Genomic DNA, 142,693 nt, shown 5'->3' with positions numbered 1-142,693 from the left:
CCATGCCAGACCCTGGGCTGAGCACAAGGGACCCAGAGTTAAGCCTTCCCTAAGTCCTACCATCTAGAATCTCCCAGTCCAGTGTGTGTTAGTTAGGACAGGGCAAAAGGACAGGCTGATATAACAAGACAATTACAATATAAAAAACACTAACTTTCGTGGGTACCTGTATAAGCATTAGAAGGACCAAAGGGAAGGGGCAACTTGAGTCTTTCAGGTGAACAAAAAGGATGTGGCATTTGAGTTAAGACTTGAAGATGAACAGTAGTTTGCCTGGAGGAACAGTGAGTAGGAGTGCTCAGGACAGAAGGAATAGCTTTTAGAAGCTTGGAGGCATAAAGTCAAGTATTAGGGGATATGGGGAGGCTAGCAAGAGAGGATCATTAACTGATCCAAGATCACGCAACTAGGAAAGATAAGTTGGCAAGGGCCAGATCTTGATGGGTTCTATTGAGGTAGGTTTTATTGTGAGAGCAATAGGGAGCAAAAGGAGATAACAAGATCAAATTTGCATTTGAGAAACATCAGTCTGTGTACAGTGGGGATAAGAGTTTGGAGGGGGGAGGTTAGAGAATAGGGAGAGCACTGAGAAAGCAAGAGAATAAGTGCAGTGACCCAAGGGATATGGAGGAGGTGGTGGTCAAGATATGCACAAAGTAGAATCAACAGGACTTGGCAACCAACTTGGAGATGGAGAATGGAAGAGAAAAGGGAGAAATCCACGGAAAAGCTCCAGTCTCCCACCTGGTGACAGACTGGATGGTGCTGCCTTCAGGTGAGATAGGCAAATCACAAGAAAGGCTGATGAGGAGTTCTACTGGGGACAGGCTGAGCCTGGAGGTGGGGTCTATGGCATGGCCTAGAGGAGACATCAGGAGGCAATTGGCCGTGTGGGTTGGGAGAAAAGCCAGAGCTGGGGTGCAGGTTTGGACATCACCATGTGGTTGTGGTGCTGGAGGTCATGGTGTGCAGTGGGAGGAGGGCTGTGGGCCTGGTTAGGAACACCAGGGCACACCAATGTTTAGGACATGGAGCAAAGGAAGGGACGCCAAGAAGTATCTGGAGAAGGAGCAGCCAGAGGGGTAGGTGATGAACCAGGTGAGGGAAATGTTAAGGATGTAAGAGAATGACAAAAAAAAAACTGACAAATGAACTAGACAACGCTGAGTTCAGAGGTGGCTTAGCCAAGAGCCATCTCAAGGAAGGGTGGGAGCAGAGGGCAGAGTGCAGAGGTGAGAGACAGGTGGAGGTGAGGAGGTGGATGAAGATGCAGGGCCACACACTAGTCTTTTTAGAGCATGGTGAAAAATGGAGAGAAGACGGTAGCTAGCAGAAGACTGGGGGTCAATGAAGGGCTTTTCTTTAATAATGAGAAACTTAAACTGCTGCTGGTGGTTCAGAAGTTCAAGTCACAGGAGCTGATGGGTTGCTGGAGGCAGGGAGGTCCCTATGGAGGGCTGTGGGGTTGAGGTCCAGAGCCCATGAGGGTGGGGGCTCCTGCATGAAGACTGAGGGGCAGGAGTAATGAGCTGGCTGTGGCTACATTAACAGGGGAGGGGGCGACCCAGAAAAGGCCGAGAGGGAAGTGGTGTGACATGAGGCTGGGGGGTCTTGAAGGGCAGGCTGAGGAATTTGGCAGCAGAGAGGTGGTGGGCACAGGCTTTGCATCCGAATGACCTGGGTTTGCATCCCAGCTCCACTGCTTACCAGCTGTGTGACCCTGAGCAGTCTCCTTGTCACTGCTCCCTCCTCCGTGAGACAGGGATAGTAAGCCCCTGACCCACGGGAACTAATGCCTGAAAGGCATTTAACACAGGATCTAGCGAGCAGAGGACCTCGGTAAATGCTAGCAAATAAGAATAATAAATAATGAGGAGCTATTGCAGGGTTTGAAGCCGGGAAGTGACAAGGTCAAATCTGTATTTTAGAAAGACCCCTCCGGAGGAGGAGGTAGCCTTGGGGAGAAACTAAAAGGTCGTGCACTTCTCGAGGTATTTCTCTGAAGTCTGTGGGAAGTTTGTAGTGTCAGGTTAAAGATTTTATTGGTTCCACGTTTGGTTTGTGACTCTGTTGTTTCCTCGGGTCCTCATGTATCTGAGGCTGGTTTCACCAGCATGCTCATAATTGGCCTGGTGAGTCCTGCTTGGTGAGTTTAGGTCTATTTGAGGTTTTGAGGTGCATTTCAGAAATGAAATAAACTGATGGGAGAATTAAAGACAGAAAAATAGATAAATAAATAACATGGAGGGTAGGTTTTAGGGGAGGGCTGGGGCTGGCAGGGGGGTGGGAGGCCTGGTGGCCCCTGGAGGAGGCTGGGGGGTGATCCTGTGTGAAATTCTGGGTCTGCTCCTCAGAGGCAAACAGCAGCAGTGTTTCAGGCATGGGTCAACCCTGCTCTCACCATTTTGCAACTCAGGGAACAGCATTGACACATCTCTCAGGAGACTGCTGGGGCCCACAGTGAGGCTGAGGGCTTAGAACAGGGTGAGACAGAAAAATAGCAGTAATAATAATAACACTAAAAATGGCTATTATGGACTCTTACTATGTGCCAGGGTTGCCTGGGTGGTGCAAACAGTTAAGTACTCAACTACTAATGAGAAGGCTGATAGTTTGAACTCACCCAGAGGTGCCTTGGAAGAAAGACCTGACAATCTGCTCCCAAAAGGTCACACCCACGAAAACTCTCTGAACCAGCTCTACTCTGCAACACATGGGGTGCCATGAGCAAAATCGACTCGGTGGCCCTTGGTTTATTATGTGCCAGGCCCTTCATCAATTTGCACAGCCTCTGAGGAGATAGGTGTGGTTTTTATTGGCCTCATTTCACAGAGGAAGAGACTAAGGCTCAGAGAGTTAGGCTGCTTGCCCTAGGCCTTGGCCCACACTCTTACCCATCCTGCTCTAGAGACCCTGCCCTGTGTGGGGCCCTAGGCACTGCCTTCTCCACAAAGCCCCAGGGAAACAAGTTTCTCTGTCCAAAACTCTGGCACAAAGTAGAAAGGACCCAAGAGAGAAGGTGGCCTCCCCTTCCAACTCTCTGTTAACTTGCTATGTGACTTTGGGCAACTGTCTTCCCCTCTTGGAACCTCAGCTGCTTCCTCCTCATCAGGTGTGGTTCCATGTCTAACCCCTAGTGCTGTTTCTTGGGTTCCATTGGCTCCTCTGCCTGCCTTGGCCTAGCACATAGTAGGTGCTCCAGGGTGGTTGGAGCCCTCTTCCCAGAGCTTCCCTATCTGGCCGATTATCTCCATGGAATCCACACTGTGAAAATAAACATGAACTCAAGTGGCCCCGGTCTCCGTGGCAGCCAAGGGGAAGCTCAGTCCCCAGCCCGTGTCTGTTCTGGGCAAGAACAAAAGTTTCCCTGTGAAGTTGCCCCCACCCCCACTTCCCTTCTGGAGCCAGCTAGGATGCGGAGGTGGGGAGGGGACAAGGGACAGGCCTGCAGTTCAGTGAGCTCAGCTGCCTCTCACAAGTCAGCATTCCTCCCCTCAAAACCACCTCCCAGAATTGCCTGAGACAGGTGAAGGGCCTCTAAACTCAGAAGCCCCAGGGCCAGAAAGCTGGGTCTAGTTCTTACAGTGGCATGCAGATACTAGAGTCTTGGGGTGCATCTGGGGGAACCCACCCAGTCACGCTCGCACAGAGCAGCTCACCCTTTTGCCCATCTCAGCCCCCTTTGCTCATCAGCCTCCCCACTCAGAGGCCCTCGTGTCATGGGTTTCAGTCAGTAGCTGGCAGGAAATGGGCCGGCACTGGAGGACACAGCAGAACCAGTACAGGACTTGGTATCAGAGAGAGATGGGCTCAAGGTCTGGCTCTGCCATAACCTGCTGTGAGACCTTGGGCAGGTAAGGTCCTCTCTGAGCCTCTGTCTCTGCATGCATGTCACAGAATGGACCACCTGGCTGGAGTTGAGAGGCAGCCACATCCAAGTTCAGCAGCTACTTGCATTCAATGAGACTGGGCAGCCTCCTGGGGCAGATGTGAGGTAGCCCTACAGTGGGTTCAGACCCTGACAGCCTGGGAGACAGGGGAGCTGGGCCATGGGAGCTGGGCCTGGGGAGGAGCAGCAAGCCCCTGAGAGAGAATCTACCCCCAGGAGAAAGGGAGTTACCAAGAGCGAGCCAGACCAAGCCTAGGGCCTAAAGATCAGAGGGGGTCGTGGGTGTGTTGTGGCTGCTCTGGCTGGCGGGTATGGCAGTCTGAACACCAATGTGGGCTCAACTCTCCTGGCAATGGTTTCTCCCTGGGGAAAAAAGGGGCTATGTGGAAAGAAAGTCCTGTTTCATGAAACTCTAGCCCTTCATGTGCCCAAACAGCCCTGCTGTGGGGCCCTCTAAACAAATGTCAGCCAAAGGGGTGACCTCACCTTCTCCTTCCAAGGTCATCAGAGCTCAGGAAGTCCACGGGGTGGGGCAGCTCTGCGTGGACAGGGGACTAAATGGAACCATACAGATTAGTGACTGCAATCATGACAGAAGCAGCCTGGCATGTCCTTGAAGGGCTTCAGAAGGCTCAGGGGCAGCCAGAAGCTGTGGAATTCTGTCATGGCCAGTTGCAGTGCTTGTGAATCTTGTTTGCTGGTGCAACAGCCTAGGAGGCGAGGAAGGATGGAGGAATTGTCAAATGACAACCAGGACTTACATGAATTACATCTCAATAAAGCCATTTAAAAAAAAAACTTAATTCCAATAGTTCATTGCTAGTATATTTTTTTTTTAGTATATAGAAACACAATTGATTTTTGTATATTGATCTTGTATCCTGCAACCTTGCTAAAATCATTTAATATTTCAAGTAGCTTTTTTTGTAGATTAACTGGATTTTCAATATTGATGATTGTGTTGTCTTCAAATACATACAATTTTACTTTTTTCTTTAAAAAAATTAATTAAAACCACACTTACCTGTGGGTACATATTAGACACCCCTTGAGGTCTCCCTGAAACATCTAGAAGAGTGGAGCTCTGAAAGGCACTAGGTCTCCTGAGTGAAAAGGCTGATCCTCAGAACTAGCAGAACCAGCTTGTTATCACAGGCTGGTGAGTTACAGTGGTCACAGCCCTCCCCTGCAAGTGGTCATAAGAATTCATGACATCACAACTGTGACAGTGTCTGGTGCAGAGCAAGGATTTGGAGCCCACAGAGCTGGGTTCCCTATTGCCTGGAAAAGACATCTAACTGTTTAATAATGTACTTCATTCAAAAATTAAACTTTTCAATAAAAATTACAATGTAGATTTTTAAATCTTTAAAACGTTTTGACTCTGCAATCCTACTTTTAGAAACTAAGAGAAAATGATCAAATACATGCAAATAGAGAGATTGATGACAGAGAATGCTATTACATTAGTCATACAAAAAATTAATTGGAAACAATCTAAATATGCAACAATAAAATGGAAAGTTATACAGTCATTACAAATGCCTGTGCTGTGCAGCTATATCTTTATGATATTTTTTATTTAAGTCTGAGTGAAACAGGTTGCAAAGCAATATTAGAGAATAATACATTTTTTTATTGTCGTAAAAATATAGATAACACAACATCTGCCAGTTTAACATCTTTCATGTGTACAATTCAGTGACACCATATAGGAAAATGTCTGGAAGAAAAATATATCAAAATATTTACCTGATTATCCCTGAGAGGTAAGAATAGGAGTAATATGCCATTTTTTTCTGATTTTTTTAATCTGCATTTTCTCATTTTTTAGCAGTTAAAACTATAAAAACGATATAGACAACTGCCATTTATTAAGCACTTACGTTGTGCCAACCATTCTATCAAGGACTTCATACACATTTCCTTATCTAATCGTTTCTAACTACTCTGGGAGACAGGTGCTATTGCTTTATCATGATTCTTTTTTTGTTTGTTTGTTAATATTTTGTGTTTTAGGTGAAAGTTTACCAGCAAATTAGGTTCCCATTTAACAATTTCTTGTACAAATTGTTCCATGACATTGTTTACAGTTTTTGCAATTTGTCAGCATTCATATTATTTCCATCCTATTTGTTCTGTTTCCATTTATCTAGCTTCCCTTCCACTCCGTGTCTTCTCATCTTTGCTTTCGGGTAAATGTTGATGGTTTGGTCTCATATGGAAACCCTGGTGGAGTAGTGGTTAAGTGCTACAGCTACTAAACAAAAGGTCAGCAGTTCGAATCCACCAGGCGCTCCTTGGAAACTGTGGGGCAGTTCTACTCTGTCCTATAGGGTCACTATGAGTCAGAGTCGACTTGACAGCAATGGGTTTTAGTCTCATATAGTTGATTGTTTGAGGGAGCACATTCCTCAAAGATGGTGGTGTTTATTATTTGGCTGAAAGGAGATTTTTGGGAGTAGCTTCAGTTCCAAGTTACTCCCAGACTATCGTTTTAGGGGATAGTCTCAGGGTTTCCTCTAGTCTCTATCAGTCCAGTAAGTCTGGTCTTTTTTATGAATTTGAGTTTTGTTCTACATTTTTGTCCCATTCTGTCCAGAAGCTTCAATTGCCTTCCTGGTCAAAATGGTAGAAAATGACAGCTGGGCACCACCTAGTTCTTTTGGTCTCAGGCTAGAAAAGGTGGTGGTTTGTGTGGGCTATTAGTCATGTGGACTAATTTCTTCATTGAGTATTTGGTTTCCTTCATTTTCTTTTGTTCCAGACAGGAAAAGACCAATAGTTGTATCTTAGATGGCTGCTCTCAAGCTTTTAAGACCTCAGACATTACTCACCAAACGAGGATGTAGAACGTTACGTCTATGAAATATGTTATGTCAATTGACTGAGTTGTAAAGAGACTATGGTTCCAAGGCCCGTAATCCATTAAACCAATCTTGTGAGGTGTTTGGATATATCTAGGAGGTCTCCGTAACTGTGCCCTCTATGTGCTTTATTATAATGGAATATATATGTAGCACACTCAAACATGTATATATTTATGATCAGGCATGATTCTTTCAGTTGAAAGTGACAGAAAACCCAGTTCAAACCGGCTTAACCAAAGAAGAACAATTACTTAGTTTATGTCAGTGAAAAATTAAGGGATAGTACTGGCTTTCTGTAGGGGCTCAAAAGTTGTCCACCACACAGTGGTTTCTCTTGGCTCTACCTCCTCTGGGATGGCTCCATTCTCAGACAGCCAATCCCATTGGTGAGCAAGATTACTTTGAAGCAGTTCCCAGTCACTCCCTCACAACTACAAGGTCAGGGAAAAGAGGTGGTTCAAGAAAAAAACCTGAGAGCCACTCTGATTAGGCTGGCTTGGGTCACATGATCATCCCTGAACCAATCTCTGTGGTTCAGAGACAGAATGCATTGACTGACTTAAGCCCAGGTCATGTGCCCTACTCCTAGAGCCAGAAAGTGAAAGCATATTTCAGAGTGGGAAAGCAAAATCAAGAAAATGGGTGCTGGGAGAAAGGGAGACAGGAAGCCATCCACCACAATTATCATCTCCAACTTACTGATGAGGAAACCGGAGCTCATATATGGGAAATACCTTGTTCAAGTCATACAGATAGTAAGCAAGGGGGCCGGGATTTGAACCCCCACTGTCTAACTCCAAAAGGAGCCCCGACAGGCAATGGTTAAGTGCTCGACTGCCAACCGGAAGGTTGGCAGTTTGAACCTACAAGCCTCTCCGCAGGAGAAGGATGTGGCAGTCTGCTTCTGTAAAGATTTACAGCCTTGGAAACCCTATGGGGCAATTCTACTCTGTCCTATAAGGTTGCTATGAGTAGGAATCAATTTGATGGTAATGGGTTTGGTTTTGGTTGGTCTAACTCCAAAGACCATAAATTTCTTTACTACATGATATTGCTTCCTGTGATTACTTGTGTAGTGATGATTAATTTAAAAACAAAATAAAGTTGTAAGCTCCTGTAAATGGTTTGTAGTGCCTGGTTGGGGGCGGAGCATCCTGTGATGTCTGTTGTGCCCAATGACTCCAGCCCAGACGACGGTGACCACCTACATGCTTCGTAAGGAGGGCTGGATATCTTTTCATCAAGACAAGATGCCAAGAGCAGCCTCAACACCAGAAGATGCCGTGAAAGCTCCAAACACACAAGTTATAATTACAATAAAAACTAAACCAAACCCATTGCCATCAGGTCAATTCCGACTCTTGGCAACCCCAGGTGTTGCAGAGTAGGGTTTTCAATGGCTGTGATATTTCGGAAGTAAATCGCCAGGTCCTTCTTCTGGAAAACCTCTGGGGAGATTTGAACTGCCAAATTTTTGGTTAGTAGTTGAGCGTGTAACCATTTGAACCATGGTAGCTAATATTTATTGGTGGCTTATCATGTTTTTCTTTTTATCATGTGTCAGGAGTCCCTGGGTGGTGCAAACGGCTAAGCACTCGACTACTGACAGAAAGGTTGGTGGTTCAAATCCACTCAGAGGCCTGGTGGTCTGCTTCTGAAAGGTCTCAGCCTTGAAAACCCCATGGAGTGCAATTCTACTCTGCAAGACATGGGGTTGCCGTCAGTCAAAATCAACTCAATGGCAACTGGTCTGACTTTTTTTTTTTTTTTAATCACATGCCCGGCACTCTGCTACTTATTCCTGTAGAAGTGGGTACAGTTGCTGTCTGTGTTACAGATGAAGAGACTGAGGCACAGAGAGGTGAAGTACCTTGAGAAGGTCACACAAACATCTCAGGGCTTAGGTTTAGGTCTGACTCCAGAGCCATTACTTAATCACATGCTTTAATGACTGTATCAGTAGTTCTTCTCCAGCAAAGAGGGACTTTTAGAAGTACCTGCAGAGATTATAAATGTAGAAAGCAAATGCGCCAACAATATAACCCCAAGCGTTAAAGGGACCAAGGAGGGCTGAGCCTCTGGCTGACGTCCTTGCTGCATTTCCCTGGGTGTTTGTCGGGAGAGGGTGGAGAGATTGCACAATCAGGGCTAAGGCGCAGTGTGCAGCCTACAGGCCTGCTAAATAGGCTTCACGTTGTGGTTTCAGCCTTAATCTTGAGTTTATAATTATTTTATGGTAAAGGATGTCTTCACAGTGAAAATAAATCCAATCTCTAAGTAGACTAAGTAGACACTTAGGTTTAAAAGGATGTTCTATTAGGAAAATGCTCATGATACACTGTTAGCGGGTTTTTTTTTTTTTTAATGCATACTACAAGGCTATCTATACAGCATGATCCAAACGTTGCTTTAAAAAATAAAGATGTTAATGCATAAAAAAGACCAAAAGAAATAACAAAAAGTCTAACTCTGGGGACTGAAATTATTTTTATTTTCTTATTTATGCCTTTCTACACTTTCCAATTTTTCTATGATGAACTTAATTATACCCATAATTTAAAAGTTATTAAAATATTTACAAAGGTTTCAGAGTATAAGAACCATAAGACTTTCACTATAATCTCAATCTTTGCCTTTCTTTTAACATCATTTATTTATTTGTCAACAAGACCCAATGATTTCTGCTGGGTTGGGCTCTCACTCAGACAGGATCAGACACAGATTCCCTGAGAAGCTCCCTGTGCAATGCATGGATCAACAGGTGGACAGACTGACAGTCTCATACCAAAATTGTTGGCTCAGACATGAGTCACTCCACTAGATGTAAGCCCGGTGAGGGCAGGACCCTGTCTAGTTAATCTCTGCATCCCAGTACCTGGAATGGCGCCAAAGGCAGAGCTGGGTGCTCCCGAAATACTTATGAAAAAACACATGAAATCAGGGAGATGTGGGTTCTAATTCCAGCTCATTGAGTCTTTCTACCTCTCAGAGTCCCAGCTTCTTCTGCAAAATGGGAGGATAACAATACCTACTTCATGGAGCTGGTTGAAGGCTCAATTAGCATGTAGGAAACCCGTTATACAACGCCTGGAGATAGTATTAAACCCTTGACAAAGAGTAAATCCCAGTATCCAGTGCCGTCAAAAATAATTAATTCCTTATTCATTGTCCAGCTTTCACATGCATATGACATGATTGAAAATACCATGGCTTGAGTCAGGCACACCTTAGTCTTCAAGGTGACATCTTTGCTTTTTAACACTTTAAAGATGTCCTTTGCAGCAGCTGATTTGCCCAATGCAATGCATCATTTGATTTCTTGACTGCTGCTTCCATGGCTGTTGATTGTGGATCCAAGTAAGATGAAATCCTTGACAACTTCAATCTTTTCTCTGTTTATCATGATGTTGCTTATTGGTCCAGTTGTGAGGATTTTTGTTTTCTTTACGTTGAGGTGCAATCCGTACTGAAGGCTGTGATCTTTGATCTTCATTAGTAAGTGCTTCAAGTCCTCTTCACTTTCAGCAAACAAGGTTGTGTCATCTGCATAACACAGGTTGTTAATGAGTCTTCCTCCAATCTTGATGCCCCATTCTTCTTCGTATAGTCCAGCTTCTCAGATTATTTGTTCAGCATACAGATTAAATAGGTATGGTGAAAGAATACAACCCTGATGCATACCTTTCCTGACTTTAAACCAATCAGTATCCCCTTGTTCTGTCCGAACAACTGCCTCTTGATCTATGTAAAGGTTCCTCATGAGCACAATTAGGTGTTCTGGAATTCCCGATTCTTCACAATGTTATCCATAATTTGTTATGATCCACACAGTTGAATGCCTTTGCATAGTCAATAAAACACAGGTAAACATTCTTCTGGTATTCTCTGCTTTCAGCCAGGATCCATCTGACATCAGCAATGATATCCCTGGTTCTACATCCTCTTCTGAAACCTGCCTGAATTTCTGGCAGTTCCCTGTCGATATACTGCTGCAGCCATTTTTGAATGATCTTCAGCAAAATTTTGCTTGCATGTGATATTAATGATATTGTTCTATAATTTCTGCATTCGGTTGGGTCACCCTCCTTGGGAATAGGCATAAATATGGATCTTTTCTAGTCAGTTGGCCAGGAAGCTGTCTTCCATATTTCTTGGAATAGACGAGTGAGCATCTCCAGGGCTGCATCCATTTGTTGAAACATCTCAACTGATATTCTGTCAATTCCTGGAGCCTTGTTTTTCGCCAATGCCTTCAGAGCAGCTTGGACTTCTTCCTTTAGTACCGTCGGTTCCTGATCATATGCCACCTCTTGAAATGGTTGAATATCGACTAATTCTTTTTGGTATAATGACTATGTGTATCCCTTCCATCTTCTTTTGATGCTTCCTGCGTCATTTAATATTTTCCACATAGAACCAACCCTTCACTATTGCAACTCGAGGCTTGAATTTTTTCTTCAGTTCCTTTAGCTTGAAAAACACTGAGTGTGTTCTTCTCTTTTGGTTTTCTATCTCCAGCTCTTTGTACACGTCATTATAATACTTCACTTTGTCTTCTCGAGATGCCCTTTGAAATCTTCTGTTCAGTTCTTTTACTTCATCATTTCTTCCTTTTGCTTTAGCTGCTTGATGTTCTTGAGCAAGTTTCAGAGTCTCCTCTGATATCCATCTTGGTCTTTTCTTTTTTCCCTCTCTTTTCAATGATCTCTTGCTTTCTTCATGGATGATGTCCTTGATGTCATTCCACAACTCGTCTAGTCTTCGGTCACTAGCGTTCAATGCATCAAATTTATTCTTGAGATGGTCTCTAAATTCAGGTGGGATAGACTCAGAGTCATACTTTGGCTCTCGTGGACTTGCTCTGATTTTCTTCAGTTTCAGCTTGAACTTGCATATGAGCAATTGATGGTCTGTTCCGCAGTCGGCCCCTGGCCTTGTTCTGACTGATGATACTGAGCTTTCCATCATCTGTTTCCACAGATGTAGTCAATTTGATTTCTGTGTGCTCCATCTGGTGAGGTCCATGTGTATAAAAAAAAAAAAAATAGTCGCTGTTTATGTTGGTGAAAGAAGGTATTTGCAATGAAGAAGTCGTTGGTTTTGCAAAATTCTATCATTCAATCTCCGGCATTGTTTCTATCACCAATGCCATATTTTCCAACTACCGATCCTTCTTCTTTGTTTCCAACTTTCGCATTCCAATCACCAGTGATTATCAATACATCTTGATTGCATATTGGATCAATTTCAGACTGCAGCAGCTGATAAAAATCTTCTATTTCTTCATCTTTGGCCTTATTGGTTGGTGTGTAAATTTGAATGATAGTCTTATTAACTGGTCTTTCTTGTAGGTGTATGGATATTATCACTGACAGTGTCGTACTTCAGGATAGATCCTGAAGAGTTCTTTCTGACGATGAATGCAACACCATTCCTCTTCAAGTTGTCATTCCCAGCATAGTAGACTATACGATTGTCCTATTCAAAATGGCCAGTACCAGTCCATTTCAGCTCACTATTGCCTAGGATATCGATGTTTATGTGTTCCATTTCATTTTTGACAATTTTCATAGATTCATACTTTGTACTTTCCAGGTTCTGATTATTAACGGATATTTGCAGCTGTTTCATCTCATTTTGAGTCTTACCACATCAGCAAATGAAGGTCCCGAAAACTTTACTCCGTGCATGTCACTAAGGTTGACTCTACTTTGAGCAGGCAGCCCTTTCCCAGTGGTCTTTTGAGTGCCTTCCAACCTGGGGGGCTCATCTTCCAGCACTATATCAGACAATGTTCTGCTGTTATTCATAAGGTTTTCACTGGCTAATGCTTTTCAGAAGTAGACTGCCAGGGCCTTCTTCCTAGTCTGTCTTAGTCTGGAAGCTCAGCTGAAACCTCTCCTCCATGGGTGACCCTGCTAGTATCTGAATACCAGTGGCATAGCTTCCAGCATCACAGCAACAAGCAAGCCCCCACAGTCCGACAAACTGATAGATACGTGGGGGTACTTTTTAAATAAAGCGTAATATATATATATATATATATTTATGAGACCATCAGGGAATGTGAACACGGGCTGGATATATTTGATGAAAATTTTTCCAGATACAATAAAGGCATTATAGCTATATTTCTCAAGAGTCCTTATTTTCTAGAAATATATACTGAAATACATATTTCAGTGAAGCTATGGATGAAATTTTATAGCACCTGAAATTTCCTTCCAAATAATACACTAAGGAAGAGGAATCGGGAGTGTAGGTGAAACAAGACTGGCCATGAGTTGATCATTGTTGAAGCTGGGTGATGGTATATTCTGCCTACTTTTATACATATTTGAAAATCACTGTAATAAAAAGGTTTACCAAAAACAAAAAGCAAAAGGAAATCAACTCCTCTTTCAAAACAAGGGCAGAAGCAACCAGGATTTCTTGTGCCTCTGACTTTTTTTTCAGGGTTTTTTTTTTTCTTTTTTACTGTGTTTGAAGTGAAAGTTTACAAATCAAGTCAGCCTGTCATACAAAAATTTATATACACCTTGCTATATACTCCTAATTTTTCTCCCCCTAATGAGACAGCCTGTTCCTTCCCTCCACTCTCTCTTTTCGTGTCCATTCTGCCGGCTTCTGACCCCCCTGCCCTCTCATCTCCCCTCCAGATAGGAGACGCCAACATAGTCTCAAGTGTCTACTTGATCCAAGAAGCTCATTCTTCACCTGCATCTTTTTCTATCCCATTGTCCAGTCCAATCCCTGTCTGAAGAGTTGGCTTTGGGAATGTTCCTGTCTTAGGCTAACAGAAGATCTGGGGCCATGACTACCGGGGTCCTTCTAGTCTCAGTCAGACCACTAAGTCTGGTCTTTTTATGAGAATTTGGGGTCTGCATCCCACCGCTCTCCTGCTCCCTCAGGGGTTCTCTGTTGTGTTCCCTGTCAGGGCAGTCATCAGTTGTAGCCGGGCACCATCTAGTTCTTCTGGTCTCAGGCTGATATATTCTGCTTTATGTGGCCCTTTCTGTCTCTCGGGCTCATAATTACCTTGTGTCCTTGGTGGTCTTCATTCTCCTTTGCTCTATGTGGGTTGAAACCAATTGATGCATCTTAGATGGCCGCTTGCTAGTGTTTAAGACCCCAGATGCCACTCTCCAAAGTGGGATGCAGAATGTTTTCTTAATAGATTTTATTACGCCAATTGACTTAGATGTCCCCTGAAAATATAGTCCCCAAACCCCCACCCCTGCTATGCTGGCCTTCAAAGCATTCAGTTTATTCAGGAAACTTCTTTGCTTTTGGTTTAGTCCAGTTGTGCTGACCTCTCCTGTATTGTGTGTTGTCTTTCCCTTCACCTAAAGTAGTTCTTATCTACTATCTAATTAGTGAATACCCCCCTCCCTCCCTCCCTCCCTCCCTTCCACCTCTCCTAACCATCAAAGAATATTTTCTTCCCTGTTTAAACTATTTCTCAAGTTCTTATAATAGTGGTCTTATACAATATTTGTCCTTTTGCAACTGACTGATTTCACTCAGCATAATGCCTTCCAGGTTCTTCCATGTTATGAAATGTTTCACAGATTCCTCACTGTCCTTTATAGATCCGTAGTATTCCGTTGTGTAAATATACCATAATTTATTTATCCATTCATCCGTTGATGGGCACCTTGGTTGCTTCCATCTTTTGCTATTGTAAACAGTGCTGCAATGAACATGGGTGTGCATATATCTGTTTGTGTAAAGGCTCTTATTTCTCTGAGATATATTCCAAGGAGTCAGATTGTTGGATTGTATGGTAGCTCTATTTGCAGCTTTTTGAGGAAGCGCCAAATTGATTTCCAAACTGGTTGTACTATTTTACATTCCTACCAGCAGTGTATGTGTTCCAGTCTCTCCACAACCTCTCCAACATTTATTATTTTGTGTTTTTTGAATTAATGCCAGCCTTGTTGGAGTGAGATGGAATCTCATTGTAGTTTTGATTTGCATTTCTCTAATGGCTAATGATCGTGAGCATTTCCTCATGTATCTGTTAGCTACCTGAATGTCTTCTTTGGTGAAGTGTATGTTCATATCTTTTGCCCATTTTTCAATTGTGTTATTTGCCTTTTTGTAGTTGAGTTCTTGCAGTATCATGTAGATTTTAGAGATGAGGTGCTGACAGGAAGTGTCATAGCTAAAAACTTTTTCCCATTCTGTAGGTAACCTTTTTACTCTTTTGGTGAAGTCTTTGGATGAGCATAGGTGTTTGATTTTTAGGAGCTCTCAGTTATCTAGTTTTTCTTCTGCATTGTTAGTAATATTTTATATACCGTTTAGCGCCTCTCATGTTTTTATATTGTCATCTATTTGTGTAAAATAGGGCCTAATTGAGTGGTAGCATTTTTCTAAATACTTCCTCCTCCCAAGAACCTGTTGGTGAGTTCTAGATAGCCTGTCTGGTCAGAGACCACGTGTGACGCCCTGTCCCCATATCAGCCTACATCGTGGGAAGGATCACCAAATTCTGGAGAGAGGGAACTGAGTTGGGGTTGGGCCCCAACACAGCAGCCAACTTTGTGGGCACGAGGTTGGAGCACTATAAATCCAACTTCTCTACCACTTCCTCTCCTGCTAGGAGCCCTGGTGGTGCAGTGTCAAAGTGCTCCACTGCTAATCAAAATGTCCACGGTTCAAACCCACCAATAGCTCCAGGGGAGAAAGATGTAGCAGTCGGCTTCCATAAAGATTTACAGCCTTGGAAACCCTATGGGACAGTCCTACCCTGTCCTATCAGGTTTGGTTTTGGGTCCTCTCCTGCTAGGCAGCCTCCCTCTGCTGGCCGAGGAAGTCCTCTCTGAGGCATGTGCAGTGCTAGGGTGCTCCCAGCTGGGTATAACCCAGGTGGATAGAAACAAGGTAATGTAGTGGTTAAGAGTGTGGGCGCTGAGAGACTTAAGTGCAAATCCCAGCTCTACCAGTTGGGTACCTGTGTGACCATGGGCACTTCATTGCCCCAAGCCTCAGTTTCCACATCTGTAGAGTGGGGACATAAAGCTGTTGTATGGATTCAGTGTGAGAATGTATGTGAAGCACTGATGATGATTATTTCTATTGCTGTTACTGTTACTATTTTAGTTATTATTATCATATAACCACAATATAAAGTAGGGCTTTTTCTCAAAAATTATTCCTTATATTTGACTCCTTACAAAGTATGCTGTTTTTTTTTTGTTTTTTTTGTTTTTTTTAGTACTATAGGCACTCTCAATTATTTCATTTTGACCAACAGAATGTTGTTTGGGGAAAATACATTGCCCTGACATGACCTCACTTGATGCTTATTTTGGGTATTAATCGCAGTAACCTGAAAAATGGGCTAAAAGGGAAGTAAAGTAATTTTATATAGTTTTGGAATTTCTCCTGAGAATGCACAAAAGTTGGATACTATTGCAAACAAGTCTTTTACATTCCATTTTAAAATGCAATATAGAAGCTGTGCAGATCATGAATTTATACCCACAAGAAGAATAAAGACAACCTGGTGTCCTGATGTTCAGTAAATGGGTAATTGTGGCTTGGGTAATTATACCCCATACATGAATTTGTATGTCAAACAACTTAGAAAGAAGTGGAGATAGGTGTTATGGAAAATCATGCTGGACTCCTCAAAAAATGACCTGGTAATAGCAAAGGACACAGGTGTCAAAAATGCAGGTGAATGTAAACCTTCAGCAAAAATACAATATTATTTTTAAAAATGCAAGTAAAGAGTTTGAAATTAAATTGTTTCAGCAACCATAAGAAAAAGCAGTGTTTCCATTTATTATCTCTTTTTTAACCAGTTTGTCTGGCTATTATTTTAAACATCCAAAATTATAAATCAAAATTGTGATTGTAAATTTATAAAATTCAACTCCTCAACTTAACATTTTAAGTAGGCATTTCACAGTTTCATCATCTTGAGTTTATATACTCAAGTTATTTGAAAACACTTGGAGGTACTGTCTCATCAGGAAAATACAGGGGAGCCTTCCATTCTTTCTAGCACATTTAGAGGGTATATTGAATCATCTTCCATTGTCCCTCCTGCCCTCCTCTCCAGCAGGTGACACACAGTCCTGGTCTGTTCTGGGCTCCCCACAGCCAGGAGCCCAGAGCTCAGAACACAAGTCTTGCACGAAGGCTGCCCTCCTCCCCAACAGTGCATACTCCCTTCTCCACACGTAGTCTCACCCTTTTTTGTGTGTACTTTTTCCCCCTACCCCCCCAAAGGATACATTTTATTGAAGAGTGATATACATGCATAAAAGTACACAAATCATAGTGAACAGTCCAATGAATTTTCACAAGGTGACACACCCTTGCAACTAGCACCTGGATCAAGGAACAGAACATTATCAGCACCCCAGAAGCCCTTCTTTCACTCCCCCAGGTCACTACGCCCTCCAAGGGTAACCACTATGGTAACTTCAAACCCTATAGATTGGTTTTCCTGTTTTGGAAATGTGTATAAATGGAATCATACAGTATGTACTCTTTTGTATCTGGCTTCCTCAATTCAATATTCTGTTTGTGAGATACATCCTTGTCCTGGCATGTAGCAATAGTTTATATTCTCTTTGCTGTGCTAGTATTTCATCATTTGGATATGCCACAATTAATTTATGCACTCAGTTAGTGATTTACATTTGGGTTTCTTCCAGTTTGGGGCTATTACAAGCAATGCTGCTGTGACCAACCTTGTACTTTCCTTTTGGCACACATGTGCATGCATTTCTTTTGGATATATGCCCAGAAATGCAATTGCGGGATCTGGGGTATATGGACTTTTGGTTTTAGTAGATACCCCCAAACATGTCTCCAAAGTGGTTGTATCAATTCACTTTCATTACTGTGTATGAAAGTTCTAGTCATTCCACATCCTATGCACACTTGGTATTATTAGACTTTTAAATTTCAGCCATTCTGGTGATTAATGGGCATGAATTTAAAATACACATACACATACTCTACATTGCTTATGAATGTATACATGTAGTAAAAATGTAAAAACATAAATGGGAATGATATATACCAACCTTAGGATAGTGATTACCTCAAGGCAGAGAGGGAAAATCTGGGAGTGGAAGGGTAAAATGACAGGCTTCAAATGTATTGATAACATAAATTTTTTATTTTCTTCTTTATTTTGGTGAGTACATTTATTAATTTTCTTGGTGGTTGCCCTGAAGTTTACCTTTACCCTCCTAAGTTTAAAACAGTCTGTTATATCTTGACATTGCCTTGACTTCCTCTCCATATGGAAGTTCTATAACTACACTGTTTATTCCCCATTTTTGTTTCAAAGTTGTCATTGTTTACAGCTTCAGATCTCGGGTTCCCTGTAATCAGTTTTACAGCTTTATTTTTCTTTCGTAAAGTTTTTATCTGGGCCGGTATCTGGGTGATGCTGTTGTGTGTCTTTATCTCAGGTTGTCGTCAGATGTTGTTGGTTCTCTGGCAAAGGACTCCCTTTAATATTTCTGGCTTTTACAAATTCCCTTAATTCTGTTATCTGGGAATGTCTTAGTTTGTGTCATATTTTTGAAAGACAATTTTTCTAGATATATGATTCTCTGTTGGCAATTCTTTTCTTTCAGGATTTTATATATGTCATTCCATTGCCTTCTTCCCTGCATAGTTTCTGATAAGAAATCAGTGCTTAGTCTTATCGGTACCCCTTTGTAATTGATATTTCATTTTTTATGAGCTGCTCTCAGAATTCTTTCTTTGTCTTTGGTTTTGGAAAGTTTGATTATGTTATGTCTTGTTGAATTTCTTTTGGGGCCTATCCTGTGTGGGGCTCATCGAGCTTCTTGGATGGAAACTTTCTCATCTTTCATGATATTTGGGCAGTTTTTTGCCAATATATTTTCAAAAATTCTCTCTGTGCTTCTTTTTTCCTCCTCTTCTGGTATTCCTATTACACATAAATTATTCCTCTTGATGGTGTCTCATATAACTCTTAGACTTTATTTATTTTTCACCTTTCTTTTTTCTGATTGTTCCTCAAACAAATCAGTATCAAGGGATTTGTCCTCTATTTTCCTGATTCTTTCTTCCATTGATTCAATTCTAGTCCTGTGTCTTTCCATAGAGTTATCTAGTTCTGATACTTTATTGTTAATCTTCTGAGTTTCTAGTTCTTGCTTTTGTATGGGAACTGCCAAAAATTCAAGCTGGATTCAGAAGAGGACATGGAACAAAGGATATCACTGCTGGTGTCAGATGGATCCTGGCTGAAAGCAGAGAATACCAGAAAGATGTTTACCTGTGTTTTATTGACCACGCAAAGGCATTCAACAGTGTGAATCATAACAAATTATGGATAACATTGTGAAGAATGGGAATTCCAGAATGTTTAATTGTACTCATGAGGAACCTGTACTTAGACCAAGAGGCAGTCGTGTGAACAGAACGAGGGGATGCTGCATGGCTTAAAGTCAAGAAAGGTGAGCATCCGGGGTGTATCCTTTCACAATACTTTTTCAATCTGTATGCTGAGCAAATCATCCAAGAAGCTGGACTATATAAAGAAGAACGCAGCATCAGGATTGCAGGAAGACTTATTAACAACCTGCCATGTGCAGATGACACAACCTTGCTTCCTGAAAGTAAAGAGGACTTGAAGCATTTACTGGTGATAATCAAAGACTACAGCCTTCAGTATGGATTACACTTCAACATAAAGAAAACAAAACTCCTCACAACTGGACCAATAAGCAACATCATGATAAACAGAAAATATTGAAGTTGTCTAGGATTTCATTTTACTTGGATCCACAATCAATGCTCATGGAAGCAGCAGTCAAGAAATCAAATGACCACAACTACCACAGCTTTCACCAGACTGAGTCCAGCACAACCAGGTGGTGCCTGACTACCACCACCAACTGCTCTGACACAGATCACAAGAGAGGGTCCTGGACAGAGCTGGAGAAAAATGTAGAATAAAATTCTAACTCACACAAAAAAAAGATCAGACTTACTGGTCTGACAAGAGACTGGAGAAACTCCAAGGTTATGGCCTCTGAACAGCCTTTTAACTCAGTACTGAAGTCACTCCTGAGATTCACCCTTCAACCAAAGATTAGACAGGTCCATAAAACAAAACAAGACTAAATGGCCATGCCAGCTTAGGGGCAGGGACGAAAAGGCAGGATGGGACAGGAAAGCTGGTAATGGGGAACCCAAGGTCAAAAAGGGGAGAGTGTTGACATGTTGTGGGGTTGGCAACCAATGTCACAAAACAATATGTGTATTAATTGTTTAATGAGAAACTAGTTTGCTCTGTAAACCTTCACCTAAAGTACAATTTTAAAAATTTAAATAAAAGAAATCAAACAACACATTGCATTGAGCAAATCTGCTGCAAAAGACCTCTTTAAAGTGTTAAAAAGGAAAGATGCCACTTTAAGGACTAAGATGTACCTGACACATGCCATGATGTTTTCAAATGCCTCAAATGCTTGTGAAAGCTGGACAATGAATAAGGAAGACTGAAGAATTGGTGCCTTCGAATTATGGCATTGGTGAAGAATATTGAACATACCATGCACTGCCAGAAGAACGAATAAATCTGTCTTGGAAGAAGTACAGCCAGAATGCTCATTAGAAGCAAGTATACTGAGACTTTGTCTCACATACTTTGGACATGTTATCAGGAGGGATCAGTCCCTGGAGAAGGACATCATGCTTGTAAAATAGAGGGTCAGTATAAAAAAGGAAGACCCTCAATGGAGATGGATCAACACAGTGGCTAAAACAATGGGCTTAAGCATAACAACGATTGTGAAGATGGCTCAGGACTGGCAGTGTTTTGTTCTGTTGTTCATAAGGTTGTTATGAGTTAGAACTGACTCGATGGCACCGCATAAAAACAACATGGTTTCTATTTGTCTATTGAGTTTATCATTTTGTTCTTGTGTTTTTTTCCTGAATTCTTCTAGGGCTTTTTATGTGCTTTCCTTGATCTCTTTGAGGACCCTAAATATAAGCCTTCTGAATTCCTTATCGGGTAGTTCTATTATCATTTCTTCCTCTGGAAGTTTTTCTGTCACTTTATTTTTCTCACTTGTTTGAGCCATCTTATCCTATTTCTTCATATAGTTTGTTATTGCCTGCCATCTCCGAAGCATTAAGGTGTTAACTTATTTATTTACATGTTTCTTTATTGATTGTATGTTTTTTGTCTTGTGATATATCAGGAGCTTTGTTTCTTCTTTTTCTCTTTAGAATGTCTTTCTTCCTTTGTATTATTTTAATTGTTGTTGTTCCATGGTACTAATCTATGTTTGGCTTTGGTGGTGTCAGTTGACTGGGTATGATTTCCTCTCACTAGTGGGTATGGTGGCACAGTGGTTAAGTGCTACAGCTGCTAACCAAAAGGTCAGCAGTTCGAATCTACCAGGTGCTCCTTGGAAACTCTATGGGGCAGTTCTACTTTGTCCCATAGGGTTGCTATGAGTCAGAATCGACTCAACAGCAATGGGTTTGGTTTGGTTTTGGTTTTAGTGGGTATGGTGGGTTACACCCACATGAGAGTCCTCTGTGGTTAAGCTCATCTATCTTCCCTTATAGGATTCAGTGGAGGTGCGATAGCAGGTTGTTTCCCTGATGTTGGGTGATAAGTGTTGGGTAGGCTCAGGATCACTCCACAGCCATTGTGGGACCATGCAGTCATTCTGGGTTGGTGCTGACAGTGCAGCCTCTGGAGGTCAGGGCAGGACATCTCCATAGCCACTGTGAAGCAGTGCTACCAAAATGGACGGGAAAGGCCCTCTGTGCATGCATGAATTGGCATTTCAGTAGGCGGTGGGGGATCATGGGGTTTCAGTGCATGTACATTCAGCCTACAGGAACTGTCTGGGTGTGAGATGTGTGATGTCGCAGCCAGGTGGACATTGGATAAGGGCACTAGGATCTCCTGCTCATTGTTGGGCAGAGGTGCAGATAGTGCCTTGCTTCACTATGGGTTTGTCTACACAGTATCTCTTTCTTCTACTAGGAATTTCATGTAGTTGCCTTCCTGTGTTCTTCACCAGGAACGCTGCTTGCTTTGTCTCAAGATGGCCTCACTACACTAGGCTGGCTGGCCGGGCAGGTATGAGCCATAAATTTCCTCATTCATTGTTTTCATTCAGTTTCTCCTTCCATTCAGTGTTCAATCTAATTCTTCATACTTTGGTTTGATACTCAGGGTTCCAAGATTGTCAATTGTCATGGATCGAATTATGTCCCTCTCAAAATGTACTAACTTGGTTAGGCCCTGATTCCCAGTATTCTGTGGTTGTCCTCCATTTTGTGGCTGTAATTTTATGGGATTAGGGTGGGATTGTAACACCCTTACCAGGTCACCTCCCTGATCCAATGTAAACGGAATTTCTCTGGGGTGTGGCCTACACCACCTTTTATGTCTTAAGAGATAAAACGAAAGGTAAGCAAGCAGAGAACTGGGGACCTCATACCACCAAGGAAGCAGCCCTGGGAGTAGAGCGCATCCTTTGGACCCAGGGTCCCTGCACCTGAGAAGCTCCTTGACCAGGGAAGATTGAGGACAAGGACCTTCTTCCAGAGCTGACAGAGAGAGAAAGCCTTCACCTGGAGCCGACACCCTGATTTTGGACTTCTAGCCTACTTTACTGTGAGGAAAGAAATTCATCTTTGTTAAAGCCACCCACTTGTGGTATTTCTGTTACAGCAGCACCAGATGTCTAAGACATCAATTATATCTGTTTCGCTTGATTTCTCAGGTCTTTGCTATAAGGGGACAGCATGGTATGCCTAAGCTGCCATCTTCGGCCATCTCCTCTGTGTGTGCTTCTTAATATCCTTTTATTTTAAAGGAATGAACTATTCAAAAAATGGTTGAAAATCGATTTTCAAAATTGCTCCAGGACCCCAACATTGCGAAAATACAGTTTTCATTTTGCAGGGTCCCCTCAGCCTGTGTCTTTCCAGTTGTCCCCACAGTGAGCCCACTTGATGAGAAGCTAGCCTGTAGGGCTCCACTCATGGGTAACTCACCGGACGAGGCTTTGGGGGTGGAATCCTGAGAGTTCCCAGAATTCACCGGGTTATTATGATGGAGACCAGGCCCTGGTCACACCCTTTTATCCTCTTGCACCACATGAGATCATCACAATGCCCCCAGGAGCCGCCTCTTTGACTGTGATTAAGAGTCCCAGGGAGCAGCTTGTCCTCTCCTCACCTCTTCCATTCCCCACCCCCAAGACCCTGCTGTCTCTGTTTTCCTGGACCACTCCACCCTCCTCTAGAATCTAGCAAGCCCGAAGTCTTCATTTGCACCTTCTCCAGCATGGGTTGTGAGTCAAAGCTTTCTCCTCCCCCATTCTCAGTGCTCCTGGATAGAAGGGAAGGGGAATGTCATGTGAAGGGGCAGCAAAGGTGGGCAAAGTGTTGATCATTCAATATAAGCAATTAGACTTATCTTACAGGTTAAGACATTATTTCTTGCCTCGAGTCTTCAGCAGGTTTGCATAGGGAAGGTATATCACCACCACTGAGCCAGGATAATATGGACTATGTTATATTTCAAGAGTACTTGTCCTCACCCATCTTAGGTTACTTTATAGACCCCTTTCCATTGCTGTGACAATTAAGAGCTTTCCTAATCACTCCCTCCTAATCTTTCCTGGGTTTACCCTGAGACTGCAAGGGGTAGGGGTTGTGGGAGCAGATATTTCGATCACACCATGAAGGAGAAATATAGGTTGCTGAAAACATAGAAGCAGGAGACCTAAGGTAGTATGGGATATGAAGGAAGGCTTCTGAGAGGAGGTGATGTTTAAATTGAGACAGACAGGATGAATAGGAGTAAACCAGAAAAATGGAGTGGAAAGGGTCTTCCAGGCAAAGGGAAGAGCCTGTTCAGAGCACTGAGGTAAGAGAGAGTATGAGCTGCTTGAGAAGCTGAAATAAGGCCAAAATGCTTGGCGAGTGGTGTAGTGTGCGAAAGGGAGAGAGGTAGAAATGCAGACAGGGAAGTGGACACGGGCCAGGCCAAGTGGAGCCTTAAGAGGCCATGAGGAGGATTCTAAACTTGGAGCTTTTCCTGACCTTGGAAAAGCCTGAATTACCAAGCTCTTCCAGGGAGAATAAGTCTGCCAACCAGATTGCATGGGCTGGAGCATAGGTCGGAGGCGAAGATGCAGTGACGAGATTTTCTGGCTTTTCTGGGCACTGGGAACAGTTACAGGGTTGTCCAGACCCCATAGAGCTAAACAATACGCCCAGCTCATCACCCTTCTGAGGCCACCCAGCATCCACAGGTGGCAGTGTAGGGCAGTGGCTACTGGCCTGGCTCTGCCACTCAGCAGCTGTGTGATCTTGTACAAGGTACTTTCCACTTCTGAGCCTCAGTTTCCTCATCTGCACTATGAGTATCAACGACAGCTACCTCAGAGGTTTGTTTGAGGATTCTATGAGATCATGGATGTCACAGGTTTCCAACAGGGCCTCGTATGGTAAGTCATCAATAAAGACTAATTTGTATTGTTGTTGTTGTTGCTATTATTATTATTACTAACGTTTGGAGTCTATCCCAACTCCCAGGCACTGCATTGCCTATTGGTTGCTGGGCTATTTCAGGAACAGACACTGCTGAGCCCCTTCGTTGAGATGCTGTACTTTTTTGCATAAATGTGCATCTTGTGCTCAGAAGAGCCCCTCCTTGCATAGAGGGTCCAGCAGGGTTGCTCCAGGGACACATTCCAGAAAGAATAACTGTGTAATATGAAACCCCAGATCTGGAAATACAACCTCTATGGGAAATTGGAGGATAAGGTCTGCTCTGCGGACCGCCCAACCTCATTCCATACAAAAAGGATATTGAAACCCAAAGGCCTTCTCACTTGGCTTCCCACCTATGGTCTCACTCCCTCCAACCTAATCTCCTCACTGAAACCAGAGGGACCTTCCTAAAATAACAAATTTGACCACAGCACTGTGTTGTTTAAGCCCTGCCTTGGCTCCCTACTGCCCTCTGGGTCAAGCCCACACTCCTCATCATGACCTGCAAAGCCCTGTGATCAGGTTTCTTCCCTTACCTGTAGCCAGATCCTAGCTCCAGTACAGCCACGCTGGCTTCCAGTGGATCAAGTTCTTTCTGCCTCAGTACCTTTGCACATCAAGTCAACCCCTGCCCTTTCTAGCAAGCCACTGCCAATTCTTCCAGATTCAAGACTCCACAGACCTTGTTGAACTTCCAAATGGTAATGGAAAGTATTATCATCCCCACTTCCCAGATGAGAAAACCAAGGCCATGAGGACCACCAAGACTCAACCCAGGCCAGACAGACTCCAGAATGCCTGAACTTCCAAGAGGAAGCAACTGGCCTCACCTCTATCACAACAGGAAAGTGGAGGAGGCTCAGATAAGAGGGCTGAGCCAAGAAGAAGAATGAGGTTAGCGTGGCACAGAGCAAAGGCATCGAAGTCCTGCTTAATGCATTCAAAACCCAGCTCAGCTACTCATATGCTTGTGGCCTAAGGCAAGACATTTGACCTCTCTGAACCTCGGTTTTCTCATCTGTAATGTGGGGCTAAATAATAATGCCTTCCTCACAGGCATGTGAGTATTCAGGAGTGACATACACAAAGCACTTGGCATGTGGTGGCTGCTCAGTGAATGGCATGATGCCGCCCTCCCTTGGTGCATCTGGAAAGGCTGCACCAGTTCAGACCAATCCTTCCCAGACTAGACTTGCACCACCCAAGGTTAGGCAGCCAAGGCCTGGGAACCATCCCTGCCCTGTTTTCTGTTTTGGGTTTTGTGTTTGCCAGCGTTTCCTTTGGAAAAAGTCCAGCTTCCTCCCTGCTGGAAGGAGGCAAGAGGGGATTGTTCACACCTGGGCCTGGATGCCCAGGGGAACCATGCAGGGAGGTGACAAGAGCTTGGGGTTTGGAGTCAAGCCAACCTGGGTTTGAATCCAGGGTTTTCCCCTTACAATGCAGTGTGACCCCAGGCAAGTCACTACCCCTTTCTGAGGAGGTAATTTCCTCTCCCGTTTAAATGTCTCCTGACCTCTTCTTCATAGGGCACTGGATGCAGATGGAGGGACTGGGATGAGAGAAGATTTTGGATGCACTTCCAGAGTGTTCATATAGTGACTCCTTTAGGGGAGGGATTGAATATCAGGGGAAAAGCCATAGGTTGACAGCAGGAGTTACCAACACAAATGCCCCCTGGCAAACTGAATAGCTCATGTCCCATCTGGGGTCCACTACTCAGCTTCAGATTATCAATACCCTGTAGGAATGAGAATCCAAGATTTTCAGATCCTCTGATTCTTCGGGAAAAAACTCCAGATTTTCATGTAAAATCTCATGATTAAAGTATGGTGAGGAGTATATACTGTATGATTCCATTTATATAAGATTTGAAAACAGGCAGAAGTCTCTAGAGTAAAAGAAATCAGGGTAGCGGTTTCTTTAGGGGAAGAGGTAGGTAGTGCCTAGAGCAGCTTGAGGTGGAATTCTGGGGAGCCCTAAAGATTCTCTATCGATGTCGGTATTGGTGATAAAGGTGTGTCCCCTTTGTATGTTTATGCTCTGTGCACTTTTCCATATGTATATTATTTGTTTTTGCTGTAGAGCGGACCACGCAGCAGTACCACAGAAGAAAAGGCCTGGTGATCTGCTTCCATTGAGATTACAGCCAAGCATCTGGGGTCTTAAATGCTAGCAAACAGCCATCTAAGGTGCATCAATTGGTCTCAGCCCACCTGGAGCAAAGGAGAAGGAAGGACACCAAAGACACAAGGTAAAGATGAGCCCAAGAGACACAAAGGGCCACATAAACCAGAGACTACATCAGCCTGAGACCTGAAGAACTAGACGGTGCCCAGCTACCACCAATGACTGCCATGACAGGGAACACAACAGAGAATCCCTGATGGAGCGGGTGAACAGTGGGATGCAGTTCTCAAATTCTTGTAGAGGGACCAGACTTGGTGGTCTGACTGAGACTGGAGGGACTGCAGAGGTCATGGTCCCTGGTCCCTTTGTTAGCCCAAGACTGGAACCATTCCCAAAGCCAACTCTTCAGGCTGGTATTGGATTGGACTATAACATGGGAAATGATACTGGTGAGGACTGAGCTTCTTGGCTCAAGTAGGCACATGATACTATGTGGGTGACTCCTGTCTGGAGGTGAAATGGGAAGGCAGAGGGGGACAGGAGCTGGTTGAATGGACCCGGGGAATACAGAGTAGAGAGGAGGAGTATGCTGTCTCATTAGGGGGACAGCAGCTATGACTAAGTAGCAAGATATGTATAGGCTTTTGTATAAGAGACTGACGTGATTTGTGAACTTTCACTTAAAGCACAATAAAAAAAATTTTTTTAAAGATTTAAAAAAAAAAACCCAGTGCCTTTTTTTTTAAAGATACACCCTGAAAAAAAAAAAAAAGGTTACGGCCAAGAAAACCCTATGGACCAGTTCTACTCTGTAATACACAGGGTCGCCAGGGGTCACCATGTATATTATATTTCAACTGAAAGGTTACTTAAGATGCTTTTAGAACAAATACATCAAGGTTCAGTACTTGGAAGAGAGACAGTGTGGCCAAACAGAACACACATACAGGCTGCATCCTGACTCTGGGTCATCTGTTGGGGACCTGGGACAAGGACATATGTGCTCTCAGCTCCTGACATCCAGGACTGGACTGCTTTTCACCCTTAGGGAACAGGTTGTGGTGTGCAACATTCCTTCTTCCTGAGCCACACAGGAGGAGCACAGCTCCTGCTCTGCCTTGGCTGTCTTGCTGGGAGAAGGCCGGGCAGCTACTTCTCTGTTCACCGCTGCCTCTCAGCCAGATTCTGCTAAGCTCAAATTCTTTCCCTATCACCTAAATGATAAAATGACCCCCACCCTCTTAAAAAATATATATCACCCTTATTCATTATTCATTTCACTTCACCAAGAATACCCAGAGGGCAGTAATCAAAAGGCAGGCAGAGTGCAAATCAAAACCACACTGAGATACCACCTTCCACCCTTTAGAATGGCAATGATTTAAAAAAAAAAGTTTTTAAATGGAAAACAATAGGTGTTGTCGAGGTTGTGGAGAAACTGGAAGGAACCCTCATTCATTGCTGGTGAAAGTATAAAATGGTGCAGCCACTGTGGAAAACAGGTGGTTCCTCAAAAATTCAAACATAGGATTACCATATGACCCAGCAATCCCAATCCTAGGTATATACCCAGAAGAAGTGAAAGCAGCAATGCAAACAAAAACCTGTACATTAATGTCCACTGCAGCACTTTTCACAGTAGCCAAAATGTGGAAACAACCGAAAGGTCCATCAACAGATAATGGATAAACGAAGTGTGGTATATTCACACAATGAAATGTTACACAGCCATAAAGAGAAATGAAGTCCTGATGCATGTCACAACGTGGATGAACCTTGAAAACATTACGCTGAGTGAAATAAGTCAGTACCAAAAGGACAAACACTGCAGGCTTACTTATATGAAATAAGCATGCATATAGAAACCAAAGATTATTAATGGTTACCAGGGGTGGGAAAGAGCCCTAGTGGTGCAATGGTTAAGCACTTGGCTGCTAACCTAAAGGTTGGCAGTTGAACCTACCCAGCAGTTCCACAGGAGAAAGATGTGGTCATCTGCTCCCATAAAGCTTACCCAAAAACACAAATGAAACAAACTCACGGCTGTTAATTCCAACTCATAGTGACCCTACAGGACAGAGTAAAACTGCCCCACAGGTTTTCCAAGGCTGTAAATCTTTATGGGAGCAGACCGCTACATCTTTCTCCCACCGAGCAGCTGGTGGATTCAAACCTCACACCTTTCGGTTAGCATCCAATCGCTTTAAATGCTGTACCACCAAGGCTCCTCCCATAAAGATTAACCCAACCCACCATAAAGATTACAGCCTAGGAAACCTTATGGGGCAATTCTACTCTGTCAGGTGAGGTTGCTATGAGTTGAAATAGACTGGATAGCACCTACCAATAACAACAATAACTAGGGGTGGGAGGAAGGAGGAAAAGGGAAGTTTTTGCTTAGGGGATGTTGAGTTTATGCAAATGGTGGTGGAATAACTTGGAAAATGATAGTGATAATGGTTGTGCAACATAAAGGATATAATCAATGTCACTGAATTATATATGTAGAAATTGTTGAATTGGTGAATGTTTTGTTGTGTTTATTTTTACCACATACACAAAAAAAGACAGTTTTGTTTCAATAAAAAGCTTTCCTAGAATCCAGATATCACCAAGCCCACCTTCCAGCTCTGAGCAATCCCATGCAGCAAACTCATAGGCTGGAAAGCCAACTGGCAGCATCCCCAGTGCCCACCAACCCCAGACATCAAAGGAGTGGTGGTCAGCAGTGAAGCTGCCCCAGCTCCACCTCCTGACTCCTCCTGAGAGCTTGGCTTTATTTTTCTTTTCACTCTCATTCTTTTCTTTTCCCAGGTCCAACAGAAGACACACACACACACACCTCCTACACAAAGCAGCACTAGCCAGAACAAATGCACACCAAATGCATGTATTTGCACAGACACTCATAAAAACTTTACTAGAGACCAAATAATTGCAGGAAGGGGCAAACCTCCAGCTCCTACAAGCTCCAGTGTTTTGAAGTGGATTAAAGATAAAGATCAAATAGGACTGGTAGTGGCCCCAGCACCATGCCCAGCCTCCCACCCCTCGGCCATGGACCTGTAGGGTAGAGGCCAATAAACTTTCTTGCTTCTGTGAATTTGTGTCTAATTCATATAAAATGTCTTTCTGTGAGTTATTCTTAGTGTCCTAACAGGGTTTTTATAGCTCCAAATATGGTCCTTGGCCTTCTTTTTGTTCTCCTGGCTTAGGTCTTCATTGCGGAAGCCCCTGGTTCTAGATGTGCTGCTGAAATAACCCAGCCCATCCATTCGGCAAAAAAATCTAAAGCTTCTTTGGGACAGAATTTTTATACTTTTTTTTATTTTTATAGTTGGAATCGACTCGACGGCAACGGGTTTAACGATATATACGTACATATATGACTATACATACATGTCTATATATATGCAGGACTATACATGACAATGCACATACATAATACATATATACGTGAATGACACCCTGAGAGTCCCACGTTATCAGTTTCGATGCAATGACAGACCCAGGGCAAATGGAGAAGCCTGGAAGCTGCCCATGCTGGACATCTGGGCACTGCCTTGAGGGTCTCCTATATTCAGCCCATAGAAACCTAGATCTGAGTTTCACTTGCCCTGAAGGAAAGTGCATGGCTAAGCTCAGGATGAGTCTGCCTATTTTCCTTCAGGTCCTGGTTGGAGGAGGAGGAGCAGTTGTAAATTCCCCAAATCCAAGTATTTACCAAATATTTATAGATCTGCACATGGGGTCTCTCTGAGTTGAAAATCAACTCAATGGCACCTAACAACACCAACAGCTATGTGCTACGCACTGTGGTGAACACTTACATTTCATTCTCTCAACAACTCCAGGGGATAGATGCTATTATTATGCCCATTGTACAGACAAATAAGCTGAGATGCAGAGAAGGCAGGACTTTCCCAAGATCCCACAGCCAGATCCTGAACCATATCTGGGTGACTTCCCAAACCTGGCTCTTGCCCACTCCTAACTACTGCCTGCCTAGCGGGAGACTTCGGCCCCTAGCTACCCAGCCAGGACATCCTCCCTCTCTGATGATGGCAGCTGATGGCAGCCTTTTGCTTTGAGGGAGCCAGATGTCCTGACCCTGAATTCCGTGACTGATGATCCAAACCTTGTGCTGAAAAGTCGTGGATCTATGGCCAGAGACCCCACCTGCTGGTTGAGGCTGAGGCTGGGCTGGAGGAAGGACAGAGGGCATTTGCTGAGTTTTCTCCCACACAGGCACACACTAGCACACAGCCTCAGAGCCACACACACACACTCACCAGCAAACTACCTGAAATCCTGTCCCCTGCCACCCCTCTCCCATCAGCCTAGAAAATCCCAGATGACAGAGCGAGAACCAGGTCCCAGCCCTTAGTCGGAGAGACCCCAGCGAGGACCCCTCCCCAGTCACTCCTCTCTCTGGGCCCTCCCCCTCTTCAGAGTAGCTGTGAGCTCTCCCCAGGGAGAGGAACACAAACATTTTTCACTGGGCTGTGGGAAGGTGGCCATGTAACTGCATGATTGTCTCACACTTCCATCTCTCCTCTAAGGGAAGGGGCCTGACGGTTTCACCCATGTGTCCTGGGGTTAAGCCCCGCTGGGGTGGGCAGAAGGGAGCGCATGGTCACGGTTGATTCCGGAGTCCCTGACTCTGAGCCTTTGCCAAAGCTGCCTCTGAGCGTCCCCAGTCCCTTCCGGAGCCTGCATGGTCCTCCCAGGTCCCCGACCACGGACAGCAGCCCCCAGCCAGGCCACAGCTCGAGGCTGCACTGGGTCAGTCTGGCCGCTTCCGGTGGATCCGAGCGAGGATCGCAACTTTGCGGGTCAGTGGCGCCGGCATCGCGTGGGACGGACCTGAGGGCTCTGGCGGTCTCGGCTCCGGGGCAGAGTCGATCCACGCAGCAATTCGTTAGCGACCTCTGGCTTCACTGAACCGAGCAGGGAAGTGCCCTGTGTTCCACCCCCGCCCCGGATCCGCGCCTCCTGCTGGGGTTGGGAGCCAGGGAGGGGGCCCCAGTGTATCTGCTCTGGTCAGAAGCACAAAATGGTCCAGATCGACCCCGGGTAGGACGGACAGGGTTTGGGGAGGGGAGTTCATAGGGCTGTGATCGTGGAGGGTGGACAGCACGCGGGGAGGGAGGCTGGGGTGCAAGCCCTAAGCGGAGGAGAAAGGGGAGGCTAAAGCAGGGCTCAGTAGAGGAGGGGGCATACGAACGACTTTAGAGGAACAGAGATCCCTGCCCTGGAGCTTCCTTCTCCCTTCTTGCTTCTACCCGAGCGGTTCCGAACCATCGCGTCAGTCTTTCCTCAGGTGGAGAAAATCCGAAGCTATTTCTGCCGCTTAAGTCCGAGCAGGAGACGACCCGGGATTCGGCGGAGCGCACCAGTGCGGGCGGCCGCCCGGCGTCCTGTATCCGGACTAGGCCAGGGGACCGCCTGGGAGCAGGGGAGCGCGCAGAGGGCTTACCCGATGGTGCCCAGCTGCGATCCCGCCAAGCAAGGTGTCACTCGCCGCCTGCACGCAGAACCAGCTCCCGACCTCGGCCCCTGTTCCTCCGTCCAGCCCTCACTGCTCCAGAAGGCGAAGAATTCGGGAATGCGAGAGCTCTGTTTGTGCTAGGGAGAGACCCGGGGCCTCTGAGCGTCTGCGTGCAAGGACCCGGGATAGGCCGACTCAGCTAGCAGGACAGGATCCGGGGAAATGGAGCAAGGTGCAGGGGCAGGCAGCAGGACCAACCGGGTGACCCGAAGGTAAGGGTGGGGGATGGCGATGAATGGACGCTAAGCAGCGAAGACCCAGAGAGGGGACTCGAAGCTTGTGAACTGAGCAGCCCTACCCCAAACGAGGGAGGGAAACCAGCCCTAGCGTCCGCGGAAGGACTGCGTCGGCACCTCCGCACCTCGGCAGTCGCGGGCGGCTCTGAGCCAGACGTTCGCCCTCGTGGTGCTGGTCGTGACGGGAGACCAGCGGGGGCCGACGGCGCGTCCTCCTGCCCTGAGACCTGGCCTCCGGTCGGGCCCGGGAACATGATTCTGGGCACAGTCCGCGGTCCATACTCTGCCCTAGAGCCAGCCCGAGGGTCAAAGAAGTCTGAGGGTCAGGCCAGAGGGGCCCTCATTCAACCCAGGATGAGACGAGGGTGGGAAGGGGAGGGATTGAGAAACAGGGGAAAAGAGGAAAAGCTGCACTGCGCCAGGAGTTGGGGGCCTGGGTTTAGTCTACAGGGCCAGTAACGGGAAAGATTCCCAAGTGCGCCCTAGGGGAGAGGGCGAGGGTCTGGGCTTGGAACCAGGACCCTCTCACCTACACGCAGTCGCCCGCCAGCTTATGCAGGTACGCAGCGCGGCCAGCAGAGGGCAGAATACGCCCGGTCCGTCCGCGGGCCCAGAGCCTGGCTCGGAGCCTCCCCCGCTCTGCCCGCCCGACCTTGGCCCGCCGGGTCTCTGCCGGTAATTGCGGCGCCCCGACCCCAGATGCCCAAAGAAGGTGGCCCAGGCCTAGTCCCCACCTTGGGGGCTCAAGGCCTAGGACTTCCAGGCCTGGACTAGGAAGGAAGGCCAAGGACGTGTGAGAGAAACTCCACATACCCTCATCTACACACAAAGACACGGGAGAACTACACAGAGACACAAAGCCACCAAAAAAAAAAAAAAAAAAAAAACTCTCGGAGACACACGAACACAGAGAATCATTGAAAAACTGGGAAATAAACGCGCAGACACACAAAGGTGACACGGAAAGACATACGTATAGAAAAGGATCTCAGGCACAATAGAGAGGCTGAGAGACACACAAAGACTGATACACCCACAAAGAGAGTGGCACAGACACACAAGGACACGCACACACAAAGACATATAAAAACACAGACGATACAGACGTATGCAAGGATCCGCAGATTCATACCCAGATACCTACACAAGAAGGCAGAGGAATCAGACACCGATTCGCGGAGACACACACTGGGAACCCAGAAAGTCGCAGACACAAAAATAGTACGTGAGGCACAGAGACGCTAGTCACACGAACGCGAGAGCCTTGGAGGCGGGAGCACCGACACGCACAGCCACACATAGATACCCACCGGCACACACACCTAGGTACTGGGGAGTGAAGGGAGACTCTAATCCCCCATAATGCCGGGTCCCTCAGCGGGGCCCCGCAGCACAGGGGACCACTTCTGAGCCAGGCTCCCGCAGGCTTCAAATCCGATCCGCCCTCTCGCCTCCAGTGGGGTCAGGGGACCCGCCCCCCATGCCCTCCGCCCCCGCCCGGTGCCGCGCCGCTGCTCTGCTCCGGGAGGGGCCGGGGCCGCCCCGCAGAGGCTCGAAGGATCGGTCCACGCCGGCCCGGAGGCAACATCCCCCTTACCCTACCCCGTCTCCGGCTCTGTGGCGAGCCGTGCCTCCGTGAGGCCCCCGCGGCTGCAGACGCAGCGGGCCCGGGAGCTGTGGTCTGCGGCCCGACACGGAGAGCCGGACGTTGCCTTTGGCACCAGGAGCCGTTGCCAGGCCCGGTGGGTGTCAGGCCCGGCTGGCGCGGGAGTTGGCCGCTCCGCCTCGCGTTCCTCTCGCTTTTGGTGGCTGAGGCTCACTTTGCCCGTGCTGACTTGGGTGCTGCCCCTGCCCAGAGCGGCCTATCGACCCCTGACCAGATCTCTCGTCTGCCAGAGGGCGCCGATCTCAGCGGCCAGTCCAGTTTCCTGCGTGCGGCCGAACACAGGGCGTCCCGGGCCTTTAGCCCCGGACCCTGGGGCCACCACCGCCTACCCGCGCCCATCACTCCAAACCCTGCGAGGCCTAACTTTCACCCACTGCCCCCAACCCAGTCTCCTGCCCGGGAGCTCCTCTGCCTGCCCCAGTCGTTCTCCGAACTGTCTGTCATCTGAACTCGGGCCTGGCCCTTCTCCCCCGCAAAATGTCCCCCTATTTTCGATCCTGAGGCCCCAAACCCCGCTTCGGCTCACCCTCTACCCAATCTCTGTCAGACCTAAAGCTTTCCCAGGCCCCTTCACCCTAAACCCGGGGCCCAAGTCCCCTCTCCCTGGACAGGGCCTCCTTTAGTGAGTCCCGCCCGGACAAGAGCCTCCCCTCTTGCGGGCCCCTCGACCCTCTGTTCCCGGAGCCAGCCCTCTCTGCGGAGCAAGTCGACCCCGGGCAGTCGCCGCCGCCCCGAGGACACCAACTTGATCCCGTGCGACCTACCTCGGCCGACAGTCGGGGTCCCCGGGCGGGCACTCCCGGCCGGCGCAGTTCCCTGACGGAGTCGTTGGGTTCTCAGCAGTCCATGTAGTCTGGCCCGGCTCAGCGCCGCTCCTTTTATCGCTGGATCTTTACAAAATATTAATAATAAAGAAGGCAAGAGAGAAAAAGGAAAGCCTTCGTTAACCAACTCCCAAATCAATTTTTCCAGGGGGGTGGGACAGAGGGATTTGTTTCGAAGGCGACTCAAACTTCTGCGAGGGGCCAACGGGGCGTCGGGACTGGCTGGGGCGCGGGGGCTAGTTCTCCCGGCCGGGCCCGGCGCGGGGCACTGGCTGGGGGCGCGCGGGGAATCCTCCCGCGGGGGGGCGGCGACGGCACTATTTGACGTGGAGCTGCCGGCTCATCCCGGCGCAGGGATACGAGGCGCACCAATGAGTTCAAATGTCAGGAAGTTTGAGGAGGGGTGAGGCGGCTCCCGGCTGGAGTATCCTTCCGCCGCCAGCCCCGGCTCTAAACGGAGCGACTCGTCGGACGCACCATGGCACTGGAGTAGTGCAGGGAGCGCGCCCGGAGCCCCGCGGCCCGCTGCGCCCCGCCCGGGACCCCGCTGCGCCGCCCGCGCCCCCCCAGCCCGCGGGGCCACCCCTGCACCCCCGCCCCCTCCCCCGCCCGCCGTCGCCGCTACCGCCACCGCCGCGGCCGCCTCCTCCCCGAGGCTCGGTCTGCCGCCGCCGCCGCAACCGGGCTCCGGGACTGACAAGCAGGTGACAGAGGAGCCGGCGCGAGTGGCTGCAAGTGCCCGGGAGAGCGCGGCCCGGGCTGCAGCCGCCCCGGCCCGCCCGCACGACGCCGGGGCCCGGGGCCAGGGCGCTGCTACACGCTCGCTGGGGGCAGCCGGCGGCCCCAGCAGCAGCCCCAAAGCCCCGCCGGGGCCGCGCCTCCCCGGCTCCCGGGCCGCGGCGGGGCGAGCGGGCGGGCGGGCGCAGCCCGGCCAGCGGGTCCGCAGCGCGCCCTGCGCCCCATGGATATAGCAACAGGTCCCGAATCGCTGGAGAGGTGCTTCCCCCGCGGGCAAACGGACTGCGCCAAGATGTTGGACGGCATCAAAATGGAGGAGCACGCCCTGCGCCCCGGGCCCGCCACTCTAGGGGTGCTGCTGGGTGAGTGCGGAGCCGGGCCACCAGAATGGTCATGGGCAGGGGACAGGGGCGTCATCTCGCGGTGGATACACGCATGTGGACCCACGGATAAAGGATATGGGTTTGCAGGGCATGAGGATGGAGGAGAACATAGAAACAGAACTCTTGGGGTGATCACCAGAGGGTCAACAGGCAGCCTAGACAAGCAGAGATGTCCAGGGATACCAGCCAGGAGGAGGGAGGACGCGACAGCTCCAGCTGCCACCCACCATCCTCAGTGGGCCTAGGTTCTAGAGCTACAACTCCAAGCGCGTGTAGGAGGCGGGTCATAGGGTTGATGGAAGACCAAGCCTTCACTTTGGCGAGCGTGGGAGAGATGTCAGGTCACCTAGGGAAGGAGGGGGGCTTCTGAGAGAAAAATGTCCCTTGGGACACCCAAACCAAAGATTTTGGGGAGATGGGGGACAGAAGATCAGGAACGCCACCGTAGGGTGTGTCAACCAGTGGGCACCCCAGCCCCACCTCGCCTCTCTCGGTCCCAGTTGGCGACCCCGCGCCGTGCTCGCTCTCATTTGTATTAACACTGGCGCCGAACCTCCAGAGAAGGAGAGAGGGCAGTGCCTAGGCAAGCCTTGCGGCTCGCGGCCTCTCCCCTCTGGAGCCTGAGACTGAGACGAACTAACCGGGGCTGCCCAGCCCCTGGCGCGGCGGCGGGGAAGCGCGGGCGGCGCTCCCGGGCTGCCCTCGCCTTCGGAGCCCGGGCTGTGGGCACCGCACCACCGAGACGCCGGGGCCGGGGCGGGCCGGACCGGGAGGCGCTGACGACCCGGCTCTCGCCCTGTGCGCTGCAGGCTCCGACTGCCCGCATCCCGCCGTCTGCGAGGGCTGCCAGCGGCCCATCTCCGACCGCTTCCTGATGCGAGTCAACGAGTCGTCCTGGCACGAGGAGTGTTTGCAGTGCGCGGCGTGTCAGCAAGCCCTCACCACCAGCTGCTACTTCCGGGATCGGAAACTGTACTGCAAACAAGACTACCAACAGTAAGCGCCTCTCCTCCTTCCCCGCCGCGGCCCGGCACTTGAGCCCGACCACCCCCCCTGCCTGGCCCGGCCGGGCCTGGCCCGCCTGGTCGCCTGCTCTTCTAGCCGCTGGGCCCAGCCGCTCCGCGGGCTGCGCGTGTCGGGGCTGAGGCGTACCTTTCCAGTCCTGCCCGTGCTAGTGGGGTGGCCGGGAGCCTCCAGTCAGGTTCCTAGGTCCCATCCATTGGCCTGAAAACCTACAGTGGACCGCTGAGTTGGGGCGCAGGACAAGGCCCTGGGCCAAGCGGGGGATGATACAGCAGTCCTGGGCCAGGATTTGAGGCCACTAAGGCCGGAATTGGGGACCAAGAATTGATTTCCAAACGAAAACAGGGCCTTTTAGGGAGCCAGGCCCTGGCTGTGTGCTTCCCCAGCTGAAGGGCTGGTTCCTATGGGCTTGAGATTCCTGCAGCAGGAGGGTAGAGTGGAGAGTGTGTGTGTGTGTGTGTGTGTGTGTGTGTGTGTGTGCGCGCGCGCGCGGGAGCGCGCACGCTGAACTGGCCTGAGCTGTGGGGAAGACCCCTGTCCCACCAGCCTTCCTGACGCACTTTTAGTCCCTAATGGTGAGAAAACAGTATATGGGAAGAGAGAAGAGTATCCATTCCCTTCAAACTGTTCCATGTGGAAATTTTACACTTGTAATTTTCATTGTTTGGAGGAGCCCAAAAAAGAGTATAGGGAAAGGACCTCAAAAGACATCACGCTGCATTCTGAGGCTTCCATGAGGTGGAGAACCGTGTCAGCCTTCCCTAGCAGGCCTCCTATCTTACAGTTAGGAGTGTTGGGGGGTTGGGAGTGGCCAAATCTGCCTTGGTACAACCCAGGCCTCAGGGTTGACTCCAGACAGTGTGGGTCGTGCCCTACCTGCTGAATTTTGTTTTTAGTTGCGACTATGGGTTTGTATGGCAGGGGACTGGAGAACAGAAAAAAACGTAGGTCGTGGCTTTTGCTATTGACCTGCTGGGTTTTGTGGCTGGCAGTGCAATTGAGAGGAAGGTAGTAAGGAGCAATGGCCGAAAGAGGGGTGTAGGGATCCTCAGAGTGACAATACAGAGACGAGTGGGTACCTGTGAGAACTTTTAAGTGTAGCCCTGAAAATCCACTTCGATAGGGCTGCAGGGTAGGCAAACTGCTCAGGAGTTTCAGGGCTTAGAGGGAGTGGTGTGTGCCCAAGCCTCTGGGGAAAGGCTAGACTGCTGGCGCCTAGTGGTGAGTGCAGCCTACCTGCTTGGCCCAGGGACTATTCACAAACCCAGGGCCTGGTGGAAAGTGGAGCAACCAGGGTGCTCCATCTCCACCTCCCCAGCTGCTTGGTTAAGGCCTAGGAATAGTGGGACTGCAGGTAGAAGCCCTAGAGAAGGCACTGGGTTCTGCTCAGAAAGTCTCACTGAGTCCTGTGGTAGAGCCTAGCCTGGCTGTCCTCCCCTGATCTGGGGGCCTAGCAAGAACTGGGGGCAGGAGCTGCATTGGGGGCCTTGCTTTTCCTACTGGCTGGAGGCTTTGGGGGTAGAAATGAGGGTCCATTTCAGAAGGTTTTTTTTTTTTTTTTCAGAAGGTTAGGTCTTTTGCTGGTCCTAGACCCCAGCTGAGGCCTCCCCTCTGCCTGGAGCACCCCACATTTAGGGATGGTACCATTGGTCGGGGTTTGTGCTGTGTCCGGGACTGATATGATTCAAGTTCCAGGAGAGAGGTTGAGGCCGCCGGTCAGCTCGGCTGCAGCCTGCCATAAAAAAAAAAAAAAAAAAAAAGCCATAGAGCACCAAAAATAAAATGGGGAAAATATTTTGGAGTAGAAGGGGTTGGGGGCTTTGAGCAGGCACAGGGAGCTCCCCCTCAAAGGACCACTAACCCCCACTCACCCTTGCCCTGCTCTGCTTATCGGACCCTGAGCGAGGATCTGTTGGTGCCACTTCCCACCCAGCTCTGCCACCCCCCTTGAGGACTCAACACATGGGAGCAGGAGGCCACAGGAACTGGAATTGGGTCTCAGACTTATTTGTGCAGTTAAAAAAAAAATTTTTTTAACGTGTTGAAAGACTCTTTCCAACCCCTTGTATACATTTTCCGCCCTGTAGTCATTTATGAAGCTTCTCTTTAACTTGGGAAAAGATGCCCCCTGGTTCTGCGAGGCACAGAACCATAAAATCACAGAATTTGAGCTGGATGTTGCCTTAGAGATGAGCTGGCCAACCCCCTCATTTTACAAAACAATTAAACACTTGCGACTGCTTTGTGGAAAGTATATTTGTTTTTAAAAGAATAAGGAAAGAAAGTCGCCTAAGAGTCTGCTTTTCAGTGCAGGCAGGGTGTGTTTTCAAGAGAATTTTGGCGAAGGACAAATCCCAGTGTGCTGACTTTGGGTCCTTCGGGACTTAAGCCTCCAGGCGGGCATTATTCTGGTGGCTCACATCCTCTCTTCCTGCCTCACCCCCTCTTTCCTCGAATAACGCCAATTAGGTATCTGCACCAGGCGGGTCTGGCCGGGCCTGCGTGGGGACGTGGGGGGGTTGTTACCAAGACAATCCGGGGACCCTGGCAGTCTCACACCGCCCTTTTGCTGGGACAGCCAGCGCAGCGAGGCAGGCAGGAGCTGACTGGGAGGCAATGTTCTTTACACAATAAATTATTTTTCACTAAAAATATATTTCACGATTTATTTTTTTCTTGGGGAATCACAGACACATATTTACTGCATTTATGCATAAATGCTTTTCAGACGAGAATCTAGGCAAGTGGGCACAGAAACGTGGCTTGATTTTTTTCGAGACTCTGCATCAGCGGTGTTGGGAAATTAACACTCCCCCCGCCTCAAAAAAAAAAAAAAAAAAACTTTTGAAAAATGTGTTCTCGCCTGGCGTGGAGCTGCCGGGCTCGATCCTTAGAAAGACATTGCCTTTATTACTAAGCGTCTAGTCCTTCTTTCGATTTGTTCCCAAAGATCCCGGGGACCCAGACAGACAGAGTTATTTTACGTACGACGGGGGTGATTAATTGACGTTGGGGCACATTTAATAGCATTTGATAAATCCGCCGGCATGTCCTAGACCGGCAAAGCAGAGAGCGAGCCGCGGCGGTTGGGCATTTCCATGCGTAACTCGAAAGATCTCGTTTTTTTCTCGGTGCTTGTGATGGCGGGGCGGGGGGGGCTCCTTCTTCAGAAAGCTTCGGATCATTCTCCTCCTGTGCCCAGAGACTCCCGCCCCTCGGCAAACTGAGCGCTATTTCGGACAGAAAACCCAGTTAGAAACCCGGAGAAAACGCGGCCTCCAAACGCAAAATCGCGAACACCTCTCTCCTTCCTCCACCCTAGAGCACAAGGAGGAAAAAAAATGACAACAGAACCCCCTCAAATTTTTTTTTTTTCTCGGCGTATTGGCCAAATAGAATTATGTAACTCTCTTGTCTTGCCCTCTATCTCTCGTCTGGAAAGGGTTTCTGTCCTGAGGAGGTGGCGAATTCCTGAAGGAGGCTCCAGAAGGGAGGAGGGTCTGTGAGAGAGTCCAAAAATCTGTCACAAAATGGAGTCTAATCGCTTGTAATACAGCTCCCAAGTCTGGCGACCCGAGACTCGTTGGTACGTGAGCGGGAGCCTGTGTGCAGGAAAGATTCGGGGCTCCTGCCCGGCTGTGCTCCCACCGTGGCGGCTGGGACTTGAGGGCACGGTTCCGAGAACCGGGCCTGCCGGGGCGGCCTCACCTCCGGCAGCACAGCGTTAAGTGCCTCCGCTGAGCCCACGAGGGTCCCTTTGGGCTTGCCTGCCCAGGTAGGCTGCACCCACCTCGGCAGATGGGGAGCAGTGAGGATATGGGTTTCATAAAAAGCAGCCTAAGTACTGGGGTAATTTTTCCCCCTGCTGGCGGTTACTCCAGTGGCCCAGTCTGACTCTTCCCAGCGCATCTCTTTCCTTGGAAGCATTTAAACTGGGAAGGGGCTTCGTGGGAGGCTTACCTCTCCTCCAAGCGCTGGCAGAGTGCGGGTGTGGCGCAGAATCAGCTCGGGCCTTTTTTGGAGGCTACTTATCCCAGCTTACTTATCCCAGCTTGGGAGGCCTCCCATAGGTCTTACTGTAGGGTGCCCACTACTGGCAGCACCTCTTCCCCCATTGGGCACCCCAGCTGGCATGGCCCCCACTGGACATCCCTGCCCACAGCCTAGGGTATAGGTCCTGTCCTGGAAACAAGGCTGTGTGTGGAGGAGCCCGCATTTGCCTCACACAAAAAGCTGCAGTGACATTCATGGGGGCCCAGGGCTGCATGGCTCACTCTGCTGCCCAGGTCTGGGGACTCTGTGGCCCGGCAGAGAGCACCTCTCTGTTTAACTCCAGCACCTTGGCTGCTGGCAGGAGGTTAAGCAAAGGCCTTCCTGACGCTGTAGTCGCTTGCGGCTGAACGGAGGCATTATTCGCAGCTGCCTCCTAGCTCACCCTGTATTCCCCAGGCTCCGGGATGGTGTGGCCTGATTTGCTTGCCGGATTTTTCTCACATGGGGGAAGCAGACTCTGTGGATCTCTTCTAGGGTATGTGACTGGTAATTCTCAGCTTTCTCCTGCCCCATCCATTGGGTAAAGAAGGACTCATACTTAGGGACCAAAAAGCCCTGGCACCTACCTGAGCCACTTCTCTAAAATGGGGACATGCCCACCTGGAGTAAAGCATTCTTAAAAGGATTCAAGATAAGGTACTCCAAAGCACCTGGCATCTTGCCTGGCATGTTGTTAATACTCTAGAAATTATTGTGTTGCTATTATCACCATCAGCATGGCAGGGGATGCCTTGTCTCCCAAGACATACAGCCGGACTCCCCACAGATTCCTTGCCTCAGGTAGGGCTGGCAGGCTGGACTTGCCTTTAGTCCCTCTCTGCAGGGATCTGGATGAAAGGCATCCCTGGGGGAACTGTTCCCTTTGCCTGGGTAGGACACGGTGAGGTCCCTGCCCCCGTCAGCCATGAAAAGAGCTTTAGATGATGAATTAGACCTGGTTGCCGCCCAACCCCACCACTCAGTGGCTGTGTGATCTTAACCAAGTAGCTGCCGGTGTCTGAGCCCTAGGCGCTCCGTCAGCAAACTGGGGGTGGTTGCGATGATTACACAGGGCACTTGGCACCTGGAGGGGCTTTAGTAAATGTTTCATTCTCCACGGGCTCCACTATCATCTCCTGTACCCCCAGAAACATGAAAAAACTTCTGATTGTGTGGGGGAGAACAAACTCCAACAGTGCATCATCAGGAAGGGCAGGCGGCAGGGTGGGCCTGGTGTGCTGGTCTGTTTCTCCTGGGAGAGTGGGTCTGGGAGTAGAGGCTGCTTCAGAGCAGTGATACATCCACTGGGGGACAGTTTAAATCTCCAGGGCCGGTGTATAGCTTGGGAAAGCAAATTCAATAATATAATTTCATATTTGGAAAACTGTTAATGCTTCTTGTTTTTGTGATTCAGATGAAAGAAAATGAGGCTCAACCAACATCTTTGAGGCTGACAGTGAGATTCAAAAGTGGGGGGAGTGGGGCAAGAGATCCAAGAATCTGTATGTTTCTCAGAAGGAAGATGAAGTTTAAAAGGTGGAAAAACACCAGACCAGAAGGTGTGAAGGATCCTCTGGCCCAGGCTATGTGGCCTTGTGAGGTGTTGGCCCATGGCAAGCTGGCAGGGCTTCCCAGGGAGCTTCCTTTATCCTGTGGCTGTGGGGTTTTTAAAAATAAAAGGACAGAAAGTAGGAAACCCAGCCCTACTTTGGCATCAGTGAGGCTGAGGGATGGAGGATACACTCAGTGACATGAATTATAACTTCCAATTTGTTGGATGCCACAGTCAGGCCTCAGCTTCAGGGAGGGAGGAAGGGAGGGATGGTCCACTCATCCAAGGAGCGCATGTGAGCTGTCAGTCCCTTGGCGGTACAGTACAGGAGGACCCAAGGCCCTTTTCTCTCTGGCTGACCCAGCCGGAAGCTCCTCTGGCCCTCTTCAACCCCCAGATTCTGTGCTGATGGCAGCAGAGAGCAAAACCAAAATTACATATATTTATTGCCACTGCAGTCAGGAGTGGGGAGGTGGTGGTGGCGAGGAGGTAAGGCTGAAAACCATATTTGAAAAAGTTGATTCACGAAGGCAGAGGAAGCAAAGTGGCAGACGTTTGCCATTTCATCGACTGGCTGGTGTTCTCCATTCATGTCATAAATGTCTCCTGTCATTTGATGCCAAAACCAACATGATTTGGTTCCCCGGTGGCCTATAGGGTTTTTCTTTTTTTGCAGTAAATGTTTATTTGTTAATAATATACTTTAAACAGCCTAGCCTTGACCTCAAGTCTCCTGAAGCATCCATCTTCTCAGAAAAATCTTTCAAAGTTTGCGTAATTTTGGGGGGAAGGTGTAACTGACGGGGCAGTGAAGGGCCTGTGTTTGCTTTAACTACTGCTGTGGAGTGGAGTGGAGGGGTATAAGGGGCCACTGTGCTCCGAATGGCAACTTTCTTGGGTTTCAGGCCTGGCTGACAGCACTTCCTCGGTGCTCCTTTACCTTTGCTTCCGCCCATCAGTACAAATAAATTCTGCGTGGGCCCTTCCTTTGTTATTCCCTGGGCAATATTGTATCCATTTCTATTCAGTTTCTTGACTGGCAGCCACTGGACCTGCCCTGCTGACCCTGGGGCCCTGGAGAGGTGTGGGAAGTATGGGGATCTGGGGGATGTATGGGTACATTTGGGGGGCTTTGTCTCACTTGGGAGCCCTGCTGCAGCTGGCCTGGGGCTGAGTGTGCTGGCTGATGGCAGAGTACCTGGCTGGCCTGGTGCTTGGTGAACTGAGGGGAAGTGTTTCTGAAGGAAAAACCCAGTTCCTAGAGTCTAGTTCCAGAAGAAACAAAGATGATTTGTCACTGGCCTGGTCAGGCCAGCAGGTCCTGTAAGAAGCTTCCCCAGGAACTGTGAGGAGGTTGCAGACTGGGGAGGGTTCCGAGGGCTGGCCAGACCAGGAGAGGTGCCCACCTGGCTGACAGGGGCAAGGTGACCACTGAGGAGCTGAGCAGTTGCAGAAAGATGAGCTGAGCATGCTGGATGCAGAGCTGCAAGAGGGTCACTCCCCCGTGGCACCTCTCCCCCATGGCGATGACAGGAGAAGAGGAGCAGCACTGGGTCAGGACAAGCTGGATGTGACTGCTGTTCCCTCTCTCCCGCCTCCCACTTTCTGCTGGGGACTCGGTGACTGTTGTCATGTGATTCTTTGATTGCCATAGTTACTGGGCTGTCCGGGTATGGGCGCCAGGCCTAAAGCTGCCCAAGCCTGCAGAGATTGACAGGACCACGGTGCTCTGGGGTCAACTCCTCCAAGTGGAAGGGCCCTTGGGTGGGGATATAGTTCTCAAAGGACAGAGCAAGATCATTGGCAATTACAGATAGGGGATTGAGAACATCTCTGTTGCCCACTGGCACAGGCCAAGGGCTTTTGGGGAAGGGCTGACAGGTCTTCCTAAACCTCAGTTTCCTCCTCTGTGAAATAGAGGGAGATAATTCTAATCTCATAGGGTTGCTCTGAGGATAAAGTGAAAACAAAACAAAACAAAAAACCCAAAGGTGCCAGCCTACATTGGGCAATGTTTGTTTCCTTCCTTCCTGCTGGGAAGTGAGCCTGAGGCAGTCCTGTCTGGCAAGAAGCATTGTCTACTGTGTGTGGGAGGCCCAGGAAAGTACAGCCTCCTGAATGGGCCTTACCCATCCTCCTGTTCCTCACCTAGGTCTCAGGGCCTATGTTTGGAATTTTTCCCTTAAAGAGGGAATGGCTTTGCTCTGGCTCTCAGAGACTGCTCCTTAGAGACAGCCAGTAGCCTGTGGATGGGTCCCCCTAACTGCTGAGGCATGTAGATCCTGTTTTTTCCATCAGACTCTTGAGCATAGCCAGTGTAGATATGACCTTGCAGGAGCAGAGCCTTTCTGACCTGGAAGGGGCAGGCAACAGCAGTGCATCTATAAGGGAAAGAAATTGGCATTTGTTGACCTGCTGTTCTGCGCACTGAGCATTTGCCTTAACTCGGATTATAGGTGGGGAAACTGAGACTGAGGAGGTTAAGTAACTCCCTACAGGCCCAGTGTTACTCTGTAGCAGATCCTTCCTTCCAGCCCCTCTCCTCCCACTGATCTAATTCCTAAAGCCGGAGGGAATCCTTAAAACGTCGGGTCCAGACCTTCCGGAAGCCCCAGATTGAGTGCTCTGGACGGTTGTGGTTGCTCCCTGAAGGCTTCGCCTGTGGGGGAGGGAGGGTGTCACCGCCCGGGGGCTGAGCACCCATCTCCATGCCGGAATGCCCCCTGCGCAGACCCACCCTTGCCAAAGGAGAAAACGGGTAGAATAACTGCTTTCCCCTGGCAGTAGAGCTTTGCTTTCCCGGGCGCACGGGTGGGGCCGACTTTCCGAGGCCTCTGCCTGCGCCCTCTTCCAGGCCCACATCTCAGCAGGTTCCTGCTCCTCATTCTCCTTTCCCGCAAGTGGGGCCGCGTGGTGCACAGGCTTCTCCGCCGAGCCGCGGGAGGAGCGGCGGTTGATGAATTTCGGTGTCACCAGGGGTTTAGCCCGGATTTGAGAACCGCGCGCTCTAATACGCGCACACGGTCCTGCCCTTTCTAAAGCGCAGCCCTTTCACCCAGCCGCTGATTTATGAAGGAATTCGATCCCGGGACGGACTAGGCTGGGGCGGGGAGCACAGGGCCCCCGCGACAGCCTTAGGATCCTTTGCATTTCGGGGGGCTCCAGGAGGCTCTGGGGGTTCTCCTGGGTTGGACTGGGGCGCCTTGCTGTGTACGGCTTCCCACGGCTCAGGAGCAACTGGTTACTCCGAGCCACCTAAACCCTCTGGAAGGAAGCAAGGGCGGGGGGGAGGAGAGAGGGAATTCGCATTTGCACTCCGTACTGAGCAGAGCGCTCACCCCTCCCCAAGCCCTTCCGCCGACCCCCTCCGGCAGGCCCAAAAGTAGCGAGTTTGAGAGGTTTGTTTATCGAAGGAACAAAAATCGAAAAAAAGAGTCTAAGACCTTTTTCCCGCCTGAGAAATGTGCAAAGTCCCTCAGCTCCTGGAGGCGGCGAGGCGGCCCCGAAAAGCCGACTAGGCGCGGACACTCGGGCCGACCCCAGCCCCCTCCCTCCCGCGCCCCGGCCCGAGGGCGGTGGGAGGGCAGATTTTTTTTTTTTTGATTTGGTTTGCAGGGGGGAAATGTGGTTGTATCAATCCACAAATATTTACTCTTAACAGACTTGTATCTGTGGAGATTTCGAACAAAGACAGTTTAGGGGGATTACAAAAACCCTAAACCCCGTTTTTCTCCCGGACTTGGTACTTTAAATGCCAATTACAGGCGAGCCATATCCAACAGCAACGGGGGGGAGGCGGGCAGCGTCCGGAGAAGGGATGGGGGTGAGTCCGGCCATTAAATGTAACTTTTCATTATGAAAAGGATTTCGCCGGTTTTATCTTCTAATAAGATTATGTCACGAACACAAGTACCTAGGATGGTGCTGAGTGACAGGGCTCTGTCGTTTAATCAGAGGCTGCGCCGCTCAAACCGCGGGGCCCTTTGTCCGATGGAGTGAACGACGGAAACTTGCCGTTCTAATCCCCTTATTCATGTCAAGCAGAGAAAAGGAGCCGAGCACCTTACAACCGTGTCCCCTCCACCCCTTCCGAGAGCGGCGGGAGGAGGGGTGCTCAGGCCCTGTAGCCCCCCAACGCCTTTCGTTTCCGAGCGCGCTCGAGCATCTCAAGCCCGCGGAGCGTTGCGGCAGGAGTGGGAGAAGGGAATCCTTTGCGGGAGCCTCAGTTAGCAGCGTCCGAAAAATGGGGGCAACGGCCCCACGACCAAAGAATATCTTGGGGAGATTTTTCAACCCCCACTGATGGAGAGCACGGGCCCTGCTCTGTCCCCCATCCCCAAGAAAGATGGCGTGGGGAGCGCACGCCCCCCGCCCCAGGCCCATTAAAGTGGGATTGAGCAGAAGCGAGAGGCCCAAGGGAGATGCCAAGCTCGGGGTCCTCGGTGGGGCAGATTTCGTTGGATCCCTGGGACCGCGGGCGAGATACTCCGGAGTTAGCCATTTCCAGCTTCGTGCTTGGCCCTCTTCTTCCGAGGGCGAATTCCTTTGTTCGACCCCCACGGAAACCAGCTTCTTCTCCGGGCCCGTGGCGCCTTTATTCTCGCCGCCGCTGCCACCACCACCACTCTCGTTCCACCATTTGCAGGTCCTTCCTGTGTCGCCCCGGCCGCGCAGACCCAGCTCAATCAGCGGGCCGGCCCCCGACGTCGTCGCCTTGCCCAGGCCCTGGCTGCCTGCTCGGACAACTACCACAGCCAGCGATGCAGGCGCCAGAGGCGCGCACTTTAGCTACCACCTTTCGCCTCCAAACACAGTGGGGAGCCGAGGTTGTCGGAGAAGCCGCCGTGCGGTTCCGGATCGCTGCACCCGCTAAAAAAAAACAAAAGCAAAACCAGCACCGAGCAAACAAAACTGCGCTTCCCCGGGTCTCCGCTCTGCACCCCAACAGAGTACCAGGCCTCCGGCTCCCGGGATTTCAGCCCGAGGACCCCTGAGTCAACGAAGCCGAAAGGAGGGAATTCAGAGGAATTTGTCTCGAATATACTCCGCTCCTCGGTCTCCTTTTAAAGCTCTTAGACTGTGATGCGGGGTGGCCTCCCGGGGGCCCCTGTGCATCCTGGGAGCGCTCTGGGGACGCCTGGCTGCGCCAGTGGTCTCCTCCTGCCCGGAGCCCAGGCTTTGGGCACGGGGAGGACGGGGCTGAGAGCAGGGTGTCACCTCGTAAAAGCGACAGGCAAAGGCTGTTTTATGGAGAGGGAGAAGGGGCAGGAAGTGATTCTTCCATCTCAGGCTGTGGTGGGATGGAGAGTCCCTATCAAGGCAGTCCGAATGGGCTGGGAGACTAGCCGAGGGACAGGGGGCAAGGTCAGAGAAAGCCTGGACAGGGCCCTTAGCCGGGACCGGGGCAGGCTTCACGAAGGCACAGGGAAGGAGACCGACAGACCGGGGAACTGGGAGCTCACCGTTCTCTCCCGGAGCCCCCTCTGCAATCCTGGACTCAGCCCACAGCCCAGGCTGAGGGCGGGGGAGAGACTTTCTCCCTCGAAACACTTGATACCAACTTTGTTTTTTTGGCAAGAAAAATAAGCCTTGTTTGGAGAGGGGGGTGGGTGTCGAGCTAGCGAGGGAAGGAGCGAGCTGGCGGCAGAGCAAACTTTGGGGATTAGGTTTCAGCGCCTCCGCCCCACCCCCAGCCCCGCGGCGGTGATTTGTGTGCCGGGGGTCTGTGACCCTTTGAGGCATCAAACGGCCCGCGGGAACCGGCCGAGTTCAGAGGGACAGTGGGCAGAGGGGCGGCCTAAGACAACGCAGATGGTTCATATCAGCCCGGCCGGGCCCGCGCCCTGGGCTCGCAGCGTCCGCCGCCAGCCCGGGCTTCTCGGCCAGCGAAGAGGCCTCAGGTCTTCGGGGGAGGCCACCGCCTGAGCGTTAATACAGGGCCAGAGACTCAGCAGTCGACGCCTAGTCGGCCCTAGCCAAAAGGAGGTGTAGTGGCCGGTGCTACCAGGCGGTCCTGACCTCACCGGCTCAGGAGAAGCCATATGCTCCTTGTCTGCCCCAGAGTGGGACCTGGCCTCAGAGCATTGACTGGCCAGGAGGGGAGACCCTCTGGCTTCTTCCATACCCTGTGCAGGCAGCTGGGGCTCATTGAAGTCACAGTGACCCTCCCCAAGGAGCCCATACTGGCCTTTTTCTCAGAGAGGTGCCCTGCCCTCAGCCTGCCTGCTGTCAGGGGTTTGGGAAGCCCTCCCCCCTTTCCTTCTGGCCTGCTTTCCTCTCCTTGCCTACCTGCCTGTCTTCCTTCTTCCCTCCATTGTGATCCAATACCCCACCCCTCCCTGCCCACTGGAGCCCTTCTCCCTGGTCTGGACTAACTTTGAGGACTAACTCTCTTTTCTCTCTCACCACAAAGGAAAGCTGAAAAGGAGGCCCATGCCTACCTTGGCCTAGAGCTTTCCTTTGTGGGTGGGGGCTTTGGTGAGAGGATGGGAGGGGAGTTCTTTGCCCTACCAGTGCTGCCCCCTGGGTGGCCAGTCTTCACTTGTGAGCCTGCTGCCCCTCTGTCTCCAGAGCTGCACCAGTTCCCTCACCTGCAGCAGGTCTAAGCCTCCCTACCCTAATCTCTAGGGTCTGGCTTTCTCGTGGCCTCCAAGGGCCATCTTCAATGACCTCAGCAAAGGCGCATTAGGGCCACACCCACAGACCCCTTGGGCTGTCTTAGAATGTCCCAGCTGAAAGGCCTTCAAGATCCTGTAGAAATGGGAAAAAGTAGGCCAAGATAGGACCAGGACTTGCCCAAGCTCACTCAGGTGTGGTAGAGCTGAGGCAGAAATATCAGTCTGCCTGCTGCCAGGCTTGAGGTTTTTGGGACAGCTCCACAATTCCTTTTAGAACCGTCTCCCAGACTCTGGCCTTAACACTAGCCAACCCTATCTTCTCTAGGCTGAGGTCACTGGGAGGGGTCCTTCCATCCTGGTTCCTAAGAGGGGGTGGCATCCTGCCTCCATGATGAAATGATTTTGGAGCTTTCTCGTCATAGATCTGGGAATTTTATTTTCTAAATTGGGACACTGAAGAACAAGAGCCAGGTGAGCACAGTGCCATTCCATCATCCCTCCATTCTTCTTGTCTCTGACTCTTGGACACCCTGGGCTCAGCCCTTTCTCTCTACAGCAGGTCACGGGGAGGCCAGTGGCCTGGCCAGGGCCATAGAGAGCCAGTGCGCTGCCAGGACCTCTCAAGGCTTCGTCTCCCAGGGTCCCTGCCTCCGGGGAGCAGCCGGCTGGGTCATCTGTGCACAGAAGACACATCTGCCCTCCACATGTCGGAGGCTGAGCAGAGGACATGTGGTTTGGGACGTGTTATCTTAATCATATTTATTAGCCAATCCTGAAAAAAAAAAGAAGAGTCTGATATTGTTATGATTTGGAGAAGACCCCCAAATCCACACAGCGACAGATCAGGAAAGGCCGCCAGCAGCAGCCAGATTTCAGCTGGGATCAGTACATGGCTTTGGAAGTTCTTCAGGTTGTTCTAGTGCAATGGAATCTCTATGCTGTGAAGCAACACTTAATCGCTTTCATTTTCCCAAACAGAGATCTGAAGCGAAATGAATTACCCCGCCTTGACTGATAGTTGTTCTGTTGGAGTATGGTTCTAATCCTTATTAACATTCTCTAAAGTCAGGCATGAAATATGACTTTTGTACCACACTCTTTGGCATATGTTTTTCTTTTCCAGGATATTTTTCAGGCTATCCCTGAGCCTCACTGCTGTTCATTATTTTTGCCATAGGTCTAAAGTTGCCAGCCCCAAAGCCAGGCCCGCACAGAGCACAGCAAAGGGGGGATAGGGTGGGGGCTGACGCATCTCTGCTCACGACACAAATTGCTTCTGATTATTGAGCTTTGAATGTTTCCCTCCATCATGTTTTTATTAAAAACTCCGGCATATTTACGCTTGATGGTGTCTTCAATTAGGTTAAAAAAAAAAAAAAAGCAGGAGGTTTCCGTTTCTTCAGCAGTATGTAAAGAAAATAGTTGTTATGACCACAAAATTACCATCAAACCTGGTTCCAGTAAAGCCCAGCCCTGCTTTGACGAGCCCAGCAGGCTGGGTGCTTTCTTCCAAGTGTTCCAGCTGCTGGGGAAACAGACCGGAGAGGAAGCCCCTCTCAGGGGTAACACTTCCAAGCCTGTGAACTGCCGAAGGAGGTCCTACTGCCCCGGGGCTTACTGACAGGCAGGTCAGGCCCAGAGCACGGGTTACAGCAGCGGCAGCAATAATAACCGTAGCTGACACTTGCTTAGCACTCATGATAAAGTGTTCTAAGCACTTTACATTCTTTAACAATGCTATGGCAGAGGTGCTATTCTTGTTTTCATTTTTGGATAAGAAAACTGAGACAACAGAGAAGTTGAGTAGTTTGCCCAAGGTCACACAGCTGGTGAATGGAGCTGGAATTGGAATTCAAGGCCTTCTGTCACAAGAACTTCCAGCTCATCCTTTGAGAGGGCGGATCTGGGCCCCTTGCTGGGTTCAGCAAGCCAGTGGTAGCCTGGCACAGAGCTCAATGTTGTTTGTTGAGTGAATGGCTCCTATGGCCAATGTTCATTGGGAGCTGCCTGTGGTAAGAGTTTGACAGGGGTTAGCTCATTGAATCTTCCACCTGCCCCAGGGGCAGGCATCGTTATTATCATCTCCCGTTTTGCGAACATCGAAGTTTGAGCTGAGAGGTGCAGTGATTTTCCCAAGGCCACACAGCTTAAGATAGCAACAACAGAGTTACCATCTACTGGGCACATGTTACATCTAGGCATGGGCTGAGCCCTTCACATCCGAGATCTTGTTGAGAGTCCCTAAAAGCATTATTGTTTACCTGGGTTTCCAGGTGTCAGAACTGGGGCTCAAAGAGGTGAAGCCACTTCCACCAGGGTTACGCAGCCAGTGGGGGGCTGTACCAGCACAGAGCCAGCATCTGTTGATGCCAAGATTTGTCATCTTGTCCACTCCTCAGCCTCTGGCGATCTAGGGTCTTGGGAGCACCTGGACCAAGCTTTCTCGGTGGGTCCTACTTGGACTGAAAGACTATCCTGGCAGAAGGCGGGGTATTACGGGAAGGGGTGTATCTGTGACATGCCTCATGCCAAATGGGTGTGGCATCATTCAGTCCTGTCCCCATTTTACAGATGGGAAACCAAAACACAGAGGACATGAGTGAGCTAGTGAGCAGCTGATAAGAATCAGGCTCAGGTGTTCTGACTTTGGAGTGGTGCTTCTCAGAGAGATCCTGACTCAGCAGTATTGCCAGCACCAAGCACGACCATCCCTGAGTGTCTTTCGAGTGCTTTATAAGCACACTACAAGAGCATAGAGGTTCGGAGAGGGAAGATGATTTTTCTAGCATCACCCAGTGAGATATAGCCAGCAGGGGTCTGCCCTCCTACTCAGGGCATTGGTGGCAAGTCAGGCAGGGGACAGGGAAGCAGGCCTACCCTGTGGAGGGGAGCTAGGCTAACCCTCACAGGGATGCCTTTACCCCTGCTGCGCCTTCCCTGCCCTGGCCAAGACAGCAGCTCTGGGCAGGCGCTGTCTGCCCTTTGAAGGGGAGGGCCGTCTGAGTGTGTCACTTTGAACTGCGAAGGGGCCTGTGGTGAGGGCTCGGCCCCCTCCCACGTGCCCCTGCCCGCCCACCCCTCAAGGTCTGGTTCCAGTCTGCAGGTCTGGAGCCGGAGGGGCGGGCAGGCTGGCGGCCCCCCTGTGGGATGTCAGCCTGATAAGTGAGCGCAGACCCTGAAGGAGGATGGAGCTGGCCGCCCACTGGTCTGGCTGTCCCACATAGCGGGAGTTCAGGCCAGTCACTGAGGTGCCATCCTCCCAGAGACGTATCGTTGTGGCTGCAGGGAAACATCTCCCAGAAGAGGTTTATATTAAAAAAAACAGTAGTGATAGTAATAATAATAATTTGTAAAAGGAAGCACACCTTGTTCTGGGGTACAGGGAGTGTCATGGCACCAACGATGTACTGTTTGATAAGTGCTTATGGCAAGAGGGCAGGGTATTGGGTAAGAGACCGGTGCTTCTGGGCAGCTAATCACCAGGAACCCAGCCAGACGGCCTTTGAGTTACTCAGCTTTCAGGCCAGGTCCTGGCTAAGCTGGACCAGGAAGAGGCAGGCACACCCTGCCCTCAGAGAGCACTCCCTGGCTGCGGGGTGGGGAGGGATGGGCAGAGTAAAGTAGAAATCATGGCTGCCACAGGCCTCATGCCTGGATGTCTGCCTCTTCTTGGATCTTGTGACCCTTGAACCAATTCCTTGGGAGTCTGAGAACTTAACCAGATCCTTAGGGAAAGACACCTGTGCTTTGAAGCCTCAGAGTTCAGAGTTTGAATCTAGTCTCTGCCACTTCCTGGCTGTGTGACTTTGGGTTATGTGCTTTACTTCTCTTGCCCCAGTTGCCTCAAAGTCTGTCAAGGACCAAACAGTTACCTCAGGGTAATGATGAGATTTAAAGGAGAGAGTGGATGCAAAATTCTCATGTTAGGCATGTGGTTCTTGCTGCTTTTGCTATAGATGCTCTCACAGTCCTTTGTGTTGGGCCTCAGCAGTCTGGCTTCGGTTATCTCTGTCAGGTGATCTCCTTGCTGGAGGACTCTGTGTCCATCAGGCCTTGGCTAGAGCAGGGCCTCATACATCGTAGGTGCTCAGTTAGTATTGAAAGAAAGTATAGAGAAAGAGCAAGGGGCTAGACTGGCTGGGCAGGAATCCAGGCTCAGACCCTTTTTTTAGCTGCGTAACATTGGCCAAGTTCCTCAGTCTCTCTGAGTCTCTATTCCCTCATTGGTGACATGGGGTGGGGGTGGTTATTAAAGAACCTACCTTCTAGGGTTGTAAGAATTAAATGAGATGATGGTACAAAGCGCTGTACCTGTAAGTGTGAACTGCTATAAGGAAGGGCTGCAGGCAGGGGTCTGGTTAATAACAGTAGAAGAGAGTAAGAGTCTGTGTGCTGGGTCACCCTGAACAGGCTCCCTGGGTAGGATTTGGGGAGAACATTCTAGGTAGGGGTACTGGTAGCAGGGATATTAGGGGTTAAGTCAGTGGGCTGAGAAAAGTAGGCTAAGATAGAGTCTGGACAAAGGGGCTAACTAAGGATGGAGGTGGGGGTAGTAGCTGTGCTATGGGGTTTGAATTTTATCCTGTGGACAGGAGGGAGCCATTGAAGGTTATTGGACAGGGGAGTGACAGGACTGGAGAGGCACTTTATGGCAATGATACTGGCAGTGTGTATACAGGATTGGAGGCTAGAGACTGGCAGGAGGAGGCTGCTGTCACCCTGGAGGCATGAGCAATGGCAGTGGGGGGGGTGGCTGGAGAGGGGCCGGGTTTGAGCCAACTTTAAGGTACAGTTCTGATGGGCGAAGAGGGGACAGGACAAAGGAGAGTCACAGAGGCCTGAGGCTTGGAGCCAGGGTGACTGGGACTCCCAGGCACTTGGCTGCCTGGCTAAGGCCTTGATGTCCTGAGCATTCTGGGCTGGTCCTAGCAAGAGTGACACACCTGGCTGGGTCCCTGACATGGCTAGCCTGGCACTCTGGGGTACTGATCAACAGGGGTGGGTGCAGTACGTGGGCAACTGAAAATCGCATTTGATGTTGGGGTTGTCCCTGAGTAGCTGCTATGCCAGGCCTGCACCTGGCGTCTGCTGTCCCCATTCTTTACAGTGAAGAGCTGCCCCTTGGCTAGACCCCACCCAGCTCAGCGTTCCATGTTGTTTCCCCAGTGGACTATGAACTCCCTGAGGGCAGGGCCTGTATCTGTCTTTCTCCCTGTGCCTTTCCTGTGCCCATATAGGGCCTGGCAAGGAGGGGCTCCACACATGTTTCTGGAATGCTTATATGAAACAGAATGCTGTCTTCAGAGAATAGACCATCAGGCCCCTCAGTGGAGCACCAGTTACTGCTTGTAAGGAGGTTGCCTCACCTTGGTACTCCACCATGAGTTTTCTGGATTCCCCCTCATGCCCTATTTCCCCAGAGTCAGTTGTTCAACCTCTGGGTTCTCCTACCCCTCCTCGTCCCCAGGCCCACTGGGCTGTGATGGTCCTGCTCATCTTGGGGGCTTGGTGTCAGCCCAGCCCTGCCTAGTAGGTGCAGGTCTGATGGATGAGCTGGGACTTCCTTCTTCCTTCCCTCCCTCCATGGCCTCCTTAGATGCTCACTGAGCACCTACTGTACCAGGTGCTTCCTAGGGTGTTCCAAGCAGGAACCACAGGGAGAAATAAGGCATCTCAGAGATTATTGATGTAGTAGTTGAGCTAAGCAGTGTGACCTTGGACAGCTGGCTTCCCCTTTCTTTGCTTCAGTTTCCACACCTCTGAAATGGGGATAACAATGGGCCCTTCCTCATAGAATTGTGAGGTCTTAATGAGGTAGTACAAGTCCTTAACTCAGTGCCTAAACAGTGTAAAGCCTCTAGAAGTAAAAAATAAAAACCTTAATTTCCATCGCGCTGCTATAATTGTGTACCGAGAGCCATGGCTGAAGGGGGCAGCCCTTTCAGAGGAGAGGGAAGGGGAGAGCTGGAAGGAGAATTCGCTATCATCTTTGCCCATTTCCTGCCTCCTAGGTGGTTCTAATTTTGCCCTCCCGCTCCTAATTCTGACCATTCATCCCATGGGGCCCTCAGACAGCCTGACCCAGCTGGCCCCCACATCCTGGGGTTTCAAAGAGATGGAGAAGAACCCTGGCCTAGGCAGAGCCTCCAGGATTGCTGACATCCCCCACCAATCCAGCCAGTCACCCACCCACTAACGCCATTCCATGCCAGGCAACGTGCCAGGCCCTGAGGAGTCTGCGTGCATCAAGATGGACAGACAGCTACAGCTCATTCATACGTTCAGCACGTGCACATCACACACTGGGCCCTGTGCCAGGTTCGGGAATACCCTGGGCAGAGGTTCACAGAGCTCAGTATCCACAGGCATCCTCTAGGGACCAGTTAGGAATGCAGATTCACAGGCTCCGCCCAGAGAGTGGAGTCCTTCAGCAGACCTAGGAACCTGTATGTTTCACAGGCCATACAGGACAGACTGCAGCCTGGGTGCGTATGTGGGAGGTGGGGTGGGGGTGGAGGGCATGGAGCCAGGGAGGGTCTAGGAAATTGGTAACTCTTGTGCTAGGCCGCCCAAGGAGGAAGACTTTTTCAGAAGGAAAAGGGGGCAGGAAACCTATCCCAGGCAGCTGCTATAACCTGAACAAGACCTAGATGTGGGCAAGAGTCTCTGATGTGTGTGGGGGATACGGCAGGTAAGCTGATGGCTGAGCACAGAGGATGAGAGAAGGGCAGGGTCTGACTGGGGAAGGCTTCCAAAGTCAAGAGTCAGGAGGAGGAAGCCATTTGGGAACAAGCCTCAGGGCAATGGTAGAAGTGAGTCTCCTCAGATCCAGCAGGCCCGTGCTAGCCCAAGCCCACCTAAGGCTCAGGGACGAGGGCGAGCCACACAATTTATTCAGGTGCAGTGCAGAATGAAAATGCAGGGCCCTCGTTCAAAAATTATTAAGAATTTCAAGATAGTGCTGGAGCACGAGCCTCACAGGGGACAGAGCCAGGGAAAAGTAGGGATGATAAAGATAATCCTGTGGGCAGAAGCAGTGATAGAGGAGAGCGTCCTGTGGGAGTGAGGGGTGGGGGATAGTGATGAGGGTGGCAGGAAGCTTTTACCCAGCAGGTAATCTTTGGACAGAGTCAGCCAAGGTAAAGAGAAGGGCTTTCCAGGCATGGAGAACAGGGTGGGCAGGGGCCCGGAGACAGAGAAGACTGTTAGGTCTCTGCACATGGTTCCCTCCTGCCCCTTTCTTCTCTTCGCCTGGCTGTTCTCCTCTGATCCTCAGTCATAGCACCTACCCATGCCAGGATCTGGGAAAGCTCATCACACTTACCATATGAAGCCCTGTGACAGGCCTGTGAGGTAGGTGTTCTCATCACCCCCATTGTACAGATAAGGAGACTGAGGCTCAGAATGGGGAGGAATGTGCATCACAGCCAGGCCCGTCTGACTCCAGCCCCTATTCCCCCACCCCTCCCACTCCATTTCCTGTCACTCATTCAGTACCCACACATGGTCATCACATGGGGAACAGGTAAGACTCCTGGGCTCACGCAAAGGTAAAGGGGAGGACTGTTGGGACTGGGCAGATGGGGAGCAGCCACAGAGATACAGGGAAGAGGCAGAGACAAGAACCTTTTGAACAACCAGTTGCAATCAGAGGAGATACTGTGGCGAGGGCACTCCGGGCTGCAGGTGCTGCTCTGCTCGGCAAAGGCGTGGAGGCTGCCAGGGCCTGACCTTGCTAATAATTCTCTGCACATTACAGATGACTCCACACAGTCACACACATGACCTTGGAGGTTCAGAGGGATAGTGTGTGTTCCAGAGACTGGTGGTTCCAACCTTAGTTCTATCACTCTCTGCCATTTAACCTCAGTTTGTTCATTTATAAAATTGTCTCTCTGAAAGCCCAAGGCAGGATTTCCAGCAAATGAAGAAATGGTAGCTCCTATATTATCATTTGGAAACCCTGGTGGCATGATGGTTAAGTGCTGTGGCTGCTCACCAAAAGATTGGCAGTTCAAATCCACCAGGTGCTCCTTGGAAACTCTACAGGGCAGTTCTACTCTGTCCTATAGGGTCGCTATGAATTGGAATCAATGGCAGTGGGTTTGGTTTTTGGTGGTATGTTATTATTAACTCATATTGAGGATCTCATTTTACTTGAATCCACAATCTACACCCATGGAAGCAGCAGTCAAGAAATAAAAAGAAAATCTGCTGCAAAAGACCCCTTTAAAGTGTTGAAAAGCAAAGGTATCACCTTGAAGACTAAGGTGGGCCTGACCCATGCCATGGTATTTTCAATTGCCTCATACACCTATGAAAGCTGGATGATAAGGAAGATGGAAGTAGAATTGACACTTTTGAATTGTGGTGCTGGCAAAGAATACTGAATATACAATGGACTGCCAAAAGAATGAACAAATTTGTCTTGGAAGAAGTACTACCAGAATGTTCCTTAGAAGCAAGGATGGTGAGACTATATCTCACATACTTTGGACATGTTATCAAGAGGGATCAGTTGCTGGAGAAGGACATCGTGCCCGGTAAAATGAAGGGCCAACAAAAAAGAGGAAGAGCCCCAATGAGATGGATTGACACAGTGACTGTAACAGTGGGCTCAAGCGTAACAGCCATCCTCAGGATGGTGCAGGACCCGGCAGTGTTTCGTTCTATTGTACATAGGATCGCTATGAGTTGGAACCAACTCAATGGCACCTAACAACAACAGTTCATATTCAAGTCTCACAAAATCACAGCTGAGGAAACTGGAGTTCAGAAGCTGCCCTGGAGTCACCCAGGTGGGAAGTGGGCAGTTTGGATTCAGGCCTGTCTTCAAATAGCACTGAGGTCTGCACCTCTTTGATGCTGGGAACTGCTACTTCTCAGAATAAAGGAGGGGAGAGCCTCAGGCCCAACTTGAACCCAGGCAATCTAAGCCAGAGCCTGCCTTGTGATTGGCCAGCTCTTCAGTGGTGGACAGTGGGGTGGCGTTCCAACCCATGGTCCAGGACAGGGAGCCTTGTCTACATTGTGAGAGTGCTGGGGATGAGGGCAGCCACTTCCTCCCAAAGGGCAGCCTGATAACCCCAGGGTTCCCTGGGTGTCCTTCACGCCAGAGCCCTCCTCTTGATGGCCTTTTTGGGCCCCAGCCCTTCTGTAGGCTTCAGTCTCTTTTAGGAGCTGGGAACCCACTTGGGGCTTCCTCTTTCTCTCCCTTCTTTGTGGTATTTACTGAAAGGCAAGTGTGTGCCTGATGCAGGTACTAAGTCACAGGCAGACAAAGCCTGCCTCCAAAGAGCTCACCATCTAGTGGGAGAGAAACGTGTCCCTGGCAGCAGCTTTGTAAAGGCCCTGATGGAGGAAGCACAGGGCATTGTGGGCCCCAGGAAAGGACTCCTCGCTCAGACTAGGGAGCAGCCAGGAGGGCTTCCCAGAGGAAGAGCTGTTCAAGCTGAGAGCAGGATTATCCACGTAAATAGGAGCCGGGGAGTGTATTTTAGGCAGAGAGTACAGCATGTACAATGGCCTGAAAGTAGACACGGTGAGAGTGCAGGGAGAGGTCAGATCCTGAAGGGCCTTGAAGGCTGTGCTGGGGAGTCTAGCCTTTTTCCAGGGGTCACTGGGAGCCATGGAAGAATTTCTAAGCAGAGGAGCTTATGGTCAGATTTGAGGTTAGAAAATTCATTCTGGCTGCTGTGTGAAAGATGGACTGCAGCAGGAGCGGCGGGCGGAGGCGGGGGCTCAAAGGCCAGAGAAGAAGCTGGGCAGCCGCCCTCAGCAGAGTTGGTGGAGGCTGTGGATGTGGAGAGGGGGAGGTGGCAAGGTTGTGTTCTTGTATACGCACTTGAGTGCACGGGGATATAAGTATACATGTGTGCATGTGTGTCTGTGTAGAAGACCTCAGTGGACCTGAACTGCATGAGAGCCGGACCTTGTCCTCTGGGTCAGGACTATCACCCAGCATCTAACAGAGAGCCTGGACCATGGTGAGGACTTGGTGAATATCTGGGAGGCAACTGTCAGTGGGCCCCAGGTGTCCACGTCTGCGTGGGCATGTATGTGAGCATGTGATTTGTAGGTACATCAGGGATGGTAGTGTGTGTCCCTGTGTGTGCCATATGTGTTTCTGAGGGTATTTGAGTGTGTGTGTGTGTGTGTGTGCGCACACAACAGAACGTGAGATGGCAGCTCTCTGTCTGGTCACACTGCCAGGGAGAGGCCTAGGATGCCTCGGCAAGAGGGCATGAAGCTGTTGGCCTGCTCTGGACTCACCCAACCTGACATAGAAACCACCTGGTCTCGACACCTCCTCCCCAGCCAGAAGCTGCCAGCACAGCCTCTGTTTGGCTTTAGGGCCAAGGCTGTCTGGGGTTATCGCTGCTGTAAATTGTCCAAAACAGTTTAATCGCTGCAGTACCTGCCCAGCTCACTCCAGCTGAGCTGATCACAGGCGGGTCGCGGGTGGTGGGCGCAGTGCTCCGGAACAGGCAGCATCTGGAGAGGCAGGCTCAGGGCCTCCAGGGGACCCTGGATTATTCTCCCGCATTCGAATGCCAAAGCATACATCGGGGCAGGGGCAGGGGCAGGGTAGGGGAGGGACAGAGCCTGTGTCAGTGTGTGTGTGTGTGTCCCTACAAGTGTGACTGTGTGCCTGACCATAGCATGCCACAGTGTGTCCCTGTACCTGCACGTCATCCTTTGTGCCAGTGACTTGTGGCCGCCTATCACCACGTCTGCGAGCACGGGTCTCAGGGTACATACATGTCTGTACTTGTCTGCTTGTGTCTGTCTGTGTGGGAGCGTGTTGCTCCGTGTGCATTTCTCAGTGTGTGTGGATATGGATAATTGCACGGTGTGTGGTCTGTGTGTCCATCTTGGGGACGCTTTGTGTGTCTGGGCATGTCCGTGGACCTGGGTGTCAGTGCGTGGATGTTGGCCATGGTGGGCCCATGTGTCAGCGCAGGTACTTCGTGTGTGATGTCTGGACATAGAGGTTAGGTATGATGGGCAAAGCGGCAGATGGCCCCGCCTGGCCTGTGACGTCTGTGGCCGTGGCATCGAGAGCCCAGCCCAGGTTTCGGCAGAAATTTCCTCTCACCTTTATTATGGTTGGGTAGGCAGAGGGTGGGTTAAGATGATAGATGACATGCTGTGGGGGCTGCGGCAGCCCTCCCAGTCCTTTCCCCCTCCTAGGAGGTGGGAGCAGTCAGCAGCTCCTTCTTCCCTCTCCTCCTCTTCCCCTTCCTCCTGTCTTCTCAGGTGCTGGGCCCAGGCTTAGCTTCAGAGCCAAAGGTATGGGTGCATAGAACATTCCCTCAGATCAGACTTAAACCCTGGGAGGGAACAGACACCCTGCCTCTCCCCTTCTGTGGCCGTGCGTGGGATCTACTTTGGACCTGTGGTCAGGAGCCTCATCAATGTGCCCCAACTGGGGTCTCAGGGTCTACAAGCCCCCAGACCTGCCAGGAAAGCAGGTAGAGAGGGGACAAGATGGCAGCAGTGCCCAGGTCAGGGAGCAGGTTGTTGGAAGCCTGAGGAGCCCCTCATCCAGGTGAGCCCCTGCTGGTGTCCCTGGCAGGTGGGTCATGCCAGGTGTATATTCCAGTGGCTATGCCCAGGCTGGTGTGTTCTTGCAAGTGTGCCCTGGCCTATGTCCCCCAACAGGTGTGTCCCGGCAGGTGTGTGCTGACTGGATTTCTCTGAGAGCAGGAGGTGAGCCCGCATGCCATGCCCACTGGGGTGAGTGGGTGGACCCCCAGGGCTCCCCGCAGGCTCCCCACAGCCTCTGCAACCCCCCAGCCCATAAGGCTGGTACCCTCGGCACCAGTGCATACTGCCCTGCCCTTGGCCTGGCCACCCTGGGGAGCTGACCCTGACCCGGCCCGGTCCCCCACATCCCAGCTCTGGGGCTCACAAAGGGAGAGGAGGGAAGAGAAAAATCGCAGAGATTTGTCTTGTCTTGGGCTGACAGCGGAGCGAGTGATTGCCAGGCCCGCTTGGCAGTTTTTAATCATTTTATCTCTGTTCTCGGCTCTCCGGGGAGACAGCCAGTGCTTAGCAGTCTGCTCAGAAAGACCTCGGGGCGCGTGGCGCAGCGGCGGCTCCGAGCTCCCATTATTAGCTGTGCTCTTTGGAGCGCGCTCGGATCTCTCCCGGGGGAGCCGGTGAAAAATTAACACGGGCCGGCGGCGCGGGCGCCCGATGTAACTGTAATTACTCCATTGATATTCCTCACACAATAGCGCTGTCATCAGTCATTTACATAAACTTTCTCTCTGCAAAGACGGGCGGAGGTGCCTAATCCTATTGGGTGCTTCCACAGCATGTATTATACATGGCGGCGGGCTCCTAGGTGAGGAGGGAAGGGGAGGGCTGGGGAGGAGGAAACAGCCTTTATCGGATGGCGGCCCTCCCTGGCTCCTAGGTGAGGAGGGGAGGGGAGGGGAAAGAATAATTGGAAAGGAGAATTGGAGAGGAGGAAAGAGGTAGAGGGGGAGGAGAGAGGAGGGAAGGGGAGGAGAGAGAATAATTGGAATGGAGAATTGGAGAGGAAAGGACTGAGGAGAAGAAGTAACAGGGATAGGCCGGGAGGGGAAAGAATAGTTGGAAAGGAGAAATGGAGAGGAAAGGAGAGAAAGAAAGAGGAAAGGTGCTACGGGAAGGCTTGGCTTTAGAAGCCTCAGGGCCCCAAAGAGACCACAGAGCTGGGTGAGGCCGAGGGCAGAGCCAGAAGCTGTCCCCCAGGGGTTGGGGTCCCCTTGCACTGGGGTCCCACTTTGCCTGATGAGGATCTCACTGAAGTAAGAGCCAGCCTCACAGTGCTGGGCAAGGGGGGCTCCTGGCCTGCCTGCCCCTCCATCATCTGTTCCGGGGCAGGTGAGTCTGTTCCTCCAGGGGCCTCGCATAAAGCCTTGCCCGCCCTTCAAGGACCAGACCCCTCTTCACCACCTGGAGGGCTGGGCCCCAAGCCCCACTGGTTATCTAAGGCTCTGGCTGGAGGCTCTTCAGCTGCCAAGGAGTTAAAACCTCCCTGGAAATTACCCTGTAATGACCTAATTAAAGACTTCAGGGCCACCTAGTTGGGGTGAAAGCTAATAACACCCGCCCAACACTAATAATCCCGGCAGAGACCCCCATGTTATTGATGTGGCCTTGCCCCCTTCCCTTCCCACCACCTTCTGCCCAACCCCCCACCCCCAGCCCTGCCTATGCAAGCTGCCATCATCGACTGGGGAGGGGCAGGGGCTGCGCCCCCAGCTGGGGCACCCAAGCTTATGGCAGGGGAGGGCTCAGGATGGGACCAAGGGGAGAGGCGAGGGATAGTCAAATTTCCGTTGCTGAATATTTAATGAAGCCTGTGCGGTTTATTTGGTCGGCCTGTCGATTTTTATTCTTCTGTCAATAGCTTCTCATATGTGGGGCTGTGATGATCTTTAGCAGGGCCTCTCCAGGGACAGCTGCCACTAAATGCAATTATGGATTTTATACCTCAATGTGTTTGATATTTCCACTGATCTAATTTGCAGCCTGGTAGTTTATTGTTTGGCATTTTAATGGCGTTCAAATGCTATGGGAAATTTGATTTCTTTTTATAATTCCTCCTTAATGCAGTTAATGTGGGTAGTGGGATGGCCCAGATTTTAGAGCCCAATGTATAGAAAGAAGTGGAGAAAAAAAGAACACACCCATGTATACATTTAAAGCTATGTGCATTGAAGGGAGACCTCCCTTTGAGCCATGGGGCCCAGGGTGCCTGCTTGCTTCGTAGTAAGGACCTCTTTAGGCTACTGTAGGGGGCTTGGGGCTGTGGTGTGAGGGAGTTGAGGGTGGAACCCAGGCCAGGGCTCAGGCGGTCGTTTGTCCCAGCTGCCCTGAGCTCTATGCCCTGTAGTGCTTGTCAGGTCACCTCCCCAAGTTGCTTTCCATCTCTGGCAGCTGCAGAGCTCCAGGGCCATCTGCTGCTCTGCTGGTCATACCCACCCTCAGAGGCCATCCCTCCCACTGCCACCATTTTTTGTGGCCTGCATCTGAGGGCAGGGGCTGCAGTAGCCCTGTACCTTTGGGATGGGGGTGACTCTATGATATGTCTGTCATCTGTGTGACAAGTCCTTGTGTGGTATCAGCCACATTCACCAAATGTGTCCCCTTCCAAGACCCAGGTCAGGGATGTCTCCACTTCTGTCCCAGCTTGCACCTCTGCTTCTCAACCTGGCCTCCTTGAGAAGGGTAGGCATGGGGGGCATGGCCATGGAAGACCCTGGCTGGTTAACATCCCAGACCTGGGTTCCCAGAGGGTCTAGTGGACCTTTCCTCAGGCCAGACTGAGAGCAAAGAGGACGCTGAAGTCCTCAGAGTAAGGGGGAGGCACCTTACCTCGGGGCAGCTCCCCAGCACTGAGCCACCTTCTTTCCTGGCAATGAGTCCAAGGGCTGGGCAGCCAGCTGGGAGTGGCCTTCTGCCCTTGGTTAGTGGGTGGGGCCATGGAAGACAGGGAAGATCCTATTCCTGGGTGCTGCCTGCCCATGGCCAGACAGCTCAGGCCAGACTACCAGCAATTGTTCTGTCTAGAGAGTCTCAGAAACTCTTCCAGATAGCCTGACTGGAAGCATGCAGGGAAAATGGTACAAGGCACGTAGACATAGTCCCTCTGTCCTGGGTACCAGGGCTCCACTGGACGGAGAGCTGGAAGGGGAGTCAGCCTGGCATGAGGCATCATGATGAGGGAGTTCTGATGAGTGTTCCCTGGCCTTCCAGGAAGGCTTTGTATAGTCTCCTCTGTAACCTGCAGACCCCAAGTTCCGCTGTGGAAGGTCCCCTTTCCTGGAGTGCAAGGGAGCCTGGAGCCAAGGAGGTAATAACAGTAATTCAGGTTATCCTTTACTGAACACTCACTATGTGCTGAACAATGTGCTAATCTTTGCGTGCATTATCTCACTGCTTCCTCATGAAGTACAAGTACCGTTATTATCCCCATTTTATGGAGGCACAAACTAAGGCTCTAGGAGGTTTATGTCACCTGCCTGAGGTCAGTAGCTAATAGCAGGGCCAAGATGTGACCCTAGGTATGTGTGGCTTTAGAGGCTCTGCTCTTAACCCTCATGCCTGGTAGCGTGGTCTTCCCAGGGCTGGGCTGGGCTGGGCTGGGTGTGCCTGCATGGGGAGAAGGGGTTACCTTTGCTGGGGCCCTCCTCCTCTCTGCATTACTGGTCCTGGTCTCTGTCCTTGGGCCAGTCTTACCCCAACTGGGCTACTGGTAGAATCACAGTGGGTGTGTTCTGTCTTCAGGGGAATTTTTTACCCAGTGGGCTGCCTTCTCCATCCTTCTGAGGAATTCCAACCTTGCCATCTCTCCCAGGTTTCTGCTATGTCCAGTCTATCTTCCATGGCTGCTCTGGACAATACCAGTCCCACCCAGCCACTCGCCCACTTAAATGTGAGCAGTCAAGGAAACAGCTTGTGCTCACGGGGCCCCAATTCCAGGCCAGGCCCTGGGGGAGCACTTCACACCCATTGTCTCACAACTCCATGAGGTAGGGACCACAGTTATCCCCATTTTACAGATGAAGAAACTGAAACTTAGAAAGGATACATTCCTTCCAGGGTCCTCGCTGGGACCCAGAGCTTTCCCCAATGGCCCCACTCCAACTGTAGCACTTATACAACCCTGATGTCATGACAGTTGTGTGTTCAAGGTATGTGTTCTCAGCCAGCCTAGGAGGCCCAACCAGGCAGGGACTGGGTCTGTCCTACTCACAGTCTACCTGTTGCTATAACAAGGCCTAGCACAACCCAGGCTCCCATAAAGATTGTGGAACAAATGAATGAATGAATGAATGAAGATGCCAAAGTCCGTGTCTTAACCTCTGCTTACAGCTGTTCCATGGCCTCCTGGTCCAATCTGGAGAGAGTCCAGTCTAGATGCCAGGTGCCAAAAGTTGTTCCCAGTCTCCCTTCCACCTGCCTCTACGTTCCCATAGCTCTGTGCGGGCACCCTGTTCTTACCCCCGGTTCTCACTTTCCCTGGACACTCAACTCTCTTTCATGCCTACATGCCCCTAACCACACTGTTCTCTCCACAAATAAAACCTTTTCCCTTCTCTTCACCGGGCAAATTCTGTTCATCCTTTAAGACCCATGAGGCCTCCTCAATTGCCCAGCAGGGCTGGCCCTGCCTCTTCTGGCTCCCCCAGTTAACCCAACCCTCATCACACTCGCTTCCCCACAGTCTGCTGAGGTAAGTGGCTCACCTAATGCACTGGCATTTACTGAGGGCAGGTGTATCCTGTTATAGCATAGATACCATTGAGGGTCAGCTGTTGGAAGATGAGTAGTGCATGAGTGGGTAGGTGAGTGAGTGTGTGGGTGGGAGGGTGAGTGAATGAGTGGGTGGGTGAGTGAGTGGGTGAGTGGGTGGGTGAGTGAGTGAATGGGTGGGTGAGTGAGTGGGTGAGTGGGTGGGTGAGTGAGTGAGTGGGTGGGTGGATGGGTGAGTGAGTGGGTGGGTGAGTGGGTGGGTGGGTGAGTGGGTGAGCAGGTGGGTGGGTAGGTGAGTGAATGAAAGAGTGGGTGGGTAAGTGAGTGAATGAGTGAGTGAGTGAATGGGTGGGTGGGTGAGTGAATGAGTGAGTGAGTGAATGAGTGAGTGAAAGAAGGAAACAAGGGGAAGAAACACTTCTGTTAGTCATCTCAGATCATTCACCTTCCCATCCTAAAGGTTTGGGACAAATTGGCTTCCTACTCAGAAACTCCCACCCTGGAGTGGAAGGGAAGATGGATTGAAACCCTGTTGGCCCCGGGTGTGGATAGAGACACTGTTAGCAGGTGATGGATAAGCAGCCCCCTTCAGCGGCCTCACCCCACTTGTGAGAGCTGTTCAGGTGTTAAGTGGACCTCCCCTCTACCCCAATCAGCAGTGAAATCGGACCTGAGTAATCTGATGTTCCACTTAGGAAAGAAAACAGATTCCCCAGCCTGGGAGGAGGCTGAGGCGGCAGTGGGCAGTGGGCAGCCTGCTAGCCTCAGCCTCAGCCATCAGGGGCCTGATAAGATCTTCACAGCTCGTTATCCTGGGCAGGCTGGCTTGTGTGCACAGCTGGGGAGGGGTGTCTCTAGGTAGCTGGGTCTGCTCTCTGTAAGCTGCCTGCGGAGGGTGAGAGGTATGTGTGTATGTGTGGAGACAGCTGCGGGAGGAACTGGGTCCCCAGGGCCTCCATCTGCCCACAGGGTTGATAAGTCCCTGATCCTTTAACTGCATCTCCTGATAGAGCCCAGCAGGACAGATGAATGTGGACAGCGCTGTCCAATGGGGTCACACAAGCCCAGGATTAAACTCCAGCTCAGCCGCTCTCTGGCTGTGTATCCTTGGACAAGACATATACCCTCTCTGAACTTCATTTGCCTCCTCTATAAGTGGAGAACACAACCTCAGGTCCTGGATTGTCGACAAGATTTTGTGACATCCTGTTTTTCCCTGACACAGCAGAGCAGTTCAATGAAGTAGGTGACTGTTTCATTCATTATCCAAACTGGGACATTTTCAAAGTGACCAACCATTTGCCATCAAGTTGATTCCTTGGATGTTATTAATATTTGTACTGTGAACACAGGTATAAACCAGGGCTGTCCTAGGAATCCTGGCACAAGGTTACCTACTGATAAAGTTCTCTTCACAGGTCAGGGTGTGACCATGGGCTCCCTTTTTTTCCCCTAATACTTATTGGCCCATGGGATCTTAAAAAGAAATTAGATAGAAACAATACTGTGTAACCTTTACGGTGTACTTACTGCATGCCCAGCACTGTGTTTTTTCATTGAGTCATTACAATAGGTAGACACTGCTCTCATCCCCACTTTATAGATGAGGAAGCGGAGGCTCCATGGGGACAAATGACTTACCAAGGTGTCACAACCAGGAAGGGGCAGAACTGGGACTTGAAAGCAGGTCTAGCTGACTCCAAAGCAGGAGATTCAACCACTGGACAACACTGCCACCCCGGGCAGGTTGGGCCCTAAGTCCCAGCAGCAGAAAGGAGAGGAGGCTAGGCTGATAAAGGGCCATCTGGAGGCCAGGTGGGAACCATCTCACCCTGCCAGGTAACCGGGCACAGTGGCTCTTGGACCTGCACGGGCCTTTCTGGGCCCTCTGTGTCCTGCATGCCCCACCAGCAGGGTGTTTGTGGAATTGGTTTCTGAGGCTGGAGAGTCTCCCCCATCAGCGCAGCAGCTGTCAGGATTAAAGGATGAAATGAGGAGAGAAACCCATAAACTCTGGTTTTGAAAAACCTGTTTGTTGGGCCAACTATTGATTGACAGGAAGGCTCCTCCCAAGTCACTATTTAAGCTTAATGTTGAACAGAGAATGGTGGTCTCAGGCACAGAGAAAACCCAAACCAAACCCAAACCAAACCCAAACCATACCGACACGTAGCAACCCTATAGGCGCAGAGAAGGGAGAGGGAAAGCATTAACTCTCCCCTCCATCCTGTTCCCCTCCCCCAAAATAACTTGTTTGTGCCTTGTTGTGGCAGCCCCCTTCCCTAGGTACCTGCCCCCACCCCCACAGCCTCAGGACAGTTATCTTTGGGTATCAGTTATTCCCTAAATCTGATGCTTCTCATTTCCTTCCCTAAAGCCCAGCCCCACGGCCACCTGCACTGTGGGATTGCGATTCAAGATGCCCAGAGTAGCCCCATTGATGAAACAACGCAGTGGGAAGACAATTAATTGGCTTTCCGTCCAGCTGAACTGAGTGAGAGTCCTATTGTGCCATTTACTAGCTGTGGGACCTCGCTGAGTCTCTATGAGCCTCAGCTTCCTTGTCTGTAAAATGGGACCATTGCCTGTCTTGCAGCAGTGAGAAGACAAATTTAAACGTGGGATGGGCTCATGGTTGATGCCAAGGAAAGTTCCTTGGATGAGGCTTCCCAAGTCAAGTGCTGGTGGAGACAGGCATATTTCGTTTGGGATTCTTTTGAGCAAGACAGGGCCTTTCAGCAATTATGTTGAGTTCCTCAGAATCCCTGCCAAGAGCTGACAGGGACAGAGGGCCTGAGGGCTCCTCCTGCCCTGCCAGCCCACCTGCTGTCAGTCTTTTCCTAGAGAGGCTCTCAGCTCCCCTTTCCCACCTGGCCCTAGCATCAGGCGGGTGTCCTACCTCACTGTTTTTCCAGCTCACTCCTGACTTGTGTTCATCTGACTGAGTCACTCCCACCCCACCACAAGTCCCTTCTTCAGACCAAGAAGCCCACCTCTCAAAGAGACCACTTCCCCCAAATCAGGCCAGGCACCTTTCTCTAGACCTTCTGTGCTTGGTGCTTGGCAGACCCCTCACCGGCACCTCCTCTGGACCCATCCAGTCCTGTGAAGGAACACCAGTAGGACTCAGACTGGACCCTGTCCTTGGGGAGCATCCAGTCTGGTGTGGGAGACAGACAAGGACACTGGTGATGCCAAACCCAGGGTGACCCCGGCTGTGCTAGAGGGGGGCTCTAGGGCCTGGTATGGGGCAGGGTCACCTCTAACTGAGCTGACCCACAGGGTACAAGACCTGGCAAGATGAGCACAGACTGCTGTTCAGTGAACAACCATATAGGGCTGGCAGGAATGGGGCAAGATTCATGCAGGAGAAGACGGTTGTGTTTGGTGCTTGCAAGGCCGAAGGGTGGAAGACTTGCCTTCCAGAGGCATCATGGTGGAGAGCAAGGGATAGTGTCACTGGGGAGCAGCCCTAGGTGGAGCTAGGGAGGAAGCAGGGCTGTCCTCAGACTTCTTGGATGCCATGTTTAAGATTGGAATTGACTCCAGAGTACAGAGGGAGCTGCAGAGGGATTCTAAGCAGGAAGCAATGGTACCCTGACTGTTTCATGGAGCCGGGGCTAGACAGAGAGAAGCTGAGGAGGGAAGGAGGGAGGATCAGGGAAGTGGCTCCACTGCACCCCTCTGGGGTGTAAGCTCAGGGAGGGCAGGACCTGCCATGGCTTTTTCAGTATGCTTAGTACAGTACCTGGTACCCGGTAGGCGCTCAATAAATATTCCCTGAGTGGATCACTAATCTAGGGGAGAGGGTTAGAATCTTCTAACTTCTGATTTGAAGCCAGAGATTCCCGGCTATATGGCAGTATATCCAGGGGCAGAATGTCAGGCCAAACTCTGTTCCTTTTCTTGGAGACCCTTAATTTGCTCTACTGCTATGCAGGTGGATGTCCCAGAGTAGAATGTGGATGACAAGAGGAATGTCTGAGGTGCTTAGGAAAGCAGAAGGTGTACTGACTCCTCTCATCTTCTTTTATCCATCCACCTACCTACCTTTCCATTTATCCATCCATCCATTTACCCACCCACCCATCCATCCGTCTGTCCATCCATGTATCTACCTATTTATCTATATACCCACCTATCTGTCCATCCATCCACCTACCCACTTATCTATCCGTGCATCCGTCCATCCCCCCACCCTTCCACCCATTCATCCATTTAATATTCACTCCATGCTAGCTCCTGTGTTAGGCAAACGAAGACAAAGCAGTGAAACCTACAGGCTTAGGCGGCCCTCATGGACTCACAGCCCAGTGGGGGAGATAGACAGGTAGACAGATAATTAGGTAGAGTATAAACCTCTCCCATGAGGCCAGAGCCACTCTATACATCTGTAAGGCAACCCCTTAGCCTCTGGGTTCCATTTCTGGCTGGTGAGGGTTGAGCAGAGCCTGGCTTTTGGAGACAGTGTTCCCTAGAGCCAAACACATGGTCCAGTAAACAAATATCTCTTGAGCTCCTTCTCTGTGCCAGGCCCCGCTCTAGTGACTGGGTCCTTACCCTCATGGAGCGCACATTCCACCCCTTGTGCTGGCTTTAAAGATATTCAGGTAAATTGCACAACTGACCCCTACACTGAGAAGATTACAGTCTAACAGCAGGGACATAGAGTATGATATGTGTTCTAATGGCACCAGGTCAATGTTCAGGTATTACCTAAATAGAGGAACTAACACATTGTGCTTTGGTGGATCATAGAAGGTTTTCTGTAGGAGGAAACAAATAAGCTCACTCTTTTGAACAGATATCTTTTTAAACATTATTATATCACGAAAGCCGTATATGCTGGGAAAAATTCAAATAATACAGAATGTATAAACAAAGAAGTAAAATATACCCTCCATTCCCCCACACCAGCGAAGCCCAGTACCGAGAGATAAACTCCATTAGAAAGTGGAATAAATCCCTCCAGACATTGTCCCACACATTTATATTCAGTTCTACGTGCATAACTTTCTGGCAAAATGGGATTGTGCTACATACACAGTGAGGAGACTTGTATTTCTTATCAGGAAGTTCCTTCCATGTTGATGTATTCAGCTCCACCTCACTGCCCACTGGGCCACCTTTCATTAAACCTGTCCCCTATCGTTGGACAATTGGATTCATGCCTCTTTGTTACTATTACAAATACTGCTGTGGTGAACATCCTTGCACAGCAGCTTTGCACAGAGGTACAAGGACTACATTTGGAAAGGAGAGCTGGAGTTCACTGAATGGACTGTAGGAGAGAGACAGGCATTGCCAGCAGGTGTATGCAGATACCCAGAGATGAGGAACAGTGCCTGGTGGGCCTGGGGAATGGTCAGTGACTCCACGTCTGAGGCTGGACAAACACCCAGGATCCAGCAGGGCAGGGGGAAACCACCCTGGGAGGATGCTCAGAGCTTGCAGCTCCTGCTCAGGGCTGTATCAAGCCACAGCCCACGCATGAGGCTGCCAGACTCTTGGGGAAATCAGGATGTTTTAGCACAATCCCAGGCCCTAGTTCTGCAAGCTCACACTGGGTCCTTTGGGAAATCCCCAGTGGGATCAGCCCTGAGGATGGATTGGATGAGTTCACAGGGACTCAGACTTCTCTCCCCAGAGATCTGACATCTGCCCCCGCCTGTCCATCCCCCTGTCCCCGAGGACCTGCCATCTCTGCCTTTCCCCTCCTCTGCTCTGGCAGTTCCTTGTGTGATGAGAAAAGACAGCTTTCCAGCATGTGCCCTGACTCTGCAGTATGCATTTTTATTTTTTCAGCACTTTGCAAAATTCATAACACCCAGTAATGACTTCATAACTGTACTGGGTAAAGGGAAGGAAAAAAAAAAAAAAAAACAGACCTCGAAGAAAAATGAACCATGGCAGGCGTGGACTCCATTTGTAACAATATGGAAATTGATTGTTGAGTCGGAGGAATATTTTGTAGTTTGCTTAGCTGTGCTTGGCGCTAATAGCCGGGAACATTAGTGAACCCAGGGAATGAGTTATTGGCGCATTAAAGAGGCCACGAGGCTCCCTGGGCCTCCCTCAAAGGCAGGTCCCAGCCCCTGGGGCGCTGTCTCCTTCTTGCCTTGGGAGAACCAGGCGGGGCTGGAGCTCTGCAGCTGGAGAAAACATGGATGCCATCTAGGTGGAGTGGTGGGGGCAGGACCTGGGTTCAAATCTCAACTCTATCCATTTGTTTGCTGTGTCACCTTAGGCAGCAAACTGGATGCATGGGTGGATGGGTGGATGGGTGGATGACTCTCCATTTGGAGATGATGGCTAGAGTCAGGTAGATGCTGGCTGCCAGTGGTGGATACAGGCATCCCAGAGCCATAGGATCACTAGGACTAGAAAGGCTGCAAATGTAGAGAATGCAAGTTGGGGGACCAAGTATTGGGTGGAGGGAGGCAATGGTTTCTAGCTTCCTCTGTACTCAGGCAACCCCCAGATCCAGAGGTCCATCACATTGGAGCATTTTTGACTATTTCTTGGACCTCCTCGTGTGTGGGCTTTGCAGATCCCTTAAAGCCAGCATGATCTGAAGTCATGGTCCCCATCCCGACCCATTGAGAACTGGGCTTCCCTGCTGCCTACTTTGATGAGAGGCAACCACCACCACCCCAGGCACTAAGGTCAAAATCACCTGCATCTTCCTTGATACCTTTCTCTCCCTCACCCCCTACATCCTGGCCACTTGACCCCCTTGACTATCACTCGAACTAGTCATTCCCTTCTCTTCATCCCCTCAGTCACAACCTCAGCCCAGGCCTCACCATCCTTCCTCTGAACAACTACATGGCTTCCTCCAGCCCTCCCTACCTGCCATCTACCTCCCTCCACGTGAAGTCAGAGTGGACATTTAAGATGCTAATCCGACTTTGTCACTCCCTTGCTTAAAAGCCTTCCAAGCTCTCCAGCACCCTTCCAGGCACTCAAGACCTTCTAGGAACCTTTCTAATTTTCTCCCTGCCTTTTCCCATGTGTGATGGAAGTTCTCAAACTTGAGCAAGTATCAGAATTACCTGGAGGGGTTGTTAAACCCAGGGCTTTGAACAGGTTCATTCTGGTTTGAACCCCTGCTGAGAGTTTGCATTTCTAATGAGTTCCCTGTTGAAAATTTGCATTTCTAACAAGTTCCCAGGAAGTTATACATAAGAACCACCTGGGGATAATGAAGATTCTGATTCAGCATACCTGGGGTGGAAATGCAAATTCTCAGCAGGGGTTCGAACCAGAACGAACCAGTTCCAAGCCCTAGTTAAACCACAGATTGTTATTTCCACTGCCCCAGAGATTCTGATTCAGTAAGTCTGGGGTGGGGCTCAAGAATTTGCGTTTCTAACGATATCCCCGGGGGATGCTGAGGCCACTGTTCTGGGAAACCTCACTTTGAGAACCATTGTTGTAGGCACACAATTTTTTTACTGTTCTCAAACTTCAGTTTTATTCCTGCCTTCAAACCTTTGCACCTGTTGTACTTGCTGTCAAGAATGTCCTTCCCCCGTGCTTCTCAGCCTGGGGAGCTCCCACCTATCCTCTTCCCTGTGCCCTCAGGCAGAGGCCCGTGAGAAGCCTGTGTCACAGCACCCTCCTGTCCCTCAGTGGGCTGGGCATAGGAGGCCTCAGATAAAGGGGCTTCAGAATTCTCACCTTTTATGTGGGAGACCTGGCTTTGATTTCTGGCCAGTGTCCCTCAAGGGCAGCTACCATCCATCTGTTGTTGGAGGCTTGCATGTTGTTACGATGCTGAACAGGTTTCAGCAGAGCTTCCGGACTAAGGTAAACTAGGAAGAAAGGCCTGGTAATGGACTTCCAAAAAATCAGTGGATGAAAACCTGGAAAACCAATGGTTCAATCCTTGACCATTTGTACTCTCTGGAAATGTGCCTGGCCGCTAACTGAAAGGTTGGAGGTTTGAGCCCACCCAGAGGCACCTCACAAGAAAGGCCTGGTGATCTACTTCTGAAAAATCAGCCACTGAAAACCGTATGGAGCACAGTTCTACTCTGACACACATGGGGTCACCATCAGTTGGAATTCAATGAGAACTGATTTTGGTTTTTTGTTCTATGTTTTGCACAAGAGTCTGGGCAGCTTGTCCACCTTGGGGCCCGGCTGCCAGGGGCACGGACCATTGCTGTGCACACAGGCCAGGTCAGCTCTGGGCCATAGGGAGCAGGGGCCTCTGAGAAAATAGGGCCAGAGCCTCAGCTCTGACAGGTCAGCTGAATGGTAGGCAGGGGCTCTGAAGGGGCAGCCCAGTGTTTTGTTTTAATCACAGGCAAGATGCTGACATGGGCCTCCCTAGGGACAGCAAGGGGGAGACCAGCCCCACGGGTGGTGGAGGCACTTCTGCAAACAGTGAGGAAAACCGAAGTCAGCAGCGGGGGAGAGAAAGTGAGCGGTCCTGGAAAGAGAACATTAATTATGCCAGGAGCACGGCAGGGAAAGCCCCAGCATTGGCCCACAGCTGCCTCCCTGGCTTTGGCATTGCCCACTGCTCTGGCCCTGGTGTGGCCTTCCCAAAGTCTTCACGGCCAGCAGGCCAGCAGAGCAGGAGCCCGTTAGGAGCTGCTGAGCGGCTGGAAGTTGTTGGCTGCAGCAAAACTTTGAGCACATCCTTTCCATGGGTGCATGGGGCGGCCCTCAGCGGGCCGGGAAACTGCTCGCCATACCTATTTTAAACACCAGTGTAATGGTTTATGGCCCATGGAGGGATAATTACGGAGTGCAGAACCCAGCTTTTATGGCCCCTCCTCCCCGGGGCGCACTTAGAGAACAGTATGTGTCATGTAGCCAATTTAGATAATGATTCTGATAAAGATAAACGGAATTGTTTATTATAAGTAATTGGGTCTGGTAAGGCCCAGATGAAGCGGTGATGGGGAAGGACGCCGTAGGACTTGGGGACTTGGGGACATGGGGACAGGGGTCGGGATGGGGCTCCAGGGTAGAGGAGCCAGGTCTCTTCTCTCTCACCCTCTGCTTGCCTCTCCCCCACTTCCCTCTCCTCTCTGGGGCTGAATGGATACTCCTCCATCCTGCATCCTGGGCAGAGGCTGCTCCTGGGCATAAATAAATCATGGGGTTTTCTGTTGAGTCAGCTGAATGGGAGGAGGCACCTGGAAGAAGGGTCTGGAGCGGGAGGGGGTTCCCAACCAGCCCTGAGCTCCAGGGCAGCCTATCTGTCAGCCTCAAACCCCATGCAAATCCCCAACCCAAGGGCTGCTGTCCTCCTCAGTCGGCAGCTGGTAGGCACAGAGCAGGGTACATAGGGCAGGATAGGGGTACATAGGGCAGGGTAGGGGTACATAGGGCAGGGTAGGGGTACATAGGGCAGGGTAGGGGTACATAGGGCAGGGTAGGGGTACAGGGAGGCTGGGATCAGCTCAGAGCTGAGATCGAAGGGCTGTCCCAAAAGAGACCCCTGTTGGGGGTCTTTGTGAAGGATAAACAAAACAAAGGTCCTTCAGGCCCACCCCCTCCCCACAACACACACACCTGAGACCTCTAATTACAGCTCAGCCCCAGGCAGGGCGTGGGAATGCTGCCCCTTTCCCCGCCCTGCCTGACCCCTTCCCCCAGGTTGCAGTTCCTCTCCTGATGCCTCCTCAGGCTCAGTGCCTGGGTCTGTGGGGAGGAGAGGGGTGGCAAAGACCTAGATTCTGAAATATGAGTGCTCAGAGGTTAGAGCGTCTGAGAACAGGACCATGTGGCCCAGGCTGTCTGAGAAGAGGATCTCTCAGATCAGGGTCTGAGCTGGACATCTGCAGAAACCAGGCCCTGAACTGGGGGTCTGCCCTGACCAGGTCTACAAACCAGCGGACTTGGAGACAGGGGATGGGAGGACCTACAAGCCAGAGTCTTAGGTGGGGAGGATCCCACAACCTAGTTTGAATGGGGGTTCCCACAAGCCAGGGTTTGAGCTTGGGGGGGCCCACAAACTAGGGAAATCCTATAAACCAGGACCCCTGAGACAGGGTCCCCAAAAGAAAGGCCCAGTGGCCCATCAGACCCAGGTGTAGAGGCCCCCAGCTTGGCTGCCCGCGGCTGCATCATCTCCCCATTGAAATCTAAACCGGAGGAGCGGCCTGTCACCAGCCTGTGATCCGCAGCATGATTGAGAGGGGGCGCGGCGGGGAGGGGGCTGCAGGCCTCCAGGCAGCCCCTATGCTTGGAGCCACAGCGCAGCAGGAGTCAGAGGAGGAGAAAGAGCAGGGATTTTCTCTTTCTTCCCTCCCTGCTTATCTGATCACAGTGGAGGGAAGGGCTCCCGTTCAAAGGCAGCTTCCTTATCAGCTGGGGATTTGTTTGGGGCGTGACAACTGCACCTGGCAGGGAAGGCTTCCTGCAGGTGGGGGGTGGGGAGGCAGCCTGGCGGATTTGGGGCCCCAGGGTGCATGTGTCCACGGTGAACACAGCTGACGATATATATGTGGACACGTCTTGATGGTACATACGTGCACACGTCTTTATGCATGTCCATGAGGCTCTGTGTGTCTTGTGTATCTGTCCACATGTGCACATCTATGTGTCAGTTTGTGCTTCTACCTGTGGGTGACTTTGTACATGTGAGTGGGCACAGAGCAGATGCCCTGGGCAGCGGACAAAAGAAAGGGGCACAGATTCTGGGCCTGGGACTGGACTAGGTGCTGCTCAGTTTCCCTGGTAATGCTGGTCCTGGCCCTGATCTGTGTCATGATGAGCCTGCCCCCACCTGTATCATCATGTAGCCAGACACTGGGTCTTCCATCTGGGAGTCAGCCTGGGGCCTGTGGGAATGAAGGGATGGGTGGATGAGTGGCGTCACAGTTCACTTGTCATTATAGCAGGGACAGTGAGGGGCGGATGCCAGTGCATTCGTGTGGCCCCCAGGGCTAAGGTGTTTATAGAGAAGAGCAAGCCTGTGGGAGAGACCAAGACAGAGGCCAAATCAGGTGAGCAGGACAGGTCAGCCCAAGGAGCGAGGCAAGACTGAAACAGAAACCCAGCCCAAAGGGCCAGGGGTTGCCCAAAAGCCAGCACAGGACAGCAGGTCCAAGAGTTGCCAAGGGACCTGGGTCTTTCTGTGCTAGGAGCTGACTTAATTTGATACCCATCCCCCATCCCAAACCCATGCTCCCTGTTTTTTTTCCCCCCAAGTAGATTTTTTAAATGAAACTTTTTGTTTTGAGATAATTGTAGATTCTCATGGAGTTGTAGGAAATAAGACAGACAGGTTCCCTGTACCCTTTACCCAATTTCTCCCAGTGGTGACATCTTACAAAACTGTAGCACAACATCACAACTAGGATATTGTCATTGATACAATCCACTGGTCTTGTTTAGGTTTTCCTGGCTTTACATGTACCTGTCTGTATGTGGGTGTGTGTGTTTCCATGAAGCTTTAGCACATTCATGTCTGTGTATCAGCCCCTCACAGCCAGGTTGCAGAACAGGTCCATCACCACAAGGATCCCTGGGTCGCCCTTTTATAACCACAGCCACCTTCTTCCCATCCTTTGTCCTTAACCCCCCAGGGTTAATCTTAGTGAATGACTCCTCTATCAGGCTTCCAAGCTGAAAGTCAGGGCACTGCCTTGGTACCTCTCACCTCTACTCTCCCCGCAACCCCTACTACAGTCATCAACGCCTGGGTATTCACTTTCCCAGTCATTTCTAGAACTCTTCCCTTTCCACACTCCCCCCGCCCCCATAAAAGCCCTGGCTCATCCATCTCGTGGTCCACTGGACCTGGGCTCTCAGCCTCCAGGCTTGGTCCTGGCAATCCACCAGTGTGCTGCCACCTGGCCTGCTTTCTCAAATGCAAACTTAGCCACCCCCAAATCCCCATACATCACTACCATATCCCAGATCGCCCACAGTTCCTCTTTTCCTAGGATAAGAACACAGAGCATGCTGGCTGCAAGTTCTGCCCTGCCTACTTCGCTGGCCCTTACTGGGTGTTCCAGCTGCTCTGAGCTGCTTGCAGGGCCCAGTATGCCACACTGCCATGCCATTCCTTCTGCGGGGTGCAGTTTCCACCCTTGCTGGCTCCTTTTGGGTGACTTTTGCCCCTCTTGTTGGTTTCAGCTTGAGTGTAACATCCAGGGAGCCTTCCTGACACTGCCTGGGTTTGTGGCACCTTGAATGGTCTTCCCCAACTCTGGCCCCGATCACACATATTGTCATGGTCTGTTTACTCACCGCCTTCCCAGAGACTGCAAATAACTTGAAGGCAGAGACTGTGCCTGGTTCAGTGTTGTGAACCTTGTGTCTACGAGGTGGAAGGCAGGCACCCGTACCTAGTTTGTGTGAATGATGAACAGATGGGTGGGAGGTAAGTACGAAGGTGGGCCTGGTATCCCGGCTCAGGGTGGGGACAGGAAGCAAGGGGTTAGGGCAGGGGAGGGAGCAACTATTTGCTTCACTCCAGCCCAAACTGTAGCCACACATCCCAGAATGGGGGCCTTTTTCATGTTGCCTCTGCCTTCTCCCCTCTGACCTGAGTACCAAGGCCTGAGCACCTGGTTCTAGAGAAAGAAACAAGGGAGCAACTATTGAGTGCCTTCTGGTTGCCAGGTCCTGAGCATACCACAGGAGACAGGGTGGGTCAGTGGAAAGAGTAGGGACAGGTGTGACACCCAATCCTGGATTTGTTGGTTTCCAGCCAACCTGGGCAAATCGCTTTACCCTGTGAAATGGGCACAATGCTAATACCATCCCTGTGAGGTTCTTAGGAGGAGCTGGGGAACTAGTGAGTGTAAATATGGTAAAGGGCTGTGCTTTTGTTATGGGATGATTAACTCTTCAGAGGTCCCCAAACGTGCCCTGGCCTGGGCCATAGCCAGGAGGGTATCCCCAGCTCAGCCCTGACCACCCCTCAGCCCTGGTGCCCCTTGTAACCCTGCCCCTCAGCTCTCCTGTGGTGGTGACATTGATCCAAATATCTATGCTCCCTCACTGCCCAGGTCCCCAGCTAGCTCTGCTGGAGAGGTCAGGCAAGATGGGAGCAGTGAGGAGCGGGTAGAACAGGCTGTTGGGTGGGGCTCAGGGAGCTGACTGGGATGCTTGAAGTTGGGAGGCACCTGCCCAGCACAGAAGAGTTCTGTCCCAGGAGGGAAGACAGACAGGCAGGCAGGGAAGCTTCAGGATGACTGGTGTCATAGATTGGAATCCTGGCTTTGCTCCTTACTGGCAGAGAAGTTCTCCACGATGTAAGCAGCACAGAGGGATAGTTTTTTGCTATTTTGTTCCCTGATGTATCCTTGGCATCCAGAACAGTGCCTGGCACATGGTATTACCATTACCAGTAGTCATTGAGTCAACCCTGACTCATGGCGACCCCATGTGTGTCAGAGTAGAGCTGTGCTCCATAAGGTTTTTTTTTTTTTGAATAATGTTTATTGTGCTTTAAGTGAAAGTTTACAAATCAAGTCAGTCTGTCACATATAAGCTTATATACACCTTACTCCATACTCCCACTTACTCTCCCCCTAATGAGTCAGCCCGCTCCCTCCTTCCAGTCTCTCCTTTCGTGACAATTTCCATAAGGTTTTCAAAGGTTGATTTTTTGGGTTTTTTTTTTTTTTTTTTGGGAAGTAGACTAAGAGACACATAGTAGGTGCTAGGAGAAATATTTGTTGAATAAAAAATGAACCTTTGTTGTTGTTGTTAGGTGCTGTCAGGTCGGTTCCGACTCATAGCGACCCTATGCACAACAGAACGAAACACTGCCCAGTCCTGCGCCATCCTTACAATCGTTGTTATGCTTGAGCTCATTGTTACAGCCACTGTGTCAGTCCACCTCGTTGAGGGTCTTCCTCTTTTCTGCAGACTCTGCCAAGCATGATGTCCTTCCCTAGGGACTGATCCCTCCTGACAACATGTCTAAAGTATGTAAGATGCAGTCTCGCCATCCTTGCCTCTAAGGGGTGTTCTGGCTGTACTTCTTCTAAGACAAATTTGTTCGTTCTTTTGGCAGTCCATGGTATATTCAATATTCTTTGCCAACACCACAATTGAAAGGTGTCAATTCTTCTTTGATCTTCCTTATTCATTGTCCAGCTTTCACATGCATATAATGCAGTTGAAAGTACCATGGCTCGGGTCAGGTGTACCTTAGTCTTCAAGGCGAGATCTTTGCTCTTCAACACTTTGAAGAGATCCTTTGCCGCAGACTTACCCAGTGCAATGCATCTTTTGATTTCTTGACTGCTGCTTCCATGGCTGTTGATTGTGGATCCAAGTTAAATGAAATCCTTGACAACTAATCACTTCACCTGTTTAAGCCTCAGTTCTCTCTTTGGGAATGGAGATTTAATGCTGCGGGTTTTGCTTTGTTTGAGATGTAATTCACATAAAATTTCACACAACCTAGAATTTACCAGTTTAAAGTATGCAATTCAGTGGTTTTTAGTATATCACAAGATTGAATGCTGCAGGGTTTTGTGTGTGTGTGTGGTAAATATTAAAAAAATAAAAATAAAAAAATTCTTTGTGTGTGGTAAATATACCTATATGCATATAACAAAACATTGGCCAGTGCAACAATTTTTACATGTATAATTCAGTGACATTGATTACATTCATCATGTTGTTGAAGGCTGCAGTTTTGATCACAGAAAATGATAAAGTAGGCAAGGATTTCACAAAGTGACTGGCTCATGGCCACTCCTGGATGGTAGTTTGTTTCTTCATTAATAGTGGACACCTGTTACTTCCTAAAGTGTGAGGCAGCTTCCAAGAGGAGGCAGAGTCAGTAAGATTATTTAAAAAAAAAAAAAAGGCAAGAGCAAAATCACAATGAGATACCACTTCACATCCACTGGAATGGCCATTATAAAAAAAGGAAAACAACACGTGTTGTCAAGAATGTGGAGAATTTGGAACCCTCGTGCATTGCTGGTGGAAATATAAAATGGTACAGCCTCTGTGGAAAACAGTTTGGTGGTTCCTCAAAAAGTTAAACACAGAATTTCCATACGACCTAGCATACCGCCCCTAGGTATATCCCCAAATGATCTGAAAGCAGGAACTCAAACAGATACTGGCACACCAAAATTCATAGCAGCATTATTCACAATAGCCAAAAGGTGGGAACAACCCAACTATGTTTCAGCAGATGAGCAGATTAAAAAAATGCGTTATACGCATACAGTGGAATATTATTCACGTGTAAAAAGAAATGAAGTTCTGATAGATGCTATGACATGGATAAACCTGAAAATATGCTGAGGGAAATAAGTCAGACACAAAAGGACAGATATAGTATGATCCGACTTATATGAAATACCTAGACTAGGCAAATTCATAGAGACAGTAAGTAAGTTAGAGGTTACCAGGGACTCGGGGGGAGGGAAGAATGGGGAATTACCGTTTAACAGGTACAGAGTTTCTATTTGGGGTGATGAAGAAGTTTTGGAAATAGGTAGTGGTGATGGTTGCATACATTGTAAATGTAATTAATGTCACTGAATTGTATATTTAAAAATGGTTAAGATGGCAAATTTTGTTTATATATTTTACCAAAATAACAACAACAAAAAAGCAGAGGATCAAATCCCTAGAGAGTACAGGGGAAGTAAATGAAGTACCTAGGCTAATAACTTAGCAAGAGAGAAGCTAAAGTTGAGCTCTTAGCAGCCTAGCAGCCAAGATAGGATGGAAAATAGGATAGGGTAGAGAATTCACATTGTCTGATGAGCTCTCATTGAGAGAGAGACTTTTTCCTGGTCCCAAATTTACTTTCAGCAGGTGTCTCATATGAGGAATGGAAAATGGTCAGGCGTCAGATCCCTAGGTTTTGCCTGGTACCTTCCATCAGAGGCTCTCACCAAACCTTTGATGAAATGAAATATTAAAAAGATCTTAAGCAGAGGCCTTTCTCAATAGGGCTTATGGTTTCAACAGATAAGGAGGAAGACCTCAGAAGCCACTTGGAGGAGGCATTTCAGAGGGGATATTGTCCCTATAAGGAGCCTTGGTGGCACAGTGGTTAAAGCAATTGACTGCTAACTGAAAGGTCAATGGTTTAAAATCACCAGCAGCTCCCCGGGAGAAAGACGTAGCAGTCTGCTTCCATAGAGATTTACAGCCTTAGAAAACCTATAGGGTCACTATGAGATGGAATCAACTTGATGGCAATGTCTTTTTTTTTTTTTTTTAATGGTCCTTACAACTGGACCAATGAGCAACATCATGATAAATGGAGAAAAGATTGAAGTTGCCAGCAATTTCATTTTACTTGGATCCACAATCAACGCCCATGGAAGCAGCAGTCAAAAAATCAAATGATGTATTGCATTGGGCAAACCTACTGCAAAAAAACCTCTTTAAAGGGTTCAAAAGCAAAGATGTCACTCTGAGGACTAAGGTGTACCTGACTGAAGCCATGGTATTTTCAATTGCCTCATATGCATGCAAAAGCTGGATAATGTATAAGGAAGACTGAAGAAGAATTGATGCCTTTGAATCGTGTTGGGGAAACATATAGAATATACCACGAACTGCCAAGATGAACAAATCTGTCTTGGAAGAAATATAGCCAGAATTCTCCTTAGAAGCAAGAATGGTCAGACTTTGTCTCACATAGTTTGGATGTATTATCAAGAGGGACCAGTCCCTGGAGAAGAACGTCATGCTTGCAGCAATGGGACACACATAGCAATGACACAGTGGCTGCAGCAATGGGATCACACATAGCAATGATTGTGAGGATGGTGTAGGACGGGGCAGTTTTGTTCTGTTGTACATAGGGTCCTATGAGTCGGAGCCAATTCCACAGCACTAAACAACATGGTGCTGAGGAAGGGATGTGATGCTCCAGGAAGCTCACAAGACCCAGGTCACGGAGAGCTCAGGAGCCGAACAGGGGGGTGGTGGCATATGCCTCCCGCCCATTCCTCAGCTCTTCCTGCCCTTGGCTGGTTTGAACTTGAGTTCTCTGACAAGAGTCTAAAACTGTCACACGGCAGGGTTTCTCAACTTCAGCACTACTAATGTTAGAGGCAGGCTCATTCTTTGATGTGGGGGGCTGTCTGTGTACTGCAGGATGTTCAGCAGCATCCCAGCTTCTACCCACTAGATGCCACCAGCACCACAGCTCCCGTTGTAACAATAAAAAATGGCTTCAGACATTGCTGAATGTCTCCTAGGGGACAAAATTGCCCCCGCTTGAGAACCACTGAGTTAGAGGAACACCAGACCTTAGACTTTATGAGGCCACATTTGGAGTATTATATACTGATACCCCCAAACCGCCCTCCATCCACAGATCCTCCTTTTGCCCATCACCTGATGAAAGAACAAATTACACTCTTGGGAGGTGGCACTCACCTGGCCAGCCATCTGGCCCCATTGTCATCTTTTAAGCGGCATTTGTGTAATTGTTTGAATATTTTATTACATTTTGTTCTGAGATTTTTAAAAATCAAAACAAGTGGTAAATGGGAAAAATAAAAGCACTACTTCCGGTATTTTCATGAAGGTAGACATCACCAGCTTGCCTGTTGTGGACTGTCTGACTGTGAAGGAAAATAATGAAATTAAAAACGTGAACATGGTATGCATAAAATCACTGGAGATATAGCTTTAAAGACCAGGCAGGTGTTTTATATGACACACAAAATGCACAAAAAAGGCAAAGTGTACTAGAGAATTTGATCATACCTTTAGTTCTCTGTAAACAGAACTCTTCATAATGTGTAAATCTGCTATCCAATAGTGACTCTTTTTCAGATCCCCTTATACAAGAAAGAGGGGCTGCCTGTCTGCATTCTGGGCCAGGGTGAGGGTGGGGAAGAAACCCATGGGTTTTGGATGCCCTTCTGAGGGAGGGCAGCAGTGCATCCCTACTACAGAACCCTTGCCACTTTCACAGGGGCATGGATGCCCTGACCATGTCTCCTGGGCCAGAGTTTTGGAATTGGGAGGGTCTTGATGTGATTTTCTTTGATGCATTCACCCATTCAGTCAGGCATTCAACAGGCAATCAATTAGAACATGTTGTGTGCTGGCTACTGTACTAGGCATACAACATAAATGAGATAACCCCAGGGAGCTACCAATTTTATTCAAGCCACTAGAACTGTACATGTGCTGCTATTCACGTTGTTCACTGCACGGGGCACCCAGCCAAGGGAATAAGTAGGGTACTGAAGTCCCCCTTGTACTTTGTTCACCTGGCTAAAAGAAAAAAAAGGGGGTGCTGAAATCCACCTTGCACTTTGCTCACCTGGCCAGAAGAAGGGATGCCTTCCTCATTTTGCACCAGGGACCAGCATGGGCTAGCAATCTAGTGATCAGAGCTTACACAGAGGGGTGAGTGAGGGTATTAGGGCTTCACTTGAGGGAGTAGTAGTGGGATGGGAGAGACCTTTCCAGAAGAGAGGCCAAGGAAGTTGAGCCATGAAAGGTGGAGCTGGAGACTCCCAGTAGGGAAGGGCAGAGCCAGAGAGGCATGGGTAAGGATGTTGTGTTTAGAGAATGTAGTGGCTGAATCACAGGAGTGTGGAGTCCTGGGAAGGGGGAGTGACAGTGAGAGATGAGGCCAACAGGCTAGGATGGGGCAAGGCTGCAAAGGGCACTGAATGCCAGATTCAGCATTTGGGAAAAGGGAGCCAGGAAGGAACTAAAGCCAGGCAGGGACTTGTCAGATCTAGATCTCATTCAGGAAGATCCCTTTGGTCAGGGCATGGAGCAAGCTAGCTTCAAATTTGGCCAGCCCCTTCCCCCAGGCAGCTGGGCCTCCAGGGGTCTCAGGACACCCTGCCTGCTGACCCTCTGCCCTCCTTCCCACCTGGTAGCCCCTTCCCTCCAGTCCAAATTCCCACCTCCTGATTAGATTTGGAAAGGACTAATTAGATATAATTCATTATCCTCAAAAATGAGATCAGAAATCAGGAGCTCTCCTCTGAAGAAGGTGGCCTCGCCTCTCATCCATCATGCCTCTAAGTAACCAATTTAAAGTCAGGCGGACGCACGCAGCAGCATTATTACCTTGTCATAAATAGTTAGAGGAAGGCCCCCGAACGAGGCAGCTTTATAAATGGTTTTTATCACATTAGTTTGCAGTTATTTGTCATCCACTTTGCTTAAGATAAATGCTGAACAAATAATCAAATTATCAAGCCAAAACCTCGGAAAATCATTTGCATTAATTGCAGCAGGAGAAACCAGGCATCCAAATCAGGAGACCCCCCTGCCCCTCTCAGGCCTGGTTTGGGGGATGGGGAGGAAGGACTTCCTGTCAGGAGGAGAGGAGTCTGTACGGGGGGCTGAGGCACCTGGAGATCCTGCATTGGACAGAGCAGGTCAGACCCGGGGCTGGGGTGCAGAATGGAGAGGGTCTTTCAGGGGGCTGAGAGACTGTGTGTCCCTAGGGCTGGGGCCAGAGTACAGCGAGTGGGTCTGCTGGGGCCTCCTCTCCCTCACACACAGTCACACTCACATGGATAGACACACTCACAGATGGACTGACACACACACAGAGACATGCAAACACATGCAGACACACCCATATACACACACAGATACAGGCATACTCCTTGCTGTCTATCATCAGGAGCCTGGTGCCTTTTGTCTGTCCCCAGAAGGGCCCTGTCACAGGCCTGAATGGACCCCCTGCCCCCACAGTGCGAGACAGCTTCGGGCAACTCTTGCCCCCAGCCTGTCTGGTTCCTGTCCTGGCCACCAGTGCCGGGCAGCTGGTGAGGAGGGTCCCAGGCCTGTTCGGAACATGTCCAGGGGCGCCCACTGACCCCCTCCCAGCTGGGCCCAGGAAGGCTCCCTCCAGCAATAGCCCTTCAGTGGAAAATGGCAATTTCACACTGCCCCCAGGAGGCCCTCCTTCGCCCCAGCTGGGCTATTGATGGACCAGCCCTGCAGGCACCCCCCCCACCCCCCCCACCCGCACCCAGCATGGCTAGTTCCAGCCCATCCAGCCGCCTCCACACTCAGGTCAGAGAAGAGATCCTGCTCACTCTTCTGATCCTAGACACTGGCATGTCTTTAGAGGTTGTCCTGGGTGGAGGTGTCTGTACTGGCCTTAGAGATTGTCCTGGGTGGGGGTGTCTACACTGGCCTTAGAATTTTGTCCTGGGTGGGGGTATCTATACCGCTCTTAGAGATTCTTCTGGCAAGGTGTGTCTACACTGGCCTCAGGTTGTCCTAGTGTGGCTAAGGCAATGTGAGCTTTCTATGGTCAGTATAGACCCACCTGGAGCTGCCAATGAAGTCACTTCTGAGGCCCATGTAAATAGTACAGTATAGTGATCCATGCTGGAGCCAGGTGATCTAGGGTCAAACCCCAGCTGGACCACTGGGGGACTGTGGGCAAGTTGATTAAACTCTCTGTGTCTGTTTTCTCATCTGTAAACTGAGGTGGTGACAGTATCCACCTCCCAGTATGGTTGTGAGGGTTGATAAAGTTAATATTTGTAAAGCACTTGTATGGAAGCCTAGAACACCCACAGTGTGCACCAGAGAAAGACATGAAACACAGTACATCAGGGTGATTGCAGAGGCCACTGTGAACACTTTGGGTGATCTTCACTTAATTGTTTTATTTTTTTATCCCTTCCTTCCTTCATTTAACAACCACTATTCCCTGAGCACCTGGCATGGGCTGGGGCTGAGGTTGCAGCCATAACCAAGCTAGGCCCAGGCAATGTCCTCCTGAGGCTCTTGGTAAGTGCCGTAACGGGGGGACACACAGGCAGCTGGTGGAGAGTCAGAACAGGAGTGCTTAACCCAGTGGGGGACACCAGGCGTCCCGCAAACTAGTGTGAAGATCTAGGGTGGGTAAGAGGTATCCAGGGGAAGAGGAGTGGAAAAACACTCCCCCACAGGGCAGCCTCTAAGGCCAGTGTGGACACCTCTGCACAGGACAACTTCTGATGCTGTGTAGACAGCCTCACACGGGGCATCCCCCAGACCGTCTTAGACATCCTCACACACAGTTACCTCTGGGCCAGCATGGACACCCCACGCAGGGTGACCTCGGGGCCTAGTGTGGACACCTCCATGGAGGGCAGCCTTTGAAGTTGTGTTGGCTTCTCACCAGGAGCTCTTTCAGGGCCAGGCTAGGATTCTGAGCCTTCCAGGATGGGGCAGCAGACATCTCCAGGGCAGCTGCTGCAAGTGTGGTGGGCGGAGGGCTAGGTGTGGGGGGCACTGAAGCTGAGCTGCAGCACATGGTCGCTGTCTGTTTATTGCGCAAAGGAGCAGATTTAATGGGCCAGCCCGGAGGCCATGGAGAGGCTCCCTCAGAGGAGCCATATATGAAGGAAGCCCCTCCCTCCTCGCCTGCCCCTCTCAGCTGGGCTGGCCAGGAGGGAGCCCATGGCTCTAAGGAGCCCTGTGGAGCACCCACGCCCCTCCCTGCCCTCCAGCCTGTGGTGGGGCTGTGGCCCGGCATTGAGGAGGCACCTGGGAATGCCAGGCCTTGGTGGGAGGGGCTGAGCCTGTCCCTCAGTATCCTCGAAGCCCTGAGGGGTCTCTGCAAGGTGTGGCCGCCACAGTGGGGAGGGAGGACACCTGGCCAGGCTCGACCTTTGCCCCAACCCCGGGCAGGCCTGCAGTGCTCCTGGCCCAGTGGCCCCCACAACCCCCAACCGCCTCAATCACTCATCTCACCACCCTCTGAACAGCTGGTGCTTCCAGGGAAATTACCTAATGAATCAACAATGCGGGGATTGTGGAGGCGGAACAGTGGTGGGAACAGGCCTTTCTCCCAGTGCTAGGCCCACCAGGCACGGAGGGCACCTGCGGGGCTGCTGAGCACCGCACATCAAAGCGCATATCCTCAGCCCCCTGCAGGTGGACCTAGTACCTCAAACCTGGGTGCCACTGCCAGTCCCTGCTTTGCCACTTGCCGGCTGTGTGGCCTTAGGCAAGTGAATTTACCGCTCTTAGCTTCAGTTTTCTCATCTGCACAAATGGCGTTAATTGGGTGCTGGGTGCTGGAGGCCGTGTTAATTGAGAGAGATGGCCCATGTGGGGGCTTAGCACAGGGCCTAACCCCAGGAAATGCTCAGTGCGTGGTGCCCAAATAATAACAATAATAGTAATAGTGATAATGGTTGTTGTTTGGTTGTTATTATGCCTACCCAGGAAACATTCATATATTTATAGTTCTCAGTGACTCACTGTAGGAACCTCACCAGGGGCCTCCTTTGAGCCTCAGTTTCCTCAGTTGTAAAGTAGGGTGAGGTGCCAGGGACTGAAATACCATGGTCTGTGCATGGCATCTGGCCTGGTTCCTGCTCCTGGAGACCTCCTGGCTCCCAGCCTAGGAGCACAACCCTGGGAATTCAGCAGAACCAGTTCCCTGGTCTGCCCATGTGCAGCTCCCACACCCTGCCCTCAGGGGGAAGGATGCCTACTCCCAGGGTGGGCACAGGGGGCTGGGGAGGTAGGGGAGGAAGTATGTGGGGCTAGGGCTGGCTGGGAACTGGTGTACGGCCTGTTAGAGCAGGCTCCAACCTGGGCACAGAGGGCCCATTGTTGCCAGGCCCAGCCTGGCTAGGCCCTCGAGAGTGGCCATCAGCCACCACTACCGAGTTTGAAGAAGTGTCTAGACAGGGCAGCCCCAGGCCCCGGCCTGGCCTTTCTCCGGGTGTGGCTGTGCCACCAGGGGCAGGCAGGGAAGCTGGTACCTTCAGCTTAGATGGGACCTGACAAACAGATGGAGGGAGGCTGGGATGGGAGCAGGGCTGCCAAGTGGGAAGAATAAACAGGCACAATCCAAACACTGCTGGTGAAGAGGACAACACTTGCTGTGGTGACTAGTGTGGGGTCTAGAGAGGGGCCTGGGCCTTGGAGTCAGAAAACCCTGGGTTCTAATCCTGGCTGTGGTGCTGTGTGGCCTGGGGCAACTGAATGCCCCGCCCTGAGCCTTGCTTTCTTCAGCTGAACAACCCACAAGTTTAAAATTCTCAGATCAGAGCAACTTGGTTTCAAATCCCAGCTGTGCCATGTCCCAGCTGTGTAACCTTGGCAAAGAACTTGACTTCCATGAGCATCAGTTTCTTCATCTGTAAAGTGGGGATAGGAGTAGGCTTTCCTCGTTTCTATGATGAGACGAAACACATAAGATGTTTGGAATGGTGCCTGGCGCATAAGAAGTGTGCGCTAAACATTAACGACCGTGGCTACTGTTATCATCATCGTTCTGGTTTGTTTTGGATGAAGCCAGGCTTGCAGATCACTTGCCGGGCCGTGCCCGGCACAGGGCTGGTCCTCATACTTGGGGTGCCTTTCCTGAGATGGGGCACTGGGGCCATGAAGTGGGCTCATCGGAGAGCAGACCACCCGTGGGGCAGGGGCAACGGGCCAGGCTGTCTTTCTGGAATTCCCCTTCCTTCCTGGGGGCCTGTGTCTCCCAGCATGGTGCTATTTTTAGTTGGCTGGTAGGAGCTGCCACTCTTATCTCTGCCTGGTATATTTGGCACATCCTGACTGAGAGGGCTCCTCTGCCTGCCTGTGCCAAAGCTCCCACAGAGACCGAGCCTGAGTCGTATCCCATGTGGGCCCTAGCCCCAACCAGGCACGCCAGGTTCTTCCCTCCCAGCCCTAACCAGGGGGATGCCAGGTGGAGAGGGGACGCTGGTCCAGCCACCTTTCATTTTCTCCAGCAACCTTCAGGCCACCCACAGATAGCCCTGGGTCTGAGGCTGTGGGGGTCCCACGTCTGTAAAGGGGAGCCACAGGCCAGCATCCCCTCCCCCCCACGCTCTGTGCGGTTTCTATGGCAATGAGCACAAATCCTCCAGCCCTTCACAGAAGAGCCTTGTTTGTTTTGCCCACATAACTCCGGAGGCCAAGTCACAGGCGCAGGCCCCCCAATTCCCCCACCCAGCCCAGCCCAGTCCCCTACCAGGTCAGCCAGGCAGCCCCAGGGTGGAAGGCAACACATCCCTCCCCCTCTAGACCAGGCCGAGAAACCATGCACAGGGTGCCAAGTGGTGTGACCTCCAAGTTCCTTCCTGCTCAGAGTCTTACTTCCCTTATCTGTAGAATGGACCACACTAGGTGATTAATAACTGCACAGGTTGCACAAGTCTTAACTGACCTTCACTGAAGTACTTTGCATTCCTGAGCGGCAACCTGTGAATTGGGGATAAAAGTGTCGTATCTACCCCATCAGAGGAATTGAAGCATTAAATAAAATGATGCATGTACTGCCCTTAATGCCAGGCTTGACACCAAGCAAGTGCCTGTTCGGTGGGAATCGCTTGTTATCCTACGACTAGTGTTGTTGTTATTGTCCTCAGCTGGTGGTGGGGTGTTCCCACCATACCCTCTGGCCTCTCTGGCTTCCTCTAGCTCTCTGGAGCTGCCTGCTTAACTGAGTCTCCCCCTGGAGGCTCCCCCCACAGTAACCTGATTTGGGGGAGGGGCGGTGCAGCCTGGCATGGCCCATTGTTTGGCCTCCCCCTTCCGAGCTGGGGCTGGGGTGCGGGGGCGGGGCTGCCAGCTGTGTGGTGACATTCCGCAGCCCTGCTAACCGCTGCTCCTGACTCTGGTGGCTAAATTGAGTCTCGGTTTCCTTAAAATGACTATTTATTGCTTTAATGCAGTACTGAGTATTTACTGAGTGTTGGAGAAAAGGCTTGCCTAGTGCGGGGCTCCTCTGGCCAGCAGGGCTGCCTCTGCCTGGGCTGTTCCAGGAAGGCGCGTCTGAAGAAGGGGGGCAGGCAGCCCCTTTTTCCAGAGAAACAAAGGCCCCTCCGGTACACTGTGCTGGGCTGCAGGGGCGGGGTAGCTGAGTCTCTGATCCCTACCATCCCATCCTGTGAGTGACGTGTGTTCCTGGCTGGGGAGGGGGGCGGGGTGCTGCATGACACCCACAATCCGCCCCTCTCCAGCCGTGGAGAATCGCTGATCTTTGAACAGAGCAGGCACCAGCTGCCCCCTGCCAGCCCCTGGGTACCCAGCCTCCTCAGCAGGGCCAGCCATGCCAGCCTGGGGCCTCTCAGCTGTGTCCCTCTGCCTAGAGACACCCCCCCCAAACCTAGCAAGGGAGCACGGTCCTCCCTGAGGCCTGTACCATTGTCTCCAGGATTAATTCAAGTGCTGACCAAAAAAAAAACAGGAGAAGTGTGTGTGGAGAGGCTGTGATGGGTTGCGGGAAACAAAGGTAGGAGGAAGAAGAGGTGGTGGAATAGTTTTCATCCTAGTACCATGTAGAGGGCCCTCCCTGTGCCAGGTGCCGTGCTGAGGGCATTACACCCCTGGTCTCAGTGATCCTCATAACAACCTACGGGGTAACTACTATTTCTGCCCTATTTTACAGATGGGGAAACTGAGATGGGAGAGAATTGATGAGAGGCAGAAAGTGGATCTGAATTCAGGTCTTGCTGCCCAGCTCCTCACCTTCCAGGGACCCAGGAGCTTTGGCAGCCCACAGGAGGATGCCAGGGGATGGGCAGGCTCCCTGGAGGAAGCTCCCATGGCATTTAGCCTTGAAGGATGAAAGGGAAGAGTACAGCCAAGGAGAGGGAGCAGTGAAAGCAAAGGCCCAGAGACAGACTAGGCAGATTTCAGGCCCCAGAGTGGCTGGAGAGGGAGGAGTGAAGGCCATCAAGGGAGCCCGGCACATCAGAGAGGCTTGCCTTGGTGCTGCTAGAGCCTCAAGTCTGTTTCTAGAAAGAAGGAGAAGCAGTGACAGAAAAAGAAGAGGGAAAATTGGGGCAAAGAAAGAAAGGAGAAAAATGAAAGAAAGAAAAGAGAGCAAAAGGAAGAGTGGAAATGTGACAAGTGGTTAAAGTAATAGCAGTGATAATCGTTGTGTGCCTTAGAGTCGATTCTGACTCATAAGCGACTCCATATTACAGAGCTAAACTGCCCCATAGGGTTTCCTAGGCTGTAATCTTTACAGCAGATTGCCAGGTCCTTTCTTGTATGGAACCGCTGGTAAGTTCCAATCACTGACCTTTTGGTTACCAACTGAACAATTAACCATTGTGCCATCAGGGCTCCAGTGATAACAGTAACAGCTAATACGTCTGTGGCCTTGCCCATTCTAAGCACTTTACATATACTAAAAAAATTGAAAGGAAAGCTTGGGCCCAGTTGAGGAGGACTTTGTAAGCCACGCTAGAGAGCTGAGGCTGCTCTGTCCTGTTGAGTGTGAGTGGAGAGCCCCTGAAGACTTCTGAAGAGGTGTGGTTGGTTCCAGTTCATTTCCTTTCCCAAACAGCCAGGAGTCAGGTGGGGAGAGGTGAGGGGGCCAGTGTCAGGGCCTGGAGCGGGGGAGCAAAGGAACAAGGGCCAGCAGGGGTGCCGTATGAGAAGATTGGGAAAGGAAGAGGAGTGGCTGAGGGCTCTAAGGCTCTGGACCTTGGCACTGAGAGAATGGCGGGTGTCACAATGAGAGGAGCTGGTCAGGGGAGCTGAGCTTAGGGGTAAATTACAAATTGGATTGGGGCATTTTCTTTCTTTTATATATCATAAAAGTCATTGTTGCTCACTGTAAAATAAATTCACAGAGCAGAAGTCAGTTAAACAAAATGCAACAGCCCTCACCCCTTTTCCGACCCCCTTCCTAGAGGTGGCCACAGTCCCTTGTTTGATGGGTAACATTCCAGACGTTTTTCTACATGTGTGCAAGGTGTCCTGTGCACCCGATTCATCTCCATTCTTATGGGATCTGCGTATTCTCTGGAGTGCTGAGCTGTGCACTTGCTTGTTCCACTTAGCAGCATGCCGAGGACATCTGCCCATGTCATGCTCGGGGGTTTACCTCCCTCATTGTGACCACAACATAACAGTCCAGGGAATGGGTGAGCTTGGATTTATTAACCCATTTCCCCACTAACAGCCCTTTGGGCTGTTTCCACTCTTCGCCGTCACACACGCAATACATCAATGAGCGTCCTGGTACATATATCTTTGTGCACATGTGCTGTGTGACTGGAGCTGGGGTGAAAACACGCGGGGCCTGTGCTGCCCCGGGGTATCCACCCAGAGCAGCCCAGGATGCAGACGGTAAAGGGGTCTGGAGCCTGGGGGAGGAGGAAGAGCTTGGAGGAATGGCCATAGGTGGTGGTTGGAGGGCTTTTGGCACCAAAGTGACAGTTGAAGCCATAAGAGGATAGGAGGACAGCACCCTGGTGGTCCTGGCACTAAGAACAGGTGGAGAATCAGGAACCTGCAAATAATGTGGAAAGACCGAGGCTATGCGCCTGTGTGGAGTTTCCAAAAAGGAATGGTTCTGTGCGGCAAATGCCGGGGGAGGGTGTGAGCATAGATGTCCAGCCCCTTGCACAGTACCTGGCATGTAGTGGCTACATTGGTTGGTTGAATGAATGGATGAGGCCCTGGGTGGGAGGTGTTGTACATTTTCAGCTGAGTGGTAGTTTTGGGGATGTAGAGGAAGCTGGGTTGATTGAGGAAGGACATACCTGCTGAAGATGCTGCACCAGTGAGTATGGACTGAGTTTCCACAGAGAGTGGCTGGCGGGAAGGTGAGAGGTGGGCAGCTGTAGGAGGTGAAGAGGAGCTGAGCATTCTGGCAGGGCAGGAGTGAGAGGGTGGAGAAAGACTGCTGAGGAAGTAGTTTGCTGTTTGGGGTTCATGGGGTGGGGTCCTTACCCAGGTCCGGGGCCTGCAGGGACCTCAGTGTCTGAGGGGGGTGTCTCTGGGGAGGAGGACAGCAGCTGAGTTAGGCTTTGGAGGGGCTGACAAGGGAGTTCCACTTCCTGAGCATGATCCTGGGCTCTCAGCATTCACCATACATTGTATCTTCACCACAACCCTGCAAAGGCAGATTATAATGTCCATGGTATAGGTGAAGAAACTGAGGCTCAGGGAGGCAGAGTCACGGGCCCAAGGTCACAAAGAAAGGATGAAGTAGAGCTGGAATTGAATCTACATCTTCCAGACCCCAAAGAGCCCACCATCATCTCCCCACTCACCCCTGTCCCACTTCCACACCCCCAGGCCCTTCTGGGGTAGTGCTTAGCAAGGGATGCGATATTCGAACAGGGAGAGAGATATCATCAGAGAACAGGTTCCTTTCACAAACCGCAGTGTTGGAAAAAGCATTTTGCGTTTTCCCTCCTTCGTTAAACCATGCTGGATGCTTTACTGGGTAAGGAAACCGAGTTGCAGTCCAAATTGTTTGCTTTTTAGAAACGGACCCAGAGACTGTGGCAAGGCTGGAGTCCCACCCAGCAAAGGGGCTCTCTTGTCAGTTTGAGCCAGGAACAGCCCTGGCCCCTGCAGCCAGAGGGCATGAGGCAGGGATGGTGAGGGTGGGAGGGGCGGGAGAGTAGCTTGCACAGGCAGAGAAGATGGCGCTGGGCGTTGCAGGCAGCAGACCCGGCAGGGATAAAGGCCTGGTGTGACGGTGCACAGCATGTGCAGGAAATAGCAGGGCAGGCAGGCCAGGGGGTGATTGGGACTTCCTGGTGTCTAAGATGGGGCAAAGGGGCAAGGGGACCTGTGAGGCTTGAGCAGGGCTGGCCAGGGAGGGCAGAGATGGGGATTGGTGGCTTCTGTGAGTGTAAGGACTCCGAGTGGGAAGAAGAGAGGGAGCAGTCAGTGAGTCAGGGTCCCTGACTGAGCCACCAACTACCTCTGCCTGTGGGTGGATCACTCCCCTCTGGCTCGGTTTCCCTGCTACCCCCTACCCCCACACTGCAGCACAATTGAGTAGACACTTTCAGGAGAGCCAAACTTCCTATCCCAGACTTTTTCTCCTGTAAAAAAGAGTTTCCTACATGATATGCATATGTGCATATGTACACGGGAAACCCTGGTGGCATAGTGGTTAAGTGCTAGGGCTGCTAGCCAAAGGGCAGCAGTTCGAATCTGCCAGGTGCTCCTTGGAAACTATGGGGCAGTTCTACTCTGTCCTATAGTGTCGCTATGAGTTGGAATCGACTCGACGGCATGGGGTTTGGTTTGGTTTTTTGGTTATATGTGCACGTATGTCTAGGTGTGTTCCTGGGTCCCTGCAACCTGCATGGATACCTGCGTGGGCCTATGTGCCTTTGGTTCCATGTGTCTATTTGTTTCCTTGTGTGTCCAGCAGGTGTTGTGTTCTTGTGTGTTTCTTATGTGTGAGTGTATACCTGGATCTTCTGTGCGCCTCTGAGTGTGTCTATACACACCCTGTGTGTTCACAGGTGCCTGTGAGCACCTTTGTATGTGCCCATGTTTCTTTGTGTAAGGAGATGGCATTCCTAACACCTTATGTATATGTGACTCTCTGTCCACGTATGTGTGCACATGTACACATATGTGTTATGGTGTGTGTCCCTGTGCTTGCCTATGTACTCGTGAGGCCATTTGGCACTGGGGTTCAGTTGTATCTAGGGTGGGGCGGAAAGGGAGGTCATGGGAACCCAAAGTCCCTCTGAATCTGGGCAGCCCACTTCCCTACCCAGGTCGCCAAAATGACCCCCAAGCACCCCAGGCCACTAGGCAGGACAGGAGTCACACTGAACATAGCAGGTATTGGGGATGCAGGTGAAGGGGATGAAGTCTTCAGAGGAGGCAAGGGCAGGGCTCCTGGGCAGAGGGTTGATGACAGCTGTGGGTGGGACATGCCAGACTGACATCGCCAGGCCTCAACCCTGCACTGGTCCCCTAACCTCGAAGCTTTTCCAGAAACCTGGCACTGGGAGGGCCCTCCAAATCTGATACCCAAGAGTATCTCTGGCTGTGCCTCAACCTTTCAGAATGCAGGTCAGCAGGATGAGGTCCCTAAAAGCAGGCCCCTGACTTGGGTGGGGAGGCGGGATGGGCAGAGCCCTGAAACAGCCCCAGTATCCTCCCATGGCTAATATATGGTTATGTCAATAGAGGTGGTGGCTTCCCTCTAGGTATGCATGTGTGTGTGTGCAGGTGTGTGAGCACTTGTGCTGGTTCATGTGTATGTGAACGTGCACAGAGATTGGCCTGTATACACGGTTGTACACATATGCAGTCCTTTGTTTAGGTGGCATGTATAGGTGTGCACGTGAGTATATGTGGACAGTGTGTTTGTGCATACGAGTGCAAACATACTCATCTTCGTAGGCCTATTTGTATACACGTACACATGGGCACCAAGGATCATGAATACGGTATAGAACCAGGCAACATGTCATTCTGTTATACATAAGGTTGGAGCCACCTCAGCAGCAACTCACAACAAAGTGTGGGCATGTGTAAACAGCAGAGATGAGCAGATACAGATGTATAGGTAGGTGTGAGCAGGTATACATGCTCATGTACAAGTGTGTGCACATATGGTGCCAATATGCACATATGTGCTGGCAGTCATGTGTATGTGGGTATGGGTGGGGCCTGTAGACTGTTGGCGTGTGCGATACAGTTGTACATTGCAGGCATTTGTATGTGTGGTGACCTGCGTACAATGGGTGGAAGTACATGTAACAGGCAAATCCATGTGGATGTGAGTGGGCATGAGGGGCAGGAGGCATGTGCAAGCCCTCATCTTTCTGACTGAGCCAGGTCCTACTACAGTCTGGGGGTTCTAGGGGTCAGGCAGGACATACAGACATTCAGCCAGGGGAGCATCCAAGGCTGCAGAGTAGGGGACAAGGGAAGTATCCGGGTAGGGGCACCTCCCCAGCTCTCAGAGAGCTTGGCATCCTGGGCACAGCCCCCACACCCAGCTCACCTGCGCCACCAGCAGGAATTCAATCCCACCCCAGTAAACCTGGCTCTGCACAGCCACCTCCACAGAGCCTTGGGGAGGGGTAGGCTACAATTGGAAATCAGCCATAAATTTCTGGAGATGCTTTAATTTTTTAAAAGCCCCACATAGATGCTTTGCATTGTGAAAACCCACAAATATTGGCTAAATGAGGTGTGCCAGCAGAAGGCCTGTCCAGGCCCTCAGCCCTCCCTTCCCAGCAGCTGGGTCTGGGCTCAGCCGGGGCCCCTGGCTTGGCCAGCCAGGGCCGAGGGGCCCATCTTTGTTCCGAGCAGGGCTCAGACTGCAGAGTGGCTGGGTAAATAGTCGCCGCAGTAATCGCAGACTGATTCCAACTAATTAAATCCTGCGCCAAGAGCCCACTCCAGCCAGTATCCCGAGAGGCCACGAAAACACAGACACCCCAGACGGGGCTTTGCTCCAGGTTGGGTCTGGCTCTCTAATCCCGTATCTTTTGAAAGATAGGCGCGTCCCGGGATGAGGGGTCAGCAGGCCTGCCCTGTGCCGAGCAGTGGAATTTTTCAATAACCAGCAGCTGGGTCATCAGGCACACAAAGGCAGTGTAATATCCTGTGGGCTTATTCGAGGAGAGAGTGAGGGCCGAGCAGAGCCAGTTCCCTGCAGGCCTGGGGCAGCGGCCCCCCGCAGCCCAGGCCCCCAGCGGCTGAGAGGCCACTTGGCCAGGCCTCCGCTTTCCTCCCACCATAAGTGCGGAGAGAATCGTGGTCTGCAGCGTCTGCTGCCCCCTCCTCCTGAACCAGGGCTTCCGAGTAAATACATCTTCCTTATTAAAAACCAGCCTTGATGCTCGCAGGTCCCAGCTGCGGCTGTGACAGGACCTGCCTGGGCAGGGCTGCTGGGACCAGGTCTCTTCCAAGGGGCAGTGGACACTCCCCACATGGGACGGCCACACTGGGCAGGGCAAAGGTCTCCAGCTCAGAATTAGAAGAACCGAGGTTCAAATACCACAGGGCCTGTCAGCTTCAGCAGATTCCTGACTCTGCCACCTACTGGCTAGTGACCTTAAGCAAGGGACTCAGTTATACCCTCTGTGAAATGGGATCGTCAGTCGTCATAAGCATGAGGTTATTGGGAGGACTAAATGAGAGCCAGTGTCTGACATACAGGGTGATCAGGAAATGTTAGCTCCCTCCTCCTCCTGCCTGAGCCTCAGTTTCTTCCACCGTATTATGGGAATTAGGGCCCTTCCTCACAGGTCTAGGGAGAAGCCAGTTTCGTGTCTATAAGGGGCTCACACACTGTAGAGGGCTGTCCTCTGCAGGAACCACACAGCACATGTGAGAGTGATTAGAAGCTGCAGAGACCCAGTTGATTCTATTTTATTTTATTTTTTTCCCAGAGAAACAATAGTTGCCCCTCTCCCAAGTCTGGAATGCTTTACACCCAGGGTCTGGGACCCCTCATTTAAATTGGCTGCGAAGGGACAGGCGCTGCGAGCCCTGGGAGGAGGTTGTTAGGGATAGAAAGCTGGGGCCCAGGAATTTACAATCCGTTACTTGAGAGGTGTCCTACACCCCCCTCCTTGCCCTGTCCAGGCCCTCGCAGGCCCAGTATGTGCTGTAAAGATGTCATATTGGGACGGGGAGGGGGTGCCGAGGAGTGGTCCAGAGTCTGGCTTGGGGGGTGTAAGCAGCCTGGGACAGAATCCTGACTGCACCATGTCTGGCTGGATGCTCCTGGGCAAGACTGTCCCTCTCTGAGCCTCGATGCCCCACCCCCGGTGAAGTGGAACAGAGAAAGTACCTGCACACAGGAACCGCTAGGTAAGTGGGAGCTTTTGCTTTTATCCAACAACCCCCCACCCATAATGCCAGCTCTGAGGCAGGTGATGGCCGGGCTGTGAAATCCACAGACCCATGGAGCACCTTGCAACAGTGACTTGGTAAAAAATGTGAATCCTTCAGTGTCCACCTGTGCCAGGCATGGTGATAGGAACTCTCCTCACATACAAAGTGAGAGGCTCCTTTTGTTCTTTATCACAGCACAAACCGGTTTGATTCTTATGTGGGGCTCTGGCACTTTGCAGCTCTGAGGCTTGACAGAAGGCATGTCACCTCTCTGAGCCACAGTTTTCTTATCCGTGAAATGGGAAGAGTCATTTCCCCTGAGGGGGAATAGATAAATCCATGCACAGTGTTCGGCCCAGAGCTGGGCACACAGCAGGCAGTGCTGGAGCAGGCCAAGAGCCAAAGAGCCAAGGTGCAGAAGGAGCCCCACACCTCCTAAGGGGAAGGGCATTTGAGGGAAGCTGGGGTGGGGAGCAGTGAGTGGGGAGCACTAATGAAGGAAGGGGGTGGCCGCAGCATGCATGGTACCTGGACTTCATGGGTACCTAACATATCCAGGCCTCACAAACAACTCAGCGCCAGGGAGGGGGGCCGATCTGAGAGCTGCGTAAGGGGCTGAATGTGGGGACAGGTGTAAAGGGAGAGGAGGACCCGAGGTGATGCTCAGGCAGAGGCGAAGGACGCATGTGTTGCCATCGGGGAAGTGGAGGCACGGAAGAGACACAGGTTTGGAGGCCAGACAATGAGATGATTTGTTATGAGGGGTTTGAGGAGTGTCGGGATGTTCAGGGGGGAGCTGTCTAGGGAGCTGTGAGGAAGATGGTAGAGGAGGGGCCCTGCCATGGGGGCCCGGGAAGCCCTGGGAGCCCTCCTTGGGAGCCATGCCTGCCCTGAGCAGACTTTGCCAAGAGGTGATGTGGATTGTAGTTCCCCAAACACCCTGGCTTGCCAGGTTCCCAGGTTCCAAGGTGCCCAGTTTCTGCCCTTGGCAGAGAGTGGGAACTTAGGAGCATTGCTGGGAGTGAGCATTGTGCTGTGACTCCTTCAGGCAAGTTGGTTCCCTTGGTGCCTCGCCTCTTGGTCCACAGGCTCATAGTGATTGTGGCTCAGCTGGGCCAGCCCACCATTTCGGTCACCAGCTCCTAAGACCCCCAGGCTAGAGCCCAGTGCAAGGACACCCCTCATCTCAGAGATGAGTATTCAGGAATCTTCTCCCTCAGGGGTGGCAGGAGAGGTCAGTGCAGGAGGCAGCATCCCCAAGGGGAGAGTGCATGGACACAGCCTGGGTCCCTTCCAGAGTGTGTGTGTGTACACTAGTGTGTGGGTTGGAGGCGGGGTGGGGAAGCAGAGTAAACAGCCACTGCCCTGTCCTCTCTGCGGCTGTGGACAGGTACACAGGCCTGTTTGGACAGCTGCCTTGTCTGTCTGTCTGTTTGGGAGATGCTGGCTGATAGATGGGGGTGGGAGGATGGTTAACCCCTCACTGCCTGCAGTGCCGCATGCCCACTGCCTCCTTCCATGAGTGTAAGAGGGCGTCGATCCTGGCTACCCCACCCCAACTCCTCCCTGGTCTAGCTTGAAGAAGAAGCTGGCTAGCTCTGAGTCAGGGACAGTGCCTCGGGGACAGGGCAAAGGGGATCTCAGACACCCCCAGTCAGCCCCCATCCTTACAAGGAAGCCAGTGGCAGAGAAGAGTACTTCTCCCAGTATTGACCAGGGGCAGAATCTGTCCCTCTGTCTGTCCAGAGTCTTCCTCCTCACCCCCACACCTGTGTCCTGGGAACCTTATCTGCATTTATTAAGAACCCAGCCACCAGGCTTTCTCAGGGCTGCCCCCTCTTCACAAGTGCCAGCCTAGCCTGGGGTGAAGGAAAAGGGATTTCGGGGCCTCAGGCAGCAGGCCCCTCTGCAGTGCCAACAGGTAGAGATGAGGGCTTGGAGCTGGTTGTGGGGGAGCTGACTCAGATCCACCTGCTCTCAGGCTGCTGAATAGCCAGACTTGGGGGGAGATCCCAGCCCCAGTGATGAATCAGATGCTGTGCTGGCTGTCAGCGCAATGTGACCAGGGCGACTGCTGCCCTGGCATCTCCACATGGGCGCCCATCCCTACTCCATCCTCTTCTCATCCATGGCTCCTCCCTAGGCTCCTCCTCCCCCATCCACCCCTAAACCCTGTCCATTTCACACGCTGTTGGGTTGTTGTTGGCTGCCATTGAGTTGATACCGACCCAAAGCAACTCTATAGGAGAGAGTAGAACTTCCCCATAGGGTTTCCTAGGCTGTAATCTCGAGGGAAGCAGACTGCCACATCTTTCTCCCTGGTAGCAGCTAGTGGCTTGAACAGCCGACCTTTCAGTTAGCAACTAAGTCCTTAATTATTGCGCCTGAAGCACTCCTTCATTTCACACCTTACATCACCCTAATGACCTACCTCCTTCTCCCACTCCTGCACTCCTGGCCTGGACCCCCTGTGCCTCTCACCTGCAGGGTGCCTACCGTGATCCTCTTAGCCGGCCTCCCCACTCCTGCTCTGCGCTGCCCCCCACTCCTCTGTCCCTGCTGTGCAGCTGAAGCGATCTTTTAAAAACGGAAATCGCTGAAGCCATTCCCAGCTTAAAACTTTCAATGGCTTCCTGTGGCTCTTGAGATTAAAACAAAAATCCCTTAAATGGCCCACAAGGCCATCCACAGGGCACGGGTTAAGTAAATTAGGGTTTGCCATACAATTAGTGTATGGTGCTGCTGTAATCTAGGCTGTGACGCGGAGTCACCTCCAACACAGTTATGGGGCATGAGGGCAAGGAGCAGAACAGCTTTTACAGTATGCAGTATTACTGTTTGTGTTAAAAAAAAAAAAAAAGATGGAAAAGAACCTCAGCTAGTTCTCATAAAAATAAAAAAGGCAGGAGGAGGGGAATAATAGATGCCCACTTGCTTGTGTATTAAGTATCTCTGGAGGGAGGCTCACAAGGACCTTGGTTGCCTCTGGGGAGGGACCTGGATGGACAGGGTGGGAGGAGACTTAGTGCACCCCTTTTGGTCCATTCGAATATTACACCCTGGGCTGCATTGTCTATTCAAAAATAAATTATTAAAAAAAAACAAAAAAGTTTTAAAGTAAATGGTCTACAAGACGCTGCACACTCTGGCTGGCTCCTGCCACCTCCCCAGCCTCCTCTTGTTCCACACACCGCCACTCCCCCCTGCACCCCCCCACCCCCCCACAGCGGGCACACCGTGCTTTGATTTCTGGTTAACGCTCTTCCTGTCTCAGGCCTTTGCGCTTACTGTTTTCTCTGCCTGGCTTGTCCTTTCTTTCCATCCTCACCGGGCCAATTCTTCCTCCTCCCTCTGTCACAGCCCAAAACTCTGTCCTGAGGAAAGCGGCCTTCTCGGACCCGCTCCCTGCCCACCCCCCAGCCTGGGGCTCAGGACCAATTGGCCCTATCTCGGGATTTGCTTGTCTCCCTTCTCAGCGTGTAGGTCCACGTGGGCAGGCCCGTTTCTGACTTGTTCACAGCTGTCCTCAGCGCCCCGCCTTGCGCTGGCACGCAGTAAGTACCACAGCAATATCTGAGGGCATGGATGAACTAACGGAAGGGAGAGGGTGCCCTAGGAATTCAGAGAAGGACGCGCTGTTGCCATGGAGGTTGGGCCTTGAAAGACGAGGAGAATTTTGCCGGACTCCCCAGGTGGGATGGAGTTCCAGGCAGGGGACAGTGCGTGGCGCAAAGACCAAGCAGCTGGATTTCTCCAGCAACCGATCTATCCATCCCAGCTCCCCCACAGCCATGCAGTTTGTCTTGGGCAAGTTACCTTCCCTCTCTGCGCCTCATTCGCTTTTCAGCAAAATGGGGCTGATAGTAGAGACCGCAGAGTTGCTGGGGGCGGGGCTTGGAGGACCGCACCCTGAAGGCGCGCACACAGTCGGCGCAAGATAAATGCTGGCAGAACTGCTGCGGGCGCGGGGAAAGGGTTAAAGCCGGGCGCTTTTTAATTGTCAAATGACTGCGGGCGATTAGCACTGGCAGCTTCCTCAATAATCGCTCTTCTCTGTACCTGCTGGGAGCTTAATTAAAAAACAAAGAGGCTCAATTTAAAGGCCATTACTATGCTAATACGGCCGGGCGGGCGGTGATTAAGCGGCTCGAGCGGGCGGCGAGCGACTGGGGCGGGGCGTGGGGCGATCAGTTACCCACTAAACGGGCGGGCGGAGGGTCCCGAGAGCGGCCCTGTGCGCGGTGCCCAGCCAGGACGCTGGGACGCCGGGACCAGGGCTCTGCGCCCTGACCCGCCACGGCTCGTCTCTCGCCCGCCCCCAGCCGGCCGGAGCCAGGCCGGGAGCAGTCGCAGACTCAAGGATGTGGTCTCGGAGATCCGTCTTTTGCTCCCTAGCAAGGGGCCCCGGATGTAGGTAGAAACTAAATGCCATCCACATCGCCAAGTGCCTCCTTAAGAATTTCTCCTCCTGCACACCCCCTCACCCCTTTGGGTGAGCCTTGAGTCCAGCCCCTCTGATGAACCCGTTTCTCGGGTTCGTCTCTCAGGCCCCTGGAGGTCAGCTCAGCTGGGGGACATGTTCTATCCCCGAAAGATGTCTGTGGTTCCAGGAAAGGTCAGTCGGGCACAAAGAGGCCACTGGCAGGGGAGCAGGTCTCAGGCTCCCAAGCCACTGCAGCACTGCTTCCATATTCCGACAACCACCCCCACCCCCAACTCCAGGAAGGCAGGAAGTGCAGTAGTTACGAGCCATACTGACCTGGGATGGGGCCCTGGCCCTGGCCCTCACCAGTTGGTTGAACTGAATAAGGAAGGGACTCCTGCCTCTTGGGGTCGTTAAGAGGCATCAGTGAAGCCCCTGCATGTGAAGTGCTGAGCACAGGACTGGTCTGGTTCCTGTGAGTGTGACCTTTAGTAGGAATGTACGCCAGGTACAGAACCTGGATTCAAAAAGTCAATAGCAGGAGCATGTTTGTAAGGTGCAGGGGGAGGGGGAGACTTAGTCCAGGCTTTGTGAAAGAGACTGGTTGGCGAGGTCCTCAGAGTCTGGGCTAACAAATCTGGTGCCATTTCTGGTTACATTAAGAGGAGTATAAGGTGGGGAACAAGGGAGGAGGTGACTCCTTTCACCTCTGGAGGACTGACTTGTTGGGTGCCATGTTTTAAGGGCTACATAGAGGGTAGGCTCCTTCAGAGAGGGACCATAATGCGGAGAAACTGCCAGAGGAACCCGCTTAACTAGAAGAGGGAGGTCCCAGGGAATGTGGTCACTGTCTTTGAAGGGCAAGAGGAAACAGACTTAGTCCATGGGATCCCAGCTGAACATTTGAGCCCTACGAAAGACACTCCCAAGGCTCTCTTAACTCCATGGTTTTGATCCTGAGTATGTTTTCATTGACTGTCTGGTAAAGGTGATGGTAATAAACTTCGGTAGTTTTGTTGGTAACATTGAGGAGCACCCTACATGAGCCTGGGGAAAAATTAACTTGGTAAAATAATCAATACAAAATGCAACTGACAGCAGTGAAACTCCTCATGGTAAAATATGTCACTGGCTGCAAAGTAAGCGGAAAGTCAAATCCTGATAATTGGTGAAATCCAAAGCAGGCACAAGCCTGGCAGAGCAAACCTTTATTGAAATTTTTTTATGGAAAATAATTTATCTCAATGAAAATAATTTTCATAAAATAAAAATGAAAATGGAAAAAATTGTAAATTATTTAACTGCACTAGGAAGAAAATTGATCAAAAAATTAAATTGCTTTAGGGAGTTTGTTCCAGAAAACACATGCTCAAAGGAAGTTTATCAATGTTGTTATAACGCTAAAGTGCTTGTGGTCTATATACCGAAAACCCATTGCTGTTAAGCGGATTCCAGCTCATAGCGACCCTGACCCTATGGCACAGAGTAGAACTGCCCCACAGGGTTTCCAAGGAGCGGCTGGTGGATTCGAACTGCCAACCTTTTGGTTAGCAGCCGAGCTCTTAACCACTGTGCCACCAGAACTCTGGTCTATATACAGGGGGTCCAAAATCTTTGGGTCAAAAGGGTACAGCTAAAACAGAAACGTGGTCACCTGTTATGCACTCCAGCAATGCCCTGGATTTCTCCCTCTGAGACCTCCTCTCTCCTGGAATTCTTTGTTCCCCATTACAGCAGGAGCTCCCTGAGTGCATCGACCCTGCGTCTTGTTCCCCACTCATTCTCCATCACCTAGCACAACACCTGGCCATGGTGGGTGCTTGGTAAATGCTTATGGAATCAAAACTCTTATATTGAAAGGCTCAAAAGGCAGTTTCTGCTTTTTCGGGAGAAGGAATCATGGCACAGGATCTGGTACAGAAGAGTGCCTAAGTATTTGTTCAATGGGTGCGCGGATGCACGGATGGGTGAATGGATGGAAGGAAGGATGGATGGATGGATGGGTGGATCAATAGGAGCAAAGAGACCTGATTTATTTTCCTTAGCCCAACATCCAAGGCTCTAGCCTGACCCTTCTTGCTCACCTATGTTCCAACCTGACTGACCCACTGTCTCCCTAACCCTGGAAATGGCCTCCATTTTTTTCTGGTCTTCATTTTTCAACTTTTCCCTCCCAGAAAGGCCTCTCTGTTTCACTGGCCCTACACAGCACCCAGCCCAGACACACCCCTGTTCCCATCCCAGCCCACCACTCCCCCCATTCAAATCCTCCCCATTCTTTGAAGTCCCCTTTTCTCCAGGAAGTCTTCTTTGACCTCCAGGTCAGAGAGCAAATTTGCCTGACCAAATTTACACCCCATCAAGTTGTACCCTGGATCCCCGAGCCCTTTCTGGTTACACGTCTCTGGGCTTGACCTATTCTGTCCATCCAAGACCCCGGAGGAAAATCCAAAGTCTTCTAAACCTCTTAGTGTGGGAGTTTCTCATCTTCCACCTGTGTCGTTAGCCCTGTGGCCTGCCACAACCCCCCACCTCTCTAACCCCAGCCCAGATCATAGGCTCAGCAGCTCTGAGCTGACAGAGGAAGTGGGGAGGGTGGAGGAGGCTGAGGCAGGAGAGGGCTTCAAGAACCGGGAGCTCCAGAACGTCAAGCACCAAGGAATGGAGAGCGACCAGGAACTTTGTAGCCCAACTCCCAGCTTTGAACTCCAGCTGTGACACTAAGCAGTTGTGTTACCCTCTCTGAGTCTCTCTTTCCTCTCTTGTAAAATAAGAGCAGCAGTGCCCATCTTTCAGAGGTCTTATGGGGAGCAGTTCATGTGCAAATAAGACATAGGCCCTGATATGTAGGAAACAATAAATTTTAGTTAATAATAAAAGCTGCTAGATCTGGCAACCCAGAGCTGTTACCTCAGTGAGAATGGGGGAAGAGAACCTGAAAACAGCTCAAAAGGGTTTAATGAGCAGGTGGGAGAAGGTCCCTACTGTGGGCCCAGCACAGGGCCTGCTCATAATAAAAAAAATAATAATAATATGAGCTCAATAAATGTTAGATGAATGAATAAATGAATAAATCGTCAAATAAACTGAGTTTGTGGAAAGGGGTGCAGTGAAGGGGCAGAAAGAAGAGGGAGGAGAGTCAACTTAAAGGCTGATGAAATCATACAAGTAAAGCCCTTAGCTCGGTGCCTGGCCCAGAAAACACATTTAACAAATGGCATCAGACTCCCTGAGGCCTCACTGGCCCAGGCTTCTGGCCGCTTTTCTGCTCTGGACCAAGGCTTTGAACCGGGCCAGAAGCGGCTTGTGGGAGAATGGTCAGACGGGTCTAATGCTCCCCCTTCCACCTGCCCTGGACCACCGTCTCTCCCTGATTGAAGAAGGACTCCTACCTGGCACCAGAGGAGGTCTGGTCTCCAGAGTGCCCTAGCAAAGGGACGCCTGGGGCAGAGTCTGAATCTCCTTCCCACCCCCAGGGGTCAGAGCCCCAAAAGTGGGAGACCAATTTTCAGGTGCCAGTTCCATGAGCACAGCAGTGTATGTGAGTGAGTGTGTATATGTGTGTGTTTATCTGTGTATGCCTTTACCCTGGCAGCTCCAGAATGGGTATCTGCAGCCTCGGCCTCTCCCTGAACTCCAGACTCATGTATAGAGCTGCCCCCTAGACAGATTCCAGTGACTAATTAGAGGGCAGCTCAGACCTAACATGGCCAGAACTGCACACTCAATTCTCCCCTCCCTCACCTCAAAGCTAAATGCTCTTGCCACTGTCTTCTTCATTTCATTTAATGGCAACCCCATCCTTCCGGTTGCTCCAGCTCGGCTACCTTCAAAATGCACCCAAGGTGGACCACGTCTCAGCACCTCCTGCTGCCAGCTGGTCTGAGCCAACATCATCTTTTGCCTGGGTTACTGCAGTAACTTCCAACGCTTCCCCACATTCTTCTCCACTCAGCTGCTGGAGGGATGGGGTTAAATTGTCAGTCAGATCACATCTCCCCTCTGTTCAAAAGCCTTCCAGGGCTCCCATCTCACTTGAGGAAAAGTGCCACACCATCTGCCCCCCACCCCCATACCTCTCTGCCCCAGTCTCCTACCCTTTTCCCCTCACTCATCTGCTCCAGTCACAGGAGCCTTCAGCAACCCAGGCGCTCCTCCTCAGGGCCTTTGCACTTGCTGTTCCCTCTCCTTAGAACTTTCTTCTTACAGGTATTCATAGATGTCCTCTCTCAGGTCTCTGTTCAAATGGCAGAGCTCAGTAACACTTCTGTATTTTCTAAAATTGCAGCACCCTGCTGCCCCCTCCATGGAAACCCTGGTGGCATAGTGGTTAAGTGCTACCACTGCAAATCAAAAGGTCGGCAGTTCGAATCCACCAGGTGCTCCTTGGAAGCTCTATGGGGCACTTCTACTGTGTCCTATAGGGTACCTATTAGTGAGAATCAACTCCAGGGCAATGGGTTTTTGGGTTTTTTTGCCCCTCCTCCTTCCCGGCCTTATTTTTCTCCATCGCGTTGTCACCATCTGTTATACTCTGTATTCTGTGGATTTCTCTCTTTGTTGCGTGTCCCAAACCCATTAAAATGGAAGCTCCGTGGCACCTGGAAGGGTTGTCCCTTTTATTCACGAATTTATCCCCAGCTTCTACACAGTGCCTGGCACATAGTAGGTGCTAAATAAATATTTGTGGAATCAGTGAACGTGTGCATGCCTGGCCAGGCTGACCGCTGGATGGTACCCCAGGCTCCCGGCTGTGCCGGTCCCTCCCTGCCGCTGGCCGGTGACCTCCAGCTTCAGCTGGGGGGCTCCCGACAGTGCCCCAGGCCGGATCAAAGGGCCAAGGAGGCGGCGGCCCCGCACAGCCATGTCTGCGCAGCGCCCGCAGGAAGCGCCGGGGCAGCCCTCACTGCAGGCCCGGCCCCGGCCCGGCGAGGCGACGGAGAAGCCCTGCAAGGCGTGCGCGCCAGCGGCAGCGGGTCAGAGCGCCCAGCCACAACGCGCACATTCCAGCCGCGTGATTGACGCTCGCACCGGGGCCCCCGCCTGCGGCTCCCGCCACCGCCCGCCCAGCCCGCCGCGGCCGCATCAAAGCAGATGTTTGCAGCTGGTTTGAGTTGGATTCCCATCAACAGGCCCCTTTTTGTCTCAAAATAAAAAACAGCTACACCCGGAATGATAAGGACGTGGCAGGCACGTGGGGGAGATGTCAGCGAGTCGGACAGGGAGGAGGCCAGGCAGCTCCCTCTGCCTGCTCTCACCCAATCAGCTCCTCCAAGTGACAGGTAGACTCTGGCAGCAGCAGATGGGCCCACAAGAGTGTCCAAGGTCCTGCCCCCACTCCTGTCAACTCCAGCTCATCCTTCAGTTATCATCACAGGCATCACAACCACACAAGGAATAATGGCATCAGCCCCCATCACGGTGCACTTGCCATGTTCAGGGCCCTGTCCTAAGTGCTCTACAACTGTCCCCTCATGGGAGCCTTGCCACTGGCCTAGAGGGAGGTGTGGTGCAGAGTGGTTAATACATTCTCGTGATTACCTGTAAGGTGGAATTGTCATCCCATTTTCAGATGGGAAAACAGGTTCAAAGACTGGAGGTGGCTTAGCCAAGGTCAGACAGTTGAGATTCAAACCCATTCCTTCTCCCTCCAGAGCCAGGTTCTTAACCATGTGTCATGTCACCTCCAAGAAGTCCCCCACTCTTCTTTGGATTGACTATCACAGCTCTCTGTGCCTCCCAGCTTGCTGAGTGTACCCCATCAAAGCATACATACTGCTGTGGGAGATCCCGTGTGGCAAAATTTGATCTGACTCTCTCCCCCAGCATTCGTAGGAGGCTCAGAGTCCGCCTCCATGGATTTTGCTGAGTGAATGCAAGAGGGTGTAGCCAGTGGGGATAGAGGGACTGTGGTTCCAGGGGCCAAGTCTTGTGGTCCCCATGGAGGGAGGAGGGTGTTTCCAGCAGTGGTTGCTCCAGGGGCTATGGGGTACACAGTTCCAGGGCTGGGGGTCTTGGGCCTGGAGAGGTCCTAAAGGAAATCAGGCCCAGAATCTGCCTGGTCCCTGATTTGGCCATGGATGAGGGTCTGACAGATGCTCATACTTACCAAGGGACAGACAGACAGACAGGAAGAGCACAGACCCATGATCTCATCAGGGGACTTCAGACTGAAATCTGATGTGAGAAAGTTCTAGAGCCTGCACTGGGGGACCACGGTGAGGCTTAGACTGAGGAGGAAGAGGAACACACACCTGTTAAGGTCACCACTGTGCCAGGCACTGGGTTAGGTTTGTCACATGGGTTAAAACTCACTGGATTCTCAATCACCTGGTGAAGGAGGGATCAACAGCCCCATTTTACAGAAGAGGAAACTGGGGTTCAAAGAAAGGATATGACTTCAAAGCCACCCAGCTGGTGCTGGAGGTGTGGAAAGCCACACACCTGAGGGTGGAGGCCTGACAAAGGGCTCTTGGGTGAGCAGAAGAAAGACAGAAGGATAGCAGATTCAATGGGCCCACCTCGTGTCAGGTGTCCAGGCCTGCCCAATTAGCTATGGTCAGGGGCAAGTCCTTAAGGACAAACATGTCCCCCTCCCCCATGCCTTCCCCATGTACTTGGGATGAGGGTGCAGTTAGTGGGGTTGCTACAGGACTCCTAGCCTAACAGGAGGTGTGCATGGAGCTTCATTGGTAAAAATCAGGAAACTGGAGTCTGAGTTGGGTAGTTCTGAAGGGGTAGGGAAGGACGAGTTCATATATCTGGTTACCTGGTGGCATTCTTGGGCCCTCAGAAGTGGAGTATCCAATACTCTCTTGTCCTTCCTCGTTGCCCATCTCACTTCTCACAAGGTTGTTCATTCATTCAACATTTACTAACCACCTACTTGATCCAAAGAGCCTAGTGGAGGGGAGGGGGAAATTAGATAGAGCCCCTAATTTCTAGCTCTGTGAGGACTTAAAACACACAAACAGCTGGAGAGTGGCTGGGTCTGTAGGCATCAGGGAAGGCTTCACAGAGGAGGTAACGCTTAAATTGGGTCTTGAAGGATGAAGAGGAGTTCAACAAGAAGGAAAGGAAAGAGCAAGAGCATATAGGTCTTAGAGGCAGATGGAATTTTAAGTGCTAAGGAGGCAGGATGGGACTTTCTGTGTTCAGGGAGCAATGAGAAGGCTGGGTAGCTGAAGCAGAGGGTCTGAGGCCAGATGTGGCAGGGTGGGTGGCGCCTTGAGTGCCATGATTAGGTCTTTGGGCATTAGTCTGAAGTTGTTGGGCACTCTGGAACATTTTGAAGTAAAGAGGGCATGTGATTTGATTTGCCTTGGTGAGGAGGCAAGACCAGACTTTGGGTGTTTCCATTCCTAAGGAGGAAAACACCTGTTTCCTCATGAAATGGAAGGGAACACTGTCCGCTGAGCAGGAGTGCAGTGGTTAAGAGCTGGAGAAGGGTGGCAAAGGCTGGAAATCACTGCTGAGGTAGTGAGGGAGGGGCTGACTAGGGTTTTTTTAGGGCTAGAGGAGGCCCACTGAGAGTAGAGGGCATATATATGGGGAGTGAGTTGTTTTAAGCACCCACAAGGGCTTCAGAAACTGTGAAGTGCTGTAACGGGGTGTGGGAATGGCAGTACAATGAGGAGGAGGCAGGGGAGTTTCCACTTAGAGCAGTGAATAGGTGCTAGATGTCTTGGAGAGATGATGACAGTGGTCATGGCCCCCATTTATTGAGCTTTGTAAGGCTGGCCCTGTAAGGTTGCCTCTATCATTATCTCCATTAGGCAGACAGGGAAACTGAGGCCCATAGAGGAGAAGGGACTTCTGCAAGGTCCCAGTACTGGGGACTCTGCCAGGGTTTCAAGCCTGGTGCATGCTATAGGGACCCTAAGACCTGGGCCTGAAGACCCATCCAGAGAGGCTGGAGTGGCCTCGCCTGGGACATTAGGAAGCCAATTTTATTGAAGTTCAAAGTAAAAGAATCGGCTGTACTACATTCGTCCCTGCAGCTGTCAATGGTGTAAGAGAAATAAATTAATCAGATTTGTAATCCATGTTCAAATGCTCTAGAAAAATTGTTTTTCACAGTTTGTTTATTAGCTTTATGAGTTTAATAAATTGAGCATTAAACAAATAAATTAATAAAAACTCAGAGTGAGATGGAGATGTGTCCTCACGGCCTGGGACTCTTCAAGAAAAGGAAATCCCTAAAAATGGAATTTTTCACTTCGTAATCACAGATGATCCTACTGGGGAAAAAAATACGCATGTGTGGGGGTACTTAGGGGAGGGAGGTGTTCAGTTTGGTTTTTAAAACACAATACACACTCAGCCCCTCCTACTGGGGGCCAGACTCAATGCTGAGCACTAAAGACTTGGGGTGAATGGGGTCCCTGCCTCCTGAGGTTCACAGCCTCGAGGGCAGACAGATGAGTATGTACCCAGAACGCCGCAGGGCACGGGTAACTGATGTGCAGAGAAGCACCTGGACATGCAGAGCAGGCGGAAGCCGGGTGGATTGTTGCTGTGCTCTGTAGCCTTGGAGGAGCAACCTGCCCTCTGCACCCTGGTGTCCTGAGATCTGTAAAACAGGAATAGAAGTAGCATCTTCCTTTCAGGGTTCTTGTGGACTTAGTAAGCTGATGCAGGTAGATGGTAACTGAGCATTATTAAAAAAAACTCTCAATAAATGTTAATGAGACAGACAGACAGAGAAATGAGGCAGGCCAGGAGTGCTCTCCAGCTCAGGCCAACAGAGGCCCAAACAGCAGCTGGAAGGGTCAGTCCATAACTCAGGGTGGTTGTGAGAGGGAAGGACAGTTGAGACCTGTAAGCCCATTGCCAGTGCAGAACCACCAAGACCCAGCAACGGTGTCAACAGAAGCATTCTGGACACACATGGGGCCAAAAAAAGAGGAAAGGCAGACAGCAGCTAGTGCTGAGCTTCCACATGCTAGGCATGGTACCAAGGGCTTTATGTGCATTCGACCCTTCAGTGAGCCGTAGGTACAATCATTTCCATTTTACAGGTGACGAATGTGAGGCTCAGAAATGTTAAATGTCTTGCCCAAGGTCACACAGCAAGAAAGTTATAGAACCAGGTTGGAACCCCAGGCTGCCCGCTCCCGGGCCCTCTCCCTTTTCATAGCCCCACACTCTGCTTCCCTCCCAGGAGGCACTGTCTCCCCAAGACAGGTGGGCAGGACTCCCAGCAGACCAAGTTTTGGGTAGGGACTGACTTGCCCTGCCATACATACTGAGTTAGTTCAGTATCCAGTTAACAAACATTTATTGCATACCTTAGTGTGTGTAGGGCCTGTGCTCAGCTCTGTCAATAGGGGTGACCATGGCAGAACGGGAGGAGGAGGAAGCGGACCTGAAATTATATGAAGTGGAGTCCTTATGTAAGTGCTGTAATGGAGGAGGGGGCACAAGGACAGGGAACTCAGAGAGGGAGGCATCTATCTCCAACTGGAGAGGGGCTTCCTGGAGGAAGTGATGCCCAAGCTAAATCCTTAACAGTTAACAGGGGTTTGCCAGGCAAAGGTTTGGCGTGGGTGAAATGGTGTTCTAGGCTATAGGGGCAGCATAAGCAAAGGTGTGGCAGTTTACGTGGAAAATGGTGGTGAGGGGCTGGGGTCATGTAGATTGCCCCTAAGCCTCTGTGCCTGTGGTGTGAGAAAGCTATCCTCTGGTTATGGAGCATCCAGATGGGAGGAGGGGAGAATGGTACTTGAGAGGGCAGGGAGATGAGGGGGAAGCCACAGGCTCCTCCTGGGCTGTCTGCCCTGAGGCCTCCTGCCCCAGATGAGGTGAGACAGGGATGGAGCTTCAGCACCCCCACCTGCGCTGACTTCCAGGCCCTGCCCCATCCTGACTTCCCACCCAAGTGTGGGAAGCAGAAACACACCCATCTTGAATCCCCAGCACAATTCTGAGGAGTGGGAACTATTATCTCCATCTTACAGATAAGGAACCTGAGACTAAAATTTGCCCAAAAGGTCACAGAGCCGGTAAGTGGCCAAGTCAGGATTGAAGTCAGGAGCTGGGCTCCAACCTCAGTACCCTCTCCTCTCTGTCAGGCCTTTCCCAATGGGCAAGGGAGGCAGAAAGCTCGGAGCCTTCCAGCTTGAGCAATTCTGCATCTCCAGTCAGGATTTGCAGCTTCCTGGAAGCATTCATGGGGGAGAGATCTGCCCCTAGCCTCATAAAGCCTGTCACAGTCCAGAACATGCCCTCTGTGCCCGCCACTTTACACCCAACAGCTTATTGCATTTTCACATTGCAAAGCAGGCAATGTTGTTGAACCTATTATACAGATAAGTAAGCTGATGCTCCAAGAGTGGAAATTATCTGCTCAGTACCAGCCAGCGAGTGGCAGAACCAGGCATTGAGCTCTAAGCCACGTCACCTCCTGTGGCTCAACTTTTTCAATGGCTGGTTCTGGGAAGTTGGGAGGAACTGAGGAAGGGGATGAGGGCTCGCAGAGAGGTGGGAACCCTGCCGTGCCCCTAACTCCTCCCACCCCCACAGTTAGCAGCTCTTACCCTGCGTGTTAGACAAAGGCAGCCCCGTAATTGGGAGTGAGTATTTCATGGCATCCCCCCCGATGTTTTATTGGGTGGAGAGATGCTTGGAGACCAAACTGATGGCACATTCCGTTTACAAAGCACGGGCGGTTTGTTTTATTTCCCGAGTTTTTGCAATCTAGATAACAGATGATGCCCCGAGTGGCTGGCGCTGCCTCCATAATGGCGGCACAGAGCCCTTGGAGAAGTATTAATAATAGATTGTGTTGATGAGTTTGGAGAAAGTAGCAATCGACCCCCTGCTGCGAAGGCATTAGTGCGGCTGTTACTGTTGCTAGTGCAGCCTGCACAGTGGTGGCGGTGGCGGCTGCAAATGCGGGTCACCCACCCTGCCACAATCCCTCCTGCCACCACACCCCCCCAGCCTGAGAAGGCTTCCTTGCCGGGTGCGATGATCCTGGCCCTGGGACCCCAGCCCCTCCATGCTGGCACAGAGATGCAGCCATGCACTGCCCACTCACTGGCTACAGAGGCTGCAGACTCAGTGAAGCCCCTAGGTCAGGAGGTAGAGGGTGCGGAGGGGACAGAGCGATAGCGGGGACAGGATAGGGCAGGAGCGTCCTGCATGTCAGAGAGCAGGTTCTGCACACCTGGGCTCCTTCCCCAGCCCAATTCCTTAGGGCCTGAGAACCAGAATGGGCCTCCGCCCAAGGCTGCCATGGACAGTTGGGCAAGTGGTACTCTGCACAAGGGTGCCGAGCCAAAGGGCCACATAGGAGCTGAAATCCAGCCCACATTCTGCTCGTGGAGCCATGCACTCTGGTGCAAGATGAGTAGCCTGGAGGAAGGGTGCCTTTTCTAGTTTTGACAAAGGCGCCGTATGGCCTAAAGCTCTTCCTTGCCTGGAACACAGCGCCTGGGCAGAGCCTTCCGCCTGCCCGTCCTGGCCTGAGCTTGGCTGTGCCCAGCCTACCCCAGCCTTCACTTACCTGCTTGGTGAACACTCACTGAGGCTTCCTTAAGGACTAGGTGGAGCCAGGTCCCACCTTATGGAACCCCAGTGGAGTTGGGGCTGACAGGGACATTCGTTACCACTCCAGTGTGATACTCACTCACTGAGTTACATGCTCATGTCATTGAATCCTGACAACAGCCCTTTGAGGGAGGTCCTGCTGACATCCCCACTTTATAGCAGAGGGAACTGAGACCAGAGGGAAGCTCAGGGGAGCATAGAGGAGGTGCCTGCCCCAGACTGGGGCATCAGTGAAGACTTCCCAGAGGAGGTGGCATTGGAGTTGGGCCTTACAGGATGAGTAGGAGCCTGCCGGGTAGAATAGAGGTGAGTGGGAGGGGTCACTGGGGGTGTCCCCAAGCTGAGTGCTCTTGCCCACGCCAGGGTGGCAGACAGAGCTCAGGCTGGCCCTGTCCCTCGCTCCCCTCCAGCTCGCTGTAGGCGGCACTGATGGTAGCCCCGGGAAGGGAGGCAGGCTGAGTGCCTTGCGTTTATGGCCGTTTCTGTTCCAGAACCGATTAGGAGAGAATTGCAGCTGTAATCTGTGCCCGTGATGGTGGGCCATAAAGAGGGATGGGATGTGCGCAGCACTCCCAAGGTGGCGCCCGCAGACGTGGCCCAGGGACTCCGGGAATGAAAAATGGTTTTAATTCCCTCCCAGCAGCAATAATTTGATTCTTCATAAATTTTTCCATCAAAGTGTTGTTGAGGCTGAGTTCCCACAGAGCAGGGCACGTGACGAGGGTAGAAGGGCTGGGAGGAGTGGTCAACAGGCCTGGGTAGAGGAGGGGCCCCACTGCCCAGACCTGCCTGCCCACGCTGGCCAGAAGCACGTGCAGACCCCATCCAGCTTTGTCTCAGAGATGGAACCACTGTGTCATGGAGGAACCAGATCAGATCCAGGCTGTGGAGTTGGCTCCATCGTTTACTACTCATGTGACCTTGAGCAAGTGACCCTGCCTTCCAGCGCCTCAGTTTCCTCATCTCTAAAATGGAATTAATAACCATTCTTGTCTTATAGGGCTGTTGCAAGGATTAAATTAGTTTCTGCACATAAAATGCTTAGAATAGTGGCTGGCATGAGGTCCATGGTCAGTGAATGTCTGTTGGCAGATATGCCCAGACTGAAACAGAGGGGTAAGTAGGCATTAGCCAAGACAAGAAGTGGAGAAAGGACACATCAGAAGGTTATCATGATGGTGCTTTGGAGAAAATGAAGGCTATTCCATGGAGCCACAGCCTGAGGGAGCAGAGAATTATAAGAGAAGGGCATTGAGTACCAGGCTCGGGAGCTTAGGTAGTCTCCTAAGGGCACTAGGGAGCCATGGAAGAGTTTAGAGCAGGGAAGCAGCATGATAAGATATGTGTTTTAGGAAGATCCCTCTGGTTTCTGTGTGGATTTGGGTTGGAGGGGGCAAGACTGGGGGCCAGGAGCTCAGGGAGGAGAGGAGGAACCCAGAGTTGGTAGGTTGGACAGGGCTGGGAATTGCTTAGATGTGGGAGTGAGGACATGGGAGGAACAGGGAGGAGACTGAGCAGACCTGAGAGTGGGGGTAGATAGAACCTGTGGCCTGCCTGTCCTCCTCAGGGTGGAGATCAGCCTGGCCCCCTGGGAAGGTTAAGGCTGACCCTGCACACTGCCCTCTAGTGGCCACTGTGTCCGAGCAGGAAGGATCCTGGAACAGTCATAGGACTTTGAACCAGAGGAGCAGGGCTGCAGGGCCCTCCCATTCTCTTGCTCCTTACCTAGAGAGGGCCCCTCTTAGTTGTGCTGAGGGTCAGGGTGGCAGGAGGAAGAGGCCCTTAATAGGCAGTGACCTCTGAAAGGGAGCCCTGAATCCAACCCAACACTCCGACTCTGTGCACCCACAGGCTCTTCGCAGCCAAGTGCAGCGGCTGCATGGAGAAGATTGCACCCACTGAATTCGTGATGCGGGCGCTGGAATGCGTGTATCACCTGGGCTGCTTCTGCTGCTGCGTGTGTGAGCGGCAGCTACGCAAGGGCGATGAGTTTGTGCTCAAAGAGGGCCAGCTACTGTGCAAGGGTGACTACGAGAAGGAGAAGGACCTGCTCAGCTCCATAAGCCCCGACGAGTCTGACTCCGGTGAGCCCTGGTCTGGAGCTGGGGTGCAGGCAGCGGGGAGGGCGGCCTGGTAAGGCACTGCAGAGGGGCATCCCAGCCAGAGCAGGCCTCCTCCTGACCCCATGACTTGAGCTACACACAGACACACGTACTATATACATGCACATGTGTTCACTAGGGTGTTCACATATACATATGCACACATGCAGGTGCACATGGACACTAGTGGGCACACAACCACAAACACACAAAATGTACCCACAGACATCACCATCTGGGGCACACATGCCTGTGCACCTATACATACACATGACCATAAATACACAGACATACATAAAACGTACGTTTGGTACATACATAAAATGTATGTTTGGATACCCATACCCAGGAGTATATATACATGTACACACATGTGTGTAGACATGTGCTCATATACCTAAGCACATAAAAGCCTGCACCCAGGTATCCACACTTGCATGTACACATACCCAGACATGCATATATGTACACATATAGACCAGCACAAACATGCATCATGTACCTACGTAAGTGGCTGCACACATGCGTGCACACACACCCTGCTCTCTGGCCCACCATCCTCACCCTCTCTTTTCCTTAATGTGGTCGCACTATGGCACAGCACAGCAGGAGTCTTTACCAGTGCCAGGACATGGGCTGGTGATGTCTGATGTGTCCTCCCCTCCTTGGCCCCCCAGGGCCTTCAGCAGTGAGGAGCAGACAGCCCTGAGCTATTCCCTCCCTCTTGGCTGGGTAGGGGGCCTGGAGCCCTCTGTGGTAGAGGGAAAGACCGTACTTCCTCGGGTGAGGGCAACTTTTCTCTGGCTCCCAAAAGAACTCATTTAGGGTCATTTTGGCAGGAAGGATGAGGCCAGCCAGGAATGAGTCTTAAGGAGGGATAGGCTGGGAAGGTGGCCGATGTCCTTGTCGTTCCTGGGAGCAGTGGGGAAGGACTTGCGCCAGAAGTGTGGAGAGGAAATGCCCTGGTCTGCTGGGCCCTACGAGGTGACTTAAGGTCTCAAAATCACAGGAGCCCACTCCTGGCTCAACCTGAGGAGGGACTTTGTCACTGTCAGGGCCCTTGGTAGAGGTAGTGAGCTCCTCATCCACCTGTACACCCCTGAGCAGGCCACCACTGTGGCCAGGCCTGTGGCTGCCTGGGCTCCTGTGGGAGAGCAGAGACTGCCCAGGCGTGGTGGCCCCTTCATACCAGGCCTACCCTGGGGACCGAGGGGGGATCCCAGAGAGGGGAGGCCTGCCCCTCCACAGGGGATCATGCTCTGAGGGAGACCCCACAGGGCCTGAGGAAGGGGACCACCAGTTTAGACGAGGGGCAGCAGGAGGCACAGCAGAGGGTGGGGTGGAGAGGCTCTGCCATCCATCCCCAGCAGGCATCTCTGAGACCCAGCACTCTAGGCACAGAAGTGACAGTGTGCATAGTAGGGTGGGCGTGTCTCTGGGTGCATGCAGGTGTATCTGCTTCTGTGTGCACCTGTGTGCCTGCTCAGATGTGTACATGCTGGTGTGTCCCTGCTTGTGAGCACGGGCCTGTGTGTATGTGTGAATATATCCATGAGCTGTGTGTGCCTGGGCCTTTGTGGGCACACATGCCAATCTGTAGGTGTGTGCGCTGGTGGGTGAGTGTGCATGTGTGTGTGTGTGCACACTTTGGTCAGGAATACTCTGTGAGTACATCTGGCATGTATGTCTTTGCCTGTCAATTTTTAGTCCCTGGAACCTTGAGGGAAGGAGACTCCTTGGGTTCTCTGCTCAGGGCCCTAAACCCTAGTGTTTGGCTGGCACTGGGCTAGTGGTCCATTTCCCCAGGCCCTGTGGCTTTTCTCTAAGGCTGGTATCCTGGGCTGGGGTCTCCAGGGTACCAGAGGGCAGCAGGATAAAGTGGGTCCAAGACAAGATGGGTCAGGGTAAGCCTAGGGTTGGAATAAGGCTCCAGATGCCGGCATCTCTCCTCAGGGGATCTGTTGGCAGGATGAGGCCAGCAGACCTGCCCACGTGTGTGAGCCCATGTGTATCCATACACGGCAGCATGGGCACAACCAACAGTGTGCATCTGTGTATATGTGCTGGTGTCTGTACCTGCCCTCCACGGGACCTGTGTTTCTGTTCTCCTGAATGTGTGTGCAGCAGCTGCCGTGCCTGCGTGCATGTGTGTCTGCATGTGTGGTTATCCTTTGCACACAGTAGTGGCCTGCTCAGGGACAGACGGGTGGATAGGGAGCTTACTACAGTGACAAAGCCCTTCCTCAGGTTGAGCCATGGCCTGCCTCCCTTGACTTTGGGACCCTAAGTCACCCTGAAAGGCCTGGCAAACAGGGGCATCTTCTCTGCATGCTCCTGGCTAGAGTATGTCCCTGTGTGCCTGCATGTGTGGTCAGTAGAGCAGGCCTGGGGGCCTTGGGCCAGGGTGAGGAAGTGAGGGCTGTATGCTGGGGATGGGGTCACACAGATGCAAGGCAGGGGACAGCAGATGAGGGACCAGAAGAGGCAGGGCCTGTGGGCCAGGGGAAAGAGGCAGACTTTATCTTGAGGGTACTGGGGAGCCATGGCAGGTGTCAGCAGGAGGTGCTGGGATCCCATCAGGCAGCAATTGCTTAAGGGTACAAGGCTGGGACCTGGGACTGCCTCTTGGTCCCCCCTGACAGGCCAGGTTGTGTCCCCCACAGTGAAGAGCGAGGACGAGGATGGAGACATGAAGCCGGCCAAGGGGCAGGGCAGCCAGAGCAAGGGCAGCGGGGATGACGGGAAGGACCCGCGGAGGCCCAAGCGGCCGCGGACCATCCTTACCACGCAGCAGCGAAGAGCCTTCAAGGCCTCCTTTGAGGTCTCCTCCAAGCCCTGCAGAAAGGTGAGGGGCAGCTGGGATGGGGTGGAGCCATGCAGAGGGCAGAGACATCCCTCTACCTCCCCACCCACCCCCCAGTTCCCCTCCTCCATCACTTCTCAGCTGCTGCCCCTGCTGGGCCTGACTTGTCTGTCTCCCTCCTGGCCAGGTCCGAGAGACGCTGGCGGCAGAGACGGGCCTCAGCGTGCGTGTGGTCCAGGTCTGGTTTCAGAACCAAAGAGCAAAGGTGAGAGGCCTTTTTCTGCCACACCCCGACTGGCTCTGGGCAGGGGTGGGAGTAGAGAGGGCAGGGCAACAGGCAAGGGGGGCAGGGTTGGGTGGGACAGGGAATGTCTTGGGGTCATAAACTGTACTGCCCTCCCAGATGAAGAAGTTGGCGCGGCGACACCAGCAGCAGCAGGAGCAGCAGAACTCCCAGCGGCTGGGCCAAGGTGAGCTGGGGCTGGGGCTCAGCCTGTGCCCCCAGGGCCAGGGACAAAGGCACTCCAGGCTCAGAGTCTCCTGTGACAATATTTCCAAGAAATCTTCTACCAGGGATATTTACAGCCTGGGGAACTTCTGCCTTGGATCCGGCTGAGATCAATGAAGTAGGGAAGTGGTGGGAACCACAAGGAGAAGGGATGGCCAGGTGGGTGGCTGGAGGGGTGGCAGAATTTCTGCAATCAAGAGAGCAACAGTTTACATGCTTGGCATTCAGCATACTCTGTCTCATTTAATTCTCAATAGATTCCTGCAAGGAAGGATATTGCCATAGCCCATTTCACAGATGAGGAGACTGAGGCTCAGTGAGATTAAGGGACTTGTCCAGGATCACTCAGCTAGTAAGGGGCAAAGCCAGGCCTCCACCCCAAGTGTGGGCTCCAAAGCCTGTGCTTTAAACATAATACTACCTTGCTGCTCACAGTCAAATTCAGTGGAAGCCTGCAAGAGACATCTCCAAGTTTGTTAGGGTGTCAGGGAGTCCAGGGTGAGCTCCTGCTGGGTGGTGAGGGGCCAGTTGAAGGGGAAGGGGCCAGGCACCCTCAACACTGGGCTTTGCCCAAATGCTTTTACCACATCAGAATCCAGTCCAGGGCTGGTCTCCCTGGTCCCGTGGGGGCGTGGAGTCAAGGGGCTCTGGCTACCCTTCTCACAGCCCCCAAGGCCTTGAAGGGAGGGGTGAAGGGAGCTCCCTGGGACTGCCGAAGTGGGGTGGGTGCCCCAAAACTGCCTGTTCCCAGGTGAGATGGGGACTCCTGGGCAGAGGCCAGGGCCACTGGTGGGCAGCCCCTTCTACACAGGACTGGGGGGTCAGGCCAGAGCCCAGGCTGGGCCCAGGGCCTCTGAGTGCATGACCTTGGAGTCCAGTTCTCCCTCCCTCTCTGTACACTCTCCTGGGACAGTCTATCCTCTGTCTCACCCTCTCGTGTTACCAGCTGCCTCCTTGACACCGCCTCCCCAGGAATGTTCCTCAAACTCATCGCGGCCCACACCATACTCCACACTCTGACCACGCTGCCACGTGTGCACAACACCCTCTGCCCCTCCTCCCTCTTAGTACATGGAGCCACCAGCCACCCAGTCGCCCAAGCCAGGAACCCAGGGGACAGCTCTGATCCTTGTGCCCTGCACTCACCATGCCTGATCCATCACCAAGTTGAACCAATGGCTTCCTGTCCAGTGTCCCTCAAGCCCCTCCTCCTCTGTCTTCCCCTACAACTGTCTGGATCCAGACCCCAGCCCCTCTCCCATAGCCTCCTCCTCACTGGTTGCTGACTTCAGCTCTCCTTTCTCCCAGTATTTCTCCATGGTCTCCGCTGCTGAGACCCTCCCCTGGCTGCCAACAGTCTCGAGGGTAAACCCCCACTCAGCCGGCCCACCTCAGACTGCATATATGAGCGGCATCTATCTCCAACATGGGCCTTCTCTGGCCCTTACACCCCAGACTTCCTGATCCTATGGGGCTCCCTCTCTTCTTGTGTCTTTGCTCCTGCTGCCCCTCAGCACAAATGCTGCCCCCAGCTCAGAGCCTGTTGAACCCCTGTTCTTTAAGTCACATGGGCGGTGGGGGCCTCTTCCTCCAGGAAGACTTCCAGGACCCTCTTGGCCCGGCTTAGGGCCCTGCTTGGTGTGCCCAGATTCGGACAGCTGATCACTACACCCACTTGTGGAATCATTTTTACCTGCTTTGGGCTCTGCCTCTCCCTTGGGCCATGAGCTCCCCGAGGACAGGGCCATTGGAGAAAAGAAGGAGGGGAGAGGTAGGCTGTTTGTGGAGAAAAGAAGGAGGGGAGAGGTGGGCTGTTTGGCCTCTGATGAACAGATTCTGGAAGAGGAGCTGAAGTATGTGCCTGGGTGAAGGGACTGGAGGGTCAGATGTGTGGGCTTAGTGACCCTTTGGGCCCTATAAGGCTGGAGGCAACCTCAGCCAGGGAGGGGTCCCTGGGGTAGTCGGGAGGAGGTCCAAGGGACTGCAGCAGGCACCCTGGACTGTGGGGTCAGTGTGGAGTTGATAGGGAGGTTGGGGGTACTTCTGCAGTGATCAGGGGTCTTTGGGGTGCATCTATGGAGGCTCCATGGAGAGCTGCCAGGATGGGGCAGCTCAGGCCAGTCAGTGAAAATGTGCTGCGTCCCCAGAGGTCCTGTCCAGCCGCATGGAGGGCATGATGGCCTCCTACACGCCGCTGGCCCCACCGCAGCAGCAAATCGTGGCCATGGAGCAGAGCCCCTACGGCAGCAGCGATCCCTTCCAGCAGGGCCTCACGCCGCCCCAAATGCCAGGTGACCACATGAACCCCTATGGTAAGCCGCCCTGCCCCCTGCCACCCCCAGTACTGCCCCTGCCACCCTACCTTGCCGGGGAGGCCAGGGCAGGCCTGGAGCCACGCTAACCACCTCCCGCCTCAGGGCCCAGGCAGGCCTGGCCAACACAGCCCCCCCGCCTCCTTCTGATGGGGAGGCACCCTTGAGGGCCCTACCACGGCCCCCGGCCTCTCTGGTCAGATGCTGGTGGACAGGTCATTTTGTCCCTCCCTGGCCTCCGGCCACGCAGCCTGCAAGACAGATAGGGCCCCCAGGAGCCCCAGGTGGCACTCTGGTCCTGAAGCCCCATCTGCCCCCCAGGGAACGACTCCATCTTCCACGACATCGACAGTGATACCTCCTTAACCAGCCTCAGCGACTGCTTCCTCGGCTCCTCAGACGTGGGCTCCCTGCAGGCCCGCGTGGGGAACCCCATCGACCGCCTCTACTCCATGCAGAGTTCGTACTTCGCCTCCTGAGGGCCAGCCGGGCCGCACGGACGCTTGGGCCAGGGCCTGGGGGACAGCGGGCCCCAGTAGCCAGCCTTGCCCTCCTGGCCCGCCACCCGCACAGACTCTACAGACAGCCATACGGTGCCCTCCCCTTGGCCGGCGGGGCCTGGCTGAAGCGCCACTGGGCACAGCCGGACAGGAAGATGGGCACAGCCTGGGCAGGGGCTGTGTCCAGCCCAGAGAGACCTTGTCACCCCCAGGGACCCAGAGCTCTCAGACAGCCACTCACCTCCCAACCCCACATCGGCCTCCATCACCTCCTTTGCCCTCCCCATCTCTTTTTGGGAAGCTTAAATTCTATTTTTTTAAATGTCTTCTCTGTGTCCAGCTAGCCGCATGGTCAGGCCTAGGCCGAGGCAGTGCCCTCCTCGCATGTCCAGGGCGATGATATGTGGCGCGGTGCCTGTACCTGTGAGAAGTGAATGTGCCTGTGCGTCCTGGGCTGGTGTCCCAACTCACTGCTCAGAAGAAGGGGGAAACCGGGCCTGGTGGACCTGCCAGGCCCACCACGGCTCTACCCTGAAGGGGGTGTCCCCAGGGATGCTGGAGGGTGTTAGACTGAGCCTAGGCAGATACCAAGGAACAGAGACACACATGCCAACACATGCACACTTAAAGGCATGCCCACAAACACATAAACAGATACAGAGAAATGCTCTGCAGGTCTGCCCCATCCATGTCAGGAAGGAGAAATGAGACCAGGGTCAGAGAGGGGAGGCCAGATAGGGACAGGGACCCTCTTCTGGTAGCAATTGGAGTGGGAGGAAGGAAGGACGGGAGGAAGGGGTGAGGATGGGGTGATGTCAGAACACCCCAGCGGACCCAGATGTGTCCCAGATTCAGCCCAGATAGGGGCCACCTGGGTAGGCAGGGCAGCCCCAGACCCAACCAATTGCAGGGTAGAGACTGAGCCCCAGGTAGAATCAGGCCAAATAACAGAACCTCCAGGTGGAAGGAACCTTAAAAGTTACCTGCTTGGCACTCCATCTGATGTTTGGCCTCTGCCCAAGCCACCTCTGCCTCTGCTTGTATACCTCTGATGATGCGGAGCTCACTACTTTAGTGGGCCCCAAGTCTGCTGCTTTTTCATCCTGGTTGCACCTCTGCCTTTTCCGGCCCTGAGTCCTCACTTCTCTAAGCCAGGCTTTTCCAGCTTCTCTAGCTCTTCTTAAAACTGTACCACCAGATGAGCTCCAGTGTTCCCTCTAACGGTGTGGAATAGCTCAACCCAATCTTCCCGCTGACGATAGGCAGCCAAAAGTGGCAGCCCATCACCTCTCCTGCATCTGGTGCTCTGCCTCTGTTCATGTGGCCCAGGATCCAGTGCTTGTGCCACATGACCTTGGAAACTCACCTGTCCTTCTGTAACTGAATCCCCCTGGCCCTCACACACATGACAGCTAAGTCATATCTTTCTTCTGAGTGTCCAAAAAAACCAAAACCAAACCCATTGCCACTGAGTCGATGCCGACTCATAGCGACCCTATAGGACAGAGCAGAACCGCCCCGTTGGGTTTCTAAGGAGCAGCTGATGGTTTCAAACTGCCAACCATTTGGTTAGCAGCCAAGTTCTTAAAAAAAAAAAAAAAAATTTTTTTTTTTTTACTTCCTTAGACCCAAGAGCAGGACCTGGACTTTTTTTCTTGTTACGTTTCAACTTATTTGACTCAATCCAGCCTGTAGAGTCTCCTAGCATTCCAGCTTTGTGACTACTGGTTTGCTCTCCCTCCTAAGCACACCTGCCAGTGTGAGGAGTCGGCCCCATGGGTCTCACCAAGGCCTGGGTGGGCAAGATGTGGGGCAGGACTGGACTGTGGGGCCTCTTGCTATGTGGTCCTCTTTGGGTGGTGCCTCCTGGCTACCCTTCCAGCCCACTTGCCCATAGACGCTGTGCAGAACCTTGCCAGACGCCCTGCTGGAAGCCAGCTAGGCTACAGCAACACCAGCCTTCGATCTGCTCAAAAAAGGAGGTGAGGTAAGGCTGATGGGTCCTGTTCTCAGTGAGCCCATGCTGACCCCTGGTGATCACTGTGTCCTCTTCCAGGTGCTCACAATCCTGCCTTTAATTCTACAGTCCAGGCCTAGGCTACCACCCAACCTTTGAGCAAATATCAATAGCGGGTGTATCTCCTCCTTTGGGCCCCTCTGCCCGGCCTACTCTAGGATCCTCAAAGTTCACCAGACTGCTAATGGTTTTGTTCCTCTGTCCACTGGGGAGAATCAGTTCCTCTAGAGCATCCTGCCGCCCTTACAGTATCCTCGCCCATCCCAGGCTTCTGCACTCACCCTTCTCAAGCTCATCACCAGGCAGCGCTGGCAGAAGGGAAGCTGTGGGCAACATCACCCCTCAGGTCTGAGCAGCCAGCCTGGCCTTTCTGTGCTCTTCCTGTTCCAAACAGAGCTTCAAAAAAGTTCTCACACCTTGGTCCTTCTGCCAGCCTCACTCACCTGGGGCCTGTGCCATCTCTTGGTCCTGTGCCACTGCTGGTCCTTTGGGCAGCCACACTGGCTTGAGAGATGCTCCTCTTTCTCTTTTGCACATGTACAGTGAATCATGTACACAGTAGATCCAGGGGGAGATACCCCAGCACCCAGGAGGCCTGGCCCTTCTCTCCCAGTCTCTTTAAGTTGGAAGGAACCTCAAGAAAGAGTCACCTAGTCCAACTCCCTTGTTGAACAACCTGACCAGGAGAGGAGAAGGGACCTGCCCAATCTCACAGCAAGTTAGTGACCAAGCTGAGGCTGAGACCAAGAACATTAGGCCTGCCTCATCATCCTCCTTGTCTTCAAGATGATCTCCAGCTCGGGAGGCATGACTTGTTCATAGTAAACTCTTGCCAGCTCTTGTGGTCACCACTTCCTGCTCTCAGGTGTCACAAAGTCTAGCCCTCCTGAGTCTACCCCAGGCTCTGTCCCCTCCATATGCTGATGATACTAGGAGCTGGTACAGCGACACTCATGTTTATGACCCTCAGACTGTCAAAGCCAGAAGGAGCTGAGAGTCCCATCAGCAGCAGTTAGGCACCCCCCTCAGAGTAGAATGTGCTTGTTACCCACGGGGTTCCCCAACCACTGATGCCTGGCCCTGGATTGCGTGTGGGGACACAGATGGAAAAGATGCAGAGGCTGCTCTTGAGGAGCTCTCTGCCTAGAAGGAGAAGCAGCACACTGCACCCCAGCCCTGTTCAGTCATTGTTAGAGACCCATTTCTCAGATGCAGAACTCGAGGCTCAGAGAAGAGAAGCGATGTGCTCAGGGTCACCCAGCAGACGCAGGGGGAGCTGAACAGACTTACTGGGGCCTGGGGTGAGCTGTGGTGAGCAGGCTTCTCCCACTGCATGGGTGGAAGTACAGACAGGACCACCCCCCAAACCCCCACCATGACATGGGACCATCAGCACTATGGTGTCTGGGGTGGGAAACCCAAAGGAAAAGACAATGTAACCATCTGGTCTACAGAGAAAGAGGCAGAAAGTGAGAGGCAGGTGGGACAGTCTTGGAGAAAAGCCAAGCTCCACTTCCCCACTGGGGAAATCAAGGCTCAGAGAGGGAAGGCATCTGCCCCCCAGGTCACACAGAGAGTCAGGGCAGAGGAGGGACAAGAAGCCAAGGCTCCTGCCCCAGCCAGAGCCTTGCCTGCTGCTCCAGGATGCTTCCCAGGTGCTCTGCCATCCTGGGAGACTCACAGGGAGGCCACACAGAGAGAGGGACACTGTGGTTCCAAGGGTCAGACCAAGGGGCCAGCACAGCCCATAAGAGAAGGCTCCCTAGAGGGGGTGGAAGTGGGGAGTGCACTGCATCCTGGCAGGCGCAAGCCCCTGGCACGCCGTTGGAGGCCTCGCAGGGAATCTGCCTCCCCACCCATCATCGAGTGCCAGTGCCCGTTTCCCTTCACACACAGGAAGCCTCAGGGGAAGGAGAACTGGCCGTTGTCTGCCTGGCCGCAGCCCTGAGCTCTGGGCACTACCCAGATGAAGATCCTGCCTCCCACCCAGGAGCACCCACAGTTCTGGAGCTCACTCAGCCCTGTCGGAAGGGGGCCCATGCTCACACGCACACACACTCACACCCGGACGCACACGGAGGCTCACAGACCTGCACTCACACAGGTGTATGCTTCCTGGGAGCTTGGGGGAACAGGGAGGACCCCCCAACATCTGGGCCCGTGGAAGATCCTGTTTCCAGTGAGCCCCTTAGTTGGTCCCTCGGGCCTCCGCTCCCACTTGGGGGTCCCTCGGGAGCCCAGCCAGCTGGATGTGGGGTCCAGGCCACCGGCCATTCTTCTGTTTTCCTTGTACAGACTCTCGCTGCCCACCCGCCATCCCCAGACACATTTTATTTAATAACTTGTCATTGTTAAATTATTTATTAGCGTTTGTCACATCACCACTCCCACCTTGCCCTCTCACTCACACCTCTGCCTCTTCCTACAAAAGCCGAAAATGGAAACAACAACAACAAAAGACGAACCATCAATATATTTGTAAATAAACCAACCTGTACACGACTGGAGTGCCTCTTCCTGCAGTAGGGCCTGGGGCCTTGGGAGGAGGGGCAGCGCTGGGCCTAAGCCAGTCCTGCATGAGATGTTAGCAGCTTTCTCAATGGCGGCCCGGGACAGCAGGCCAAAGAGGGCTTGGGGGTCCCTGGTCTTGACCCATTCCCTTGTCCCATCCCATTCCACAATCCTCATCACCTCCCAACCCTATTCCATCCCAATCCTGAACAATCTCTCTCTTTAAAGCAAACTCATCCCATCCCATCTCTGTCCCCTTCCTCAATGCTCATTATTTATTCATTCAATCGATATTCATGAAGTGCACCTTACATACCAGTCACTGGACTATCCGTGATCCTCACCTCAAGGAGGTCCTACTCTAGTGTGGGGGACAGTGTGATATGAGCTCAGTTGAGGTGCAATGAGGCCATGTTACAGGAGGTACCTGACTATGTCTGGAGGGGCAGAGGATCATGGAAGGCCTCCAGAAAGAAGCTACCTAGTAACTTCTGAAAACCAAAGGGTGAATAGGTGTTATCTGGAATGGCAGGGACCCAGATTATGGGGGTATCCCAGGCTTGTGCAAATCTCATGGCTCCCCTAAACTGCACAAGAATTGCTAAGTTGGGAGCAGGGAAGAAACAATGAGATGGAGGCAGGGCCAGTCCATCCAGGGTCTTACTGCTCAGTGGAGTATAAATTCGATTAGATCAGGTGAATTGGATGGAGGCAAGGAGATCAGCTGAGTAACTCAGGAGAGAGGTGACAATAGCCTTGACTAGGGTGGGGAGAAAGAAGGGAACCCCAGAGATATTAGTGACAGAGGGGAGTCAAGGCAACATCAAGGGTCCTGGACCACTGAAATGGGGGCACAGGAGAGGAGGTGGTTTGGGGATGGGAATAAAAAAATTGGTTTTGCACATGAGCTGAGGGTCTCTAGGGCATCAAGATGGAGATGTGTCCTGTATACCCAGCAGGGATGGGGCTCTGAGGGATCAGAAGCTGAGCTCTGGAGTCTTCAGCAACCAGGTGGACAGTCACTGAGGCACAGGATGGGTAAGCCCACCCAGAAAAAGGGTGAAATGGGATGTGGGAGATTCAAGAAGTTGAGGCTCAAACCCTGAGTAACCTTGAGTACTTGGGACTGGACGTGGCTATGGGCTCCAGGGAACATGGTGGCAGGGTTGGGGCATGAGATAGGGATGGCAGAGACTCTTGACATTTGAGATTTCAGAGCAGTGGTTCTCAAAGTGTGTTCCCTAAAGTCTTAAGGTTTCTCAGAGTACCATGGGGAATATCAGAGTGTGTGTGTGTATACATGTGTGTGTTTGTGTATGTGCACGTGTATCTGTGTCTGTGGAGACAGCTCTGTGTGTCTACTTGCCTGGGTATGTTGTGCATGCAGTTGGGTGTCTGTAGGTATCTATGCCTTGTGTGTAGCTGTGTGATTACCACAAGGCTGTTTATATCTCTAATGAAGTCGAGTGTATACGATGTGCATCTGCGTGTTGGTAAAGATGTTGGTATATCCACATGGGGGCCTCTGGGCCTCATGTCCACAGGCCTAATGTTCTAATGCTCTCTTCTCTCCCCCATTGGCTCCCCACTCTTGTGGGAGGGGATCACTTGGAAGCCACTTCTACATTCTCTCCCAGTGCCCATGAGCACCAGCGCCCCTGGGGGCAGGTTCTGCCCTGCACCCTCTTCTGCTCACTAGTCACAGCCTCTGGGTGATTGAAGCAGCCACATGGCTTCAGGAAATCTAATTCATATCCTCCTTTGTACCCCACAATAACCCCAAGAGGCAGATATTAAGGTCCTCATGTTTCAGAAGGAAAAACTGAGGTTCAGAAGGAGGAAGTGACTAGTTCAATGTAACAAAGCTAACAAGAGGTAGCAGAAGCAGAATTCAAAACCAGCTTTGGCTGCAAACCCATGGCCTTGCTATCACCCCAGGCTGCCTCCCCAAGCCCACACTCTCTGGCCCCATGGTCTGGGGGTATTTGGCTGTCAGACTGTCCCTTCCAGCTGTGGCAGGGCTGAGAGCCTTGCTGGCCTCCAGCCCTCTTCCAAGGTAAGGCCCAAGGACCCAGGAAACTCTCTTCTACCTTCAGAGTGGTCTCACCGAGGCTCAGAGAAATTAAATCGCTCTGCCCACACTGCCCAAGACAGAGGCAGGACTAAGCCAGGTTTTTGCGTCCAAGCCCCATGTCTAGGCTCATGTGAGGGGGCCTCTGAGCTCTGCTCCTCCCCAGCAGTGGGCTGCCAGCTCTCTTGCCTACAGCAACAGTTTAAAATCCTGTCACTAAAAAATGTGTGGAGGGTGGAGGGGAGGGGATTGTGCTAATCCATTTCTCCCCTGTCACCTGCCTGACTTCTCCCCCTGGCCCAGATGGTGAAGGCCTGGGATGGGGGAGTAAATGGGGGCTGAGTCCTGGGGACAAGAAGGGGCATGGGAGGAGATCCCCTTCTGGGTTCCCTTTTCTGGGGCAGATTCAAGCAAGGCTAGCCAAGCTCCCACCATTGCCAGTGGCAGACTTCAGCTCTCTGGCCCTCACAACTCAGAACAGCTCTTATCCCATTGTGCAGATGAAGAAAAGGGGCTTAGAGAGAAGTAACTTGCCCCAGCGTGATTCCTGCCAGGAACATGGGCTTGGAAGGGTTTAGGCCACGGATCCTGCAAGAGTTGAGAATGGGGAGGGGAGAGATCCCAGGAGAGAAACATGGCTCCTAGCCCACACTTCAAGGGGTCTGAGCCCCAGGAAGAGGGGCATGGCTGTCTACTTCTGCTTCGGAAATTCCCCACTGCTGGGAGCCCTAGTGGCACAATAGTTAAGCGCTTGGCTGCTAACTAAAAGGTTGGCAGTTCAAACCCAAAGAATGGCTTTGCGGGAGAAAGACCTGGCCATCTATTCCTGTAAAGATTACAAAACCCTATAGGGCAGTTCTGCTCTGTCATATGGGCTCGCTATGAATTGTAAATCATCTCTACAGCACCTACCAAAAACAGCAACCAGTCCCTGACACCTCCCCTGGGAATCCCACCTGAGCCACGAGCCCTGTCCTGGAGATGAGGCATGGCCAGCAGCTGCACAGAATGAGAATCAGCCTGAACAGATGGGTGGTTAGACAGGTTCCCCGAAAGGTATTGGGGAGTGGTCAATAGGAGGACCACCACATACAGCCATGCAGCTTCCTTACCACGGTGTGAATGGCACCCCCTAGAGCTGGGCAATGTAGTGGCAGGCCCATGGTTGGCCTGCAGGACAAGACTCCTCTGCAAGCAGGGAGGGAGCATTCAGTGAGCACTTGCTGTGTGCCCCATGTTAAGCTGAGTCCTAGCACATCTTGTTTATCTTGTTCCACTTACTCCTTGAAGCACTATGGGAGGGGGAGAGTTGTCACGTCCATTTGACAAATGAAAACACTGTTCTATGCGGTTTCTCCCAGGAGTTCCTGTCCTGTGGCCGGCGCTGCCCTGTCCCAGATGCCCCCATTTGGCCTCTGAGTGTCCCCTGACTCCAGGCCAGGCAGACTTTGACCCTGGACACTGATGGACAGAGGGACTTGGTTCATGGCTTTGACTTCAGAACAATCCCTGGGGCCCAGGTGGTGAATGGAGACAGACCCCTGGATTGCTCATCCCCTTTGCTTTTCATCCCTCTACTGGCAGACTCTCCCAGGACCCTGGCCCACAGAAGAGCGCACAAGAAGGGGCTACAACAAAGGCATAAAAGACTCAAAGTGGAAAGGGCTCATTGCCTGTGCTTGGGAAACCAGAGGGCCTCCTGGAGGAGGAGAGCTTTGGGCTGAGCCTCCAAAGATGGGTGAGAGTGGAACAAGCGGAGACAGGTGAAGGTCATCAAGGGAAGGGAAACAGCCAGAGCAAAGGCTTGGGGGTGGAAGCTGCAGGAGGCCGGTATGGCGAAGCACACCCAGATTGTATCTAAAAGGCCAGAGGTGGCAGGAGATGAGGTCCCCAGTACTGGGCAGGCCAGGGGACAGTCAGGCCCTTGGCAGTGAAAGGACACTTGAAACATCCTGTTCTCTGATTTAGTTGGGAGTAAAGTCAGTACACTATACGATGCTGAATAATACTGAAGAGTTTATGTTATGTACTGGTTTATAGCTTAAAGGGAAATAATAAAACAAACACCTCTGTACCCACTCCCTAGACAGGGAAAATGCACATTTTCAGTTCCTTGGAGCCCTCCATGTCATGATCCCAAGAGCCTCTTGTTTCTTCATTTGGAAAGCTTGGATCCACGTCAGCAATGAGGCAATGCACAGAAATTCCTTAGCACAGAGCTTGGTGGAAAAGGGCCCGGTGGCTGGACACCCATACGCCTTTCCATGGGCAGCATCCCACTTTTAATTCTTCACCCCCATTCTCAAAGCTTGGGGAGCTTTGCTACTGAAGACCCAAGAAAGACCAGAAGCCAGCTTGCATTTCTTTATTAAACCTGCGGAGCTCTGGTGGTGCAGTGGTTAAAAGTTTGCCTGGTAACCAAAAGGTCAGCAGTTCGAATCCACAAGCTGCCCTTTGGAAACCCTGTGAGGCAGTTGTACTCTGCCCTATAGCGTTGCTTAGAGTCAGAATCCACTTGACGGTAACGGTTTTTTAAAAAAATTAAACCTGCAGTCACGCTTCAGGCCACGAGGTGGCGATCGGGAGTCAGACAGGTGAGTTCAGAAGCGGTGGCTAGGTTAGGAGATGCTGCAGCGCGCAGCGCGGGCGGAGGCTTCCAATTACCCGCAGAGATAGAGGGAGGAACGAACCCTCCTCTCTCAGAGGTTTTTGTGCGCCTGGCACTTTGTGGGGCGCTTTACAGGGATGATATAGTGGATTCCTCATCACGACCTTGAGAAGAATGTGTGAGGATTCCCATTTTACAGACCAGAAATGTGGGCTCAGAGATGTTAAGTAACCTGTCTGAGGCCACACAGCAGAGCTGGGGTTGGACCCAGGTCTTTCTAAATCCAGAGCTCATCTATGAGGGACCCACAGGAGGAAAACAAGAGAAAATCAGTGGGAAAAAATAATAAAAGTAATAGCAACTTCATACTGAGTGCTCGCTATGCTTCAGCCACTCTGAGACTCCGTATGGTGATCTCACTGACCCCCCACACCAACTGTGAGGTGGGTACTGTCACTGAGGCTTGGGGCGGATAAAAGCCTGGGGGAGGCTGCTGCCGGTCCAATGCCCTGGTTCCAGGGGGAATCATCCAGTCCTGGGCCCAGAGGAAGGCCACAAGGGGTGAATGGAGGACACCTGAGCCTCTCCCACACAGCTGGCCTCTTCGCCACCACCCATCCCTCTCCAGTCAGTAGGTTCAGGCCCTGCCCAAACTCCAGGGGAGCCTAAACTTTTCCAGGTCCCCAGGACGCACCAGCCTGGAGACCCCGCACTGCCTGGGCACATGAGGGCCTCCCCTACTGGACCAAGGCCCAGGTCCACCCTTGGGACATGCTGCCTAATGTGGCTGCTCCCAGAACATGACACACAATCACAATTGGGAGCCCCAGTTCAGTGATTCATTTTGATCATTTCAGTCACTGGGACCTACCATTGGGGACAACTGATCTGCTGGGGCCTGGGGCTCTGGGGTGTGGGGCCCCCACCCCATCCTGCTTCAGGAACTGTGTAGTGCAGTGTTATGAAGCATGGACTTTGGAGTGGGGCCACGTGGATCCCAGGCACGGCTCTGCCACTCACCAGCCGTGTGACCTTGAACAACTCACGTAACCTCTCCAAGCCTCTGTTTCCTTACAAGCTGAGATGTAAGCATGGACCCCACAGAGCTATCATCAACATCACAGGAGTGAGTGAGCTGGGCCCAGGGTTTAGCCCACCCCAGGTACTCAAACTGTGGGGCTAAGGTTATTCATGGATGCCCCTTGATTCTGCCCACCAGGAAGATGACCCTCAACCTGGAGCCCTGAGCCAAGCGGGGCCCAAGAAGGAGGTGTAGGGCTGTCCTTGGTGCTGGCAATGGAGACCTTTTCACATGTGCTTAGGTTCTGGGAAGCTTCCAGGAGCTGTGTTTCTTGTGACATCAGCCTTCCTTTTCCTCATTCTCTGGAGCTAACAAACATAATGGACAGGCCCTTGGACCTCCCATGACCCCAGGGAGCATGCAAGAGGAGGCATGGGCAGTAGGAGTTTGCCTCTGAGAGCCAACAAGTCCCAAGTCTATCATGACCCAGGCCCCCTGGCCAGAATGCCTCATTCCCTGTGATTGGTCCAAAAGTGAAGTTGGATCACAAGATAGAGGGATGACTGGCAGCCATGTTCTTCACCACAAGGAGGCACCCTGGAGACTATGGCCAATTCACAGACAGAAGGTAAGAAGAGAAATGGACAGAGAGGCAGCCCCAAGGCTATAGAGGCCTTTATTGCTTAAGCTAGTTTGAGTTAAGTCTCTGTCACTTGCCACCAAAAAGTCCTGACTAAAACCCACACCATCTCTCAGGATTATTGGATGAGTACATGAGATAACATTTCCAAGTTTCTAGCATAAAATCAGTGGTCCAAAAGCAAACAAAAAGAAAACACAGTAGCTAAGATGATTCTCAACAGACGGCAATAATGACTTCTGTACCTCCCGCCGATTTTGCAACAGCCACCCCACTTTGCTTATACAAGTGTGATTTATGAAAACTTTACCCAAACATGTGCATTGATTTTCAGCTGGTATTTAAAAGAAGACATGTTTGAGGCATTTTCTCTGCAGATTCCATTCAAGTGGATACTGTCAGAGATTTACTGAGAATAAATGAAAATGATGATTGTTGGCATAAAATACCCAATGGCTGCCACACGTCGTCACTGCAAGAGCAGTTCCTGCCACCTGAGCTCTCGTGCCCACGAGCACCCACCTGGTGCAGGGACCCCTCTGTCCCACACATACAAGGAGGTGGAGCCTCTCGGGTTCACCCATACCTGGAACCTAGTGGCTGTGCTGCAGGGGCAGGCAGTGGGGTACTTCATAAACAGCAGAGCTCAATTGAAAAAGTGAATTACTAGTGCTGAGTTACTAATAAGCAAATAATCAGGTTACACCCATCACAAAAAATGTCCACAAACAGAGCGATTGTGACAGGAGCAGAAAAATGGAGTCATGCTCTGCCAAATGAAGTGAAGTTGCAACTCTGGAAGAAGGCAACTTACTGCAATTGATCTTTCTGCTTATAAAATGCCCTGCGAACAACTAGTAATAATGCTAATAATGACGACAACCACAATGACAATAATAGCTGCTGTGAGCTGAGCACTCACAGTGCTTTGTAGGTATTATCTCATTTAATTCTCCAGACCACCCCATGAGCTAAATATTAACATTATCCCCATTCTACAGATGAAAAACATTGAGGCTCCAAGGGGTGAAGGAACTTACTTGTTCAAGGTCACAGAGCTAGTGAATGGGAGTTCCTAAGAGCCAGTCACCAACGTAAAGAAGCAGTGTCAGTTCCGCCTAGAAGGAAGGTTGGAATAGACAGGAAAACCCCAAATTTTCTGCAACTCTGCCCTTCTGAGTGGTGGAGTTGGGTTCACAAGACCAGGCTCTAAGCCAAGGAGCACCTTGGAGTGGCCTGAGGGACAGGTGGGGAAGCCGCTCCCAAGGGAACAGGAGTGAGGACTCAGCAACAGGGCTGAGAGGTGTGGCCCTGCCTAAGCTGCTTTCTGGGTGCTGGCCCCCGGGGTTGGCTCAGACATGCCAGGACAAGAGAAGCGGAGAGAGAGGGAGACTGATAGCCAGACAGCAACCCTCCCTTTTGTGGCCCAGCTCAGCCTTGACACAAGCACCATCTTGTGTCCATTGCGCCATTGCCTTAAGTTATCTGAGAGAAAAGGCAAGGCTCAGAGTGGTCAGCAATGTGCTAAGAGCACACAGCCGAATCAGTGCAGAGAGGAAGATGGGGAAGGAAGGAGAGTCCAGTGAAGGAATCAGATAGGTTAGGAGCCTAGAAAGTTGGTGAATATCAGGCAGGTCAGGAGAAGTGGGAATCATCCAGAAACACAAGGAGCCTAGATATAGAAGATAGAGGCCCAGCTTGTGTGTGCCGGAGCTGGGGGCTGAGAGGCTGGACAAGGCTAGACAGGAGGGAGCTGAGTGTGCTGTAGAGTAGGGGGACTCACACAGTGGTCTTTTAGAGGCCTCAGCCAGCCTGGGTCCCCCAGGAGCCCGGCCATTTCCCTTGGGCCCTTGCCAAAGCACTGGAGAGTGTGGGGGCCTGTCCTGGTGGTAACTCCTCAAAGCCAGGGCACTGCTCAGCAGTGGGCCTGGCCAGTAGCACCATTGCAGATCTCTTCCCCGACCACCGAACAGGAAAATTATCAAGACAAACCACTGTGATTTTTCACCCTAAAGTTTTGCTTCATACAGTTGCCTGCTTTGTTGTTTGGTGCAACAAGTTTTATGATTGTTTTATCTTCTTTAGGGAGTGTTATCTTTCTTTATTAAATAATGCTCCTCTTTGTTGAGTTTAATGCTTTGGGGCTTGGCTTCTAGTTTGATAATAATATTGTTATTACTGTATTCTTTTTTGTTTGTCTTAACATATTATCTTTGTCTAGCCTTTTATTTTACAATCTTTTGTGATTTTTCAAAGTTGTCTCTTGGTTTAAAAAATTAGCTGGAATTTATTTTTATTATATTATATTTGATACAGATGCAAAGAGAATATATAACTGGTATAAGTTATGAAGCATACTAAATGAACACCTATGAACCCGCCAACACCACTGAGCCTTTCCAGTTTTCCACTCCATCCCATCCTTCTATCTCACCCCTGAACACAACCACTATCTTGTGCTTTGTGTTTATCATTGCCTTGCTTTTTAAAAACTAATTCCTGATTCCCTAAAAATATATAGTATTTAGTTTTGTTTGTTTTGAGCTTTATGCAAGTTATATCATACTTCTGCTAGTTTTTTTCACTTAACATTGTTTCCAACGTTCACCCACTTTGCTGCATGTAACCGTGATTCATCATTCTCATTGCTACATAACATTCTGCTTGTTCCTTGTCCTATTGCAGATATTTGGGTTTCCAGTTCTTAGCTAGAATGAACAATGATGCAATGAGTGTCTGTCTACGTGGCTCCTAGTGTGCACATACCACAGTTTTTCCAGCAAATAAGCTGGTAGAGGAGCTGGCTGGGGTATCAAGATATGCACAGTTCAACCCTGTAAGACAAAGTCGTTGTTTTCCAAAGTGATTGACCTGATTTGGACTCCCATCAGCAACTAATGGGAGTTCCTGTCTATCCCTATCCTTGACAATTCTTACCAATCTTGACCAAATGATCTTAATTTGTTACTCCTCGGTTATTAATGAGGTTGAGGATCTCTTTATACGCATATCCTCCACTCAGGCTTTCTCTTTGCAAAATGCCAGTTTATTCGCCTTTTGCATAATCTTCTCTTGGATTGTCTTTTTCTCCTTTCCACCTAGGAGTTGTTTATGTATTCTGGATACAAATCCTTGGCTAGTTATATGTGTTACAAACAATTTCTTCATGGAAACCTTGGTGGCATTTCCTCCCTTTATGTTGTCTTTCGAGGAACAGAAGTTCATTTTAATGTGGCCTAATTTATCCTACTTTTTATGATTAGTACTTTTTTTGTTTTATTTACAAAATACTTCCCTACCCAAGTCATAAAGATATTCTCTTATTTTTTCTTAAATTTTAAAGTTTTGACTTCTACATTTAAATCTTTACTTCATGAAGAATTGATTTCTGAACCAAAAATGTCCCTGAAGTCTTCTTAAAACCAAACAATAGTTTAGCTTAACTAGTAAAAAATGTCTGCCTTAAGCATTATGCTCTTTTAAGAACTATCTATATATAGGATCAAATTGATAACAGCAACTTGAAAGATTAGATAGGAACCTTAGGGGACAGGGAACTTATATTAATGGGGGAAGAACAACTCAGAAAAGGAGGGTAAGAATGGTTGCGCAACTCCAAGAATGTCACTAAACCGTACATGTAGAAATTGTTGAATTGGTGTATGTTTTGCTGTGTATATTTTCAACAACAACAATAAAACAAACAAATAAATAATTGATATTTATGTACAGGTGAGGTAAGAATCCAATCTCATATTTTTCCATATGGATAGCCAGTTATCTTGGCAGCATATATTGAATAGTCAACCCTTTCCTAGTGATCTGAAATGCCAATTCTGTCACATTTCTATGTTTTTTGACTGTTTATTACTGTTGCATTGGTCTACTCGTCTAATTCTGTGCCAATTCCACACTATTTTATTTACTGACATTTTATAATAAATCTTGGTTGCATTTGTGGCAAATCCTCCCATTTCTTCTTCAGGAGTGTCTCAACTAGTCTTGCACTTTTGCTCTTTATAACGATTTTAAAATGAGCTTGCAAAGTACTTTTAAAAATCCTGTTGGGTTTTTGATCAGAATTACAGCCACTCTATAGATGAACATGGGGAGAACTGATTAAGTGGATAGTGAATGAGTCTTTCCCTTCTTGAGCAGGATAAATCTCCCCATCTATTTAGGTCTTCTCTAGTGTTTTTCAATAACGTTGTATCATTTTCTGCATCAGGTCTTGTTCACCTTTTATTAGATTTGTTTTTAGATTCCTTACTTTCTGTTGCTATTCTAAATATTGTCTTTCCCTGAAGTGTTTACTTTCATAGCAAGTGTAGAGAGGAGCAATTTAGTTTTACATATTGATTTTATATCCTGTCATCTTGATAAACTCTCTTATTAATTCTAATAATCTCTCAGATTATTATGTATTTTTCTATGTAGACAATCATATCATCTGTGAATAATGATAGTCTTGTTTCTGTCTAATCATTCCACCCTTTCTTTCTTCTTTCCTTCCTTCCTTCCTGTCCTTGTTTCTTCTTTACTATTTTTGTCTTAAACACAATAGCTAGGCTTGTTGATTAGGAAGGTATTAATTGGGATCCCTGCCTTGTTCCATTAAGGAGAATGCTTTTTACTTTTCACTACTAAGTATGATTTTGTTAAATTTTGCAAGTTAAGAAAATTTCCTTTTATTCCTAGTAAGAATTTTAACTATGAAAGGATATTGATTTTGATTGAATGCTTTGTCTGTACAGTTTTTCTCCTTTAACCTGTTGATGTGATTGCATATATATTATATATTAATAACATTATATAATATATAACAATATAGTCATATGTAGTATACGGTCAATCTGCATAATTAAAAGATTCTGTATTTTGTAAATTCACCTACTTGCTAAAATTTATTTGTAACCCCCAAATCAAGGAGCCCTGGTGGCTCAATGTTTAAAGCGCTTGGCTGACAACCGAAAAGTCAGCAGTTCAAGCCCACCAGCCACTCCATGGAAGAAAAGACCTGGTGTTCCACTCCCATAAAAATTACAGCCTAGAAAACCCTATGGGACAGTTCTACTCTGCCCTATAGGGTCGCTACGAGTCAGAATCCACTCGATGGCACGCAACACCGAACCAAAAAAACCAAACCCACTGCCATTGAGTGGATTCCGACCCATAGCCACCCTATAGGACAGGGTAGAACTGCCCCCATAGGGTTTCCAAGGCTATATTCTTTATGCAAGCAGATTGCCACATCTTTTTCCTGTAGAGCAGCTGGTGAGTTTAAACCGCCAGCCTTTCGGTTAGCAGCTGAGCGCTTAACCACTGTGCCACCAAGGCACCTTCACAACAACAGCAACTCCCAACTCCCAAATCCATACTCATGGGGCTTTCACAGTCATCCATACACGTGTGCGTTAGCAGCATGACAAAAAATTTGAGTTAGGCAACATGCAGCTTCCCAGGTGAGGTTGAACAAAGCTAGTCTGGTAGTCATCAGTTCGGTGTTCACAGAGCTTTAGTAGACCATAACCACTTTGAATAATGAGAATTGACTTATAATAAACACTAATAAGATTAGTAATATATTAATATAAAATGCATTGCCGTTGAGTCAATTCCGACTCTTGAGAAACCCTACAGGACAGAGTAGAACTGCCCACAGGGTTTCCAAGGAGCAGCTGGTGGATTTGAACTGCCGATCTTTTGGTCAGCAGCCAAGCTCTTAACCACTGCACCACCAGGATTCCATATTAATATGTGGTATATATATTAATGTTAAACCATGCTAACATTTATGGCGTAAGCCCAGTTTGGTCATTATTTTCTAAAATAATTTGTTGAATTCAGTTTTCTATTTTTCTTTCTAGATTTTTGCATCTATATTCATGAATGAGAGGTGTCCTCATTTTTGTAATAAGGCTATCTGGTTTCATAAAGTGAGCCAGGGAGTGTTGCCTCTTTCCTAGTCTCTGGGACAGTTTTATTAAATTATAATATCTGTTCTTTGAATGCCTGAAATCATCAGGCTCGGTGTTTTCTGTGTGGAAATATTTTTAACTAAACTACCAGTTCAGTTAGGGTTAGTGATTATGAGGCTATTTTCAACTACCAGTTCAGTTAGGTTAGTGATTATGAGACTATTTTTTAACTACCAGTTCAGTTAGGGTTAGTGATTACAAGACTATTTGGGATTTTTATTTCTTGTTGAGTCAGTTTTGATATGTTTTTCAAGGAGTTTGCCCACTTTGATTTTAAGTTTATTAATACAAAGTTGTACAGGGTATTCTCTTTTTTATTTCTGCCCTATCTGGAGTATTTCCTTTCTCATTCTTAATATTTGTTTATGCCTTGTGTTTTTTATCGTTTATCAACATGTTTATTTATTAGTCTTTCAAAAAACTAATTTTTTGCCTTTGTTTATTCTCTCTATTGTATATTTATTTTCCTATTTCATTAATTTATCATATCCTTTCTCCTATTTTCTTTGAATTCTGTTGTTCTTTTCTAAATTCTTAAGTGGGATTCTTACCTCATTAAATGTCAGCCTTTCTTTTTCTTTGTTTTCTGTTTAATATAAGCATTTAAGTCTCTAAATTTCCCTCAAACTACCACTTTTGTTGCATTACACAACAAATTTTTTTTCTTCAGTTTCAAGTACTTTTAAAATTTCTGTTCTGATTTTTTTTTCTAATTTATAAACATGGGATTTTTTTTTACTCATTATGTTGTCATTTTATTTTTGTTTTATTGTTGTAAACATATATATGACACATTTGCCAATTCAACATGTTCACGTGAACAATTTAATGACACCAATTACATCAGTCATGTGCAACCAACACCAATGTCTGCTGCCAAATTTTCCGTCACCATAAACAGAAACCCAATGCTTCCTTCCAATCTAGTTGCATTGCGGGTCACAGAAACACAGTCTGTCTTATACTAGTTATTATAGTTTGTTGAAAATTGCATTATGTGATCACTTTTAATAAATTTACCATGTGTGCATGAAAAAATGTGTATTCTGTAATTGTTGGAGTTAGGATTTTATCTACAACCGTTTGATCAAGTTTGCTAATGGAGTGTTTAAATCTATATCTTGCCTATTTTTTCTTTGCTCGACAGATCAATAATTCCAAGAGTATGTTGAACTCTTCCATAATAATCACGGATTTATCAATTTTTCTCTGTAGTTCTATCCATTCTTGTTTTGTATTTTGAGGACTATTTTATTAGTGGAATTGGTATACACTTCAGGTGTACGAAAACGTTTATCATTACTAGGAAGTTTATCTCTTGCAATAATGTTTAATGACTATTTTGTTTAATACTAATAAAGCCATTCCAATTTTCTCTTATTTAAATTTTATTGTGGTAAAGTATATATAAGGAGCCGTGGTGGTACAACCTTAAGTGCTCAGCAGCTAACCAAAAGATTAGCGGTTTGAATCTACCCAGTGGCTCCGCTGGAGAAAACCTGGTGATCTGGTCCCATAAAATTTACAGCCTGGGAAAACCCTATGGAACAGTTCTATTCTGTCACATGGGGTCTCTATGAGTCAGAAACAAAACAAAATATATTATAACAAAAAGCTTTCCATTTAAACACTTTTTAAGATTTCAATTGAGTGACATTAATTGCTTTTATTGTGTTGTGCTACCATCAACACTATCCATTTCCAAAAGTTTTACATTACCCTAACCAGAAAGTCAGGTTGCATTGGAAACCCTGGTGGCATAGTGGTTAAGTGCTATGGCTGCTAACCAAGAGGTTGGCAGTTTGAATTCTCCAGGCGCTCCTTGGAAACTCCATGGGGCAGTTCTACTCTGCCCTATAGGGTTGGTATGAGTTGGAATCCACTTGACAGTAATGAGTTTGTTTGTTTTTAACGGAAACTCAGTAACTCTGCAGCAAAAACTCCCTCCAGCATTTGGTAACCACTAATAAACTTCTTCTCTATGCATTTGCCTATTCTAGATATTTTATATAAGTAGGATAATACAGTATTTTTCCTTTTGTGTCTGCCTTATTTCACTCAGCATAACACTTTCAAGGTTCATCCACGTTATAACATGTATCAGAATTTCATTTCTCTTTATGGGTGAATAATACACCACATTTTGTTTATCCATGCACCTCTTGATGGACACGTGGGTTGTTTCTACCTTTTGGCTGCTGTGAATAATGCTACAATAAACATTAATGTACATGTAACTGTTTGTATCCCTATCCAATTTTCTTTTGGTATTTTCCTGGTATATCTTCTTGAATACTTTCATTTTCAGCCTTTTGGTGTTTTTATGTTTTAAGAGTTGCTCTTTTGGACAGAATATAGCTGGATTTTTTTTTAATTCTATGTGATAATCTCTGTCTTTTAACTAGAGAGTTTAACACTTTTTTTTTTTAAGATTAGTGATAGATTTGGGTTTGTATCTGATGTCTTCGTGCTTTCTTTTTGACCTATCCATCTTTTCCATGGTTCTTATTCCTCCTTTCTTATTTTGTTTTTAGTTGAGAGTTTTCCCCATTTTAGTCCATTTTTTCCCCTCTACATTTAGTTGTATAGTCTTTTTTATTTTTAGTAATTTTTCTTGAAATTTTATCTTGCAAACTTAAAAAGTCTAAAGTTAATCAGTATCTTATTCCCCCTCCTGAATAATACAAGGACCTCAAACTACATCAACACCAGTCATCTCTCCCAAGTGATACTCAGTATTTGAGTTCTGCCTTTTTTAACCCACAAAGTAGACATTATTATCATCATTATTACTATTGATATTGTTTTTAATCAGACAATTTTTGCCTAGATTTACCTATATGCTTACCAACTTCTTTGCTCACAAATTCTTCTTGTACATCAGACTTTCCTTCTGAGATCATGTTCTTTTAGTTTCCTTTAGTGAAAGTCTGACAGTAGTAAATTCCTTCAGGTTTAGTTCATTTGAAGATGTCTTTATTTTGTTCCTCATTCTCAAAAAATCGTTGTGCTGAATACACCTGTCTAGGTTGATAATTATTTTCTCTCAGCACGTTAAAGCTATTTTCCCATTTCTTGTGGTTTTCCATTATGGCTGATAAGAAGTCTCCTGTCAGTTGAAATGTCATTCTTTTGTAGCCAACTTGTCTCTTTTCTCTGATGCTTCTAAGGTCTTCTCTTTATTTTGGGTCTTTTGAGGCTTTACTATAATTTTTCTAAATGTGGATTCACATTTCTTACAAGTATTAGTGTTCGCTCCATCTCTCTTAACCTTCTTTCATCTTTTGTATTTACTTTTCTCTATGCACTGTCTCTTGGATAACTTCTTCAGATCTGTTTTCCAGCTCTTAATTATTACTCCAGCATGTACAATCTGCTATTTAATCCATTTTATGAGATTATTTCTTCAATTATAATTTTTAGTTATAAAAGTTTCATGTGGTTTATTTTCAAATCTTCCTAATCATTTTCAATAGGCTCCATTCATTTATTTGTGTCATTTCATCTTGTATTTCTTTAAGCATTTTGTACATGATTATTTTATATTCTATATTTGGTAATTCCAGTATCTAAAGTATTTGGGGGGTGGGTGTAGGTGGTGCAACGGCTCGAACCCACCAGCCACTCTGCCAGAGAAAGATGTGGCAGGCTGCTTCCGTGAAGAGTACAGCCTTCAAAACCCTATGAGGCAGTTCTACCCTGTCCTACAGCGTTGCTATGAATCAGAACGGACTCTATGGCAATGGGTTATTAAATATAACGTTTATTATTTCTGCTGACTCTCACTCATAGTGGCTTGCTTTCTTGTAGTTTGGTGACCACCAACTGTGAGTTCATATTTTGTTTA

At 50.6% G+C, this 142,693-nt stretch overlaps 1 protein-coding gene across 3 annotated transcripts; it reads left to right on the top strand.

The window, feature by feature from the left end:
- The first annotated feature begins 35,668 nt into the window (after positions 1-35,668).
- LMX1B (LIM homeobox transcription factor 1 beta) lies at positions 35,669-121,979 on the top strand. 3 transcript variants are annotated; one of them, XM_003407727.2, is made up of 9 exons: positions 35,669-35,807; positions 36,638-36,824; positions 115,627-115,859; positions 118,541-118,722; positions 118,868-118,945; positions 119,084-119,175; positions 119,963-119,970; positions 121,336-121,479; positions 121,822-121,979. In XM_003407727.2, exons 1-9 carry the CDS (start codon positions 35,669-35,671, stop codon positions 121,977-121,979), a joined length of 1,221 nt encoding a protein of 406 aa, XP_003407775.2. The 3 variants fall into 3 exon arrangements, with proteins under 3 accessions (XP_003407775.2, XP_003407774.2, XP_003407776.2); XM_003407726.3 differs by lacking the exon at positions 119,963-119,970 and having other exon boundaries at positions 119,084-119,150; XM_003407728.2 differs by lacking the exon at positions 119,963-119,970 and having other exon boundaries at positions 119,084-119,150; positions 121,336-121,500.
- The last annotated feature ends 20,714 nt before the right edge of the window (positions 121,980-142,693 follow it).

Source organism: Loxodonta africana, chromosome 9 (assembly GCF_030014295.1).
Source record: "Loxodonta africana isolate mLoxAfr1 chromosome 9, mLoxAfr1.hap2, whole genome shotgun sequence".
NCBI classification, from domain to species: domain Eukaryota; kingdom Metazoa; phylum Chordata; class Mammalia; order Proboscidea; family Elephantidae; genus Loxodonta; species Loxodonta africana.
The sequence above is the reverse complement of the archived record's forward strand: the minus strand, read 5'-3'. Positions and strand labels throughout refer to the sequence as shown.

What these genes read in the sequence shown, in the direction of transcription:
- LMX1B (XM_003407727.2), top strand. Translation starts at nt 35,669, where the DNA reads ATGGATATAGCAACAGGTCCCGAATCGCTGGAGAGGTGCTTCCCCCGC. An exon ending in CACTCTAGGGGTGCTGCTGG is followed by an intron (nt 35,808 to 36,637) that starts GTGAGTGCGGAG and finishes TGTGCGCTGCAG; the next exon opens with GCTCCGACTGCCCGCATCCC. An exon ending in CCCCGACGAGTCTGACTCCG is followed by an intron (nt 115,860 to 118,540) that starts GTGAGCCCTGGT and finishes TGTCCCCCACAG; the next exon opens with TGAAGAGCGAGGACGAGGAT.